Raw genomic sequence first — 116030 nt, 5'->3', positions numbered from 1 at the left:
ATGCGGCCCGCGGGCCTGTAGTTGGACCACGCTGCCCTACTCGAATATAGGTCGAGATTTTCCCCAAGTAATTTTCAACTCAAAAAGCGTTGGTCTACCTATACAATGGACAAGATTCTGTCTCCATTACGGTTCCTTTGCATGACTTCTTATCACTCGCTTTTTGTTGGCGTTAGCAATTGTCGAAATGATCAAACAAAACAATGAATTGCATTCATTGTTTCATTCATCGAGCAAAAAAAGTGCTGCCCAAATCTTTGTTGATTGCAGAAATCAGTGAGCCAAGCAACCATTTTTTGCGTTGAATCAATGCTTGTAGTTGTAGAACGACGCAAAAATGTAATGCGTGGCAAAGTCGCAAAAGTGTAATGCATCGTTCGGCAAACACGGTCACATCTTCTTATGACAAACGGAAAATTACCCAGAGAAATTTTCAAATTTAAGAAAACTAAAAACTCTAACTTTATTACTCATAGTTGAAAAGACATAAAAAATTGGGCTGTAGGCTACTCAAATTAAAAATTGACCACAAAAATGCAGCAGCCTAACGATTGAGTCAATTCGGGTCAAAATTTAGTTAAAAATTAAAAAAAAAAAAAGAATTCTTCGCGTAGCTTCGAACTCATTCCCTCTGGAACACCAGCGGAGACGTATCCTACGCGTCACCGAATCAGTTGAACATAATTGTCGAATTTAGAACTTATATAGGCACTCTTCTCGTCTTTTGCTTTGAAAGAAAAAAGTGCTATATAGTGACGTCATGACCGGTCAAATAGTGTTTCAGATTCAAAGACCGGAGCCGGTCAAATAGCCACTGCCTAAAAAAAACTTTAATTTGAACTTGAGTGTAGTCATGCACATAATTACAGCAACACTTTTTGTGTTGTTTCACTTGAAAGTCTTTCCTTTAAAACAAAAGTTTTAGTAAAGCAACAAACTAATAATATTATAGTTTATTAGGTGGGATTTTTTCAAGACCACTGGATAATAATAGATAGTGACAAAAAGAGTAGCAAATATAGTTTTCTGTGAAACCACAAACTAGTGCTTTAATTGTACACTGCAACAAGTGCTCAAAATACAAAGCATTTAGTCATGTTCTTTGATGATTGTGTTGTTCTTTGAAGCTCTGCATTAATAATCCACATGCTTAAACAAAAAGGTAACTATTCATGTTATCTTCACTACACAACTGTTTGCTTTTGTTCCTTTGTCAAGTTTTAGTGTAGTGCTAGTTATTTACCAGTCTAGTTGGAGTGTACGGTAGTGCTAGTTATTTTTCAGTGTAGTTTTAGTGTAGTGCTAGTTATTTACCAGTCTAGTTTGAGTATAGTGCTAGTTATTTACCAGTCTAGTTTAAGTATAGTGCTAGTTATTTATCAGTCTAGTTTGAGTGATGAGTGATTAACACTGTACAATCTACATGTGCCGTGTACATGTGTATACTTTATGGTACTTGATTGCATGATGTCAATGTAAGTTATAGCCTCTGGTTTTCATATATATATACTAACTACAGCTTTGCGAAGCTGGTGAACACTGAACAAGTCTTTGGTCAAAATACCACAACGTCATACATTGGAATCAACCAAAAACATAAGATAAAACTACTTTTTCTTGACTGTTGGTACACTTCACCCTACATGTCTTGGTCGATTCCAATCTTTGACGTATATTCACATCATGACATTTATAACCAGAGTGGAGACTTGTACACCAGCTCCAGCTTTAAGAATTACTTTGAAGTTTGAAAGTGAATAAAGTTGTGGTTTGGTAAAAAAACGAAAATTGATTTTCTACACTCGTAACCGCCCATTTACTTATTGACAAAAATTTAGGCCACATACCATCAGAACAATCTTCTTCGCCTATCTAAAACTTGTAAACCGGTTGCATTGGCTGGACTACTAGGACAACGAACGTACAATATATGAAAAAAAACTTCCATGGAATGGCCATGGAGCCTTAAATAAATTTGTACTTCATAAATTTATTGTTGTTTTATAGGCAAGTTTACAGTCACATCTTTTTGTATACTTACATTGAAATCTTGACTGACCTTAAATACCATGGCTGGAGGGGATGCACAAGCGCCTTTCCCTTTGAAAGGGTTCAGCAAATATTTCAATGCATACACTGTTATTGGAAGAAGAAATGTAAGTAAAAATCTACTGATCAACAGCAAATATTAATTAGAAATAGCTGTGTGCACCCCTAAATGTATTTACTCTAATAACAAAATCGTATTACTTTTTTTCATGCACAACAGCTTTTTAAGATGTTTATGTTTTTGTCTGGTTTGCTTAATGTGACTTTCGTCATTAGTTTGTTACTTTAAAACATTCCTGCCGTATACAAGTATTCTTAAGCTGGAAAATGAGAATTTATAGGGTATTTTGAAAAATAAACATAAAGCAAAGGTGTATACCAGGACTTTTATCATCAATATAACCAAAAGTGGGCAGTAGCGCGCTACTTTTGTAGCGCCGCTACTAGCGGCACTACTTTTTAGTTGGAGTAGCAGCGCTATTTTTTTCCAAAGTAGCGGAGAGGCGCTACTTTTTTTCAGTCGCACTCCCGCTACCCGCTACTTTTTAATTTAAATTGAAAAAAATGCTTGTTTTCTTGCAATACTGGCATGGTCAAGCAGCTATATAATCGGTTTGGTTGCAAAGTTTCGGTCTTTTCTAGCTGACGTCAACTTCTTCGTTGAATATCTCCGTGTGATGAAACCTATCTGCCAGGCTTTAGACATTCTCCAGGGCGAGTCCAAGGCGTATTACGGAGTCTTGCTTCCAACCATCACAATTTGCGGGAAGAAGTTGACCAAGATCAGTGATCTTGTGACCTGTGAGGAGTTGAAAGTGGAAGTCTTTGAAGGGGTGAAGAAACGATTCAACAAGTGCTTCAACGACATGAAATGCGTTATGGCATCATGTCTTCATCCCTCCTTCAAGACGTCGTGGCTACAATTTCTGCAGTACGTTTCCACGGATGATGCTGACGCACTGCGAGAAAAAGTCAAGACAGATGTAATTCGACTGTTGCGGGAAACATCAAGCCAGGTTGATACCGAGAAGAGTGACACCAACACCAGTCATGACTCCAAGGATGTATTTTTTGGAGTGTTTGCACCATCCCGTGAAATGTCGGTGCAGAAGGAAGCAGCAATTTTGGACGCCTTTTTTTTCGGACAAGAGCAAGTCCTTGAGCTTTTCGAATACCGAGTTAAAACATCTGTTCATTAAATACAACACTCCCATTCCTTCCAGTGCTGCGGTGGAGAGACTTTTCTCCGTTGGAAAAGATGCGCTTAAGCGAAAGCGGGCAGGACTTAGTGACTCATTTTGAAATGCTCGTGTTTTTGAAAGATGCGTAACAATAAATTTCCCTTAGAATGTGTTTTCTATAACGACGTTAAAATAACAGCGTAAACGAATGATAATTGATAACATTCGTTTTCAAGGTCATTTTTGCGTCACTAGGGACTTGAGTGTTTCCTAGTGTCATTTTAGACAAAAGTAGCGGAAGAAGTAACGGTAGCGCGTGCTACTTTAGCCCAAGTAGCGGTTGCGGGTAGCGCGCTACTTTAAAAGTAGCGGGTGCCCACCTCTGAATATAACCAGACAGAAAATGTTATACCACCAATATTTTTAAAGTCAGATGTGTTTAGAAAATATGGGGCACAGATTGTAAACCACCACAATAAAATCATTTGTTTGTTACGTATAGTCAATTTATCCTATATAAACTTTACAACACAATCGAATCTTCTTATTGTGATGATAAATTGTACATAAAAGACTGTAAAAGTCTGTCAACTTGAGTCAAAATTAAAGATTAAAAAACTTTGAAGAAATTGTTAACACTCAAAGCTATTTGTCATTTTTTATCCACATCTGATGGTTTTCCTGTCATTATCATTTTTCTTTTTGAACAATCAATTTAGTTATTCTTTCATGAAGTTATTAGTAAAGCTGTTTTGAAAATTTATCCTTGGACTGATAAAGCCTATGAAAGGTTATTTTTTTGCCTCTGTCCTTTTTCATTCCTTTGTGCTTTGTTGTCTATAGCTTTTTTGTATTTTAGGACTGTTCAAATATCCTGAAATTGTTAGTAGGCCTATGAGTCACAACATGTGCCGGTATATAGATAAACAATTTCATACTCGACATAATAGTCCACCCCGTTAGCTCAGTGGTTACGCGCCCAGCTCAAGATCACGCGATGCTGGTTTGACTTTTGGGGTGTGCACTTGAGCAACGCATTCGGACTGCTCTCCATTCAGTGGCACCTAATGAATGGAATAATTCCCAGGCAACAACACTTCAACAATCGGAAAACTTCACTCTGCCAATCTCGGTAACCGGCCCTGCGTCAAAAGCCTCTGCAAAACGAAACTACCAGGAATAACTTATCAAGGATCAAGGCTTTGTCAGTCCGAGGATGAAGATTAAAAATCAATCAACCTTTATATAAATTTATATATATTAAACCTTTATATATATTGGTGGTAAAATAGTCAAAATGTGGTGTGAAGTTATATTTCAAAAGCCCGTTTTGCTAAATTACGTTATGCACTGGCTACAATTACACTACCCTTTTCATAAGCTAAAGTCAACGTTTTTGTTGTAGCCTATGGGCTACAACAAAAACGTTGACTTTAGCTTATGAAAAGGGTAGTGTAAAGGCATGCTCCTTGTGGTTTATTGCATTTTCTTTTTTGTTTTGCAGTATGTTTTGCTTACTTGGGGAAGCACTTTCGGACTGGTGATGTTGTATCGTATGACAAGATCAAAGAAACCAACACCTGCTGTCACAAACTAACTGTTTGAGAAAATTAAAGCCTCAAACTTTTTTATTTATCGCGTACCGTATTGAACATTTCATGGATCGGCATAAAAACGGAATGTTTCAAAAAAGTTTGCGCATTAAAATTGTTGACTAGTGCACTTGTTATGTTCAATATTCATTCATGTTCCACCTCATGGCCTATCTGGATGGTATACATGTCGTCTTTTGCAGTGACATGGATTAAATGTAGCACTCTGTATCAAGATAGGTCATTTTGCTGACAAGCTTTCGTGCATTTCACGGATTTGTGAGTTGTGACAAAACCGAGACTTCATAAAAAGAAATTGTAGTGCATCAGTATTAGAAAAAAAAATGGACTGTCTGTGGCACGAAGCAGCTATATCCGTTTTCGGAATTTTGCTCTGCTTCGTACCACAAACCTAAGTTGTTTCTAATAGATCACAAGGGTCGACCTGCTTTCGCCGAGCAACCCTACACCGGAAGGTCGCATGTAATCATCGATCACGTGCTATTTCAAAGTCATCTAACTTACCAAGCAAGGCTCGGTTTCCTCTGCAAGCTAAACCAGCTTACTTCCATTACGCTCCACGTAAGCTGGTAAGGGCCCCCATAAAATTCATTAGCACAGGGGGCCCCAGTTGACCTTAATCCGGGCCTGGTTCCAGCCTAAGCAACATTAGAACCGCCTTGAGACCAGCATTGACAAACATCGAGCGACTTGCTTTGTAGCAGAAAGCAGTCGCACCTATCACACTGAATAACAGACTGTGTTTACTTTTTGGTTTTGTTTCCAGCAGGCTACAAGTAGTTAACTACGGTAGTAGGCTTAAAGCATGGATAGCTTGTTTTTAGTTTTCGTTTAAATTAAATCCTTCAATAAATATCACAAACGTATATTTCGCATTGTTTATCCTTTTAACCGTATAGGGTCGCGGAAAATTTTAGGAGATTAAAAGGGGTCGGAGGCAAAAAAGTTTGGGAAGCCCTGCCCTAAAGTATTGTAAATGGCACCGCAGGGTTGGGAACCACTCATGGGCTCTATCCAAGGGGGGGTGATCACCCCCCCACTAATTGGAGTGGGGGGGTGATCAATGAAAAATTACCCCCCCACTCATTTGGCTTTGAAAAGGTTTTGTGATATTTTATTGATCAAATTTTGAAAAATATATTTTCGCTGTTAGCACATTTTGAATTTTTTATCAATATGAATATATATTTGATGTTTGGCAACCCTGAACTACGAGCCAGACGTTTACACTGTGTTTTAACTTAGTTTGCTTGGTAGCCACTTTAACAAGACAAAATGCTGCCACTGCAAATGACTAGAATGACCCCGCCAACCAATCAGAACATGTTATAAGAGGCTACCGTCCAATTGTGACCTTTCTCGCACTTAGCCAGAGAGTTAATCCTTGTTTTGAACTTTATTTGGTAATTACAGAAGAAAAAAGAGCAATAGCAGTTGAGAGAATCGAACCCACGTCAATGAAATGACTACTTTCTAACCCTAACCCCTAAAAAGCCAACCAGCTGCCAACTTAGTCGGCAGCAGTGGCCGAGTGGTTAGCGCGTTGGGCTCGCAGTCGAAAGCCTGCATGTTCGACTCCACCTCCCCCCCCCCCCCCGCACTTGCTGGTTGTTTCTCTGGGAAAGAAACTTCACGATAAGTATAATTGCCTCTACCCAGTGATCGATTTCGAGTAATGGGTAGTACCAAATTTAAGTCATAAGTAGAGTAGACAACCGGAAACAGACATTGTCGTCGGCTGCAGCGTGGGTCAGGTGTACGTCAGAAGGCGTACACCGATGCATAGCGCTCAAGTCCGCTTTCTCGCAATGCAGGATAAAAATATGAAAAACAAATAAACAAACAAACAAACAGCTGATAGAAAATCCAGCACTTGATTTTCTTTGTATCATCTTTTCGTCCTTTTTCACGTCACGGAAAACGAAGTTCATGATTGGTTCGAGTTTTCATTTGCAGTGCCAGAATTATTTCTTGTTAAGTGACTACCAGTTTGCTTACCCAAAAATGCCCTTTCCGAAACATACTTTGTGAAACGACTTGGAAACCCTATGCTTCAATCAGAAAGAAGCTGATGCTGCAATGGGGGGTCTGGGGGGCGCAGCCCCCCAGAAGTTGTAATGACTATGACGATTTTAGCCCACTGTCCAAAAATCACCCCCCCCCAAATTCTAAAAGTGGATAGAGCCCCTGGAACCACTAGTCTAAACAAAAGTGAAAGAGACAGAACAACAACGCTACAGCAAGTTCTTGGCCGATATGAGCTTCATGTGGACTACCAAGCAGAAAAGATTTGGCACGGTCGTAACATTCTGAGAAAATTGTACGGTAAGTGAAAAAAAGGTTTTAAAATTAAGATCTGAAAAAAATTGCATGGTTGGTTTTGAATCTTTATCATCGGACTGACAAAGCCTTTGATAGGTGTTTTCTTTGATAGACTCTTTGATAGACTCTGATAGACAAAGCCTTTGATAGACTCTTCATAGTAGTTTGTAGACAGTTCAGTTGGGCATGTAGGGACCCGAATGAATTTCCATTGTTTTTAGCTCTCTACAAAATGTAATTCTCACATAACATTTACGTTTCTTAAAAACTAAGTGAGAATAAATAGGCTAGTTGCGTTTCTTAAGAAAACTCACTTGTTGTGCACCGAGATAATATTGATGGATCATTTTTTACTCAAATAACCTTTCACCGGCAGCTTTTCTCAAGTGAGTCTGTTAAAATGGCCAATTATTGCTTATTCAGTATATCCGCGATTCACCTCTGCAATGGAATCTCACTAGCAGGAGTTCAACCTAGTTTGTAAACATTGTTGGAATTCGCCAATTTTAAATTACGAAACTGTTTCTTTTTCCTTTTTCCGAAAGTGCTTTATATACCTCTGCACAAAACAATTTTGACTCATAATATAATATAAGATTTACTCATAAAATTCAATTTTAACAGAGACTCTTAATATTACTGGAAATTAACTGAGACTCATCGTGTTACCTTTGTGCCATCGAAGCTTTGTTACGCCAGCAGCGGTTCTGCTGTTATCAGGAGTTATAAACCTTAAATTAACAATAAAAAACCTAGAACCCCTGCATTGGTGCCCCGAGTGTTTCCTTGGCAAGAAAGAAGTAAGAAGAAAACAAGAAACTCATCCAAAGAGAAGAATTCAACCAAAAAGGAGTATTAGTTTATAGTCAACTTCAAGCCGAAGAACGAACAGCAAAGACTTTCCGCAATTCAACAACATTCCATTCCAACATTCCATTGAAGAAATCAACTGACGGCGAGTGCTATTATACTTTTCATTTATTTTATTGTAAAATATGTCGACAACATTGATGATACAGATGCAAACTATGTTATGGGTATTTTTACGAGCCATATGCTCAATTAAAATGTTGTTTGTGTATATCCCTATTGTGGCGGTCATTATTTTAATTAAGCTGTATCAAAGAAGGCGCACTCACCACACAATGACTATTGGGGATGAAAATTCAAATGATTTTTCTCAAAATGGAGATAATTCGGAACTACTGTCTAATCTCACTAAGTGTTACCAGGCAACTTTAAATAATTCTGTCAAACTGCCGGAGTTGTGGTTGGACAACATCGAACTTTGGTTCGGTTGCGTCGAATCACAGTTTCGGGCTGCAGACATCACGTCTCAACACGCTCAATACGACGCCATTGTACGCACGCTTAAAGTAAATCAATTGAGAGAGGTCGAAGACGTCATAGCTGCGCGTCCAATAGTTGACCCTTACTTCAAACTAAAAAGCGCAATCTGTAAAGTCTACGCTACGCCGGTGGAAGACAAATTATCGGTTTTACTAGATCAAAGTATTTCTAACGAAAGACCAACAGCTCTTTTAAACAAAATAAAACGTTTAGCCGGAAATAATTTGACCCGGGATGCAACTTTTCAGCCGTTGATCAAACAATTGTTTCTCAAAAAGCTGCCACTAAGGGTAAGAGAAATTTTATCAGGGGATTTGGACGTTCCCTTAGAAATCCTTGCTAAACGCGCGGACAACATTCTGACGGTAAAAAACTTAAATTGCAGCGCGGGCGAACCGGCCCCTCCGCAGTTGCGAATAAACAGCTTACTAGAAAATAAAATTTCAAATTTAGCGGAAAACGTTGATCGACTACAAAATAAAGTTTCCACTTTCAGACCAAACACATCGACTCCAGTAAGACATCCTCGCCATGAATCGGAATTTCGCGGCCCACGCTTTCGCCCCCGAAATCTAGGTCATGACCAATTCAACAATCCACGGTACAGTAGGCCTACTTCTTTTGTAACCAACGATGGCCTATGCTATTACCACAATCGATTCGGCAACAAATCAACTAAGTGTGAAAAACCATGCACGTGGAACCTTCCAAAAAATGGGAACGGCCAATCCGCTTAGTGGGGACGGTTGGTGCAATAGAGGAAAGCCCGCAAACATTTTACGTTAAAGACTCAATAACCAACATTAATTTTTTAATTGACACCGGCAGCACGGTGAGCATACTTCCCGCTAACATTTGCAACGTCTCCCAAATGCCTTCTAGTAAAACAGACGCTTGTCTCCGCGCTGTGAACGGCACTTCCGTACCGATATTGGGTTATTCTGACAAACGTGTCTCATTATGCACAACTAAAGAATATTCTTGGCGCTTTGCCATTGCAGACGTTCAAAGTGCTATAATCGGCATCGATTTCTTACATCATTTTGGTTTCATGTTAGATATCCGCAATAGAAAATTAATATCACCAAACCAACACCATCCTTGTGCCCAACTATCTACAAACAAAAGGTCAAAACCTTCAGGTGAGAACAGTGAAGCAAACACCTGCAACTCCCAGTACTCGTTTTTACGCAGAGAATTTCCTCAAGTATTTGAGCTTGCTAATTATCACAAGCCATGTAAACACACAACCCGTCATCATATTGTAACAAATGGGCCTCCAGTGCATGCACGCGTAAGGCGACTTTCTCCCGAACGTATAGACATCTTGCGGCGGGAAATGCAACACTTATTAGAACTTGGCGTCATTGAACCATCTAACTCTCCATGGGCCTCACCAGTTCATATGGTCCCAAAAGGAGATTCTGGTCGTTTCAGAATAACGGGCGATTATCGTTCACTTAATAATCAAACACAACCAGATCGATACCCGTTACCGTTTCTTCACGATTTTGCCGGAAACCTACATGGTGCTACTATATTCTCTAATTTAGACTTGTTTAAGAGTTATCACCAAATTCGAATCGCCGAAGAAGACGTTGCTAAAACGGCCATCATCACTCCGATTGGATCTTTTCAATTCAGAAAAATGCCAATGGGCTTGTCATCAGCAGCACAGACATTCCAACGTTTCTTAGACGAAGTATTACGTGGCCTGCCGTTCGTTTTCTGCTATGTCGATGACATCTTAATATTTTCGAAAAACGCCGCCGAACACGAAACCCACTTACGTGCAGTCTTTCAACGATTACAACAGTACGGACTGATACTGAACAAAGAAAAATGCCAATTTGGTTTGCCCGAAATCAGGTTTCTTGGCCACATGATAAACAAACACGGTTTAAGCCCTGTAGCATCCAAAATTGAAGCTATAAAAAATTTCTCTTTGCCAAAAACGATGAAGCAACTGCGTGGTTTCTTGGGTATGATTAATTTCTATAGAAAGTTCTTGCCACACGTCGCCGCTCTCTTGCAGCCATTAACATCCATGCTGTCTAACAAAACAAAAAATTATAAAATTTTGGAATGGTCCAATGCATCAAGACAAGCATTCGAAAATGTGAAGGATAAATTAGAAGAATCTATGTTGTTGGCATTTCCGGTAACCGGTGCCTCGACTAATCTCGTCGTGGATGCCAGTGCGACCGCGGTCGGGGCCGTTTTAGAACAAACTGTCGAAGGAGAACAAAGACCGATTGCCTTTTTCTCAAAATGCTTAAGCCCCACACAAAAAAGGTATTCCACTTTCGATAGAGAACTACTGGCTGTTTACTTAGCCGTTCGCCATTTTCGGTACTTCATAGAAGGCCGCAGTTTCACTGTCTTGACTGATCATAAACCTCTTGTCACAGCATTTAAATCGACGCTAAAACATGCCACAGCCAGGCAGACCAGACACTTTGCCTACATATCGGAGTTCACTAGTGAATTACGCTATGTAAGAGGCACGGAAAATGTCGTCGCTGACTATTTGAGTAGATCAGAAATCAACGCGGTATTTAAAGAGAATAGCGGTTTGGATTTCTTAAAAATGGCCGGTGAACAATTGACAGACGAAACTCTCGAACCCTTACGTTCGGGCAACTCTTCCTTAAATATTATAGAACAACGCATGCCTGAGTATGGCGTGTCATTGCTTGGAGACATAAGCACTGGTCTGTTTAGGCCTTTGGTTCCTTTATCGTCAAGACGAAAAGTGTTCGATTATTTGCATCAGCTTTCACATCCAGGAATTAAAGGATCGCAAAACTTAATCTCCCAACGTTTCGTGTGGCCAAAGATGAAGGTGGACATACGCGAGTGGTGCCGGACATGTATGGCTTGTCAACAGACTAAAATACACAGGCACAATTCAACGCCATTGCAGCATTTCGCTTTGCCCGATCAACGCTTTGCCCATGTACATGTAGACATAGTTGGACCTTTGCCATCTTCACAGGGATATTCTTATTTGTTGACAATCATCGATAGATACACACGCTGGCCGGAAGCTATACCTCTTGTTGACATCACAGCAAAAAGTTGCGCCGACGCCTTTTTACTCGGCTGGGTTGCTAGGTTTGGGGCTCCCATACAAATTACATCTGACCGTGGACGACAGTTTACGTCCGTTTTGTGGAGAGATATGGCAAATTTCTTTGGGAGCAAATTGACCCATACTACAGCTTATCACCCTCAATGCAATGGGATGAATGAACGATTCAATAAAAGCTTAAAAATCGCTGTAAAAGCGCAAAGCCAAAAAGAAAACTGGTATTCCAATTTAGGTTTGATCCTTTTAGGCTTAAGGGCAGCCCTAAAAAAGGATTTGAATTGTTCCGCTTCAGAGTTGGTGTATGGCACCACGTTGCGCCTACCTGGTCAGTTCTTTGTTGACTATGAAGGAGAGGAACCTCCCATCTCTTCGTATGTGAACAATCTGTCTGCATATATGCGAACACAAAAACCCACTCGCCCACGTCATCCCACAAACCAACACACTTTCATTGAAGACGAATTGAAACAGTGTTCACACGCTTTCGTACGATGCGACGGAGTAAACGCCCCTTTACAACGACCTTACCATGGACCTTATTTCATTTTAGAAAGAACAGACAAATACTTTACGCTTGATATCAAAGGAAAACCAGATACGGTGTCAATAGACCGCCTCAAGCCAGCTAGGCTACCAACACTTGAAGAGGAGGTTGCGTCAGCCTCTAATCACGAGCCTGTTACGTCATCAACCACAACGCCCAGCTCTGAACTGCCATTTTGTCAGGTCGACGCAAACTTCAACCTCAATGAGGAAATTGACGAAGCACCTTCGCATCAATACTTCAATCGGCGCGGTCGTTTAATCAAGCGACCAAAGCGTTATTAAGACTAACACATGTCATAGCCTATCGTTCACTTCCCCTATTTTCTCTCATGTATCTTTATTCCCTGTTCTACAAAATTTCGGCATAGTTCTTACTACAGTATAAATAAATCTCTATTTTTTCTAAATATATACAAATTTGCGCTGGCGCATTTTGTTGACGTGAGACAAAATTTCTGACGTAATAACGCCTTGTTTGATAGCACTGATTTTTACAAGCTACTATGCTTGAACATTTTCTGTTTATTGTCTGAGCAGCGTGGCTAATGGAGCAATCAAGCCCCCACGCAATCTTGTCTGAGCAGCGTGGCTAATGGAGCAATCAAGCCCCCACGCAATCTTGTCTGAGCAACGTGGCTAATGGAGCCCAAACTTGGCCCCCACGTACCCTTTCAAAGCATGTGGCTAATGGTACCTAAATGTGGTCCCCACATAGCTATTTTTACTTTTTATCGAGGTCAACCTGGCATGTTGAAGGGCATGTTTTGACATAGCCTGAGAAATAGCACAGTCTATTCTCATTTGTAAAACAACATTGTTTAGGTCCTCAAATGCATTTTACAATCGCATCGCGATACACTGCAACTATAGCAGGTTTTTTTTGCAGCTCAAGCTAAATCGCTGGCTGTATTTTTTGCCGAAGCTTTTTGCAACTTCATAAACGAAGTTCAACTTCTGCACAAGTGCCATCCGTCAGTTGTGGTCAGATATTTTGATTCTCGTCAATCGATCGCGTTAGTCAAATGCGTGTGTTTTTTTTCTCTCTTCGTTTCAATACTCTACCTCTACATTCTTTCAACGTTATCTTGCGACCTTTTCTATGTTTCTTTACCTTTTTCTACATCCCAGACGGTATTTCTAAATTATCTCTAATTCGCCACCAATGATTAGACTGTTTGCTTTTTTTCGGAATAAGAAGTCCTGTAGTGAGTGGCTGCTGTTATTGTTAATTGCTCTTGCGTGAATTAATTCGCTTTGCATTGTTTTGATGTCGTTTTTATATACTGTTTTAGCTACAACACATTATTTCTGCACCTGTATTTGTATTACTTTCAGGAGAAATCAACAGAGCATATTTACTGGCAGTGACGCACAAAGCCTGGTTCGATTCGGAAAGCTCGAAACGCAACAAAACACTCTGATGAAGTGAGAAACGAGAAGCCTAATCATATCGAACTCTGAAGTATAAAGACATTATCCGAATCAAGCCAGAGACTTAAAGACGAACACACGCCATGCTCGCATGATTTCCCTTTAAAACAAAAAATATATATACATAAAAAAACATAGCAAGTCAAGGCTTGCTTGCGCCAGACTTTCATCCCATGAAACTTGCGATTATTTTTAACATGCTTCTATAATTTTGTGCCTTTGTTTGCTTATCATTTAACGCCATTTCTTCATGCTTTTTAAAAGGACTTTTCAATCCGATTTTTACGACCTGCATAACCACATTATTGCATCAATTATCGTGTTTATTTTTTAGTTTTACTTTCACCTTTTTGTTAATTTTAAGACGTGTGTTCTTCGATCCCACGGTCTTAAAATTTGCAGGGAGTGATTGTAGGGACCCGAATGAATTTCCATTGTTTTTAGCTCTCTACAAAATGTAATTCTCACATAACATTTACGTTTCTTAAAAACTAAGTGAGAATAAATAGGCTAGTTGCGTTTCTTAAGAAAACTCACTTGTTGTGCACCGAGATAATATTGATGGATCATTTTTTACTCAAATAACCTTTCACCGGCAGCTTTTCTCAAGTGAGTCTGTTAAAATGGCCAATTATTGCTTATTCAGTATATCCGCGATTCACCTCTGCAATGGAATCTCACTAGCAGGAGTTCAACCTAGTTTGTAAACATTGTTGGAATTCGCCAATTTTAAATTACGAAACTGTTTCTTTTTCCTTTTTCCGAAAGTGCTTTATATACCTCTGCACAAAACAATTTTGACTCATAATATAATATAAGATTTACTCATAAAATTCAATTTTAACAGAGACTCTTAATATTACTGGAAATTAACTGAGACTCATCGTGTTACCTTTGTGCCATCGAAGCTTTGTTACGCCAGCAGCGGTTCTGCTGTTATCAGGAGTTATAAACCTTAAATTAACAATAAAAAACCTAGAACCCCTGCAGGCATATGAGATCCAAAACTTGGGAATATCAGATCCAAACTATGGACATCAGAGATGCAAAACACGGGCATAGAATCCAAAATCTATTCATAAGAGATCCAAAACATGGGTAGCATATAGAGGAGATCCAAAACTTGGGTATAGGGGTTCCAAAACATGTCCATATATCCAAAACATGAGCACAAGATATCCAAAGGGAAATGACGGGTGAGTTGATACACCCCCTTCCAGGGAGAAATAAAACATTTCGAAAAAAAGTATTGCCAGCTAGCGATAATTCAGGTTAAAAAGCCACAGTGAAAGCAAAATTAAATGAATTTGCCCAAAAGTCTATGACGTAATTAATCAAAATAGAGGTTTTAAGGTAAGATAATTTTTATTTGCTTACCTGCATAAGTAAACTTCAAAAATGGACATTTGATTATTTTTCTGGGTGGGGCCCGGGGTCAGTTGATACCAGTGGCGTATATTCAGGGTGTTCAAGGTGTGCACTGCACACCCCAAGAAATCCAGAAAAAAAGAAAATTTCCATCGGTTGTCGATGTTCTTTACTTTCATGATATTCTAACATCTTGCTGCATGCTGATTGCTTTCTTTTCAATTGCAAAACTCGCCCCTTCTAATTTTAATACTCCAACGTTTGAGGTCATTGCCTTTAATTTTTTTCGGTCATTACCTTTAAGCTGGGTGTGCACTGACAGCTTGGCGAGTGCTATTTAAAATAAACAATTAAGAAACATGACGCCACAAGGTAGCGAAAACAGCAATGGTTTTAGGTCAGCCAGGCTGTGCACTCGCTGATCTGCACACCTTGGCGCGTCATTGGGGGAATCCCAGGCAATAGCAAGTTTTAGCTTGTTGGATCAGGGTTTGAGGTGATCAGCGTTGGAAACAACTTTTGCTAGAACTGAAGCAAAAGCAAGCTTTCTACGACGATGTAATTCAAAAATTTATTGCACAAACAAGAAGAATCGAATTATGCTATAGATGAATTTTCCTTCTGTAGTCGAGGTGTTAAACATTTTCGTTTTTACTAAGTAGTACGGCGGATAAAAGTACAGCCGACCAACATAGCAATCGACTTTCTTTTCTTGTTTATTATCGAGTTGCTTTGCTATTGTTTTTTGTTTTAACTTTCACCTGTTTGTTTTTAATTCGCTTGTACATTTCTCAAGGTGTTGCGACCGTGCCTAATCCTTGCATGAAGTAAATCATTTCCATCTCGAGCACAAAGTTTAAAAGATATTTACAAATTCTTAGCATTACAAAAGTATGTGTTCATCAGCGCATCTAATGGTAGCATGCTTTGCATTATACGGTAAGCCAACAGCATGACATTCTATAGCCATTTGAAAAAATGTGGTCAAGATGATCAACTTGCCCCAGTACTGGGGCAAGATGATCACACATATGGGGCAAGGTGATCATACATTTTATGCATTCTATGAGGTGGAGTTTATTATCAAAAATAGAGACAACTTGGTGTAGCCTCAAATTGAAGAGACAAGCGACTGACATTATGAAAAACAACGACTGGTGTGCAATACGTGAACTGCAAAAGAATCTTTCAAACGAACAGCAAAAAAACATTCAAACACACGCACATTGCTCAACAGCAGGGCCATAGGTAGCCTACTATAAAAGGGTAAATCATGGGGTAAAATTGAACAAAACCCAATTCTTTACTGTAGCATGCATAAATGTTAAAAAATCACTAATTTAGGAATGTTAATCGTTAACTTTCGCGTTTTTTCAGACTCCTGCTGTGTTATGGCAAGTAATATTGTTCGTTTTGATGGTCGGAAATAAAAAGTGAACTGAAGTATGAGACTTTAGAAATGCAACTTAATGTTTGATATTATTAAGTCTTTCATTCAATGCGCTGTCAAATAAATATCTACTTTGTATTCTTCTCCATTCCGACAACATTATTTTTGTCAGTTCTGTTCATGTTCAGAATTTGTGCTGAAAATGCTCTCTGAACGCACCAAATTCAATGTTAATTTTAAAAATTTTCTGGGGGAGGCCCCCCAGACCCCCCGCTGTTGCTTTGCCGTCACTGAACACCCTGTCAAAGTGGTCACGGTACGCCACTGGTTGATACACGTGTAGCGGTAGCCTACGTGTATCAACTGATCTGCGCTATGTAGGGTTAGTGATATGTTATTAACAAGTTTTAAGTAATATGTTTTCTTATGCTGCTTATTCGATAAGTTGTAGGCCTATCATTTTATGTCAATTTTTTTCCTACTTTTATGACTTCATACTTTTGAAAAAAAGTTGCACAGAGAACTGCAGCTGGAAACCCCACGACTTCTGGAAATCATTGATTGCAAATTGCAAAACGTTTATCCCGATATTTTTGTAGCTTCAAAAATTTTTTCATTTAGGCTATAAATCTACTCCCAATAGTTGCTTGTGAAGAAAGTAGTTTCAACACAGATAAATCTGTGAAGAACTGTTTGCGCTCCATCATTAGGGGGAAGGTGGGGCAAGATGATCATCGTAAGGTTAAAGTCTCCATAAAATTCAAAGTTTAAAAGATATTTACAAATTCTTAGCATTACAAAAGTATGTGTTCATCAGCGCATCTAATGGTAGCATGCTTTGCATTATACGGTAAGCCAACAGCATGACATTCTATAGCCATTTGAAAAAATGTGGTCAAGATGATCAACTTGCCCCAGTACTGGGGCAAGATGATCACACATATGGGGCAAGGTGATCATACATTTTATGCATTCTATGAGGTGGAGTTTATTATCAAAAATAGAGACAACTTGGTGTAGCCTCAAATTGAAGAGACAAGCGACTGACATTATGAAAAACAACGACTGGTGTGCAATACGTGAACTGCAAAAGAATCTTTCAAACGAACAGCAAAAAAACATTCAAACACACGCACATTGCTCAACAGCAGGGCCATAGGTAGCCTACTATAAAAGGGTAAATCATGGGGTAAAATTGAACAAAACCCAATTCTTTACTGTAGCATGCATAAATGTTAAAAAATCACTAATTTAGGAATGTTAATCGTCTGATTTCATGATGTTCCCTATACAAAAAAGGTGATTTTTAATCTGCACCCCAAACATAAATGTGCTTTCCTTATAGTTGGGCCTGCTTGGAGAATCTTAGACAAAGTTTTTACAAATTAAATGCGGACAGGTTGGCATTAAAATATAGTTGGTGTGCTTTTCTCTTGCTTCCACTCCTGAAGTGAGATGACGGCAATTTGTGAACAATATCACTTTTTGTGAATGAAGCACTATCATCTTCATCAATCACAAAGAGAAGCTTTTCAAAATTTCCTGGTAGGCCTAAGCACTGCATTTTCTTCAAAAATACTCCCTCGTATTCGCCATCTTCAAAAGAGGCGATTCTCGCGATATATGAAACTACTCTCGAACTTCCGATAATATTTACTACAATGAAGTCTCCTTCTACAATTTCTTCATCACTTATTTAAATCGCAGTCACTGGAGCTATCGGCAAAAGGAATTGGCATTGTATTGAAGTTCCAAAGAAGCATTCCCATGATCAGTTTTTCGTTTATATACCCGTACCATAGCATAATTCTTTCAGAAAAAGTAAATATGTTATGAAGTATGGTAGGTCGAAATCAAAAGATCTGCAATAAAATTACAGTAATTCATGAAGATGTCACTTTATGGAATTTCACGAGGTTAACCAGGAACAGTGCAAGCAATTTTAACTATAAATTCACTCATTTAAACTAGCAGAATCATATTGTACAAAATTATTTCAAGCGGGGCAAGATGATCACCCTGATCAATTTGCCCCACGTGCAAGTGATCATCTTGCCCCATGCCAAACATTATATTTTCGACTGCACTCTGCTGAAACTTAAAAATACTAACGAGCTGTAAGAACCAAGGCTAAATTATGAATTGACTCCCTACCTGATGCGCATACTTTCGCTTTTCTGACATTCCTCAAAAACAGTGTTATCACCTGCTTTTTGTGATTTTGCAATTTTACTTTTAGCTACCAAAATCACGTTTTTCAGCGCAAGTCCTAAACAGCTAGTCTAAAATGGCTGAAAGTTACATATAACATGGCGCTTTGGTAGAGCTGCCACTACTTGGCAGCATTGCATTAAAGATTCATTTTAAAAGAAAATAAGTCGGGGTGATCATCTTGCCCCCGTGATCATCTTACCCCAGCTTGCCCCTCAAAACCGATTGAAAAGCATTTGCATGATTTAAGTCCATCAATTCAGATGTTGCAAAATCTTTATTATTTGATGCAGTGATTTGTAATTTGCAAAGGCTCCGGAATAGATCGAATTGAATAGGTGTTGAGCCATTTTCGTTTCCTCTACAGTAGGCTACTGCGTGTTTACAATTTTTTCTAGACAAAATAGCCTAGCCTACTTAACTATATTTATCGATGCATATAGCCTACCGCAATATTAGATCTTTTCATGCACGTATCTAAAACCATTAAGGTTTTGCCTTTTCCTTTTGTTGGTTTTGTCACTGTATTTCTTTTTCACAATATCATTTCTTTTGCATTCTGACAAAGAAAAATAAATTGAATTGAAAATCGTTAACTACAATCTCATTTTTGCTACAAGTCGGCTATAGCCTAATCAGGTGATTGTTGAAGATTTTCATGTCGAAAGAAGGTTTTTCATATCGGTGTTGTTTTTCATATCGGTTTTTCATATCATAGGCTATACGCTGTTAAAATCGAAAGTTTAAAGAAATTCAATTTCACGATGAGGAATGTACGCTAACGAACATACAACACATAACACAAATTTGTTGCTTTTATTCTTGCTGAAAATGGTTTTCTTGATGCTCACTTTTTGTACAGTAGCCTATTGTTTTCCGACCAGACCTAATTTTTCTGGAAAGCCCTAATGGATACATGTACAGGCAGGAGCGAGTTTAACTGATGGGGGCCCGGGGCACTTTTAGATCGGGGACCTGTAAAAAAAATTTGCGCCAAGAGCGCGAAAAACTTTGCAAGGTAACTTGAAAGTCACCTACACCGTTGTTAATGTTTTTACGCCAAGCTTAGTCGCCACCTTGTGACAAAAATCAACCTTGAAAGAAAAAGGAGGCATTTTGCAGAAACTTCAAAGGATTAGAGAAAATAATAGTAACAATACAAATCACATTTTTCTACGTCGAGGGGCCGGGGCAACTACACCCTCTGCCCCCCCCCCCCCTAAATCCGGGCCTGTGAATAGCAAATTACTTTACCGCCTGAACAAACTACTCATGCGTGTTTTTAAATTTTAAACCTTTTAAGGTTTCACAAACTTTTCCTGTTTATTGCTAGCTGACTAGCTCATCATTTGTTGTATAACTTTCGTCTAATGACACGTTTTTGAGAAAATGACAACAAAAGCGAAGTTCAATCGTGCTGGGAATAATAATTGATGGTCAATTTGATTCCACACGACACCAACAAAATATGTCACGCATTTCACACACTTTGATCTTTACCTTTGAAATTTTGTTTAGTCGTCTGCTAATGAAGCATACAGCTTATTCATTTGTAGAAGATAAGATATAAAAGTAAACAAAAATGTGCAGTGAAAAGGTGAAGCACAATTTCAAAGAGGCAATGTTAAGTTTTGGCACGTAAATTGATAAGATAGCATATGCCCAATACATTGACTTCACTCTAAGAGTCAGTAAACTTTATTTTCTCATTGCTTGCCACATCGATGATTTAAACCGATAAACGAGGTGTGATTGTTTACAGAAGATAACTTATCATAGAGATTTTGTTTATCAAACTGCAACGAGATTTGGTGAAGTTTGTTTGTTTTAAGCGGATGCAATCTTGAACGTTATGATGTTTCATTCAGTGATTGATCTCTTCTTCGCTGATAACAAACGGTGCATTTGGAGTGATTTTTCAATGATTCATGCTTGTCAGTCTCTGCAAATCGTGATGAGTCGTTTATTTAATAAAAATTATGATGATACACAAACCTAAACGTGACATAGCTTACCTACACCTTTAATATATGACTATTGTTTTTACAATAGTTTGAAGGTCATCTTAGGTTATGCAGTTAAATCCCACTTGCTAAACTATACAATGCTAGACAATCACGACTGTAGCCTATTGGTGATAGTAGCCTATCATTATAGTGGCCTATCTATGAATACAAAACTATCATAAATAGCCTACGTAGATATCAAAAGCAAAGATGTAATAGTTTAAAATTCTGTTGGATGTCTAGTTGAAAATTCTTCGTCTAAAACGATATCTATTGCATCTGCATATAAAAAGTAGCTAACTGAAATAGGTTACGCCATTTTGTTTTTGATTAAGATTCCTTTTTTTGATTTATGATGGTATATCGATGAATATAATTAAGCACGGCCACAAGATATCTTGGAAATGTTGAAGAACAACATCGATAACTTAGTATAAATAGCGCTTTCGGCGTCTTGCCTCATTTGTAAAAACACTCAAATTCCGTGTACAATAGGCTACCTGTTGTTTTGCAATATTATAAATCATACTTTACATTTGCTTAGCGCTGTGTGACAACAACCCTTGTAGAAAAATGTCTTTAATTTGGTTTGACAACTATTTTTGTTCAAACCTTATTTAGCATTAGACTGCGACAACACTGTACGGGATATTACTCACCTGTTGTTTTCGCAGTTGGTTTGTTTGGCATTCAAGTTGAGTGTTAAAATAAAATAAATTAAATGTAGAAAAAATTTCCTGTTTTATTATAACATGTAAAAAACACGTTTTTCCCAGTACATGAGAAAACATATTTTTGTAGTGCTTGGTGCACACAGTTCCCAAATGGCTCATCAGATTCAACCGCTATCCTATAATAAGTGGAAAAACATACGAAACTACAATGTTGACTCCTCCAATTTTCGTAGCTTGTTCTAAATTTAAAATAACACAGTAAATATCCGAAACTGTTAAAGCAAAATCACTACAACTGCTTCGAGAATGCAAAAGTAATTAAAGTTAAGTTGGCGTTTCCACTGAAAATACATGACAATATAGTCTACTTGGATAGAAGAATCCCGGTATTTTTGGAGTTACAAATAAAGCATGAAATCTGTGGCAAACTCGGAGACTCATCGAAGCTCAATTTCACGCTCTTAGATCATAGGAAAGTAGCTTCATCATCTTGTGTTACCGAAGTCAGATTAAGGAACTATATACATAAATTATTTTGTCTTCGATTGTTTTTTGTTGTGTATTGTTGTGTATCTTTTTCTGTTTTACAGGACCGACGCCGTAACAAGATTTATGACAGCGCTTCATAGGTCGAAAACAAAAACTAGTTTTATATACCACCCAACTTCCCTTTCTTCTAACGTTATCAACAGGTTCTACCCCGTGTATGAATTGGTCTGTTTTTAATGACATAATCATGCCCCATCTGTTTGTCTGAAATTAAAAATTCAAGATCTCTTAATAAAATGGTTTTTATTTGTCAAAAGAAAAAGCAGTAATGGTTTTACAAAAGACATGGAAGATAAATAAATAACAAGAAATTGCATTAAAACGTAAAGTGAAATAAACAAACAACAAACAAACAAATGCGAGCATCGCATTCAAACATTGCAAATAAACATCGCCATAACGTAAGCTTGGTCTACGCTTCGTCAAAATAAATTAACATTTTAAACTACTGCAATGGTTGTCCCACAGCGAAAGGTAATACGGATGAGATTAGAAAAGAAAAAAAAATTGATCAGAAAAGATAACACAACACCTTTAAGCATTGCAACCAATTGGTTGCAACGAAGAATTACACTAGACGAGAACATTTCTTGCAACATAACCTTTGTAAATAAACATGACATTTTCACACAAAAGTAATTTATGAACAACTCTTTGTGAGAGTAAAGCGCTTCCTGCATTTAATCAAATCTTACAAGAAATTGTCTAATACGATTACACGATTTATTTTCTGGAGATTTATAAACTGAAATAACGCAAACTCATCGCAAAATGTTAATGAAGTTTACATGAACGTACTATGATCCCCAGAGAAGCATTTCTAATTCGTTTATTTAAAACTTGACAAAGCTGCTTGACTTTTTGCTTCAAAGCGGCTGTTTCGAGGGCGGCATTATTTCTATTTCCAGATAACTTAATGTTGGTGTTGAGAATTCTGCTTCTTTTACGAGAATCTTCTAGCATTTTGTTTGTTGTGGTGGGTATCTTTCTTTGCATAAGTCGCCTAGTAAAAGAAGAGGTTGGGCTATGCGACAGAGATAAACCGGATCTTGATACTGCGTGGCGATTTTTCAAAGAGCTATGTGCGACTTGACCTTCTCCGGAATACAAGACCTTCATAAGTTTGTTCATTTCCACGCTTTCTGGCCAGGAAGCAGAAACTCTAACAGGCGTCATTCTTTCAACGTCCTCTTCAAGGTTCATCACTTGATAAACCACCAAAAGCTGATTGTATAATCTTTCCAAACGTCGTCTTTGTCGGCTCAACTGCACGTGGGGACTGGAGTATCGTTTACTGAAAATAAAACATAAACGTTAACTTTAAGTGCTAAATCAACCAGTCAATGCCCGTAAGTAACATTCACAAAAGAAAATAATAATCTTGTCATCAACTCAAATGTCGCTTACATAAAATGCAAAGCTTTGTTATTCATGATGAAGTGTTGCTATAGGCTTTTCACAGTAAGCACCGACAATAACAGCCTATCTTCTGAGAGATAATTTGTATTCCAAATAATTAATTTCATTTAAACATGCATTTAAAATTTCCCCTTTTAGAAGGCATTCCAACTGATTAAGTCCTTCCTTACCTCATACTGCGGGCATTGGTAGTGGTTGAAATAAGTAAGAAAATGGCACCACACAAGATGACCATTATTAACGAAGTTTGTGTTGCGTTTCGGGACATTCTGCAAAACTATCCAAAGAGTCCAAATATTGACGTATTTCTTTCACGATATTGATTTGACTGAGTAGTTGACTTGGTAAGCGATTCTTGCTCACTTTAATTCCAGTAAGTGTCGGTTCAGACAAGTTTCAAATTATATATACCCACTCTCACTTCAGAGGAAAAAGGTTTGCGCTAAAAATAGACCTACACACTCACGTCTAGGGCTAGGTTATATGCCCTATGTGGTCACTGTCTTAAAGAAATCGTGACGTTTTCTGAAAACCATTTAAGTGCAAATGCTTCAATAGACAATAGTGCAATTCAAATTTTTGTCTAAATGAAGCGAAGAGACGTAGCACCATTGCATCTGTAGCATGACGCAGTACGTCATGATCTGTAGCGAATCTAATGCAATACACTCTTTCGTATGCTTGCCAGTTGCCAGAACATGTAAGCTATAATATGTTTTTTATCGAGATGTTATTTAGATCTTACTAGATCTTACAGCATCAGATGTTTTTACTTATTGTCACTTTTCAGTTTTACGCAAATAAAAAGATCTGAAAGTGATTATTGATACGGTTGCATATGATCAAAACAAAATTATGGAGCAAATGATTGGAATATCTGGTCAATCTGATCAAAAAATAAAGAGCCTAAAATGTCGATAGATTACTAAACTCAAGTTTAGCAAACGTTTTGAAAACTAAATTACAGCATCTTCATCTTCAGTGCTAGTGTGCTATAACCAGGGGCGCCGGAAGCGGGGGGGGGGCGGATGCCCCCTTCCCTCAATTTTTCTGTAGATGGGAGGGCAGGGGGGCAATAGTGCCCTTTTAAGGTCATGTAAGCTACTGCATATTTTGCAATGCGATATAACAATTTCAGCTATTAGCGTTTAGCCTAATTATAATCTTTCATTTCTATCTCAAAATAATATTCACGACACAAAATTCTGTATCACAGTAGGTAATTAGCCTGCATCATCATAACATAACATGATGCCCTCCCGTGCCATTGTTCTTTGTATACCGGACACTTGTATCATTACTCGATAATGAGCTGATGGATGAGCATTATTGCTATATCTTATCTTAAAACTTCAAAAAAAATTGGCCTTTCAGCAACGAAATGCCCTTTTCTCATAATCCTGTCCCCCAGTCAAAAACCGTTCCGGCGCCCCTGGCCATAACATAATACATTTAGGCTAGTGGCTGATCGTACTACATTATGTTGTCGTAAAAAGCAGTCAACACTCTGTGGCTTTTACTAAGTGGTACGAAATAAGCGTTAGGCCCATTGGTTCATAGTTATACCAAAAAGTGAGATATAAAGTAGCCTACTCAAAAAACCTTTCAAACCATTTTACTTTATTCTATGAATGGACTGATTGTTTCGCTTAAACCGCAAGCTGCCAAATACATCCGAGCGAAACCAAACTGTAATTAAACAACGAGTTTCCTTTAAAACACTTTCCACTAAGTACCTTTCTTATGTTGGATTTTTTGCAGTTAATCGTTAATTCTATTTGCAGAATTTTTGTTCTGAATTTTATGATATCGAAAGGGTTGCTGAATGCTGCGGTACGGCTACTTTTTTTTATCAAGAAATCATCAGAGAAAACCCTTTGAAACTCAATTGAAAATAATAACAATTGTCTATTTTATAAATTGTAGAGTCTGTCATTGGTGCAACACGTTTTAAGCTGCATAATTGCACGTGCATCTAACCATGAAGTAGCTTTGCGTCACTAGACACTGGAGTTATTCACGGTGTATTTAGAGTAGTGTCTGTTATGACGTGGTTTTGAAACGAAGTCTTATCAACTGTTGCCATGTTTGCTTCTTCTCCCTGCTGATGACATCATTAGGATAGTATCTATGCTTTTACACTGTTGATATACTGTGTGTGTTTAAGAGGACCCGTTCAAGATTAGTCAACCCAATTCCATCGTGTTAAAAACATTGATTATATTATCTGTTTTTCACATTTAGGCAAGCAAGAAAATATTGTAATTTGGTATTGTATACATGCTGTCATGTGCAAACCCACAGTTTAACATTCCCACAAGGATCGTTACAAGAATATTTTGAGCACAATATTAATACCGACTCTCCGCACCCCCACTTCAAGACACCTCCAGCAAGAAACAAAATAAAGCGTTGTTGTTGGTTTGAATCTTTGTCCTTGGACTGAGAAAGCCCTCTGATAGGTTATTCCAATCAGTTTCGCATGCTTGTAGACATGTAGAGACTTTAAACCACTGACGCCGGCCCGGTCTCGGTGACCGGGCCGCGAATTTTTTCCCACAAGAAAAAAGAAATTGATTCTGCTCACTCTAAAAGTACAATTTCCCAAATTGATTAAGAACCCTAGCCCTAAAAATTAACCGTAACCCATCACAATCCTAACCCTACTTTTTTTGAAAAGCTTTTGCGTACTGCAAAAATTAATTTAAAGAAAAAAAATTGACTTCGATGAGCGTCGTCGAACCGATGTCGTCCTCACGAACATAAGGCAAAAGGTGTAATCACTGAACCAAACACGCCAACGAAAGAGGTTTGCATTCACCGAGACTCGAACCAGCTTGGACTTAAAGTTTGACTTTGAGAACTGCGTTGTTGTTAGGTTTTTTTGTTATATTTTGACTTTTTGTTAAACTTAAAAAAACCATAGCATATTCTTAGATATGGCGCGCTTTTCTTAAAAGTGTCCTGATTTGGGGCTGGCCTGAAAATCTTATTGGTATCGGGGCCCGAGTTATCTTTTCAACGCCCCTGATCTTGAATCACTGAGCTTGCCTACATCCGTTGTTCCAAATTAAAAACTTTTATCAACAAAAAAATTGCAAATTCTTTATCACAAGTGATGCGCAGCCTATGCTTTGCCGTCATGTAAAAGAGAAGATCGATTTTATGATATAAATTATTGCGGTATTTTAATGGAGTTCTTATAAGGCTGCAGCAGCCTATCAAGCATCTACAAAACGTCTTTCTCTCAACCTATCCTATGTTCCAAGAAATCTCTTCATCAAAATTAACATACAAACGAATTTGTGTGTCCATTGTTTATAAAATGTTTTGCAATAAGAAAATAAAAAAACACAAAAGTTTTTATGCAGAATCAAACTTATTCTTAAGGAGAAATGCCAAGCATGCAAAACAGTTATCGAAACGTCCACACAGCATTTTGAATGCAAAAAAAGAAAACAATTTTTCAAACCATCTTTTTAAGTTCATCACTAAAATCACTTCAAAATTTTCCGACCTCTTTAATTGAACATTAGGCCTATCTAACTTATGTTCTATTTTCAGTTGAACATTACTCACGCATGAGTTTTTTTTTAAATAGTTTTCAAATGTAAAGCTTGTAAAGCATTTCAGTAGATGTATTATCGGTATAGGCTACAACGTTAAAAATGACGATAATACTTTAAAACGCCACAAAACTGTCTAAATTCTCTAAAAGGTCAAGTAGGCTAATGAAGTTGGTGTAGTTTTAAAGAAAACAGTAAAATAGCATAAAATGGCAATGCAGTAATTCATAAAAAATCAAAACTGATAACCTCTGTCTAACCTAATCATATGGTGCAAATGATACATTATGATATGGCTACTCTACTAGCTAACCGCGGTCCGAATCCAGACCTTCTGGGTGTAGACGGTGGACCTCGAGCTTCTGGAAGAATAACCTCATTACAACGTTTCAGGGTCTCTTTAATGTATTTCTACCCAAAGGAAGCAGTTTTTTCGGTGATTATCCTGGTAACTGACCTTTCAACACTTTTTCAAAAATTCAAGTCGGCGTGTTTTAATTTTTACACTTTACCTAAAAAAGATGGTTCGGTGCTGGTACTGATAGCATTTAACTTTCGTGATTGCGTATGAAATAACTTATTCACCGAAGACCAAACCACTTAAAATATTCAACTTGTCAAACTGGACCTTTGTTAAACATTAGTTGAGTAACCCTACACTGTACTGTTGATGTAGTTAAGATGTGAATCTCAAATGCCTTATGCAGATGTGCTCGTGAATAATTTAATTTTCATAGAAAGTCTATTGCTTTACTGCAGTTACAATCTACTCAATATTTACAAGATTGTCATTGGCAGATGAAACATGTTTTAGTAAGATTATGCATACAGTAGAAACATTGCTCCGATAGCCCCGATAGCTCAATTGGTTAGCGCGTCACTTCTGGAACGAAGAAACTTCAACATCAATAGCAGCGCTGGTTCGACTCTCGGGGTGTGCGCTTGAGCAACGCACGTTAAGGACTGCTCTCCATTCAGCGGCATCTAATGGATGGAATAATTCCCAGGCAACAAGACTTCCACAATCGGAAACTTCACTCTGTCAATCTCGGCGACCGGGCCTGCGTCAGTGATTCAAAGCCTCTACAAGTATGCGAAACTGCCAGGATTAAGCTCTGCAAGAAGCTTTCCCAGTCCGAGGATAAAGATTCAATCAATCAATCAATCAACTGTTCGTTGATTTAAAGTTAAACCCAAGCGATAACCAGCAAGATAATTTGATCACCATGAAAAGTCACACAGATTACTGATAACCATCTCAAAAGTTAACAATTCTCTTCTTGTATAACTACAATAAAGTCTTGAAGCACATCAAGACATTTCCAAAGCGTTGGTGCGCAATTTCTGCAGCGAATTTTCATATGCAGCAATACTATAAAAGGTTCATCTTATAAAATTGAAGGTGAATTTAATTTGTTTTATTATTATTATTTATTTGCGTCAGACAAAGTTGTCCATATCCAAAACAAAACAACGAAATAATACACAAACTGCAAATGCACAAAGGTCACAGAGAGCCACTTTGCATGCCGTCGGTTTAAAAGCTCACTAAATGGGCAAATACTGTTGCAAATTTACATTTATTACAATGAGCGTTGGAAGAATTGAAAGTATTCAGAACGATAAAAACAATCAGATGACATCAGGTCTGATATAAAGCGATTTGAGGAGTGAATGCAACGGTTGATAAACGAACATGTTTTTCCTCAATAAAGCATCAAACGTTGTTATATTATTTCATAACTTGATATTTACGGGCACTGACATAACGAGGCAAGTAGTGAAATATTCTAAAAGAATCATTGTAAGCAACACGTAATCGTTTTATACTGGAAGATCTAAACTTGTTCCACAACTGGGATGTGTAAAAGGACATACAATAAGAGCGAAATAAAATGTTTTTTTTTACAGCGGTGAGCATTTAGCGAAATGACATTTTGCATTGTTTGCAGCACAGTAATGAGAGCGTACCTGCCTTGAAATATCATTAACAAAATATTTTGGAATGTTTTGTTTCCTTTCTAGTAAAGTTCTTGGTCATGGTTTAGTTTTGAGATAAAGACAATTTCATTCTATTGCAAATGATTTGTCAAATATTCATCATGTTTACAGTAGAAACAAACAAGTCAACGAAACTTACAGTATCTTAGGTGGTGATTCACTCATGGTTTGACACTCGGGGTGTGCGCTTGACCAACGCATTTCAAGGACTACTCTCCATTCAGCCGCACCTAGTGGGTGGAATAATGCACTGAAACAACACTTCAACAATCGGAAACTTAATTTACTCTGGCAATCTCGATAACTGAGTAACTGACCTACGTCTGCCAATCTCGATAGCTGACCTGCGCCAGTGATCCAAAGCCTCCACAAGTAGGCTATGCGAAACTGCCAGGATTAATCTCTCAAGAAGCTTTTTCGCTCCGAGGATGAAGATTCAAACTAACCAACTTACGTTTGTTTTACTTTTTGTTTTCACGTAGTATATCGACATGTGAGTGAATGTAAGTAAAAATCTACAAGAAAAATATCCCGACTGAAATATATCATTATTTTTTCGAGAAAGACATTTTCCGAGTGGATATTTTCTGAATGGGTATTTTCCAGTCCTGATTTTTCTTGTAAATAGAACAAACAGGTTTGGCAACTGAATAAAATTTATCCTGTATTTTTTTCTGTATGGATTATTTCTGTATGGATTTTTAGCAATTAGGCTACCACCGTGTGAGTAGATTATTACGTTACCTAGCCTACTCTGTTGTAATATTAGCTAGATGGCAGATCAGTCTAGAACAGCGGTTCTAAACCTTTTGTCTTGTCGGCACCACCTTGAAATTACCAACCAGTTCTCGCACCTCCTCCTAGGATTGGTTGAAAAGTAATAGTCGCCTACGGCCTACAGCTTGAAATTTTTGTTGAAACCTGATAAAACAACTTTGCTTCTTACGTCATATTATAACAAACCTTGATAATTCAGCATCCCCGCACCGCCGAGGCACAGGTCACGCACCCCTTAGTGGTGCGTGCACCCCTGGTCTAGAATATTCTAGTTCAGTGGTTCTTAACTGGGGGGCGCCCCCCCCCCCCAGGGGGGCATGAAGCATCTCTCAGGGGGGCGCGAGCTCTACAACAATTTCAATTTTTTTAATTACCGTACTTTAATGTTCTAGGACCTATGCTGTTCGTCATATTTTGTATTTTATCTTATTTTATATTGTAGGCTATTCAGTAATTTTTGCTTTGTTAGTTAGACCAGAACTTTACAAAACTATTTTGCGCTGAACTCCTTCAGATTTATCAAATTTTCTCGACGCTGCTTCGTTTTTACTTTTTTGTTTAAATTGCTTTTTTACAGTTTTATTTACTTAATGCTCGATCACCTTATTTAATATTACCGGTAGGCTACTAATGGCCTGTTTTATTTACTTTATGCTCGATTGCTTTTTTACACATTTATTTAATGCTCGATCACCTTATCAAGCCATATGAGTGCTCAGCTCAGTGCGTTTCAATGCGAAGTACCGTAGTTGATATTTTCGAAGAAGGACAAGAGGAGTTTCTTGAGATGAAGTTCAACTCCACAGCTAAACAAGACTTCAAAGAACTGGAACTTGCGACGTTCTGGGTCAATTACCTTCTTGTTTACCCTTTTATCGCTACTCGGGCTCTTCGAATTCTAACAATGTTTGGATCCACGTATCTTTGTGAAGCTGCGTTTTCTGCTCTCGTTGCTATCAAGACCAAGTACTGAAACAGGCTGAGAGTTGAAGGAGACTTACGTTGTTCACTCTCTGGAGTTAAACCTCACATTAAAAATCTAGTCGCTAAGAAGCAGTGTCAAGTATCTCAGTGATGTGTACAATAAACAGACAAAAATGCAATTATTTTGGTATGATACTTATTTAAAATCTAGGGGGCGCGAGGCACATGACCATTATTGAAGGGGGGCTTGATAGAAAAAATGTTAAGAACCACTGTTCTAGTTGCTGTAACTTGTAAGTATAACATTCAAACGTTTTCGGCTTAACCTAAGCCCTCATCAGGAATCTGAAAATATTGATAAAATGCAATAAATTTCAACTTCTTGAAGGTAACTAGCTAACTAATTGTAAGCATCAAGAAATACGCAGCGGTTAAAAGCAATAGTGTGGAAAACAAACAGACGGACGGAAAACAAAATTACATTAGAAAAAGGGCAACCAACATGACTACAAACGAATTAGCACCACAGGGAACGTGATCCATCTAACTTAGTAAATGTTTAGTAGAATGGACGCGCCGCCAGCAAATAATTGTTTGTTTAAATTTGGGTTGTAGCGTTTGATTAATAGCGCTTCCTGAATTTTTGTGTCAAATTGGGATTTGCCTTTGCGTAAAATTTTAAATGAGTCAGCAGAGAATTTTCGATTTGTGCAAAAGGAACACTCCATAATATGGTCTTTGATGGCACTTTTCTTTAAGTCTCTAAAGTTCAAATGCTCCCGTACTCTCGTGGTCAAATGTCTGGTGGACATACCGATGTATGTCAATGCCGAATCACACGGACATGTAAAACTGTATACGACATTTGAACAGAGAGGCGAAGGCGTCTGGGACTTTAGTTGAAAATACGAACTGATTTTGAATGTTTTATAAACAGGAAAAACGTCCACATCAAATTTACTTTTCATAAACTGTCCGATTTTGCGAGCAAACGTTTTAGAATCTTTTCCCACAAACGGAATCGACAAACAATGCTTCATATTTAACTCATTTTCAGCCTTTTCTTATTGGTCTGAATTCGTGGAGATAAAGCGATTCAATATTTTTTCAAAGTATTATTTTGGATAACCATTATTATAGAACATTTGTTTTAATTTCTATGTTTCAATATTAAAAAGAGCATCATTACAGCAAATCATTTTAGCCCGAGCTAATAGGCACATGATCAGACCAGATTCGGGGCTAAAATGATTTGCTGTAATGATGCTCTTTTAATATTGAAACAGAGAAATTAAAACAAATGTTCTATAATAATGGTTATCCAAAATTATACTTTGAAAAAATATTGAATCGCTTTATCTCCACGAATTCCGACCAACAAGAAAAGGCTGAAAATGAGTTAAATATGAAGCATTGTTTGTCGATTCCGTTTGTGGGAAAAGATTCTAAAACGTTTGCTCGCAAAATCGGACAGTTTATGAAAAGTAAATTTGATGTGGACGTTTTTCCTGTTTATAAAACATTCAAAATCAGTTCGTATTTTCAACTAAAGTCCCAGACGCCTTCGCCTCTCTGTTCAAATGTCGTATACAGTTTTACATGTCCGTGTGATTCGGCATTGACATACATCGGTATGTCCACCAGACATTTGACCACGAGAGTACGGGAGCATTTGAACTTTAGAGACTTAAAGAAAAGTGCCATCAAAGACCATATTATGGAGTGTTCCTTTTGCACAAATCGAAAATTCTCTGCTGACTCATTTAAAATTTTACGCAAAGGCAAATCCCAATTTGACACAAAAATTCAGGAAGCGCTATTAATCAAACGCTACAACCCAAATTTAAACAAACAATTATTTGCTGGCGGCGCGTCCATTCTACTAAACATTTACTAAGTTAGATGGATCACGTTCCCTGTGGTGCTAATTCGTTTGTAGTCATGTTGGTTGCCCTTTTTCTAATGTAATTTTATTTTACGTCCGTCTGTTTGTTTTCCACACTATTGCTTTTAACCGCTGCGTATTTCTTGATGCTTACAATTAGTTAGCTAGTTACCTTCAAGAAGTTGAAATTTATTGCATTTTATCAATATTTTCAGATTCCTGATGAGGGCTTAGGTTAAGACGAAAACGTTTGAATGTTAAACTATTTTGTAAATATGTAAAAAATATATACTGTTGTAATGCTCAACCCTGTGGTATTGTTGTGTCTTGCCTGCCTTTGGTATAAAAAAGCAAACTCTCTCCCGAAACTATATTGTAAGTATAAAGTTTTGAAAATTTCATGATCAACAAAAAACTAAAGTGATGCAAGTTGTCAGTTTTTTTGTGAGTAGATGATATTTTTAAAAGTTACTTTTAGTGAGTTTGATGTTCGAAGCAGGCCAATCACGTTTTATGACTTCAATGATGAAGCAGCTCCATTGTTCACGATTTGTAAGGTAATTTATAAAGGTAAGAGTAGTCCTATATAAGGAAAAAGAAACATCTGCTTCTTCTTAAAAGTAGGCCTAATTGGTTTTCGTGGTTTGGTAAAACATGATAATGGTGAAACGTGGTTTTCATCTGAGACTCTTTCTTCGAGCAACAAAATTTGCTGACGACAATTTCAGTGTGTTGTCACAACATCTGCTAAAACCGCATGCTTCCGCGCAGAGAAATTAGCTTGACTGTTCTGTAATCATAAAGTCAGGCAAGCAACGCAGTTCTTGATTTGATCTTCTGATTACTTTTATAGTAGGCTAGTCTGTTGCAGTCTAGTTGTTTAACAACAGCATCTTACAGGAAAAGCGGCCGGTGTTTATTGACAAAACAGTGCCAAACTTTTTGATGGAGTTTTTTAACTACCAAAATTAATCCTTCTTGTATTGATTGATTCAACATTTGCAGACATTAAGTCAATGTAGAAAAGACCAATGTTGCTAGCTGAGCTATGATTGCAGCAAAAAAGTGTTTATAAAGATGCAAGCCGCTATAGATAACTATCGGTGCTAAGGTCTAGAGTTTGCAGAAACGCAAAAATTACCACAGTTGTAATATAATTTATTGATAAAAATTATATAGTCTATAGCGGCTTCCATTGAGTTTATTTTAAAAATCTCATAACGTGCCGTAGAATAGATTACATTCTTCGATTCTTTGGAAGTCAAAACCTATAGAGATCTTTACCAGTTTTTCAAGGAGATTTTTACCTATTTTCCTTTGGTAAGACACTTTATGACATGTCAGATGGCGAAAGGAAAAACGCTCACTCGATGACTGCACCCAAGGCTGGTTGCTGCTGTTTGTTGTGTTGCACTAGACTAGGCTATGCTGTTATCACCCTGTGCTGTTACAATGGACACTAATGTTAGCCCCCAGCCGGGGGGGCACAGATGATTAGGAGCCCACTCATTTTAGTCTGTTTAATGTTTTTTGACTGTTTAAAAAATAGAAAATCTGCCACAGAAGCTAGATATTCAATAGCTTAAATTATGTAAAGCCGTATTTACTGCTTCTCAAACCCCAGCTGGAGGCCCACTTCTGCCTAGGGACTCACTCATAATTAGTTCGTGCAGCGTTGTTCGGTTTGTAGGCTAATTTTGCATGTAGCCTACCGGTAACATTTAAATACTATATTTTTTCATTTTCGTAAAATTATCCAGCTCGCTTTGCTCGCTTCACTAAGGCTATAGCTAAGTTAAATGTGCCGCGTGAGTTAACACAAAAATTTTAACAAGTAAAAGCACCTCAGATCGATTTTCGAAGTTCTAGCCTGCAGAAAGGCTGCATCACACTAGGCTATACAAACTTTCAAGAAATAAATTATTGAAATCCTTCTGTGGTTTTGAACGAAAAGGTTTTTGAAATGGTGAGGTACCGTAACTTCAATTTTAAATCAAACCTTCTACCCAAATCCAATTTTATTTAAAAAATTTGGATAAAAAAAAAACATTATTGTTCCTAAAAATCCTCAAAAAGTAACTAAAACAAGATTGTATTTGTCAAAATTTTCTGGGGGGCAAGTCCCTGTAGCTCCCGCCATCCACTCTTGTTTCGCTGGAATTCTGAAATCTATGTAGGCTAATCTGTGCAACACCGTAGGAGTAGCCTACAGCGCACTCTCGCGTCTCGTAATGAAACTCAAAGCTCTGGATTTTTAAAAATGCATAATCGCACTTTGGCAATTAGGCCTACGTCACACATACGTAGTTTTGCGGTCTCCTTACATTGTGTGTTCGTAAATAGTGGTTGCATTGCTCCCAGGAGTACATTTCTAAGCAAAACTGGGGTTCCTTTTAAGTGGCTGCAACAATAGGTCTACCATATTTTCATAGCCCAAAAAGAGGACACGTTTCGCCAGCAAGTAAATGCAAGTAGAATTTTACGTTTGAACAATCTTTTACATCTTCTGTATAATTTTAAGCTTATGCAGCAAAAATTACAGCAATAAAAACAAGATAAACTTATATGCCAGATTTGGTCTACGAATATTTTGCAGCCCCCTTATATGGCCTGATTTGTTAGCCTACATTCTGCAACACGTTTTCAGATTTTTTGAACGTTTGGTTACTGTCTGAGTAAAATTTTTAAAAATCATATTTTAACATCTTTTGCTTTCTTCCCCAAGTGACACAATGAGTTTCAACATCACAATGGTTGGAAAAACGAAGACAATTTAACCTATTAGATTTTAGTCAGACTGGTAACAAGACTTGCTTGCAAAGACTTTTTAACAGTCTGCTTGAACGTTTTTTAATGTAGTTTTTCTCCTATTTGACTGCTTCCTCAAGGCAACAAAAAGCTTTCATATTATTACGAGTCAGCAAAAAATGAAAATATCTGACTTAAAAAAATTTAAGTTAGACAACAACGATTGCAAAAATTTACAAAATGTGACAAATCAGGCACCACCTCCAGGTAGCAATGCCTTAAATTTTTCAGTGAGAAAGGATCAGCTTTGAAATTAGATAATTGTTGGCATGAAATATGATTGAAATTGTATGCTACTCAATAGTTAAGATTATGAAAACGGACTGAGATAACTAAACGGCTGTTTGTTTCCACGCACCATTGAGGCTGAAACGAGAATCGTACATAAAATGCGTTCTATTCGCATCTGCATAAACTGAAAGTATCTATGCCACGATTTCTTTTTGCAGTACCCTGCCGTAAGCTATGTTATTCATGGTGCACTTTTGGACATTCTTTGCTACTTTCTTCACTTGACCAACGAGCCAAACTCTTAAGATCATAACTCACACAAAATCATAACGTCTACAAACGTTGAATCAATTTAATAAAATCTGAGTAAAAAGATTAGTTTTTTGTAAAAGTTTACAGGGGGCCCTAAATTATTGTAAATACGATAAACTCTTTTTAGCCTACATAGCCCACTCATTTGTTTTGATTTCTCAAATTTCTTATTTCGGCACAAATTTCCTTATAAAATTCCAAATTCAAAGTCACAAATTTCTGATAACCGCGAAACAATGGTGTTTGATATGTTACGATACAGTTAGTAGACGTCTGATTGTTTACAACAACGGATCAACAAGATAGGCTACGCCAATTTTTTGAATTAGGCTATCTTTGAATATTACATTGGTGCAGAAAATTGTTTTGAAAAGTACATAGGCCTACAAGCCATCGCCGAAAATTCACACAACAATAAAATCCTGTTGAAAATTTAAGCAAGAAAACTCAAAATACCAAAAAAGAAGACATTTGAGCATTTCTGAGTGTCCTCGGAGGACTATTCATTTTTTTTGAAAAAAAAGGACAAATCCTCTAAAAAGAGGACATATGGTAGCCCTATGCAACAATAGGCCTAATATTTAACTAACTGACAAAAAGCCACTTTAGATTTCAGTAATGTAGTTCAGCATAGCGTTATTGTTATTAGTTTCTGGGGGTTCGGGGCTGTTAGGCTTTTGTTCTGGTGTTTTCTGTTCAATCTTCTAGTTTTTGGATTCCGTTATGCATGCTGTGTTACACCTTCGTTGCCATACTTTGACTAAGAATAACTGTAACACTGAAAACCACCGTGTCCTGAACACCTCTCGCCATCATCGTGTTCAGAGGTGCTGCCGTCTTAACGACGGCTGTGCATGAGCGAGCGTCTCGTCATGCAGTACGCCACCTCCGGTACACCCCTGTACGCTCCCTTTCAATTTTTTTCAACTTCTTAACTTTTTTCTGGAACCGCTACCTTGTCGTATAGCCTATTAGGCCTACGGTAATTATTTTTCTCTAGAAAATTTTAAGATAGGCCCACCATATTTTCATTGCCTAAAAAGAGGACACTTTTAGCTAGCAAGTAAAATTCAAGTAGAATTTTACGTTTGAAGAATCTTTTACATCTTTTTGAATAGGCTTAAATATTGGCTTATGCAGCAAAAGTTATAGCAAAAAAGACAAACAAAATTATTTGTCATATTTTTCCCATGAATATTTTGCAATTCCTTTGATCACTACTACTTAGGGGTATGTTCCGGTTTGTTGCATTCTACCATTCTACAACGCTTTTTTAGATTTTTCCAACTTTTAATAGTAGCCTACCGTAACTGAATAAAATTTGCAAAAATCATATTAGCCTATAGCCTAACATCTTTTTCAGGGAAAGGCAGAGTGAAACTGTTCACCAGGCATTTGATAAATAAAGTAACTTGCGTTTTTCTGGTGACTATAGACTACTAGGTTACCTCCTGATGTTAAAGATGATAGGCTACCTAGCTTTTATTACCGACGTTTCGTCAGTCAGCACGACTGACTTTATCAAATGGGCTGAAACAGGTAAACACAACCTGTTCAGTAACAAATGGCACAACACAAATACCTACAGAAACTTTAATTTTGTCACTCTGTGTTATGCAAGAAAGAACACAGTCGGTACTGTATTTTTAATGATCCGACCTGGAATCAAACTACTTTTTAATTTGAGAAATGTTCTTTCAGCAAGAGCACAGAAATAAAGTTTACTCTGCTGCGCCCTCAGACGGACAGGGAAAACTGTATGTTGTAGGCACTAGACAAGTTGGCATTTGGCAACCTGAGTCCTGAACAGCAGAAGCAGAGAACAGGGAACCAAGGTTAAGCTGCCAGTTGTTGTTTGCTTGGTTTTGGGCTGTTTTTTCGTGGTCGCGGGTGTGTGTAATGTATCCTAGTTCATTCTATTTTAAACCAAATTTTACAAAAATGTATCCTTTCTTGCTAAAAATATTTTTTTAAATTTAAGTTGTGCAAACTTTAAATTATTTTTGGGATTGTTTTATAACTTGTCTTGCAGGCTAAATGATTGGGCTACTTTTTGGCTAAGTATATGATCACCATAACTAGCCTCGACTTATATCTAAGCTCCATGTAATGAAGTTGAAGAAATGTTGGAGTATCTTGTCCTATCATATTAGCTAGATGGCTCAATTGGTTAGCGTGTCACTTCTGGAACGAAGAAGCTTCAAGATCAAGCGGCGCTGGTTCGACTCTCGGGGTGTGTGCTTGAGCAACGCACGTTAAGGACTGCTCTCCATTCAGCGGCATCTAATGGATGGAATAGTTCCCCGGCAACAGGACTTTAACAATCGGAAACTTCACTCTGTCAATCTCGGTGACCGGGCCTGCGTCAGTGATTCAAAGTCTCTACAAGTATGCGAAACTGCCAGGATTAAGCTCTGCAAGAAGCTTTCCCAGTCCGAGGATAAAAATTCAATCAATCAATGGTGGAGTTTTGTTTTTTATCTTGTCCTATTTCATGGCTCATCTTTTCCATACTTTGCTGCTCAAACGTAGTGTACTCTGGCTGTCCAAGTTAAACCAATGTTGGGGTATCTTGTACTATGTAATAGGTGATTTATTTGATTTTTATGGTTCATTGTTAGTCTCAGCTGCTTGCGCTTCAAGTTTGTAGCTTTAAAATGGAGCTTGTTGAAAAAAATGATCAGCTTGGTCAACTTTCAACTACAAAAGAAAGAATACTTTCTGAAAAGGAAATTAGTATGCTGGGTGAACAGGTGAGCGTTCAATCATAGTAAAAAAGTAAAAAGTTTTTTTTGCCATTGTGGAATACCAAAGCTCACTGTGAGAAGTTGAAAACTTGAATGATAGGCTACCTATCATTACAATTTCCTTGTTTGAAGCACTGAGGTAATTGACTGAAAATTACCAATTATACAGACTTTTCAATTCTGTAACTATAATCATAGGCGCCGACTCCAGGGGGGCGGGGGGGCGGTGCCCCCCCGTGAATTTAGCTCGGGGTGGCTGCCCCCCCGCAAATTATTTAAAAAAATCCTAAATCAAATGTTTCTAAGTTCAGATTTGCGTTAGTTTGACCTTCATTGCGGATCGATCTCAATTAAAAGATCTGCTTGTTGCAACAAGAGCGCTGCTCCTAAGATAACAAAAAAAAACAGAAGTACGGTAGCTGATAAACGCCAGCATGGTGCCGTTGAAGCGTAGTAACAATGATTGAAAAACGTTTTTCTTGATTTCTTTTGCTTTGTTTTTTCTTGGGAGTGTCAATAACGAGGTACGGCTTGCTGTTAGCTCAGTTTAGTATCTAAGCGTATTAAGAGCTAAAGTTCAAAGTGACCAGCATATAATTCGAAGTAGCCTACAGGCCTCGAAATTCGTTTTTTTGACGGCGGACAAACGTGTCCGGTCTGAGCAGCTATCTCGGCGGACAAATTAAGTCTCACGGCTGACACACCAGTTTTAGCCGTCGATCGTCATGCTTAATCACTTTATCTTAAAGACAATTCTTCGCCATTTCAGAACTATAACTACGGTTTAGAAGGCTTTTTAAAAATTCAGTAAAGTCACTCTGAAAGGCTTTCATCAGACCAACGACTTGCGCTTGAAGAGTCAAAGCGCCGTGTATAGCTGGTCAATACGTCACAACACTGATTAACTTCCACCGAACGAAGTCGTGTGGCTTATTGCGTCACAATGCTCTGGGCAGGAGTCGGAAAATTTCTACACTAAAGCTACTATTTTCTGCTGTGCAAATTTCACAGGCTTTTTTCTTTAAGTGTATTTTTGCGTGTCATGTGAGCGAAAGAGAATTTTCTTTGGGTCTTTTCTTTCTTACTGTAATACCAAAACTTAACAAATTTTGTTGCATCTTATAATAATAATAATAACAATATTTATGTAGCGCCACATCCACAGTCAAACTATGCTCCTGGGCGCTGTACATGACAATGGTGATAATTAATACGGTAATTTCAGTCATAATGTTCATTGAAGTAGAATGTTTTCAAGCGAGTTTTGAATTCATTTAAATTTTCTGCTTCTTTCACGCAAATAGGCAAACAGTTCCAGCAACTGGCAGCAACAACTGGGAAGGTACGATTTCCAGATTGTGTCTTATATGAAGGGTTGCACAAGAGCAATTGGTGTTGAGAACGCAAAGTTCTGGCAGATTTATAATGAACAAGCAAAGTGTCCAGATAGTTCGGAGCAAAAGCATGGAAAACTTAATAAATTAATAGACATATTTTGAAGCAAATACGATATAATAGCCTACTCGTATAATCTAATTTAGTAACCAACCTGGTAGGTTTATATCGATTTTTGTAGTTAGTATCTTTTTCGTCTCGGACGCGTTAATGACGAAAAATAAAATGATTGATTGAACCTTGCCGTATCATTATTACTCGGAGATCAAAGCCAGACATTGTGACGTAAACTTGAACTAAATTGCGCGTGATTAGTGTAGAGAAGTACCTGTACTCCTATCGATTCTTAGCGAAGGATTCACCTTTGTTACGCTGATTCAATGTCATCAATCGTTGAAGCAATGTAAAAATCGAAAGTTTTCCTCCTTGAATGGAAGTTAAGGGATACAGTATTCACATTTTCTAGATGCGCGCTAGAATGCGCTGGAAATTATACTATAGCAACAATTGTTCGTGCTATGCAATGACGATTTGTATCGCTAGTTCCTGTGTTATTTCTCGGCGGACAAATATGACCGATCTAGATGGTACTTCCCGCGGACATCACATACTGTGACGGCGGACATGTCCGATGTTCGCCGTGAATTTCGAGGCCTGAGCCTACATTATAAAGCTTGGCGATGTACAATGGCATATAGACGCAAAAAACATCAATGCTGACAAACAAACATCAGCATTTTGAATGTAAGCAATCAGTCGGCTAGAAAGTTTGCCCCCCCGGCGTTTTTCAAAACCCGGCGCCTATGACTATAATAGAATCTATTATTCTTGTTTTTGAAGGACTCCAAATTGGTCAGTAAATTCAAAAGAGATAAACTAGAAGCTGAGGCTCAAAAAATGTGGGATTTGTTTTATAAACGCAACACCACAAATTTCTTCAAGAACAGACATTGGACATTTCGAGAATTTCATGAAATCATTTCCTGGAATAAAAATGTATGGTAAACCATGTATTAAAATGATTAGGCTATATTGTTGTAACTAAAACATTTAACTGTAAAGTGTTTTCACAATTTTTGGTAAGTTGTTTGGCATGGCACATAGCTACACATGCAAATTGTTTTTGTACTGTGACTAAAACTCAATCTTAAAATACTTTAAAGCAAATATAATGTTTCAATCATTTTTTATTAATTCAGATGAATTTTGAGCTTGATAGGCCATTATAAACAATTTCAAGTTCATTTTTAAAAACCTAAAAGTTACAGGTACTGCACATGTGTAGTCTATTATACAGTAGAATTTGTTTAATTTGTCACAATTAAGGGATTGGAAAAAAGTGACAAATTATTAATTTGCATCAATACAAATAACCACTTTTAATGTCGCCAGTTTAAGAGTTCAGTTTAAGAGCCAGTTCAGTTTAAAAGCTCACTAAACGCCAGTTTACGAGTTCTATCGTACTGTTACAAATTCAATAATAACAATGAGCGCTGAAAAGGTTGAAAGTTAGGTTTGGTTTTGAATCTTTATCCTCGTTTTCAGAAAAGTATTCAGAACGATAAAAATAATCGGATGACATCAGGTCTGATATAAAGCCATTTGAGGAGTGAATTGAATAGTTAATAAATGAAAACATGTTTTACCATAACAAAGAATTAGGCAAACTAATCAATCATGATATGCAAACAATTAATATTATAACTCTACTGACGACTCGTATCGACACTTTAGATTTGGAGATTATCGGTACTTTATGCTCGCATGTGAGCACCATCTCGTCTTTCCGAGCGTCACTGTTGGGCTCTTATTATTTTATGACAGTGTTTTTCAAAACAAGGGCGCGTTCAAAATGGGACAAGAAAGCATTGAGTTATACTTGGAATCTTTTTCAAGTTAAAGGAAACAAAAATTTAACATTGTATATTAAAGAATTTAGCATTTCTAGTCTTTCATGCAGAAATGAAGTAGGCTATATCAGCATCTGCAGCATGTAATTGTGTTGTAGAAAAACAAACCACAGACTCTATGACTATCCAACTTTTTCAAACCAGGAAAGTTGGACAGCTTGTACTAAAGTTTTACAACATATCATTGTCTTATAAACTTTTTGATTTTATTGCAACGTATGAATATTAAACGGTGTCACTGATCTTTATTATTTCTTTTTCAGAATAAAACTGTTTTGTTTGAAGCTGGGTGTGGTGTTGGCAATGCAATTTTTCCTATTTTAAAAGAACTTAAAAATGTTTTTATATTTGCTTGTGATTTTTCTCCCAGAGCCATCCAGTTTGTAAAGGTAAACATTGTTTAAGCATTTCTTCATCATAAGTTGCGACAGTTTATCAGTGGCGTACAATAACCATTTTATTTAGGTGTTCACCTTTTTTCAGCAGGCTAGTTTAAACACACACTAGTTTTGCAGTTTGTTCAATAGCTGTTCACTGTTCAGATCATATCAAAATAAGCTGATGTGATATAGTATAAAGACTAAAGAGTGACTGTGCAAATGAAATGTGCATTTGAAACTTTAAAAAAAGTAAACACCAAAAAATGGTCACTGTACGTCACTTCAGTTTACAGTATACATTGTGTGAATTTTAATAACATATATACCATATTTGTAATTTTAGTAAAAACAATGAGTGAACAAAGTAAAGATATACAGTAGAATTTGCCTATAACGGCACCTCTAGGGGATTTGCAAAAACTGACGTTATAGCCGAATTGACGTTATAGACGAACTACCGCAAACTATTCCACAACTGTCTTTTGATTAAAGAAAGAGGTGTATAATCCAATCAGGGTTACTGTGTAGCCTACCGGTACCACCAAACTGACAAAAAGCACGCAGAAAATACAGTAAACAAAGAAATTGTTTAAAAAAATAACCTACAGCGAAAGGTACAGGAAATTTGCGCAATAGGCTACAGCTCGTTGCATACAGTAGTAGAGAAGTTCATTGTTTATTAGCGAAAAAGGCATTGATCTTGAGCTGTTTCGGTTTTGACACGGATTTGACACACCTGTAGACTAGAGTGTAGAGCTGCTTTTTACACGTAATAGTTTTTCACGCGGGAAAAAAAAGTTAATTAGTTTATACAGTAAGTTACTGCACGTACAACTGTTGCTTTGAGTTGTTTAAAGGTCAGCTGTAGAGCTGCTTTTTACACGTGATAGTTTTTCACGCGGGAAAAAGGTTAATTCAGTTAAAGTCCCTGCTGAGAACGACGTAGCAAAATAAATGGAAGACATTTTGCAAGCAGCAGCACTAATTGGATTAAAAGACTGACCGTTCGTGGTGAAGGTGATGGCTTAAAGTGACCTTATAAACGAACAAAATACGTCTGGGGACTAATAAAGGGTGCTGTTACACGCGAATTGACGTTATAGGCGATGCTGTTGTAGCCGAACTACAATGTATGTAAAAGATAGGAATTCTGCCGGGACCGAGCGAAATGTGACGTTATAGGCGAATTGACCTTATAAACGAAGCCGTTATAGGCGAATTCTACTGTAATTCAAATCAGTTAGACCGATGTTATCATATCTTTTAAAGATGAGTTATAAATGATATGTTAGAAGGTGGGTATAAAGATTAACTTTCTTACTTTCTCATCCAAACACAGAATGTATTGTACACTAATTGCACAGTAAGGCTAAAATTCTAGTATTTTATACAAGATGAGCAACATTTATATTAATTTTTTACTTGCAGGAAAATCTTGATTACGATCCGAAAACTTGTTTAGCATTCCAGTGTGACTTATCAACGGGGTCATTATTTGATCATATTCCAGAAAGCAGTGTCGATATTGCAACCCTCATTTTTGTTTTGTCGGCTATTCATCCGGATAAATTTTTAACAGTACTAAGCAATATTTTAAAAGTAAGTAGTACGTTTTATTAGATAGATTTGGGCGAATAATTATATCAAGTTTACATAGAAAACAGCTTGATTTACGTTTTGCTTTTCTGTATCACTATTCACTTTGTTGTTTTTATAAAATAATGAAAAGTTTTGCTGGTGAAACATCCAAAAATTGTTTGTTATTTCATTATTAATTGTGCAAGGACTAAATCCGAGTCTAGTTTCCAAATATTTGAGATAATACTGTCAAATGTCAAAAATAATGTGTTCGTGAAAAGGCATGTGAATAAGACCGAATTGCTACTGAATGCAAGATTGCTTTGAGCACTCAAACAAAATCCACTCATCCAATAGCAGTGTACCGTGACTAGGTGCATGCTTTGAACATAACATTGAAACTGCTCATGTTTCAGGTGTTAAAACCAGGAGGTCTACTTCTTTTTCGGGATTATGGCGTTAATGATTGGGCGATGCTGCGCTTCAAGCCAGGCTGCAAAATATCAGAGCATTTTTATGTAAGGCAAGATGGCACCCGGGCGTATTATTTTAAGAAAGGTAGGTGACTGTCTTTGGTTCCCAACAGTGATTGAACTTCTGTTTTATTCATCTCCAATATTTTTCAACTTTGATTTAAAACTCGAAATAAAATTACAATTTGAAATCGTGTTTTACTCATCTTTAAATCGAAGCAACTAAATCAATGATGAAGCATTTTATTTTAGAGCAACTGGCAACCCTTGTAACGTCTGCGGGCTACAGCATCCTGCAAAACGAATACGTCATGCGTGAGACGTTGAACAAAAAGGAAGATATTAAAGTACCACGAGTTTTTTTGCAAGGAAAATATAGAAAAGGATGATCCAACTGTGGATGACATAGTGGTTCGCCTCGTGATGGTAGGCAGCTGCAAAATGATATTGTCAACATGGCTCGATCAATTTCTTGACGAGATTCCACTTCAAGGAAATGCAAAAAGCACAACGAGCCAAACAACACCTCATAGGTGCAGTCGCACTACCGCTACGAAAAAAAACATCTCGATTTTGGAAAAATTCTTGCGTTTTTAAAGGTGTATTTGCAAAGACTCAATTAGGCAAATTTTATTGGTAGCCTACCCCAAAAATGTTTATTCTTCTACGGCTGTGCAACACCTTGGATGACACGACTCAGCAACATCGTTAAAACCGGCCCAGAATTTTGGTGCAAATATACTCTCAAAACACAGTACTGTTTATGTGAATAAGGCCTTAGTTTTTACAACCAGGTGGCGTGAGGAAGTCACCCTTCGTATTAGAAACCCATTTGATCAGAATGTGCTGTCTAACCTTGTTACTACCGTACTTAGCCTATGCAGTTGAGTAGTAGTCGTTTTAATCCGGTGATATCCCCGTTACCGAGAGTGGCCGGATTCACCTCCAAGTGCCGCAATCGCCTTCACACCCTGCCTCCACATCGATCTGTCTAACGCGTCCTCTCATGTCAAGCCCACTTTGCTGCTTTCCTCCTCAACCAGATCAAGGATTATAATTGCAATCCCAACCATTCACAATTTTCAAACGTAAGGTAATTTTGCGAAGTTATTAAATTTATCGTACGTTCTTTTCAGTGCCATCGGATACTTTATTCCGTCAGTTTGCTGAATTACAAAGCAGTTGCAAATTCGTCTGCGTTTCTGGTGTCGGTGAACGCGCAATGTTTGTTGTGGGTTGAATATATCTTACCCTGCAAAGTTTCCAGCTGTGCTTAGACTATAGGACTTTGTAGCACAGACACCAAGTTGTAATGTGTTTACACTCAAGCGTTGTTTTCGTATCCAGGCTAGTTTTTTAAGTTCCGTACCACCGATACTTTTAAGTCTTGCACTTCGTGTAATGTGCGCGGAACATGATAAGCAATGCACCTAGGTTAAACTCCGCAGCGCCCTCTGCCGTCTTTTTTTTTATATAAAGTTAACAAATCTACAACCAACAGTTTTATCGACCACTGCTGGTAGTGAAAAGTAACCATCATTGGGCTGTTTAAATACCGAATGATGCTATGTTTTGCTTTCACCTATTTACTGTTATGCCAACCTTTGGAAAAATGTTCCACGTTGTGAAGACAAACTTTTTAAGAATGTTGCAGTGGTCCCCACTTATTATGTCCACTGTGAATTGGCCCACCCCGCTTATCAAGCTCAATTTGGTCCGTAATTCATAAATGTTTAGATCCACACCGTTCTGAGGTTATACCATAAGTGGCAGAGAATCGTCCCCCGCTTAATCAGCCCAAAATGATCCGATCCCGAGGTGGGCTTTAACAAGCGGGGACTAGGCTCCTGCTGTTTTGTTTTTTTTTTGCTGAGACTTTTCGGTCATTTGTCCGAAATGACTTGAAAAAATTCGGTCAATTTTAGTCATTTTTGGTCATATATGGTCAATTAACTAATCCAGAAATTGATTGCAGCAGTTGCAAATAAAAGTGCTCAATAAGTCAATTAACTAGGCTATATATTTTTTCGGACATTTTGCTAAAAAATTGGTCAATGACCGAAAAAAAAAACAGGGCTTCTGTACAGGTAAATGAAAGTACTTTCACACAAGGCATTGGTCGAAGGAAATATTGGAACTTTTCTGTTAAACTTTCAAAACCACACGTCAAGTATCATGTTAAACGCCCGCCCCGAGAGGTCATTAGGTTAGCGCGTGACTTCTGGAACGAAGCAACTTCAAAATCAAGCGGCGCTGGTTCGACTCTCGGGGTGTGCGCTTGAACAACGCACGTTGAGGACTGCTCTCCATTCGGCGACATCTAATGGATGGAATAATTCCTCGGCAACAAGACTTCAACTACTATCGAAAACTTCACTCTGTCAATCTCTGTGACCGGGCCGCAACTTTCCAAAAGGTACCATTAAGCAATCCCCTTTGATCAACAAAAGAAAAACGCAAATAATAGCTAAATTAAGTCATCCGTTTTCCATCGGCTGACTCGGCGCAGAGGGTTAGGGCGGTGATGCAGATAGTCATTTCATTGATGTGGGTTTGATTCCCACCAGTGCTATTGCTCTTTTTTCTTCTGCAATTACCAAACAAACTTCGAAGGGGATTTTTTAATGGTACCTTTTGGAAAGTTGCGACCGGGCCTGCGTCAGTGATTCAAAGCCTCTGCAAGTATGCGAAACTGCCAGGATTACGCTCTGCAAGAAGCTTTCCCAGTCCGAAGATAAAGATTCAACCAATCAAAAGTACCAAAGCAGAGTGTTCTAGTGATTGCTAGAGGTGATGTGAGGAGCTCTAATAATAAAATTTTGTCTTAGGGTGCGGCGCACATCAAATCTAGTAAACGGTTTGAGGAAGCTGAAATTAAGATCTTCTGTATGGACCTGTTGTTTCATTTTTCCAAGAATTGCTTTAATAAAAATTGACACATTTGATCGATCTGTGCTTGACTGGAGTCGAAAAAGGCACAGTTGAGCCGCATAGGTTAACGTGCTGGAGCGTAGTTTTAAGTATTTGTGAACGGAAAGCTTAAACCAACACAGCCAACGATTGGAAGGATTCCGGCAACTCCATATTCTACTCTCTCTGATTCCGTTAAGTTTACTGTGGGGCTACACAAAGTGGGGATGATGCAATGGATATTGGATAAGGAGCTTGCTTTCCGACCGTACTTTCCTGATTCGACTCATGGCTTAATGAAAAAACACACTTCTCTACCCAGGGTGTTAGGCTAATAAAGTGAATGGGTGAAGCTGCTAAAGGATGGGTGAGAGAAACTGGCTACCCTACTGGGTCTGCTACTATTCGGTGAGTTCCTAACCTCTAACCCCTAACCCTAAAACGGCAATGATAATTAGGCTACGGTACCCGATAATTTAAAAAAAAAATTGAAAAAATCCCCCGTTAAGGGATCGGACTCACCGAAACGGGCCATTCCGTACCCTACTAATAGCATAACGATTAACGAGAACCTATTTTCATATTCTCAAATGCTTGGTATAACTGTAGAAACCACTTTACTGCGGGGCATTTCACTGAAGCAATGATGTGCTGTGCAGTGTGCACTCTGTGGCTTGAAAGTGACTTCTTAAATCACAAAAACACCCTAGCATTTGGTGCAGAATAAGAGGCAGCACACGAGTGATGCTTTGAGTGGATTTAGAATTAAGTTTGGCAATCTATATCGCTTTCTATGTAGCAACACATCCAACTGTTCTCAAGAATTTCAATTTAAAATTCACAGCCAATAACAGTTTGCAAGGTTGATACAGGAAAAACATGCACGACGTAGCACAACATTGAAATACGCAAGGAACGCCTGTCCTTCAAAAAAAAAGCCAACACAAAAATCGAGTTCCACAGTAAACAAAAATCGGGCTTTGGAGTGATTCACTAACACAGCTTGTGACAAATTTACCTTTTCCGTCGTACGTTGTGTGACACGTACGTTATGCTGTAAGCAGAAACCTGAGGTACAAAACCTCAACACAACTTTACCAAATACAAAAGTGAAGAATTTTAGACAGTTGGAAAGATCGTTGCTGTTGATTTAAAAAGATCAATCGAAGTACAACAGCTGCCACGAGAAACGGCATTGTCAAACTCTATAAATGGCTTCAAAAATGGCAAGTTTTTCTAATAAACGTTCCCTAATGTTGTCCGACATAGCGCAACTATGTTCAAAACAGGGATATCTGTAACTACGGGATTGGAAACTCTGTGGAACTGAAAACCATTTTATACACCAGTAGGGTCATTTTTCTTTGTGCGCTGCTGTGATAAATAATCACATAAATTGACCTCAAAGTGTAGCAAGTAGTAGGCTAAACGAACAACCAAAAGTGTAATCATTAATTCACCTGTAAATTGTAAGGTCTATGCTTGCCTGCTTTGTGTATTTGTTTGTATTCCATTAGTGCAGTTATGTTGTATTTTGTTTGCTGCTTAAAAAATTTCCAGAATGACTATAGGTTTTAGTTCTGATGACGTCGTAAACGGATTGGTTTCGCACTGGATCAATCAGTGAACAAGTTGATAATACAACAGCATATTTCACTGATTGCTGAACACTCCTCATTTACTTCTGATCCGATTTGCAGTACGCACAATGCTAAAGAACAACAGTAGGCTGTTTCTGGACTCGTTGCATTCATTCATTTTTTGGATTCATCGTTTTTTTTTCTAGCAGCGTAAATGTACTTTTATACATCAATTAAGTTTATGTGAGTGTACATTTTGTATTATTATTGCAAAATCTAACTTTGTATATCTTTTAGTCGGTATTTTATTTTGTTAATCTTTCTGTAGTCCTAGTAATGTGATGACCCTACTGATGTATAGCACTGGATAGAGTTTCCAATCCCGTAGTTATAGATATCCCTGGTTCAAAAGAAGAACTTTGTGTACTTTTAGAACGGTGTAGAACTGTAGGTGCATAATTTCTGTTTTGAAGTGAGTCTACAACTTTTTCTGTTCCCAAAGAAACAAAAATTTATTGATAAAAAAAAAAAGTATTTTCGAAGAAAGATGATGGCCGATGTGGCCTATGATGAACTACTTGCTGAACTTGTATATTTTTCTGGCGTTCGCGGTGTCATGCCGTGACCCAAAGTCTTGGAAGAGTTTTAAAAGAACGGAAGTAGTTTGATGCAAAAGCGTTGACAAAGTTTGCAAAAAATCAGTTTGCACCAATCGCGCATTAAAGTTGCACCAAATAAGAAGACATAAACATCTCATAAAAATTCAAGAATTACAAAAAAGTATCACAGACCACTGAACTGCAAAAGTTTAAAAATACTAATTTCTCTGTAGCAAAATGATAATCACGCCAAACAAATCGACCTGAGAAAGTTGTTAAGTGGGAACAGGTTTGTTAAAAAGATGAAACTACGTTTCACATGTCTCTTGCAAAAACAAACGATTACTCCGTTCAGCTTCAGTAATGAGCACTTGCACATTACATAAACTAAGAGAATCATTTCGCAGATAATACGAAAAATATGCAGGTTCAATAGTTAAAAGCCTGAAAGGTATGTTTGTATTTTACAATCGCTAACTTGCAAATAGACAAGAGGATAATGCATGAGATTGTTAAATCGTTGCATAATGGCTAGGTTGGAATGGTACATGAGAGTAAACAATGAAAACCATTATCTCTAAATGTGGGCTTGGGTGCATTTTATCAAAGCGTTTGTTGCACAACCATTTAATCAAATTTATGTCAGGTATTGCATTGCAATGACAATTTGGTTTCCTTTGACTTGATGCGGAAACGTAGCGCAAATACAAACAAGTTGAAAAAATACCAACGTGCCTTCCTATCGTGTTGTTTCGTTAGAAAGGTAGTTATTTCCTGCTATTTGTCCCTTAAAAAGTGAACGTCTTTTTGTCTATTTGTCCCTTAAAGTGTGAACGTTGAAACAAATTTACCATTACTAAAGGCGGTGATCCTGTGTAATAATGGCATTCGGTTTTATCGTTTCTACAAAAAAGAAAAACTGAAAATATTGAATAAGTGTAGTAAAAAACAAATCGGTATTTCAGCAAATACATTGAAAAAATTAAGAAAAGTTTTATTTTTATTAAGTTTTGTAGTTACCACTTGCAGTGTACAGCACCTCAATGTGTTATAAATTTTCGATGTTATTATTATTAAAAACCCATTTCGACCTTCCCTGATCTTTATGAATGCAGCATGGTTTGCAATCCCACAAAACTTGCACGCATTATTTGTTTGCTTTTTAAATGTATGGCTTTGAAACACATGGAAGCAGCCATTCACACAACACTGTTTGTGCAACATAACTCTTTTCAAACATTTAAAGTGTCAAGAAACGTGTTTTTTTTTATGAAAAAGCATGGTTAAGAAATTTCAAAAAAAGGTAACATAGGAACGATACAAAAATGCGGAGATGGCCAATGGTCGAATAACTTCAATTCTTTTCCAGCACTGCTGGAAAGTGAATCACTAATAACTCATGACCTAGCACACACACAATGCAAAATCCTGTTGATACATGTACTTGCTCTACAGTTGGTTGAACCACAGACCCTGTAGAGATTGGGACACGTCGAAGCAAGTCCCCGTTTCGGATGTCCCACAAAAGTAAGTCCCCTTTCCCACCTGTGACACACAAGTTTTGACCAAACAGACTCATCGCGGCACAGCCATTGGAGTTTAAATCTTTGGTTTGTAAAAGCCTACCAGTTCTTCTATCCCATATACACATTTTGTCATCTTGCGCAGTCGAGATTATGTGATGCACAGAGCACTGAGCTGCAGTAATGGCAGCACTGTGCCCTTCTAGTTTGTGCACACACATTCCTGTAACCAAGTCCCATAATCTGACCGTCCCATCAGTGGAACCGCTCACAGCTCCTAACGAACGTTGTTTTTCCATATGTAGCACAGTAATAGGACCGGTGTGGCCAAATAAGGAGAACTGGCATTTTGCGTCTTGGAAATTAAACAATTTGATGGTGTGATCACAGCTACCAGTTAACACACGTTGCATACACATCACAAATGCAGAAATAGGCTGCTGATGTGCAGATTTAACAGTGTGAATCAGTTGCAAGTTAATATCACTAGTGCCTTCGCTCAATAAGTCACTTGATGACCTTCTTAATAAACGACGTTGCTCAAAAGAAATATCTTCCAAGAGAAAAAAATCTAAGGTTCCAGAAATACGTGCTACAACCATTCGATTTTCTTCACATGCTAAGCCAACTATACCTCCTTTAGATGACACATTTTTGCATTGTACACTTCCAGACACCATATCCCAAACTTCTAACTGTCCATCAGAACATCCAACAAATATGAATTGGCCAGAAGTGACAAGACTCCAAACAGAAGGTGATAACCTTTCGTTTTTGCTCATAGCAAAATTGCTACCACGGTTTGTTACTTTGGTCAGTGGTTTTCTGGTTACAATTCCAGTACATTCTCCAGAATGGCTGTCCCATGTTCTTAATTCACCAGAAAGATCGACAGATGTGATGGTAGCACCTTCCACATGCACACAATCAACAACCTGGCTGTGACCAGACAGCAACAACGGTACCGAATCACTATTAAACGAGGAATAACTTGCATTTGACTTCGATTTGTTTTTTTGAGTTCTCCAATTGGCATAATTTCGAGAACAGATGCAGTGGTACATAAAGTTTAACAATAGCAACATCAGAATACCAGATACTGCTCCAATAATTAATGTCAAGTAATAGTCAAATCCAGTCATTTGGTAGCGACCAGTGTAGAAGTTTGATGGAAGATGGAAGTTTAAATTTTCCATGTAAAAATGGCTCCCAGACTTTTCTTCTTTGTTCTTCTGAAATTTATTAATACCACTTTGAGTTAGTTTTATTGGAACTAGTATTGGAGGTAATATACTGATGTACTTTTCCGCTAAAGTTATATTATAGTAAGAAAACAAGGTAGGCCAGTGACGAAAAGACAAATGGTAGTAAGAAAGTATGTCTTTAGAAGTCCACTTTATCGTATTGTCACTGTCTTTCCTATCAGCATTAAGTTTATCAGCAGCATGAATAGCATCAAAGTTTAAGTGAGCTTGGTATTTTTGATGGCTGGCATTGCTTTGCTGGTCAACCAAAATTCCTGTTGGATCACGATACAAGATGAAGGAAAACCATAAAACTGTGAACACCATCAAACCACGCTGAATCATACGCGTATCAGCAAAGAAAAATACAAGACGCAGCCGCCGTGGAACCCGTAAGCTCTGTGCTCTTCCACCAATTTCAATGGAATTTACACGTTTATGCTTGCTTGTAGAAAGTTTTCTAGATAACTGATTTCTCTTTTTTACATTGTTGCTGAGATGTGAATAAATCGGATCTGCTTCATCAGATGTAGATTCATCATGATAAGGGTCTTCAGAGATATCCAGTCTTCTTATGTCAATAGACAAAACAGGAACAAAAAATAACATGTTTATAAAGAAATCTGAACAGATCCCAATCACGGCAAATGCACAAAATTCTTTAATTTCAGGGACAAGTATATTAAAAAAGCCCAAGCCCACTATGAAAAATTCTAAGAGAAGGTTTTTAATGATTGAGCTGCCTTCTCGACTTAAACCAACTGCTATGCGTTTGTCAACATCCAAGTGAGTATGAGTTGCTACAACTGATTTTGTGATGACTAGAATATTTTCTAGGCCAATAAAACATACCAAATAAGGAAAAGTTTGTCCTCCGGTCAGAGTAGGGGTGAGGCCAATCAATGAACACAATCCCACAGCCATCATCAGTGATACTAACACACTAACTACAGCACATAATGCCATACCAAGCTTACTTTTAACAAAATTGATTTTTTTCACAGAAAAATATATGTAACAGCCAATGACAAAGTAAGATGACAGCAGGGGTATAAGGTCATTGAAACACATTTCTGGATAATACCGAATATGAGTCACAGTTTGGAAAAGAGAGGCACAGCTAGTGCCAGTTTTACTATTTATTCTAACCACACAGTTTTTATGATGGTATCCAGTGTCTGGGTAAGAATACAGTTCTTGCAATCGTTGTTTCAGTGCTTGAATTAACTTGCTGTTGTATTGCTTTAGCACTAAAGTGATAGCAAATGACACACCATATGGTTTTTTGTTAGGTACAGCTAAATTTAGAGGTAGACCAAACAGCAATTCTTTGATAGACGGTGTCTTGATTGCTTTGCTTTCATACTGGTTTATAGTTTTTTGTATGTTAGCATCACTAGCGAACAACTCCTGCTGATTTTTCCAGTATGCAGCAGGTGACACCAGCAAGCACCCTTCCTCAGGAAACAAACTTTTTATTTGCTTTGTTTTGATGATAGTATGAGAAATTGGAAAACATTCATTCATAACAGATGAATGCGCATTAATTGAAAATGTTTGTATTTCATCCAAAAGTGAAAAAACATGGTCTATAGATGCTTTGAATGCATGATTATGTGAAAAGTCTTTTGTTGCTGAAGAATCAAAAGAAACTTTAACTACAAATTGCTGAATGAATGCGGTTTGATTGTTTCTTGAAAACCACTTCGGTGCGTCTTTACGCATGTCTTTGCTAGTGTTACCAAAATCAGCGATGTCTTCTAACAAGCTCAAGAATCGCTGTGGTTCACTTCCAGGAATAGGAAGATTAATTAATGGATAGCAACACGAAAGGATCATGACAACTGAAAAGCATATCATGGAAATTGGATGTTGTGATGAAAATAATCCATATTTGTAAAATATCAGTTCAATTCGATCAAAAAAATTATTTAATGACATCATAATACAAAATAAATTAATTCACTACGACCTGAAAACAAAATCTGAAATAAAAGACTGTCACGGTTTCTTTCTATCTCTTACCAGGAAAGAGACTTGGAAAGGTTGAATAACGTAGTTTAATGGGATATTACTGAAAGTCAGTCCATTAAATGTCGAATAGTTCTATTAGCGAAATGATAATGAAAATTCTTGAAGGACTTTAACAAACGGTTCAACACAGCTTCTCATGTAACTCTAATTCCAATTACAATTTATATCAACACCAACTCTCATCTACTTGTATTCAATTTCTTCAACTCTCAATCAGCAATAATTTCTGCACCAACAACAATCTACAACTCATAACACAACTCTCATAATAATCATAATGCAAATTACACCACTATTTATAGGTTGTTTGGTCTAGTAACTTCGAGAAGGTTACGTAATGTTACATCATAGGAACTCATTGTTCTGTCAGTTCGGTTGTCAACAAGCAAGTTAAAGAAGCTTCCAGATTTGCACGTAGGGTGAAATGTTTTAGAAATACGTCACATAATAAACATTTTGCAATCAGAGGTTACTACAGGGCAGTAACCGATAATAACCTATAACATAAGAATTCCACAATCAAAACAGTACGTTCGGTCAAGATCACTGGCGCCGACTTACGAGGTGGCCACGCCACCCCGTAATCGCTGTGGCGGGTCTGCTACTATTCGGTGAGTCCGATTCGGTGAGTTCCTAACCTCTAACCCTAAAACAGCAATGATAATTAGGCTACGGTACCCGATAATTTAAAAAAAAAAATTGAAAAAATCACAGAATAGGAATTGGACTCACCAAATCAGACTCACCGAAACAGGCCATTCCGGCTGTGGCGAGGTGGCAGCCACCCCGTTCAGGTTACATTACTTACTGCAAATAAATGTAATTTGAACGGACATTTAAATCTTTTTTTGATCATTGGTTTTCGCTTCAAGTCAACGTAAAGCAAGAGGTGAACCAATACAGTATTGCGAAGAAAATGATTGTTTTTGTCACAAGTATGATACTCGATTACTCACGTAACATCAAGCAAGCTACGTGAAGATTATGCAACACGTGGCTACGAGTTTTTTCCTTGTTGCTGTTGCGATCATTTTATCTGTTACTTGTCATAAGTCATTGTTACATTTGTTAGGTTTACAATGGAATTTATTAATCAATAAAATACGATCCTTCCATTGCCTCCCTCAAAAATATTTTTTGAAAATTTTTAAACTGCTCATAATATCGCTATGAATTATGACAGCTATAAAATACTTGGAAATAAAATTATCTCAATGATTGATAGCTCCACCCCCTAAATGAATATCTATTTTCAAATGTCATTAAAAAAATGCAATTTTTGAAACTTTGAGTTTTATTTAAAAAGTGCACTTAGTAAAGTAGCAGTTTTAACGTTCTGCAAATTTACACGTTTACATGATTCTATTCGAGGAAAGCTAAACCCCCTGCCAATTCCCAATAATAAAAGCAACCTTTTTCAATTACTCAAGATTTTGCATTTTGAAATATTTTCCGATTTCAATTGGAGTAATTTATTGGTCTGACATAGGAGTTGCTTGTTAAATCATAGAAAAAATTACGAAAAGTCGTCCAGTAAAAGTTTTCGCCGACATTCCAGTTTTATTCAGCTTAAAGATGCCACCGTAAAAGCGTTCAAAATTGCAGCCTCCATTGAGTCATTTTTTGTTGCGTCTAGTCAGAATTTCAGCTAGCATAAAAGTGACCAAACGCCTGAACGAAACGTAAGTGTGCTACTGCCAAAAGGTGTTAGCACGATCAGGGAGGTGGAAGAACCGAGCACGAGCAGGATAATCGCTGTTAAAGGGAGAAGCTATCAAAAATCGTGGGAGAGCAAATTCCCGTGGCTATGGAATACGATAGATGCAAAGATAGAGCATTCTGTCAGTTCTGTCCAAATGTGAAGTGTCAGAGCAGCAACGTAACAATAAAATTCACGACATACCTCCTGTGTTTTGTTTTAAAGTTGCTTTGTAAATTATCGAGCTACAAATCAGGTGTGAAAAGACAATTGCATCTACGAAACATGCTTAGTAAAAATCAAACAAAAACATGCAGTTTGAAAGTTTTTAGGTTGCCATGTTGTGCTATCCGCCACCCCGTGCAAAAATAAAAGTCGGCGCCTATGGTCAAGATACAAAGCAGCCCGTCGCGAGGCCTTGCACATTGATTGTGACATACGCCCCTTAGAAGATTGTTGCAAACAATATTACAACACAATCAATACAAATCACATTACAAAAACAATTAATTACTCAATAAAACAGTTCTCATTAGTCCATCGTTGCATTGACAATCAAAACAGCACGTTCGGTCAAGATACAAAGCAGCCCGTCGTGAGGCCTTGCACATTGATTGCGACAAGGACTTAATAGCATTAAATTAATTCAAATTTCAGTAAAAATAAAAGGATTCTTATTTGCGATGGTACAACTTTAAAAAATGGTTAAATGTTGATGATGGAAAGATTAAATCAAGAAATCAGTTCGACTATATTTCTTCCACATTTTTTTTAAATTTTGCTTTTTTATTCAATCCCCATAATAAGATGTACATTAGGGTGTTGCAGGCGCCCCAACCCTCTCGGATTTTGCTTACCTTTTTTGTGGTACTGTGTTTAGATCAGTAGACCACAAATATGAAGTTTCATAAATTTTCATCAACGTTTACCTCCACCGCCGAGGCCATTTTGAGGCCCATGTATAAGTTTTGCAATATTGAGGGTAAATTTAAAAGATGCTCTATGATGTTCTAAATAATGTTTAAAAAAAATTGAAGAAATGGGATAAGCATATCCAAAAATATTCAAGTTTTGTCACTAATTTTTTGCACAATACTGCCCCTAGTGGTGAAAAGAAAAATTAAAATATCTTAAAAACTCATTATATTGTAATGGAACTTGCATGCACCCCCCCATTTTCGTGGGTAAGGAATTTAATTTTAGCAATATTTTTGCAAAATATTACCACTAGAGGGCGGTAGTTCTAATTTTGAACTATTTTTCTGTAAAAAGGCGATATTGTTGCATTTCTTGAGCTATGCTATCTGAAGAATACAATTTCATGGCTTATGCACAACAAAATTTATTCAATTGTAAAGAAACTGCATGCATGCATGTACTATATATATCAATACATCCAAACAGGCAATGTGAGTCTTAGTTAACACAATTTACGCAAAGGCAGTTGTACATCTTCATTGTGTTGATAAACAACATTTTCTAAGATTTGGTATCTTTCTTCTATCCTCCTCCACCACTTGAATATAGTTTTGCAGATTTTTTTCTTGCTTTGCTAGATGAAGAAAGTCGGATACTAGTTTTACCCCTCTCTCTGCTGATTCATTGCAGACTCTGAGTGCACTTATGATACCATTAGCAGAAGCATAGCCATCATCTATTTCCCACTCTTTCGGGTGTTTGGCAAGAAAAGTTGTTGAAATGTGCAAAAGTTCTAAAAACATTTTGCTGCTGGCATTTACATAGGAGCACAATGAGTTATCATTAACAATGTCTGCAGCTCTGGCTTACCATATCCATTACCAAACCTGTTTGTAACCTGGTCATAGAAACTTGCATTTAAACGCAGCAGAGTTCTAGCCAAAGCTTCGTTTTCATCCATAGTGAATTTTTCGTCCCATAGAACTAAGGGGATCAGCTCCCCAGTTACATACCATGTATGTAACTGGGGAGCTGATCCTACCTAAAGAGCCTACCTACCTAAGCCTACCTAAAGCTTTTAAAGCAGCAACACTGATAATTTTGTCTACTGCATCATAGCTTTTGATGTCACTTACGAGTTGCAAATCTTCTCGGGGTGCTGATGCAGCAATTGGACAGTTAACCACCATCCATTAAATTAATACAAAAGTGCAAGTCAACAAATCGCTCTATTTTTTGTATTTGTGACTTGGAAATGATTCCTTGTAGTAGAAAGTCTTGCAACATTACTATCTTATAGCAATAGAGCTGCTTTCCCACCCACCTTGCTCGATGGACTGCACCACATTTTCCAATATGTTTTCTGCATGCTAGGCAGAGAAGTGGTTTGTCTAGCTTTATTTGAAGAGAACTGCATGCAGCATAGTGATGGCCAGAAAGAAAAAAAATTAAAACAATACCCAAAACATTTTTCAAGCCATCTCTCTGCTGCATGCATTTTTCTTCAAATAAAGCTAGACAAACCACTTCTCTGCCTAGCATGCAGAAAACGTACTGGAGAAGTTATACTTTCTCATGTGTGGGAAGCCCTGAAAGTCGAAACGTCAAGATCTCTAGGCATTAAACTATTCAAAAGATTCCGGAACAAAGGATTCAATGCAACCCCACATGCTGCAGCTGTACTGCATACCAAAGATCTTCAAGAGTTTGGAGAATTTGTAACAACTCAAAGCAGAAAAGTGGAAGCACTTATAAATTTTGAGAGATATGCAAAATTATCAGAGGGGTGACTACTATACTAAGAACTTTTAGACCTGATGGCGGTGTACAATGTACATTGGAATCAACAGTGGACAGTACAACTTCATGAACTGCGGTGCAGTCCATCGAGGAAGGTGGATGGGAAAGCAGCTCTATTGCTATAAGATAGTAATGCTGCAAGACTTTCTACAACAAGGAATCATTTCCAAGTCACAAATACAAAAATTAGAGCGATTTGTTGACTTTGTATTTAATGGATGGTGGTTCAACTGTCCAATTGCTGCATCAGCACCCCAAGAAGATTTGCAACTGGTAAGTGACATCTAAAGTTATGATGCAGTAGACAAAATTAAAAGCTTTAGGTAGGCACACATGGTATGTAACTGGGGAGCTGATCCGCTTAGCTCTATGGGACGAACAAGTCACTATGGATGAAAAGGAAGCTTTGGCTAGAACTCTGCTGCATTTAAATGCAAGTTTCCATGACCAGGTTACAAACAGGTTTGGTAATGGATATGGTAAGCCAGAGCTGCCAGACATTGTTAATGATAACTCATTGTCATTGTGCTCCTATGCAAATGCCAGCAGCAAAATGTTTTTTGAACTTTTGCAAACTTCAACAACTTTTCTTGCCAAACACCCGAAAGAGTGGGAAATACAGTAGGTGATGGCTATGCTTCTGCTCGGATTAGCCCGTTTCGGTGAGTCCGATTCGGTGAGTTCGATACCTTAACGTAGGATTTTTTCAATTTTTTTTTTTAATTATCGGGTACCGTAGCCTAGTTATCATTGCCGTTTTAGGGTTAGGGGTTAGAGGATAGAAACTCACCGAATAGTAGCAGACCCGCTTCTGCTAATGGTATCATAAGTGCACTCAGAGTCTGCAATGATTCAGCAGAGAGAGGGGTAAAACTAGTATCCGACTTTCTTCATCTAGCAAAGCAAGAAAAAAATCTGCAAAACTATATTCAAGCAGTGGAGGAAGATCGAAGAAAGATACCAAATCTTAGAAAACGTCATTTATCAACACAATGAAGATGTACAACTGCCTTTGCGCAAATTGTGTTAACTAAGACTCACATTGCCTGTTTAGATGTATTGATATAGTACATGCATGCATGCAGTTTCTTTACAATTGAATAAATTTTGTTGTGCATAAGCCATGAAATTGTATTCTTCAGATAGCATAGCTCAAGAAATGCAACAATATGATATTGCCTTTTTACAGAAAAATAGTTCAAAATTAGAATTACCGCCCTCTAGTGGTAATATTTTGCAAAAATATTGCTAAAATCAAATTCCTTACCCACGAAAATGGGGGGGTACATGCAAGTTCCATAACAATATGATCAGTAGTTTTTAAGATATTTTAATTTTTCTTTTCACCACTAGGGGCAGTATTGTGCAAAAAATTAGTGACAAAACTTGAATATTTTTGGATATACTTATCCCATTTCTCCAATTTTTTTTTTTAACAATTCAGAACATCATAGTGCATCTTTTAAATATACCCCCAATATTGCAAAACTTATACACTACCCTCTAGTGGCAAAAAACTTGAAAAAATTCAAAAAGTGGGCCTCAAAATGGCCTCGGCGGTGGAGGTAAACGTCGATGAAAATTTATGAAACTTCATATTTGTGGTCTACTGATCTAAACACAGTACCACAAAAAAGGTAAGCATTGTGAAACCAAGATTTAAATTTCATGGGGCGCCTGCAACACCCTAATGTACATATGAAACTGTAGAAGTAGATCCAATCAACAAAAAATCATCAATTTTAATGCAGCAGTATTTCATGAATCAACAAACACTGGGTTAAAAAGATCTTTTTCTGATTGATTGAATCTTTATCCTCCGACTGGGAAAGCTTCTATAAGAGCTTAATCCTGGCAGTTTCGCATAGTTGTAGAGGCTTTGAAACATTGACACAGGCCCAGTTACCGAGATCGACAGAGTGAAGTTTTCGATTGTTGAAGTGTTGTTGCCAGGGAACTATTCCATCCATTAGATGCCGCTGAATGGAGAGATTCCTTACCATGTGTTGCTCAAGCGTACATCCTGAAAGTCTAACCAGCGCCGCTTGATCATCACAAAGTCACGCGCTAACCAACTGAGCTATCAGGGGAGAGTTTTTTGCAAAAAAGTCAATCTAGTATGATAACAATATTGTCACCAACATCCATCCCTTCAACACACCAAGCAAGTCTCCTAGCAGTATTGTAAAGACATAAAAAACTGATGACCAGATGCAATTCAATTTTTTTTTAATAGGCTACCGATATGTAAATCTAATCTTGATTCAAAAACTCCAGAAAAAGCCATCTTGTGTTTCTCGGCAGCCCAGTGTAGCAAGAATTGACAGCGATAGACTCAAGTTTCACCAATGAGGCTGAGCTCATCAGTGTCGAGAAACTAATTCATGCCACATACGGTTGTTCTCAACTGCTGATTTTGTCAGTCAATTGAATCCTTCCCTTTGTGTAAAGAAAAACAACTAAACTAACTGTCGCCAAGGATATGTACTGTTGAGAAGGAGTGATCTTCCTGGTGTCAGCATTACCTGACAACTCACTATATAACAGCGAGCATTGAACACATGTTTTTGAGAAAAGTCTTGATTGCTAATGTGGAGGCTACACCGGTATGGTTAGCGAAACAGAATTCTCTCTGTTCTATAGTGAGTAGTCAATCATGTAGTGCTGACGCCAGGAAGATCACTCCTTCTCAACAAAAACAATTTCAATACTATATTATCAGTTTTTTTAAATTACTAATAATGTAGGCGGCAGTTATCATTGCCGTAAAAGGTAACCATGGCTTCTATTTATAACATTTTGTCATTAAGTCCATGCATACACGATTGTAATTTTTTGGTGCAAGCATGGCCAGATTTCATTTTTTATATTAAATGAAATAGTTTTATTTGAATAAGGTTATTTATTGACAAAGCCACACTTGTGTGGCGAAAGCTTTAACTTAATAAACTTGAATTTACCGATTTAGTGTGATATATACTGTCTACCGTATCTTTTTTAATCTAGCAATATTAAATTGTGCGGTATGGTATTTCTCAGTGTTCTTCGCCTTATACTAAGTTTGCCTTAATGCAAAATATACTCAGGTACTTTAATCTGTCTGATCACAAATGGTTGGAAAGTTTTTCCCCCATCGATATCGGGCTCTGATTTCATGTTTTACATAATCATATAGCCTACTGTACTGTATAGACCAGTGGTTCCCAAACTGTGGTACGCGTACCACTAGTGGTACGCGAAGGTCTTTCAGATGGTACGCGAGAAACTCACTGAAGTTGACACGTGGATGTCCATGGTTGACAGCAGTTAAAATAAAATAATACAATTTGCGATTTTGCGCAAACTTTCTGATTACTCAATGTGCATTATTGTGTCATAATTAATTTTATTCGTAGGAGATTCAAGTATTTATTACGCAACATGTAGGTCAGTGGCTTTTAAACTTTTCGTTTCGACGTTTTTAAAAAAATTGTTGGACTTGCAACGCACTCAGCGTCAGCGATAGAAATTTCAGTCATTTTTATTTATTTGTGTCTCTGTAACCTTTATTTGTCGCGCGACGAAATGAATTTAGAATTGCGCTATGTGATTGTTAAACCATAAGCATTTGCAACAGTTTCGTAATGATGAGTTCTCATGCGCATGTCAGGCAATAACAATATCTGTGAGCGCTTTATCATGCAATGGAGCTTAGATACGAAGCGGAATCATTGTGCGACGCTCTTAAAAATTGAAACTACGCACCAACAGCGTGGCAACGTACAGTTTGAGAACCTCTGACCAGGGTTGTTTAACAGAAAAGCCAAAACTTTTCAGTGTTCAATGTTGCTACTGATAGTAGCAGCAGTAGTGCACCCTATTTATTGGTCTTCTACTAATTCGACAGCTCAACAGCTTACTGTAATTATATTTAGACTAATATTAAAATCTTTTAGTCTTGAAGCGCTGTGCTAATATTTGTTAAAATTTTCTTGCCTTTTATTGTATATTTTTGAGATTTTTTGGTTGTAGCGGTTGGTGGTACGCGAGCACTGTATGAAACTGCTAAATGGTACGCAAATAGAAAAAGTTTGGGAACCACTGGTATAGACCTATCAATCTTTGCTTCTCGTCTCATAACAAAAACCCTGTAATTCTTCAGCAAAGAGATATATTACTTTTGCCAAATGGTAAATGACACTACCGTCTCTAAAACTACGTACGGTACTTCAACAGAGCTGTGCAATCTTATGACACTTCTTTGAAGTTAAGTTGATAAGCCTTATATTTTCTAAAAACAATCAAACAGAACCCATGCAAAACCTTCACCGTAATTTTTGTTAAAAAAATACCAGTCTAATACTATTTACATTAATTGAGATACAGTACCATACCCTCATTTACTCTTCAACAAAAATTGTTAGTGCAACCAACATCACTCCAAAGTCTTGAAACAGACAGGTCAGTGTTGCCACTCACATCAATTTTTAAAACATCAAATTTTTTCATAAAAAACATCAAATTCAAGATTAAAACATCAAATTGAAAGCTCAGGTGCGTTTTGTCAATAAAATGATAAAAAAAGATAACAATTACATTAAATCTAGACTTTCTTCGTTAAATTTACTTAATGGTTTATTTAAAAAACATGTTTTCAAGAAAAACTACTTGGCTAGCAGAATTTTATATGCAACTAAAATAACACCGGTCTACGAAAAAAGAATTTTTTTTTGCTCCAAAACTTTGAAGACTGATTTAGAGTAATTTTGGGGTGCTGAATCCGAATCTGACCTCAGATTTATCCATCACGTCAGGTTTGTGAGATAACAGCAAATTGTTACTTTTGTCAAAAGTGGAAGATTTGATGTTGCGTTCACTACCAACATATCCAGTGCTATAACGAAAGGTTAGTGTTAGACAGGCCAAAACAGCCTAAATAAGGCTACTGGACAAGCATTGACATAGGCCTGCTTAAATCTTTGTGGTTTCATGCAAAACATTGACGAAGGAGGGGTTCAGTTATACTTTTAGCTTCCCTTTTAGTTTGTTATTACTGCCTTGTTAATAATGTTGCTTAGACAACAAATTGGTATCAAAATTATAGTCGGTGGGTGTATTTCAGCTACTTATGCACTACATGGCCTGTATTTCTGGATATAGCACAATGTGTATGTTATGGGGCGCCGTTTGGAAAAACACAATTTAGCAATTTTGCAACATCAATTTAGAAATTTTGCAACACATTTAGCTATATTGCAACAATTTCACTAAATTGCAAAAATACAATTCAGTTATATTGCAACAATTTAACTAAATTGCAAAAATACAATTTAGTTATATTGCAACAATTTAGCTATATTGCAACAATTTAACTAAATTGCAAAAATACAATTTAGTTATATTGCAACAATTTAACTAAATTGCAAAAATACAATTTAGTTATATTGCAGCAATTTAGCTATATTGCAACAATTTAACTAAATTGCAAAAATACAATTTAGCTATATTGCAACAATTTAGCTAAGTTGAAAAAATACAATTTAGTTATATTGCAGCAATTTAGCTAAATTTCAACAATTTAACTAAATTGCAAAAATACAATTTAGCTACATTGCAGCAATTTAGCTAAATTGCAGCAATTTAACTAAATTGCAAAAATACCATTTAGCTATATTGCAACAATTTAACTAAATTGCAAAAATACAATTTAGTTATATTGCAGCAATTTAGCTAAATTGCAACAATTTAACTAAATTGCAAAATTGCGTTAAATTGTTGTTGTAATATGCTAATGAGGACAGCTGCGTTTCCATCTGTAATTTAAAGAATTGCCAAAGTCGAATGGGACGATTTTTGCTGTTTAGGCTAGGCCTATTCTGTTTTGCATCTGGTACGGTACCTGTAGATAAGTAACGCGTCGTTTTTTACAGTTTGATATGTTTTAGAGCCCTAGATCAGTTGTGGCAGTTTTGGGATGTGGATTAACAATTCCTTTGGAGAACCAGGCTTAACTCAGTAGGCCTAACTGTCTGACTATTAACCGTCGAAGGTCTTTCATGCTAAAATTGACTGCTTGGGCGAGGCTTACCGGTGCAGAAATAAGTTGTGTGGCAAGTGTGTCTGGCTATTACAGTTTAGTGTGCTGCATATTGGTTAGCAAGATACCAGTAGTACCGGCAGGTTGCCATTTTGTATTGGTAGGTACAAGTAAGGTGATCCTACCGGTAACTCGGTTAGATCTAGGACCTAGTTTGGTCTAATCATTCAGTTATTTGATAACTGTACCAAATATCCCTTCATCTAATGTTTTGGGCCTATTCATTGTAGCCTATTTGAAAAAGGCCCAATATTCTAATTAAGCAGTTAAGGGAGGTTGAAAAAGAACTTCAACTTTGATTGGTTGTGGCTTGAATTATTATTTACTTATTGCTTCTTATCTTTATATTATATATATATATATATGTCATAAGGCTCCTTTTTTACCTATAGGTGTACATGCCCTGAGAGATTTTCAAATATTTGGAGATAGACCTACCAATTAATTGTAGGCTATGTGTATATACGTAACGTTTAATATGTAATGTTTCTACCAGCAGCGAGGGAAGCAGAGGGTTAGCTTACCCCCTGACCTTTGACAAAGGAGAGAAAGGGGACAGAAAGTGTGCTAATAGCATAACGTAGGCTACTAAGATAAAAAAAAATGCAAAACAGCTTCCTAAAACAGCATTCGTCCAAGCAGTCAATTTTAGCATGAAAGACCTTCGACGGTTAATAGTCAGACAGTTAGGCCTACTGAGTTAAGCCTGGTTCTCCAAAGGAATTGTTAATCCACATCCCAAAACTGCCACAACTAATCTAGGGCTCTAAAACATATCAAACTGTAAAAAACGACGCGTTACTTATCTACAGGTACCGTACCAGATGCAAAACAGAATAGGCCTAGCCTAAACAGCAAAAACCGTCCCATTCGACTTTGGCAATTCTTTAAATTACAGATGGAAACGCGGCTGTCCTCATTAGCATATTACAACAATAATTTAACGCAATTTAATTAAATTGTTGTAATATAACTAAACAGTCCTTTGCAACTGTTGCATTTTAGTTGAATTGTTGAAATAAAATTAAATTGTATTTTTGCAATTTAGCTAAATTGCTGCAATATAACTAAATTGTATTTTTGCAATTTAGCTAAATTGCTGCAATATAGCTAAATTGTATTTTTGCAATTTAGCTAAATTGCTGCAATATAACTAAATTGTTGCAATATAGCTAAATTGTATTTTTGCAATTTAGCTAAATTGCTGCAATATAACTAAATTGTATTTTTGCAATTTAGCTAAATTGTTGCAATATACCGGTAGCTAAATTGTATTTTTGCAATTTAGTTAAATTGCTGCAATAAAGCTAAATTGTATTTTTGCAATTTAGCTAAATTGTTGCAATATAGCTAAATGTGTTGCAAAATTTCTAAAGTGGTGTTGCAAAATTGTGTTTTTCCAAACGGCGCCCCATAGGCATATATAGCCTATGCACTATGAATGTGGCGTTATATAAATGTTGTTATTATTATAATTCTTGTAGTCATGCTCAAACTACTGTTTCCAGATGAAAGTGAATGTAGTTTCAAACCTTTTATGATCTACACTTTACAGCACACGCTGCAAAGTTGCTTTAGGCAATTTTGTCTTTGAAGCACTATTTTTACTTAACCAGCAGTGTTCAATTTGGGCTAAAATTTACCCATTTGTAAACACCGTGTTGAAGCTCTGTGAATTAGCCTATTCCATCCGCTACGTGACCATAGGAGTAAGTTTAGTATTTGAAATGCTAAAGCACGCCACCAGCGCAAAATGATTCTTAGGCGACGTCCAGACATCAACAAAAGTAACAAAATGTTAATTAAGATAGCCTACCTTCTCAATCAAAGACACAAATCTTTAATTCAAATTTAAAAGAAAAAGATCAGAGTTTACCTGGCTATATTTAGGCTACAGCGCTTCACGCCATGGGGACCTAGAATAGGTAAAAACCCTACACCTTGGTTAAATCTTTATTCTCGGACTGGAAAAGCTTCTTGCAGAGATTAATCCTGGCTTTCCATTAGGTGCCGCTGAATGGAGAGCAATCCTTGGAATGCGTTGCTCAAGCGCACACCCTGAGAGCCGAACGCCTGTTGCCAGGTAAGGAATTCTATCTTAGTTTGAGAAAACTTCAAAGCCGTTGAAGATAAAAAAATGATTTGTCACTCCTGGACTGAGAGCAAACCTAACCTGGGAATTTTTCCAGATTAAAAAATTTCTCCAAATTTGGGACAAGATTTTTTTATCAGGTAACACTGCATACCATGGCGAGAAGGGTCGTAAATATAGCCACCTTTAAAATTAGCTAACTAGTTAGGTTACACGATTACCACAACGCTTACCACTAACAAGAGCGCTAGAATTTTTACATCAAGCGCTAATCTGACATCGTGAAGGATTTTTCTATAATCATTGAAGAGTAAAAATGCGTCAAACGTGCAAAATGAAGTTTCGTTTAATGAAATAAATTATTTTAATCATTTGGAGAGATCGACATCGTGCAATGTCGCAATATTCTTGCAAGCCACATTGGGTTAGGGAACGTTCAAATATTACGTAACGCCTTCGAGGGGGAGGTTTATGCAAAGCGTTACGTTAGCGTCACATCGGGGGGGAGGGGGTTCAAGCAAAACGTTACGTAACGCTTTCGAGTACGGAATGGTAGTTTTTTGTGCTGAATTCGTAGTGAAAAAGCGTTACATGGGGGAGGGGGGGATTGAAAAAAGCGTTACGTTGGCGTTACATGGGGGAGGGGGGGGTCAAAAATTCGGAAAAAAAGCGTTACGTAATATTTGAACGTTCCCTTAGGTAATTTTAATCATCGACTTATCAAAACCACAAAAAATGTACGATCAATATTATACTCTTCAAGGAAACATGTTTTAATAGTTGGTAAGTCTCCCAGTCAGCAAAACAGTGATTCAACGTTTGCAGACTGAGTTTGCTCTTGTTCGCAATGTACGAATCACAATAGATCAATAAGACGTAAATCAAACAAATGAAAAAATGAATTTAAATAACAGATTACTACAGCTGAAGGTGGAGCGGTCAAAATGCATAAATTATTTCGAGATGAATTCACGGACAAACGAAATGTATTTCTTATTGAAATATGATTAATTCAAATAAGTTTTTTCAATCCCATTGGACACTTCATGGTATTCGAAGCGTAAACATTGTTAGCGCGCAAGCACATTTTTTGCATGCGATTTCACTAAAAATTGGATCATATCTTGTTGGAACCTGAAGTAAGCGAACAATACTTACAACTGATAAATATATTGTACCAAATCCGAAGCACGGTGATAAGATTCCAGGAAACCTTAACGTAGCTTAATCCACATGCAATAATAATTTGAGACTTTGCTGGAAAAATGTGATTGCGTTTGTTAGTCGAACCTTGCAAAGAGCTCGACCTAGACTGCAAAATCCGTCAATTTTAAATTACAGACGTTGAATCAATGTAAAATTGATGGATTTGCCGTCTGGGTGATTGCGGGTGCAGACCCAACATGACATTGCCTTGAATGCAACGCTATAGTAAATTCCACAGAATATATATTACTACTCAACAAAAAAGTAACGGTATAAAGAAAATGTTATGCCACAGGTCAGCGCTTGAATCACAATAGATCAACTACTTAGATTAAAATTACACTAATAGTCATAAAGCGACGCATTTCTCACATCAGAGAGAAAATACATATCTGTAGTCACGGTGGCATCGGAGTTTGGAATTATGTGTATGGTTAAATTAAGTCAGACAAGGAAGTTAGAAAAACTACTAATTTTAAGATTAATCATGACACACACGCATCATCACACAAGCACCCAGACAACAAAATTCGTCAGGTTTACGTTTGTTTACGTTTGGTTTACGTTTGCGTTTGTAAACCTAAAATCAATGTAAAACTGACGAATTTTGTTGCACGGGTACTTGGTCTGCACGAGTCAACAAAAGTTATCAACGTCGCTAAACGTTGAAACGCTGTAAAAGGGCATCTTGTGCCAGCTGGGATTATGTCTACGAATGATGATGCTGGTGACGTGAAAGGTCAAACGGAGTTGCGTGATCTGACAAACAAAAAATCAGTTCAACTCAAGTTTCGAAATTTCGACAAATAGAAATGGTGGTGAATATTAAATCTAATTACAAAATCTTATATGAAATGCATTAAAGATACACCTCCTTTTCACCGAAATTCCACTGCTTCGCATTCAACATTTAATTTTTTTTTGAAGATTTTGGAATGTGTGATAAATACAGTATAGGAACTTGTCGCTGCATCAAAATAAGTGAAAGAAGTGCAAGTTCTGTTCTTCACGAAGCATCCCCTAACTCATACATACAAAACGTTTGTGAACTGAACATGTTCTAGTATAGAAAAACTACATGTAACTCTAGTGTTGCTAATGTTTTTGTTAATAAACTTGCATGATAGTTGGCGTGGACGGTTGTTTTTTTACGGGTCAAACAATTGCGCCATCGACCCAATTGAACTTTCGGGCTCGACTAGCGTGTAAAATAAAAAAATACTTTAACAAAAAGGCGCGCTAGCAAACATTTCCTAATAACGCTCCAACAGCTCCAAAATAGCCTTCATGTTCAAGAAAAAGTGCCTTCCTAGCTCCGTTCGACCAGAAGTTCATCGCATATGCCAACATTCTCATGGAAATGGGATTGACCCTGAGAAAGTTCCCAACAAAAACAATTCGTTCCACACTCTGCAGAGAATAATGACCAAATGTTAAAAAGGAAACGATCAGCTTGTTAGTTAGATACAGGTAAGAGAGTCTAATTTCAATCAGTTTTAAACATGCAAAATACATTTTTATGACATTATACCTGGCATACTGCCGTGTGAAGAGATATGCTTGCTATGTTGTTTGTTATAGTCACAAGAAGTGCTTTAGCAATGTCTTCTTTTGTTGCTTCCTTTCTGTATGCTTCGTTATTCATCTTGCCAAAGCTAAAGGCAAATTAAGATTATTTGAAATATCATGTCATATCATTATCAAGCATCACATTCATATGTACATACAATTTTGAATCTAAAATAAACTTCAGCATCAGAGCAACCTTTAAGATTGTTGGTTACATAAAGAAATACTCTAAAAAAGTTTTGGAACATCTACATTGCAAATCAGCGAGAAAGCACAAACAGAAAGGTGCCAAATGAAATGCATGCTTAATTTTCCATGAGATTAAATAGCATCACCTCATGCCACTTGTCTGCAGACAATTGTAGTTAACAACGATTCAATTCGAGTCTTTCAAAACAATTAATTTATTGCTTTATAGTTTTAGAGGCACCATCTTCATTCTGCACAAGGAGCTACCTTGAGGCGACAACATCTCCAGCTAAACCAAACTTTGTGTATCCTGCGTCGCCATAAATATCTGACACTAATTTATCAACTTTTGTGCTTTTTCCATGAGTAGCGAGCTCAATAGCTTCATCAAATGTTTTGCAACCAGTTAAAAGACAACACAATCCAAGAAATGTTCCTCCACCTAAACTTGTGCCTATAATATAAATGAAACACTAGTGCATAAAAGTAACCAAGGATCTTTTTGCACCTCTGTGTTTTAATATAAAATTCTTACATAAAACACTCACAGCTAAAAGGTGAGCAAGAAGCACCCATCACTTGTAACTGTAATGAATAAAACGTTTTTTAATGTGTTAAAAGGCTTCAAAATGCAGCAAATTCTAGTGAATGTATTACAATAAATAATGCAAAGAACTCACATAGGTCATTTGTGATTTGCAATTAGCTACTGTAGATGTAGTGTAAGTAATAGTATAATATACAATTTGTTTGTTTTTTTATATCCAACCAAATTGAATGGTTAAATTTATCAAGCTAATTTTTCCTAAATTGAAGTCTAAAAGGCAAAGTTGCTGTTTGTGAAGTTCCATAACTTATTGCAAGATTACATGAAAGCAATGATGGTACCAGTACCTGTAATTCTTGAATAATCTTTCTCAGACTTCACAAGCAAAATACTAACCCCAGAACCGATATTAACTGCTAAATATGGATATGGATCTCGAAAGTCAAAATTTTCTTTTTTAAGAGGGCCTTCATCAAGTTCATTTTGAATAAAAAAACATTCTGAATGCCCATTCACATTGCTGTTGTGATCAACAAAATTCATTCCTGAAAGAGGATGAGATGTTACCATGTTGATATGTTTTACAATGCTAAGTGTACATACTATCAATGTTACATGAAAACACAATTACAAGACATGTTAGCAATCCACTAAGATGCTTTGGCCTCTGAAGCTGCATGAGTATCCGCTTTATTGTAAACAGAGATTTCTTCACCACTTTTTTAGCAGATAAATACCTTCACTTTTATACAAAGAAATCAGATAATTGCCAAAAAAACACAGTGTTCCATCCTCTCCTAGCTTAACTCAATATCAAACTCTCACATTTATAACATGCCAGCATCTAAGCTCAGGGAGGCCATGGCCGCCTAGAAGTAATTAAATGGCCTTCAAACTTATTTGACATGTTTGATCGCTGGCTTCCGCAAGCCAACAATTCTCCACTCGGTGGGTGTCAGAATTTCTTCTAGTTCTTACACGTATAGAGATTTTGGAAAGATTGATGACATAGATTATTGGGCATTAAACCTTAAACAGGCAGATATACCGTTGAATAGGTTTACTTAAATGATATAAAAGATCATCATCAGCATATGAGCAGATCTTTCCAGGCTAAATGGGAGGGCAAGAAATCACCAGCCACTCAACAGTCTTGTCATCCAGGACCCTCACACTATGCGCATCGTGTTGAGGCAGATGTGTTAGGCAGTGGTGGATGACATGGTCTGCGGTCTGTTCAGTGGCACCACACCCGCATTCTGATGAAGGAGCCAGGCCCCACTTGTGCATGTCCAAATGAAAGCGGCCGACGCCAGTTTGCAGGCGGTTAATCCTGACCCCTGCAAGGCTTGCGAGGGACATCCTCCGTGGATGGGAATCGGCATCGTGTATAAAGACAAGAAGCATGGAGGTGTGGTTTTGCCACTCCGTGTCTCAAGTGTGGTTCGTCCAGTGGTCCGCACTTAAACCAAGTTCTTCTGCGTTCTTTAGGGATTGTTGTGCGGCAAGGCCAAAGGGGCATCATGATCTCAGCCGCTGCTTTATAGGTGGTGGTCGCTTGAATGTTGCATAGATGGTCGGGGTCTTGAGCGAGAGCAATCATGGCTCTTTTACAACATAGGTCAGCAGGTTAAATGCCTGCTAGGATGAGTAGGTAGTTCGTCGGTAGGTAGTTCTTTCTAAAAGCAGATTTCACAATAACAGATTGCGTAACTAAAAGTTACCGTACTATCGGTCAGTAACGTCGAAACACCTCAACAGAATTACGCAACAAAATAGTTTACCCATTGCTAGGGCTACCATATGTCCTCTTTTTAGAAGATTTGTTCTCTTTTTTCAAGAAAAATGAATAGTCCTCTGAAGACACTCAGAAATGCTCAAATGTCCTCTTTTTTGGTATTGTGAGTTTTCTTGCTTAGATTTTCAACAGGATTTGATTGTTGTGTGAATTTTCGGCAATGGCTTGTATGTACTTTCCAAAACAATTTTCTGCACCAATGTATAATAATATTCAAAGATAAGTGTGAAGAAGGGGTGTTCTTCCCGGCCATCAGCACAAGGCTGATCACTCGCTAGAACAGCGAGCAGCAGTAACGCTTCGCTAACCATAACGGTGTAGTTTCCACGCTAGCCATTAAGACCTCCAATAAACGATAAGTTTCTGGGCAGCCGATTGTAGCATCAAATAGACAGCGATAGACACGTGTTTCGCCCATGAGGCTGGGCTCATCAGTATCGCACCGTATTCTTGCCACTTGGGTAATCGACCGCCGCTTAATCGATCGCATTGCGAATAGAACGCATTTTATGTACGATTCTCGTTTCAGCCTCAACGGTGCATGGAAACAAACAGCCGTTTAGTTATCTCAGTCCGTTTTCATAATCTTAACTATTGAGTAGCATACAATTTCAATCATATTTCATGCCAACAATTTTCTAATTTCAAAGCTGATCCTTTCTTACTGAAAAATTTAAGGCATTGCTACTTGGAGGTGGTGCCTAATTTGTCACATTTTGTAAATTTTTGCGATCGTTGTTGTCTAACTTAAATTTTTTTTAAATCAGATATTTTCACTTTTTGCTGACTCGTAATAATATGAACGCTTTTTGTTGCCTTGAGGAAGCAGTCAAAAATGAGAAAAACTATATTAAAAAACGTTCAAGCAGACTGTTAAAAAGTCTTTGCAAGCAAGTCCTGTTACCAGTCTGACTGAAATCTTATTGGTTAAATTGACTTCGTTTTTCCAACCATTGTGATGTTGAAACTCATTGTGTCACTTGGGGAAGAAAGCAAAAGATGTTAAAATATGATTTTTAAAAATTTCACTCAGACAGTAACCAAAAGTTCGAAAAATCTGGAAATGTGTTGCAGAATGTAGGCTAACAGATCAGGCCATATAATGGGGCTGCAAAAGATTCATAGACCAAATCTGGCATATATATATATAAATTTATCTTGTTTTTATTGCTGTAATTTTTGCTGCATAAGCTTAAAATTATCCAAAAGATGTAAAAGATTGTCCAAACGTAAAATTCTACTTGCATTTTACTTGCTGGCGAAACGTGGCCTCTTTTTGGGTTATGAAAATATGGTGGGCCTACCCATTGCAGAACAAAAAAGTAGCTTGCCACCAAAGCTACTCATAGTGATTGTGACAGTTGGTATTTGAAACCTTTTTCTCTTCACTCGCAACCTTTTCATGAACAAGGCAAAGTCTTTCACACGCGATATTGCTGATAAAAGTTTTGCACAAAGGCTAAGCATCACCCTATAAAAACTTGAAGGCTAGCTCTACATCTACTTGAAAAGCAGTACACTAAATACAACTGCAAATATGTTTTAGGGGTTTGTTTGCATTGTTCTTACCTGCTTGAACGCAAAAGCGTTATAGTTATAATATTAATTAACAAATTTTTAAAAACACAAATTTTCAACAGACTATTTATTTTGGTCTCCGAGAGCGAGAATTTGGCCACCAGGAAAGAGCTCTGGTAGACCACGCTTGATCGTTGAAAAAATCAAGGAGTTTGGAGGCCTGACATGTTTTGCCACTTTGAGATAAGATAACATATTTTGGTAATTTACATACAATGAACGATGATAAAACTTTTATATTACTTATGATTATACTTTTAAACAGTGAATCTGTTATATATTCGGCAGCTTAGATGAGCAAATACAATACCATATTTACTTGATTGTACACCGCGCGCTTGATTGTAAGCCGCATGTGATAGTGTTAAAAATTTAATGTAAGCCACCCTTGAATGTAAGCCGCAAATACTGTTTACACGCAAAGCTGAAACTGTTTACTGTTAAGTACCATAAATAAAACTGACAATTCCTTTTTTTCTTTCGAATGCACGTCATAAATGCATGTGACAATTTAAAATGCACGTCACAACTTCACAATTGTCGGCATCAGACAACGGATGCACCTAGTTTGTACCCTCCGTTCGTACCTTGAAAAGATCGAGAGAAAAAATTAAAAAAGCCAAAGTCGCTGATCGCAGTTTCCGCAATCATTTTAAAATTTTCCCCTGAAAAGATCATGAGAAAAATTAGCTCAAAGCCGAAGTCCACTGATTGCAGTTTCCGCAAACATTTTTCCGCAGTTTCCGCTAACCCTAACCATAGAGTAATCTATGCTTTAACCCTAACCTTCGCTGATCGCAGTTTCCGCAAACATTTTTCCGCAGTTTCTGCGAACCCTTACCCTAATTCTAACCATAGAGTAATCTATGCTCTAACCCTTGCTGATCGCAGTTTCCGCTTACCCTAACTCTAACCATAGAGTAATCTATGCTCTAACCCTAACCCTCGCTGATTGCAGTTTCCGCAAACATTTTTCTGCCGTTTCCGCTTACCCTAACTCTTGAGTTTGTTTCAAATTGCTTGGGGAAACTCTGATCAGCGACTTCGGCGTTGTGTTATTAAACTGCAATCAGCTACTTCGGCTTTTTTTAATTTTTTCTCTCGATCTTTTCAGGACGTACAAGCTGACTGTATGAATGGTTCAAGGTACGAACTAGGTTGCACCCTCAGACAACGCAGTACGCCAAAACATCTATGGCAAAGTCGACAAGGAAAAAGGCAAAAACAAAAATGTAAGCCGCCCTTGAATTTAAGCCGCAAACATGATGGAAAAAAAAACTTTATAAGCCGCGGCTTACAATCAAGTAAATACGGTAGTCTACCTTGAATTAAGCAATCCAGCTCATCCAATTTGTTAAAAGAAATGTTGATTTTGGAACGAAATAAATCATCAAACTTATATGCACCCCCTCCAGTGGCATGAAAAGTATCAATCAATACAGCAAATTTCCTTTCTATTACCATCTTTATAAACACATCCATCATGTCGGTGGGAAACCTTATAAAGTGCAAATTCCCTGTATATCCTTGTAAGGTAACATTCTGCAAAACAGAAGTTAGAATATAAAGTGAAAAACTTGCCCTTTAAGTAGTTGTTGGTGTGGATATATTGGTCATATTTATGCTTTGCAAAAATATGACTTTAATTTTGGTCATATTTATGCTTTGCAAAATATGACCAAAATTAAACATGAAAATTATCATTTATCAAATTCACCATATTATAATGAACTTTTGTAAAATAAACAAACTTAATAGCAAGCTAACAACAGTAACATGCTAGTTTATTAAATTCATAATATTAATAATCAAGTACATACTTTTAGCTCCAAATGGGCATCCCGAGTCCCTGTGGATCCATAAGCAATGTTAGAAGTGAGATACTTCTGTATTGATCTCAAAGACTCTTTTTCTTCACTCTCTTCATCAGATGTTAGAGAATATGGCTCAAAATATATAAGTTTCACCAGAGTTCCTCCTATGTCCAATCCAAACCAAGGAAATGGCTGCTTTTTCAATGACATTTTTCTTGTTCTTTTGTTGGTAGATGTGGAAGCATTTCCATCCAATGGAGCATTTTGCTTGGTAGATTCAGTACTGCGATCAGGTTTTGCATCATCACTCATCATTAAAGTAAGGTAAGAAAATAAAATTGGAAATCTCACAAATTAGGATGAAACTAAGCACTTTGTAACACAACAATATTTGTAATATTATTTAGGGTAATATAATATGCACAGAAAAATAAGTACTTTGCAGTAACGTAGTTTCCTTTGTTTGACACACTTCTAAATTGAAGCTTGGATTCATTTTTGGACGCTTTGCGTACCTTTTGTGTTGAAGCTATATACTAAAATTATCATAACAAACATGACACCTGATTGAAAACATACTTTCTTTCATACAACGTTGTACTAACTCTGGCAACAGTCTGATAATATTGATGACTTTTGACTGTTTTTACAGATCTTATTAATGTACTTTCCTAAATTTTGGTGTTTTGTTGATATGTTTGGATGGCAGCTGAATAGCTGACTTTGGTGACCTTTTGGTTTTTCGATTCCATCTTTGTTGTGAGAATTATTTGTGTTTACTGTGTTTTGTATATATATGTTTGTTTATTGGCAGTTGGCTATTTGACCGGCGCCGGTCTTTGAATCTGAAACACTATTTGACCGGTCATGACGTCACTATATAGGCATTTTTTTTCTTTTTCAAAGCAAAAGACGAGAAGAGTGCGTATATAAGTTCTAAATTCGGCAGTTATGTTCAACTGATTCGGTGGCGCGTAGGATAAGTCTCCCGCTGGTGCTCCAGAGGGAATGAGTTCGATACTAAGCGGAAGCGTTTTTTATTTTTACTTTTTATTATTACATTTTTGCGTCGTTCGGCAAACACGGTCACATTTTCTTATGATAAACGGAAAATTATCCAGAGAAATTCTTAAATTAAAAAAAATTAAAAAATAAAATTAAGTAATAAAGTTAGAGTTTTTAATTTTCTGGAATTTGAGAATTTCTTTGGGTAATTTTCCATTCATCATAATTTTCCGTTGGTCATTACATTTTTGCGTCGTTCGGCAAACACGGTCACATCCTTTTATGACGAACGAAAAATTATCCAGAGAAATTCTTAAATTCAAGAAAATTAAAAAAGGCAGTGGCTATTTGACCGGCTCCGGTCTTTGAATCTGAAACACTATTTGACCGGTCATGACGTCATTACATAAGTACTTTTTTCTTTTTCTCTTTCAAAGCAAAAGACGTGAAGCGCCGATATAAAGTTCTAAATTCAACACGTTCTCTTCATCTCAGTTCGTGGCGCATACGTTGCGTCTCGGGTTGCCATTCTAGAGGGGATGAGTTCGATACTATCCGGAAGCATTGACTTTTTTTTCCTTTTTTTTTTTCTTTATTTAAACTTTGAACCGAAGCGCATTTTTGTGATCAATTTTTAATTTGAGTAGCCTACAGCCCATTTTTTTATGTCTTTTCAAATGTGAGAAATAAAGTTAGAGTTTTTTTAATTTGCTGGAATTTGAGAATTTCTCTTGGTAATTTTCCGATCGTGATAAGTGGTCCAATTTTCCAATCGTCCACTTTTTTTAAAAGAAAATTACATTTTTGCTCTCAAGTTAGTTATAGCCTATACAATATACAAAAATGCGCTTCGGTTCAAAGTTTAAATAAAAAAAAAAAATGAAAAAAAAGTCAATGCTTCTGGATAGTATCGAACTCATCCCCTCTAGAATGTCAACCCGAGACGCAACGTATGCGCCACGAACTGAGATGAAGAGAACGTGTTGAATTTAGAACTTTATATCGGCGCTTCACGTCTTTTGCTTTGAAAGAGAAAAAGAAAAAAGTACTTATGTAATGACGTCATGACCGGTCAAATAGTGTTTTAGATTCAAAGACCGGCGCTGGTCAAATAGCCACTGCCTTGTTTATTTGCCAGCAGAAAAAAATAAACCGAACTACTTGCTACAGTATATATATCAGACATTATTAGCTCTTGTTCACTCATTGATTACAATGCCATGTTTGCTTGTTTTGTCGTTCTGTGTGCCTATTATGAGCAATTTTGGCTGCAATAAGATTGTAATAGTACGGTACTCAATTCAATTCAATTCAATACTAGGTTAGTAATAATAGGCTCTTGTATAGAAAACTGCATATTGGTAGTTCCTTTCCTACTGTAGATTGTGTTTGCCAACTATGTTATTACAATATAGCTCGTCCAACATAAATGTTATGCATTCCATGCAACAACTTATCCAGCCGGTCAGTGCTACAGATTTTCTTCAGCTCCTAAGCCTTCACCAAACAACTTTTGTTTCTGTTTATCTGTGTAAAATCTTAAATAATAATAAAGAAAATACAAACAAATTAAAAGGAGCAAAGCTTGAAATACCAATTCAAGAGTACTTAGGCAGTTCAGTACAGGGCTCAAGGGAATATACAACCATTGTATATTCCCTACACAACACATTGTGCTCAACAAACAATTATTCGCTGGAGGGGCATCTTTTTTGTTGAATTTGTATTAGCTTACGTTTATTTTATGTTATGTTGTCCGCTCACTATCTCGTCTCATGACCACACTCCCGCATAATTATGACAGATTGCTACCACCTTTTGTGTTTGTTCGTCAGTTGTTGCTTGTACGCAGGTCAGTGCAGTTTTATTGAATTTCAGTCATTTATTATTAACATTTCACGAATAATTGTTTTGTTTAGATGAATTAAGATATTTTCCTGAAGAGGGCAGAAAGTTTTGCCGAAAACGTTCGAAATTATGTATCTATTTCATTTCTGTATTAATTTTGAATTATGCAATTCAATGTTATTAAGTTGTTATCGATTGTCTGTCTATGGTTTTTAAAAAGTACCTCTCTACCAAAGCTATACATTGTGTACGGTATTTGATTTTGTGATAAGTTTTTACGCACCGTTGCACAATGCACAGCGGGTGCAACGTTGCCAGATTTTCTGTAAAGTTTGCTAACTCCGGCTTTTTTCCGGCTTGACAGAAAAATATATGCTTTGAAGTTTGATGGATTAGAAAATTTATAAAAAGTGTTTGCCTAATCTTCTATAAAGAATTAATTTCTGTCGCAGGTATAAAAAATCTAGTTTCCAAAATCTCCTTTTTCAAGAAAGCCAAAAAAGGCCTTACCTCCACAAAGTAAACAATGTCAATATCACACCAAGTCAGAAATTTCTGATTTGGTCTGATATTGTTTACTTTGTTTCAAATATTTTGTCACACTGCTCATCCTATTTGATCATCAGTTGAATCACAAGAAAGTTTGATGAAAAGTTTAGTAATGAAGTTTTGTTTTGGAATTACCTCCACAACCTTGCTCTTCTTTGCTGTGAGCTAAACGTCTTGCCTTGCTCTTCTTTGCTATGAGCTAAACGCATCAAGACGTGTTCCCCTTACGACCATCAGCACTCTTGATAACGCACCATGGCCGATCTTCATAGCAACTGTCCATACAAATCTTAAATATATCAGCTAAAGCTATGTGGGCTAATAAAGCTATAGCTTAAATATATGTTGTTTTTGTTTTGTAACATTTTCTTTTTTTATTTTCCCTTTATATCTTAAATTTTTCTGAAGGTGTTGCGACCGTGCCAAATTTCTTTCAACTCAATAACTTACTTCGGTCTCAAGCACGTTTTAACGTTCGCGTTTTGTCGCTTCTACCCTTTTATCGACCTTTGCTATGCTGACGTGCATTTTTTTCATATGATGGTCAGAAATAAAAACAACCGAACTGAACTGAACCTTGCGTTTTTTTTCGAAACTTCCGGGTGCTTTGTTATGTGTGTGTGTGTGTGTGTGTGTGTGTGTTTGCATGTCTGTTTTTTTGCTGTAGCCTACAATTGTCGACATCCCTGTCGTCGACATTGCTGTTTTGCTTATCAAAAAAACCTTCCGATTGACTTTTTCTGACCTCTGATACATAGTATCGTTTGTTTATTACGCTCATCTGGGTCTTTCAGCATACTTAGTTATGCACAACTGCAGCAGAAGAATGTGGTGAACTATTGCGTTTGTGTTGTGGCAACACTGAGGCTATAGTCAAGTCAAAGTTGATATACAGTGTGTTTGGTACGTAGTTTTTCTAAATTCTTCTTAATTGTCACATATAATCATTAGTTTGCAATTCGTGTGTGTACTACAGTACTGTTGAACATTTTTAATGTTAGATAGATAAACACGCAGGGGTTACAAGGTTTAGTCTACAAGGCCTATATTATTATTAAGTTAACAATGGATATAATACCGTAATAAACCTTGTTTCATTTTGTACAGTAAACTTTTCACTCCATGTAGCCTCCTAATGAGGTGGAAGCTTGGTGTCCTCATTAGCTTTCAATTCCTTCTTCCATTATTCTATGCCCAAGTAATATTCTAGTAAATATAAATCACATATAAAAGCACCATATTAGAATTAAATTTTTTTGTTTTATTGCAGCTTTTAAAAACTTCATTTTTGCCAGATTAATTACCGAGCTGATTATTGGCTATTGCTTGCATGAAAGCGACATTAAATATGATCAGTAGCTTGTCTTTGTACAAACAATGGAGATGTTTTCAACCAAAGGTTTCTTTATTGGTATCAAGTATTAAATCCTCACAGCTCATACTTCAATGCAATTATTCAGATGAGAAACATTCAAATGTAAGATTTGCACCTTTATGTCACAGATCCATTGTGCAAGTTTGTGGGAAAGATTCAATTGATTTCTTGCAAGGCCTTTTAACAAATGATGTTACAAAGCTTGCGAAAGCACAGTGCATGTACACAATGATGCTCAACAAGAAAGGTCGTGTTGATCATGACATACTAATGTATTGGCCAAAGAAAAATGATAATAACATCATTTTACTTGATTGCCAAAGTGAATCAGTGGATAAAATAATAAAGACTCTCAAGTTATATAAGCTGAGGAAAAAAGTTTATATTTCTGTGAGAGAAGACTATTCTGTTTGGCAAATGCGATTTAACGTATTGATGCGTTATCCAAAAGATGTGTCCGATAAGGTTGAATTGACTCAATATTTTTCACCAAATATATTTTCTAGCAACATCAATCCATACCACGATGATGCTGTAATAGCTTGCAATCAAGATCCTCGTTTATCATGGCTAGGATGGAGAATTATAGCAACGTCTCAGCCGTGTGAAGACAATCATCTTGAAAATGTTGACGTGTATCATACTTCTAGATACTTTTTTGGAATCCCTGAAGGACCTGTCGATTTGCCACCTGGAAAAAGTTTACCGTTTGAATCTAACTTAGATTATATGAATGGGATTAGTTTTCACAAGGGCTGCTATTTAGGTCAAGAACTAACAGCACGGTCACATTTCACAGGTACTATACGCAAACGGCTCATGCCGCTGCTCATTTCAAGTCGCAGTAGCAAAGTAATTGAAAACAATGCAAGCCTTTTTGACGGAAAAGGAACTTCTGTTGGAAAACTTCGTTCCACTCTGGACAAAAGACATGGGTTAGGGTTAGTTAAGTTAGACAGGCAATTAGTAGTACTAACTACAATGCATGGAATAAAAATCAATGTAAATGAGACTCATTGGTGGCCAAAGAAAGATTCATCTACTGCCTTGAATACTTGAATATTTTGTATATTTGATTTGTTGCAATTTATACTGCTACATAGTATAATGGTACAGTATTCAAATTAAATGGGTTTACAATCTTTTATATGTTTATGTCAATGCAACAGTAAAGTGCTTAGTAAATTTATGCTGGATAGCCTACGTTGCGACTTACTGTATGCCATTTCTCATCTTTGAATCTGAAGGTGTTAGGGCTAAAAATATCATGTTTGAAACAAAGTGTAAAACCTTTAGAAATGTGGTCTAAACTTTTGCTGTGAATCTATTATGGGTTTATGTTATGTTTTATCACCTTGCGCAGTTCAGACAGAAATTTTTTAAGTTCTTGATTCTAGATACATTGAAAGTGTGTATATACATATTACTGGAGAGGACATAGTTTTTGTTAGTAAAAATCAGCTTGGTCCAATCTTGTTACCATGTTAGTATAGCTAGGCCATTTTCTAAACAGTTATATTTGTGCATTTATACATATGTTTCAGATTTAAAAAACTCTGATGAAAAGTGCGATTGGAAAGGGCGAGTTTTAAACTACTTTGAATTTAATGATCGGTTATTTTTTGGCATTTCTTTATGATTGCGTTTTTCTTGTGATCTTCATATTTCGACACACACTCAAGCAATAACGAAATTAGTGTGCAGGAAATAATGAAATATCTTTTGCACGAAATGCATTTAATTAACAGTTAGTTTTTGTGATTTTTTTTTGCGATACAAAAGTTTATTCTGATACATGTCATTTTTTATCTTGAAAAGGAAATGTTTTCTGTTTGAGATGGTCAAATATGTATTTTCATCTGGATTGCATACAAAATTAAGATGTGACAACAAACACTTACAGCTGCTTGATTTTGAATTAGCAGCAAGTGTTTAATTTATACATCTTAAGAAAATCTCAACAGTTTTAAAAATTATTGTTTTCCATATTGATGTTTCTATGGATCCAGAACATAAGATGTGTTTATATTAAGAATGCTAATGAGATGATACTGGTATGATCATGTATCGTACATGAAATGCTCTGGAGAACCTTAGATTTCTAACCTGTTGTGTTAGGTATATAATGACATATTGAAATCGACTCACTATGAAAGTACAAGACATTCTGCACTGCAAGTTTTCTAACTGGTATCCGATATTTCAAAAACAAACCATAAAAAGGTATTTTTGCAATGTCATTAACTATAAGATGTGCATCTCAATACGACACGTGTAGTCGCTAGCCGTGTACCTCCTTGTAAAGTCATGCTCACGGAATTTTTTTGTTGAGTTTAGCAGTTAAACAGTAAACACGTACTTTAGTCACTTGGTTGTGTCAATGAAATGTATTGTCAATTGAAAATATGTTTTTGCCTAACTTTATGGCTGGAACCACATATCAAAAACCCTACTAAAATTTGGCAAGACGCAAGAGATCGATCAAACTGTAACATCATTGTACATCGAGGGCTGTATCAGCCATGATACCTACAGAGAGAGATGGCTGAAAATATATTGAGTACTTACTTACACTTTCATGTGTTTACTATTGTGGTTTAACGTTTTTGTTTTGACCCGGTATTACAAAAGTACTGAAAAACTGCCTCCTATCAAAACATGACTTAGTTATATCTGATCTCATATATGTAAATATTATTTGTGGTTATTTTAAACTTTTTATCACAGCCTCTCCATTTTATTATCTGATGACTTTATCGCTTATCTCAAAGACAATGGAACTTTGATCCTTCCCAAGGGAGTGGACTTTAGGGAAGAACAGATCCATGATGGCAAGGATTTTGATGAGCGATGGGAAGACAACATTGAGGAGAGCGTAAGTGCGTATTTTTTTATTTTATTTTTACTTTTAAAAGCATGATTCATGAATGAAAAACTAATGAAGAACCAAAAGTATGTTATGCTCATCACATCACAACTTTACAAGTGATCGTCTTGGATGTAAATAAAAAACATATAACTATGTGGCAGGAACTAGTGGTGCGGTACTGATGAACCCAGCCTCATGGGCGAAACACGTGTCTATCGCTGAGTTCCTGCTACACTCGACTGCCGAGAAACATATATATATACCTTGTATTATATTGATTTTTTAAAGGAAGTTATTTATGATAATTATTCAAGTGACTTACACGTTACACCATAGCAGGTTTTGCATTCAACTGAGCTGGTGCAATTAGATATTTTTCGGCAACTAAATTTATTTGAATATTTTTTGTCTTTGGATGTGGTGTTTCAGTCCATTGTTTAACTCCTCGCTAGTGTTGCCATTTGGAAATCTCCAGTGTATAATTTCAAATTTTCCTTTACTGTCCTGGCTATTTAAGTACTGCATAGTGCATAGTAACAATGTTCGAAAACAGATATTTTAAAATACAGCCAATGACAATGAAAGCTTTTTTCCTGATTTTGGTTTCATTTCGAAACAACTTTAATTTCATGATGGTATGAATCGAAAACAATCTACTGAATTATTATTAACGCTTAAGAGTTTAACACAAACATACTGGGGCTTTTCCAAATTAATTCTGTTTGTGGTCCAAAAATCTCTTAACAAAGAATGGAATTCGTAACATAAGACAACGTAACTTGTATCTAAATGGAATATTTTTATAAGAGATTTTTGGACCACAAACAGAATTAATTTGGAAAAGCCCCAGTATGTTTGTTTGCGTTCTAACTTATCAATTATATGCAGTCTCAAACTGAGACGATTGAGTTTTCCGGATTGATTGAAGACATAATTGAAGGCATAAAGAAACTCGGAGGAAAGGTGTTTCCAAAAATGTCATGGAGTGCTCCCAGAGATGCAAGTTGGATCAACAATAACACGTTAGAATGCACCACGCCTGGTAATAAGAACTTATTTACTACATTTACATAACACGGACTAGGGGTGTTCGATTTCGATTAAGGTGATATTCGAAATTCGTTTTTCGTATTGGACATATTCGCAATTATAGCCGCCCTTTCGGCTGAACGCGGTTGAAAGTAACTCAAGTGGCGCAAAATCTGTCTTGTCACATATGGCAAGCGAAAAAAGACTTCGACGCATGTGCATCGTCGATCACGTGACTATCACACGCTCTCGCGGGTTTAACGGCCAGGGATGCCAGGTTGGCATTTTTAATGCCAAATTTCACAAATTTCTCAAGAATGAAGATAGCTAGGTTGTGCAATAGCAGAAAGTGTAAGCTGAGCTTTGTCGCAGTTTTATCCATTTTTTACCGAATCCATAGGCGCCTAAGCCGTGGGGGCAGGGCCATAGCCAATCCGCAGAGCAAGGGGAGTCAACTTTTTTTTTAGAAGGGGCCGAAAAAATTTAAATGGGCAAAATCATTATAATTGTAGCTGTTGCTCGAGAATGTTGAGATTTTATTTGCTCGAGAATGAGAATGCTCGAGAATGTTGAGATTTTATTTTATTATTTTTGGGGCGGGGGCGTTCGAGTCGAAACCTCTGCAGTGAAATGTCGCGGCAGTGAATCGCTCGCTGTGAAAATGAACTTGAAGTGTTTGGGATCCCAGCGACCTCGGCTTCAGCGGAGCGATCGTTTTCAAAAGCCCGGCCTGACCGTCACGAAGCTGAGATCCCAACTGATGGGTGACCATGTCGCTTGTGTTTTTAAACACCAACATGGGCCTGTAGCTGTAGACGTTATTTTGTGTTCTTTTTTCGCAAATTTTCATCGCTTTTTTTCGCGTTTTCTAGCGAATTTTCATGTCGTTTCTTTTAATAAAATCACATTTTGCAGTGTGGTGAATAGTTGTGATATTCGAAATCGAAATTCGGAAATCGAAAATAAATTGAATTTCGAATATTCAAATAATCGAAATTGAACACCCCTAACACGGACTTTATATTGCTTATATCAGTGAAGATTTTTCACGTGGAAGAATTTAAAAAAAGCAATTTCAACTGCCTGAAGCATATAATTCAGCAAAACTTCCAATCGTTCACAGTCCGTTTTTTTGTTAAAAGTTTCATGTGAGAACAAATCATGACTAAAGATAGTACTTTAAAAAGAGTGGGTATCTTAATCCACTATATTAAGCCTATCTCTAGTGTTTTTTTTGCATTATATTTACAGATAATTTGTTCAGCCACTTTTGTGTTTGTGTTACATTGAAGCACGCTTTGATTCATGGTTCTTGCGTGACACCAAGTTATTTTCGTTAATCTGTGATAGAAAAATATCTTGCCAACCTTAATTGAGTTTTGTAAATGGATGGATGAAGCATTTCAAGACCAACTTTACTATGTGCCAATATCTTTTTGATCAGGTGAAATTCTTCTATTATTGAAAAGTTCCGATTTTGTTCAATTTGATTTGTCATCCATATTCGACCAATGTGACGACAGCCTCTGCGAACCAATGTATCATGAGGTGAGATGCCATGAGACTAGTGGATCATGTTCATTAATGGTGTCATGAATTATAATCACGCAAACATTTCTGTAGTTTTTTTGTTTGTTTCTGGACGTTATCATGTTCAGCAGTAGGTTTGCACATAACTTTATCGTTTTTCATATTTTATGCTTAAATATGTTCTGTGTGGCTTAGAAGACAATAGGCTGTAATTATTCAAAACCGCATTGCTCTATTTAGTTGAATTGTTAAACCTTATTCGATTGATATTGTTATAAACGGCAAATTGCGTTTTTGTCACGGTTGTAAATTATCTGTTTTCTATTTTGCAAATAACGGCGTTTTCCTATCTAATGAAAGTATGGTGTTTTAAGTGTACAAAATAGTTAAGCATTTTGAACAGAACAGATTGCATTTTTTTAATCAGTTGTGAAGCCGTCTGCATAGGTTGAATTCCAGCTGACGAAGTCGTCCTTTTTACAAAGATTCAACGTATTATATAGAAGTTATATTTAAGACGGACTATGCCAAATGAAAATAAAACGAGGTTTTTTGTCGTTAGCTGGTGCTGCGAAAGTGGGCCAACCTTTCACCGGGAATGGAATTTCGTTGTTTTGTACGGAACAAGCAGCTGATCGGTGTAAGCCAGCGAGATTTCAAGCTACATTACAGCTACATAGAACGGGACAAACACATACTGAGCAAGGAGATATGTGAATTTGTTACGAAAGAAATTGTGGACAAATTTCCAAGCTCGGATTGTAAGCAAAATTTACGTTACACTTGGTTATGTAAATGTGATGAAACTCAGAGCGGCAGAGCTTAAAAGTATCCAGCTCCTAACTGCAAGTTTGTTAAAGATCCGGTCTGGATACGCCAGTATTCAATTCTGGATACACCAAAAGCCTTCTTACTCCGCAGCTCTTAGCTGATTAACTTGTTTCACCTTGCCTGTTATATATGCCACGCTTATGTATTAATAAGGCATTTCCATGCATGAAAACTTACATGTGTGATTTCCACTCATGTTTGTTTTTCTTGTTTTTTAGTTGTTGTGGATTTGTACAAGAAAAGAAATGTAAGTGCTGTCGCTGTCTTTTTTGTCTTTCTATTAAAAGTTGTTTTTTTTCCCGCTCCAATTTGAAATCAGTTGTTATATGCTTCCAACGCTGCAAATGATACGCAAATATTTGTGTGCAGGGAAATTATTGGATTATAGACTTCAATCCGTTTGGTGCGATGACAGACTCCTTGTTATTTACATGGGATGAGTTAGTCGACAACAAATTGAACAGCACATCCGCAAGCGTTGACCTGGTCAGCCAAGGTAAAATTAATCTTAACAGAATCTCTCAAGTGTAGTAGTGCGATCAGGGCTTTGGAACCGGAATGAGAATGAAACTGCTCCAGCTCTCTTTTATCAGAGTATAGCTCCAGCTCCATTACCGTATTTTCTTGAATAACATACGGCTTCATTAATCGTCACCTTCGATCAGTAATCACCCCAAATTTATAGTTTTACGAAATAGCAGACGTACACCAATTATCCAACAATTAAAAATACCAGCCAACAGTTATTGTCACGATTTCTTTCTATCTCTTACCAGGAAAAAGACTTGGAAAGATTCAATGACGTAGTTTGATGGGTCAACCGAAAAGCAGTCAATTAAATGTCGAATAATTCTACTAGTGCAATGATAATCTGACTTCTCGAAGAACTTTAACGAACGGCTTCTCAAATAACTCTAATTTCTGCATCAACTACCAATCCACAACTCATAGCACAACTCTCATAATCAACTCATAATTATCACCATAATAATAATCTCAGAAATCTCAGAATCTCAGAATAAAAATTACACAAACTACACCACTATTTATATAGTTGGTTGTTCAGTCCAGTAACTTCGAGAAGGTTACATCATAAAGAACCCTCGCTCGGTCACGTAGCATTTAAATGTCAACAAGCAGAAGCTTATAGAATTCTAAAGAATGTCACGTTCGCAAGAAGATTCTTACATAACAACGATTTTGCAATCGGACATTTACAGATAAACAACCTTATGACGTCATGACAAACGACGCTCAGAAATCATGAAAAACAACAGAACCTTCTAGATTTGCATGCTTACAGATGATTCTAGAAATACGTTACATAATACAAATTTCTCAATCAGAGGTTACTTCAGGTCATAACCGATAATAACACAACGCACCAGAATTCCATAATGAAAACAACACGCTTGTTGAAGATACCAAGCAAGCCATTGCGAGGCATTTGCACCTTGATTGTGACATACGCCCCCCCTTAGAATATTGTTGCAAACAATATAACAACACAATCAATACAAAACATATTACAAAACAATTAATTACTCAATAATCAATTCTCATAAGTCCATCGTTGCATGAACTACCAACGATAACTTTTCTCAAAACAATAGTCACGTTTACTGTGAAAGTTTTCATCGTCCTCAATGTCTTCAGTGCATCGGCGAGCAAGATGACCCATTTTCCTACATCGGAAACACCTCCTCTCCGGACAGTCCTTGGCGAGATGACCTTCTTTATGACAATTATAGCAAGCCTTTTCATCAAAAGGGCAGCTCCTGGCTATGTGTCCAATCTCCCCACATCGGTAGCAGTGGTTGTCACGACAACGTCTGTTTTCCGAATGTCCGCCGTCAGCAACACACTCCCTGGCGAAGTGTCCGCTTCTACCGCATCTATAGCAAACCCCAAATGGTCGTCGCCTGCCTCTTCTCCTCGGTTCTTCGCGCTCATTGTATCCATTACCGTGAGATCGTCGCTGATTATCTGCAGAACAATCTCGAGCAAAGTGACCATTCTTGCCACAAGAATAACAAGTAACTTCAGAATCTTTCTCAATAACACTTCCGATTATAAGATCAACTAAAGGATTTTGTAAACATAACGCTTTCACAGTCCCACTACAATACGGAGTTTCGATAGATATCATCGCTAACGGTCCTTGGATTGAAGTGGTATCTATTTTTGTCACATGGCCAGTTTTTCCCGTTAACTGACTGTCTTTAACCAAATCTCTCCTCACCATTATACCCGTAGAACCAGAATCACGTAAAACTTTTACCTTTTTGTTTCCAACTTTTCCATCCACTACTGGCAGGTAATCTTCAGCTATTATTTTTCCGCAAACATCTTCATCCGGTTTCTCCTCCCCAAGCGTGGGTTCCGGAATCATTAACGCACAACCGCATCGATAAACGTCCGTGTCTTTATCTTTTCCAGACTGATTGGATAGGGAAAACGACTTGTCCTTGCATTCCTTCGCTTCGTGTCCTTGCCTATTGCAACGATTGCACCACTTCCTCGATTCCTGATGATTTCTGTTAGTCTTCTTCCGGCAGTTAACAGACTTATGACCTAAGCCATTACAATTAAAACAACGTACTTTCTTGGAACAGCACCTCCTTTAAAATTATTTGTTTGCTCTTCGTCATTATCGCATGACAACGTCTCTTCAGTCGACAACTTTTCATCATGAGCAACTAAATACTGTTCCGCCACACTGGCTATGTCTTCTAAATTCTTCGGACTTCTTTCCATTAAATAAACAGACAGATCTTTTGAACATGAATCTGTGAATTGTTCCTTAACTATAAGGTTTGCCAATCCGTCCAATGATTGATCGGCCGCCGAAAGTTCAAACCATTTTAACAAAAGGTTTCTTAAACGTTCAATAAATTGACCTGGACTTTCGTGTCGTTCAGGCTTTGCCTCACGGAATCTTTGACGGTATCCATGCTCGGTAAAATTGTATCGCTTTAACAGAGCTAACTTCAATCTGTCGTAGTTCATGGCTTCTTCTTGCGAAAGTCTTGAATATACATCAAGAGCTTGTCCCGATAATAACATGCTTAGCTGGGTAGCCCACGTCGACTTCTCCAATTTGGCTATTGTAGCATATCTTTCAAATCTTAACAAATAACTATCCAACTCATCTTTTTCTTCAACAAATGATGGCAAATCTGGACGTCTAACTTGCGCCACAATAACATCTCGAGCATTATCATTAGTAGAATTAGATCGCTCACTAATGTCCAGCTTTTGTCTTTCTAATTCAAGTTTTAACTTTTCCAATTCATATTGCGCTCTTCTTTCTTCTGCTTCGCGTTGCGCCCGATTCTCTTCGGCTTCTGCTTCGCGCTGTGCCCGCTTCTCTTCGGCTTCAGCTTCACGCTGCGCCCGCTTCTCTTCAGCTTCAAGTTGTGCAGCTTCAGCCTCACGCTGTGCTCGTTTTTCTTCAGCTTCAAGTTCTGCTTTCCTTATTTCACGAGCAGCTCTTCTATCTTCTCTTTCGTCAGCTTCTCGCTGAACTTTTTGGTCCATTATCTTGTGATACTCTTTCATCACAAACTGAGACTTCTCATTACCAGTCAGCCCCATTCGTTCAGCCATGCTCCCTAAGTCTTCAATCATCTCATGTTTGACAGTATCCGCCATCTTGACATTAATTTATTATTCTTTCAATAAATCTTCGATATTCTTCGGTTTTTCGGTTATATTCCTTTTCGGTTATTCCCGGACGAGCCCCCAGAATGTCACGATTTCTTTCTATCTCTTACCAGGAAAAAGACTTGGAAAGATTCAATGACGTAGTTTGATGGGTCAACCGAAAAGCAGTCAATTAAATGTCGAATAATTCTACTAGTGCAATGATAATCTGACTTCTCGAAGAACTTTAACGAACGGCTTCTCAAATAACTCTAATTTCTGCATCAACTACCAATCCACAACTCATAGCACAACTCTCATAATCAACTCATAATTATCACCATAATAATAATCTCAGAAATCTCAGAATCTCAGAATAAAAATTACACAAACTACACCACTATTTATATAGTTGGTTGTTCAGTCCAGTAACTTCGAGAAGGTTACATCATAAAGAACCCTCGCTCGGTCACGTAGCATTTAAATGTCAACAAGCAGAAGCTTATAGAATTCTAAAGAATGTCACGTTCGCAAGAAGATTCTTACATAACAACGATTTTGCAATCGGACATTTACAGATAAACAACCTTATGACGTCATGACAAACGACGCTCAGAAATCATGAAAAACAACAGAACCTTCTAGATTTGCATGCTTACAGATGATTCTAGAAATACGTTACATAATACAAATTTCTCAATCAGAGGTTACTTCAGGTCATAACCGATAATAACACAACGCACCAGAATTCCATAATGAAAACAACACGCTTGTTGAAGATACCAAGCAAGCCATCGCGAGGCATTTGCACCTTGATTGTGACAGTTATCAATTTTGTGATGGGTTGCTGGACATAAATTATGTGAAATCAGCATTAGCATCTCATGAAATTAATTATAGTTAGAGCTGTTTATCAAATAACTGGCTCCAGTTCCACCTGAATTTTACACACAGCTCATTTTTTTGGTTGCTTTCAGACGGTATTGTTGTTGGACAATTGCGATACGCAGATGCTCGTACCACTGTCCAGCCAAGCGATTACTTGAGTTCCAGCATTCCCGTTGACTTTGTTGACTTAACCACTGGTGCAGACGCTACCAAGCTGATTGACTTCATGCGAATGGTGAGTTTACGAGGATGTGGAAAGCGTTAAGTTCGTTTTTTGTTTTGTTTCCGAGATTGCTCTTGCCCAAGTGCATTGAGGTTCAAGATTTAGTGAATAGAAAGACTATGAACCGTAATTTTAGAAGTGGATAGGAAGACAGGGATCTTGGCACCCACCTTCAGGCATGCATTTAAGTATTTTCCTGACACGGCCGCGTGCTCTTGGGCGGTATCGAACTTGCGCCCCTTTTAAGTGTTGCACTACTGCTCTCACCACTCGGCGCTGCAGCCGTTTTGTTTATGACTTTTGGTTTGCTGCATTTGCTTTCATGCCACTAAACTTCGAGAAATATGTTTGAAAGAATTTTTGTCGACATGAGCCTCAGTGGTGGAAGTACCTGCCCAAAATAACACTTAAGCTACGTTTACATGATAGGCGAAATGAAAATGACCGAAGTGAAATCTCAAAGCGGCGTGAAAAAGGTTTTGTTCACATGCCATCTCATTGCGACTGCTTTTGTTTGCAGATGAAAAGGGTAGGCACTTTAACGTAGCACACTCTTCGAAAAACGTACACGCAAATCAGCTGACTTCAGTCATGTGACTCAACACGTGATTATCTGGTCGTCTTTATCGAAAAATTTTGATACAAAGAAATTTAACTGAATGCATCCCCACAACCTGCGTGGCCGAATGGGATAGGGCAAAGGAGTAGTAATTTCGCTTGCGTGGGTTCGATTCCCACCTTCTGCTAATACCATTTTTTTTCTGCAACTGAACTGAGTGCAAGAAGAATCTTAATGACTGCAATCAATGGAGTTAATAAGGAAAATTGTGACTGAAATACCAGTGATGTCATATACGTCACGCATGATTGCGTTATGGAATTCGGACAGTGTACTACTACTACGTTAAAGTGCCTACCGGTGAAAAGAATACAGCCTCTACGCATGAGTGATTTTCGCGCCTGTAACTAGGCTACTGAGTACGCTGAAAATTAAGCTAGTTATTCTACCAAAAAAAAACAAAAACAACATAGATTCCACAATAAAACATGCCGTTCCAAAGGGTACATTAACCACTACTGAAATAGCACAAGTATTTTCAAAATTCTTTTGGGTCAATAGACTGACATCACAAGTTCAGAGCCAATAATTTACTTGTGTTCTTCAAGAATGGACTAGCTTAATTTCTTGGCTAATTATTTGCTCTTTACTAGTGCACCAGTCCAATGCATGTCTCAAATTCTAGACTAGTCCCAGTTGAAAATGTATATCATCGTGACTTTACAAATATAAAGCTATGCCCATTGCACTGATGTAATGCTCAAGTTCTCCTTTCCTAATACACTTTGCAGCATATCTTTCAGAAATTGGGAGGATTGGTTACAGATGGCTGGTTCTAAAAAGCACAACCAACATTTTAGACCAGTGGAAAAATTCTATTATTATGACTTCAAAAACAAAACTATTTTATTTATGTTATGTTCAAGTTCTTTTTACGTGCTACACTACAAATTACTACACAGTCTACACTACCAGTTAACTGACTCTAATCAAACTACTAGGGCTAATTTCATTGCTAGGATCTCATTGCGGCGTGTTTACATAGCCGCAACCAGTTGATATCGGTTTCATTTCTGTCAAAACTACCGATGTGAAATCCAGACCGCCATGAATCTCGCTTCGGTCGCCGCGTGATACAGATTACGCGTCCGCCAAACGAACCGAAATGGAAATCTTTCATTTCGGGCGCAATGAAACGTCATGTAAACGTAGCCTAGATGTGTTTAATAAAATAAATATATTCTTCACCAAGATTTTAGTGCTGCCAAGTAAAGCTAATGCAGCAAATAAAATCATCATTGTCAAAAACATTTTGGAGTAGACTCTTCCTTCGATAAAATTATATAAGTTATTTTTGATAAAAATTATCTCAAAATAAAACTTGAAGATTCATCTTGTTAAGAAAATCCAAAACGATGATGACTCATCGGAAAGCGAGGATGAAGAATGGAAGTTACCATCGTGATCGCTCATTCAACATGGAATTGTGATGCGCTGTTTCAGTGGATGGGGTGAACTCCCAGTCCCACGCACTTGTGGTCTGCATTCAAGGGAGAAATGCCATCGGTTCAACATTCGTTATAACAACATGCAAAAATAACAATTAATATATCATTCAATTAATCAATAATATGTCATCAACCAGTTTATTCCGGTTAGATTCAGTTTGAGTGATTTCGTTATTGACTTTCTAGTTTAAATATTTATTTAAAATGAAAACCGCATTTACATTGTGCACAGCAGAAAACGGTAGGCCTAGGCCTAACATTGAATTTGTTATATGTCTTTTTTTCAGTGATTGTGCCATTTTATTAGATCTAACTGTCAATAAAATCGCTTTTGGGCATGTCGCAAGTCGTCAGACTTTTCTGGGTGTAAGCGAATTTGTTAATGAATTTTTTAGCTGTTCGGTGACTACTGACTCATCATCATTACGTTCCTTTTTCGTATTGAGGGTTGGATACAATGCGCCATTGTTCTCGACCATGAGCTGATGTGACCCGTTTAGGCACACTTTTGACGGTTAGAGTAGGCTACAGTGGCTGGTCACCTTGGAAAAGATTGGAGCCTTACCAAGTATATATTCCATAGTAAACAATGCTAGCTATTAATACTACTGACTACCTGATCTATTTTTATTATGGATCCAGGCTAGCTTATCCAAATGTGCGCTCCAAGGGATCAGTCGACATTCGTAAAATACGTACCGTACTGTTAACTTTCACGGCATGCTGAAGCAAGAACGGATTTCAGGATTGCTCCGTTTAACGGGATGTGGCCTGATGGATAGAAGCATTTGTAAGCAACCACACATTAAAAATAAGCGAAAACTTCCCATGGACGAATGAGGATTCTCTTGGTAAGTGAGGATTCATCAATGCTTGTTCAAGTAAGGTACGGTACATCAGTTGTACGTCTGCAGACGTTGAATCAATGTAAAAAGCGATTGATTTGTTTTACGTTAGCCTATCTGGCGAGATTGAGCTTTTAAAATGGCTTTCTCATTTCGCAGATGAATATTCAACTTATAGTTTCGGAAGATAGTTTGCTTTTTTGTACCAAAGACAGGCAAGACACAACAATAGCTCAGGGTTGAGCCATGAGCATTACAAAAATATATTAATTTTCATAAAATATATTGTTGTAATGCTCAACCCTGTGCTATTGTTGTGTTTTTCCTGTCTTTGGTACAAAGAATATTTAACTGTTGCCGATTTGTATTCTGACGACTTTGTCGAATTGCTTAGGCCTATTACCGAAAAAAGACAATCCTTTTAAAATTTGGTACAATCGCAGCACCTTGCTTTGCATGACTGGTTTTGTGAGGTATGAGTCACAGTATAAAAAACCTGGTTTTCGTTTGAAGTCAATTTATTTTGTTTCAATAGCGCCACATATAAACAAACCAGCAGAGTAGCCTAAATAAAAAGAAATGTAGCCTATGGTATGTTTCTCGGCAGCCGATTTGTAGCAAGAATTGACAGCGATAAAACACGTGAATTGACGGGCGAAACGCGTGAATTGACAGCGGGCGAAACACGTGAATTGACAGCGACAAAACACGTGTTTCGCCCATGAGGCTGGGCTCATCAGTATCGCACCGTAAGTGTTAAACTGTTTTATTCGCATCAACAGCGCACGGGTACAAAGGATTGACACGGCGAGAGAGCACATACAAACATAGCCAGGTCGAAGACTTTCAGAAACCGGCCTGCCACACCCGGCGGCGTGATTTAGGGGTGACGATGCACCCGGAGGGGTAAGTCCACCAGCTTAGGTCGCGGGGCCAGGCTGGGGGGTCGAGGTACCTGTGGAGGGAGAGTGTGGATCGAAAACGTTACATGACCCGTCCGCAAATTTAAAATGGCGGAGCGGGCCAGGAAGACAGGCTCTTTCTGCATTGCCCAGAAAGATGGCCTGCGACGGGCCGGGCGACCCGTCGCGTGTGGACGCTGGAACCGGCAGTAATTGACCGCCGGGCGGCGCCCACGTCTCCTTCACGCGACCTCGGCGCAGGTACTTGACTCTTATACCCGGTCTGCCAGTAGGCAGAGCGGATAAAATTGGGGTCTACCACGAGGAAGAGAGTCAACTATTGAAGGATAATTTGGCTCTCGTTTCAGACAAAATTCAAATAAAAATGTGGAGCAGAGGCTCGATTAATCAATAGAAACAAAAAACATAGGTGGGAATGTAATACATACTCACTGGAAAAGAGTAAGCTTTGATTCGGCGAGCACGGATGTGCACTGGCCAGACGTTGAGGCAGGTTCGCCCAGCTGGGTCGGGGAGGCTAGCGATCGAAACCAGAGGCACTGATAGGCTACATTACCAGGAAAAAGTAGAAAATTGGGGTGGAAATTTTGAGGCTGCATCGAGTTGATCAATGCGTTGAAAGCAGAGCGAGGTTGATCCGAGCGGGCGGGCAGAGACTGGAGACTGGAGCATTATAAATTCGACCAGCGCTTTACCAGTCAGTTTAACTCTTGTCTTTGTGGAAAGAAAAGAGCCAACAAAACCAGCAGGCGCCAAGGCAGAGGACATTGTGAAGAAAGGTGCGTTCTTCGCGGCTATCAGCACAAGGCTGAGCACTCACTAGTACAGCGAGCAGTTGCGATTCGCTAACCATAACGGTGTAGCTTCCACGCTAGCCATTCAGACCATCCAATCAACAATATGTTTCTCGGCAGCCGATCTGTACTAGTGAGTGCTCAGCCTTGTGCTGATAGCCGGGAAGAACGCCCCTTTCTTCACACATGTATGGTAAGTTACAGCTGCCTGGAGGTTAGATTATGGTAGCGAAAGACCATATAAGCGATCAGCAACTACCCCAGAATGGAGTTTGGAGTCAGTCAATATTCCCAAAATATTTGCAGAAAATTTAGAGACCAGAAAACCTGACCCCGTACAGAATCTAATATGGGCATAGAAAGTGATCGTCATCTTCAAGCTCCATTTTCTTTACGAAAACAAATATTTATACAATCGTATTAAATTCCAAATATAATTATAATCGTATAAAATTCCATGTATAAAATTCCATGTATAAAAAATTTAGTTTTAGCATCTGGATTCTGGCAACACTGGTTTGCAGTTGCCACTTGTGTGGTTATATCGGTTATATTAGTTACACTGGTCAACACAACTTTTCTTGCGTGGAGTTTTTCAAAGGATTTAAGGTAATTTTGCGGTGCTGAATCCGAATCTGACCTCAGATTTATCCTATCACATCAGGTTTGTGAGATATGATAACGGCAAATTGTTACTTTTGTCAAAAGTGGAAGATTTGACGTGCGTTTATTGCACATACACATTGTGCTATATCCAGGCCATGTAGTACATAAGTAGCTGAAATACACCCACCAACTATAATTTTGATACCAATTTGTTTTCTAAGCAACATTATTAACCATGCAGTAGTAACAAGCTAAAAGGGAGGCTAAAAGTATAACTGACCCCCACCCCCGTCAATGTTTTGCATGAAACCAGGCGCGAATCTAAGAGTTTTTTTCGGAGGGGGCCATAAAATTTGAAAATCAATTAAAAAGAAAGAAAAAGCTAAACAGATATGAACAATGATACTACGACATATACGATATGCTAGAAAATAGACATATCGGCAGCAGTGGCCGAGTGGTTAGCACGTTGGGCTCGCAGTCGAAAGCCTGTATGTTCGACTCCAGCCACTCGCACTTGCTGTTGTTTCTCTGGGCAAGAAACTTTACGATAATTGCCTCTACCCAGTGATCGATTTCGAGTAATGGGTAGTACCAAATTTCAGTCATAAATAGAGTAGACAACCGGAAACAGACATTGCAGTCGGCTGCAGCGTGGGTCAGGTGTACGTCGGAAGGCGTACACTGATGCATAGCGCTCAAGTCCGCTTTCCCGCAATGCAAGATAAAGATAAACAAACAAACAAACAAAACAACCATTTTCATCAATTGTGATGCCGAGGGACTAATATCAGCTGTTTAGAAGCATATCAAACCATTTGATGAGGAAACATACAATTTTTCACAAAATTTGGAGGGAGCCGGGCCCCCCATAAATCCGCGCCTGCATGAAGCCACAAAGATTTAAACAGGCCTATGGAAATGCTTGTTCAGTAACCTTATTTAAGCTGTTTTGGCCTGTCTAACACTAACCTTTCGTTATGGCACTGCATATGTTGGTGGAAAACGCAACGCCAAATCTTCCACTTTTGACAAAAGTAGCAATTTGCTGTTATCATATCTCACAAACCTGACGTGATAGGATAAATCTGAGGTCAGATTCGGATTCAGCACCCCAAAGTTACCATAAATCAGTTCTCAAAGCCCATGCAAGAAAAAAAAATTTTTTTGTTGTTGACCAGTGTTATTGTTGCTAAAGAAGTTGAGGATTGACCAGTGAGCACTTTAGTACAGAAAGGTATGGTGCAAATGCATTTCTTCAAAATCAAAGAAAGAACATTTCACAGTGAAGTATGTCATCAAAATTATTATCGGTTTTCATCCAAGTATTTTGTAAATTGACAATGAACCCGAAAAAAAATGTTGCAGCAGCTTTGCAATGAATCTTGTTTAACCTTAGTTTTTCTTTTTGGTAAGAACTTGGGTTCTTCAACATAAATATTCTATGTTGGTTTAACATTTGCCTGCAGGCTTTCTGTATGTTGTTTTATGTTCCCGACGTTCCTTCTTATTGCTATCATGTAATAAATTACATTCTTGCCATTAGGACAATGATATCCATGAATAGTTTTGCATCTCGATTGCATTGCACGTCTTTTACATGCCACACTGCAATCAATGTATGCTATGAGTGATACACTTATAATAAAAATAGGGTTCTTAAGCCAATGTAACCAGCATTTAAATGCATATTCTAGTAGCCCTTATATTATTATTATTGTTGTCAGTTGAAGTATGATTCTTGGCAGTGGCGGCTGGTGAGGTGTGAAAGTGGTGGTGCTGTGGCCGGGCGAGGCCCGGGCGCGTCTTCTCCAAAGGCGAGTGAAACGGCGAGGGGCCTGGAGGGCCTTCCCCAGAAAATTTTGAAAAATGACACTTAATTTGGTGCATTCTGTGCCCATCTTCAGCTCTAAATTGTAATGAAAAGTTAAGATAAAACTTTTGGGTTTGAACTTTTTTCTTTTGTTGGTTTTGTTGCTGTGTTTTATTTCCTATATATCGTTTCTATTGTATTAAGACAAGGAAAAATAAATTGAATTGGTGGATTGGGTGCAGCCATTATTGTGACAGAAAGCGTTACTAAACGTTTTTGCAATATGTATTGTTCTGCAAGTAAGTTAATGTAGGTTGGGGAATAGCCAAACACAATTAATTAAACTAAATCGATTCTAAAAAATAGTTAAAAAAGAACCAAATAACTAAACCCCAAATACGTAGACAAACACCTTTGAAAATGGCCCATGGGCAATTTTTTTAATTTGGCGATAAAATTGCCAATATGGCAACCCTAGGCGCGCTGTTCAAGACAGCGCCAAAACGACGAACGTTAGCATTGCCAGACTGATAACCTACGTCATTGTCACGTGACTTTGACTTGGTTTGTTTGCTTTTATGACGCTCGTACTCAGGCGCTCGGAAAATCACAGCGCCTCACAGTGCGAAATCATAGTGGTCAAGCTTGAGTGGAAGTCGTGTGACAACGAGGTAGTTTCCCTCTCTGAGAAGGAGTTTCCAGTCCATAAAGCGAAAAAGTTGGAAAGGTCTGCAAACTTGAACAAATTTAACAAAAATAATGATAAATCATGACGCGTTTTGCGGGCAGAATGAGCCCAAAAAATTGGAGGAGCTGCAGCGCCACAGCACCATTACACGAGCCGCCACTGATTCTTGGTAATGGTCTTGTTTTCTGCAGCCTTGCTATACATTGTGTTGGGAACAATTGTTGGTTTAGTTTCAGTGTTGGACCAGTTGACCTCTAAGTTTATAAAATTCTGATGGTGATGATTTTTTTCTATGGTTTTGTTATTTTGGTTGAAGTTGTGTTATGTCTGCTTGAATCTGCAAAGCACTGGTATCGGTATATCAAGGAACACAGACCTCATTCTCAGATCATCTCAATACTACCATGCTCGGGATGTTGCTGTCAGGTTAACAGCTATATATGGACGATTGGACGGGTTGCTACTCATCGCGCCACGTTCCAGCAAAAAACATGCTACAAAAATGTTAGCATCTGACTTAACTGTACCGGTATTAGTTGCTTCCAGATGCATTTTGTATTTTGTCTGGATTGCACATATTTTGTCATAATAATAGATATATACAAAATAAAATGCTTTTTATAACTAAAACAAAAACTGTAGTGGATTTGCCTAGCTTACGTTTTGTTGCTAGTCTAGTTATTGATTTTTCATGATTGTTTCAGTAAGCTATTCAATTGCATAAAACTAGAATTAATCATTCTTAATAACTTTTCTTTATTAATATTTTCTAGCATGATTTATATACAGAGGCTATAGTATAAATGGCATATAAAGTACGGCAATGTTCTGGGGTCACTCAAGCAGACAGCTTGTAGAAATTTCTTTACTTTGTTTTGCCATTTTTTTCTTTTATTGGTGCCAAGTTTGTGTCTATATAAAGCATGTGTTAACTGATGTATTGCATACCTATATACTTGAGCATAATTATACTTCATGCTCGAGTGCCATGGAGACTATAATCTCAGAGGTCGTCTTAGCAGCATAGTGTCATAATATTATACTTGTTTTGTTAAATAGGGCTTGGATATATAGAAATCAATTGCTTTATATCCGTAGAAATTGTTCTCTTACCAAGCATGAGAAGTTGTATATATGATATGTGAAGTTTACTTGTGTTGAAAAATAATCTATATTATACTTCATGTGGATTACGAATATAAGGTGAAAAATTGTTGGAGAATAGAAACAAATTGAAGAAAACATTCCGGTGTCGGTTTCATCTATATCCAACAGCATCACCTGCAATGAATGAAAGTGGCGAACAGGTAGAGTTGCTAACAGATTTACATTTCAACCAATGTTTTCAGATTTGCCAGTGATTAGTTAACCGCAAAAGGTCTACAGCTCTGAATGCACATCGCTTGAGTGATGAGTGCAGATTTTGCTGTGACAATGGCTACCGGTACTTCCTTTCTTTTAATGTATTCTGTGTGACTAAAGTCCATAGGTCTCAACTTGTGTCTGTTAAAATGGTACAAAAGTTTTACTGGCCAATATCATGCTGCACAATGCATATGTTGGGATGGTATCTTTCCTGACCACGGATGACCGTGCCAGCTCATGTGCACGCAAGTAAATATGAGTCAACCAAATAGGTTTATTTGTGCCAGCGCAATCCGTTACTATTTTAATCAGATATTTTTAATAACTTAGCTACTTTTCATACGCAATTTTGAAATTACTTGTGTATAAGTTGCACCCCGACTTTGTGAGTAAACATTCAATATTCTGTTTTTTATACTCACTCGAATAAATATGGTGCTTATTTAAAAAAGATTTAAGGGTGCTGAAGGTGTTTTAAAGACTACAGTATTCTATTATGAGCGTCATTTAACTGAGGAACAATTTTCCTGAAGTTTGATTGTAATACCTTTATAGTCTTTAGAAGTTATGTAGATTTACGGTATTTTAACTTATTGTTGAATTCTGTCAAGCTAGTATATATGAGAGCAGAAATGTCTATTATGAACTATCATGTTTTTGAAGGCAAAAGCCATTCCATGGTAGCGGAAGTTTTGTAGTTGAACTCAAGAAGTGTTCAATTGGTTAAAGTCATGATGTTATAAAATTGATTCAAGACTTGCGGGAGCAAACTCATAGGCACCCACATTGTGGGATTAGGAATTTAGGTGTTGTTGCTTCTTAATGGTTGTATTTTTTTTATTTTTATTGCTGCTTGCTAATGGATATGGTGCATGTTGTGCATATTTTAAAAGATATTTTTTTCAGTAGTATTTCTGTCGTCTCAGGGATCAGCTACATCAGGAAAACTTTCATTGCCGATTTCAAAGATTCTATCTTCTACAAATCAAGGAAAAGAAGCCTCTCGTACAAAGTCCGTTAAATATGAAGATATGAAAATATTGAAGAAATCTGGCAAAAATAAAAAACATGACAAAGCGATTGCCCACGAGGTGCAAAAGAAGATGAACAAATGCAAAGACCACAATGAAAAGCGATTAGATTTAAGCAAGTTGGATCTTGTTACCCTTTCACCCAGTATAAAAGATGTAACAGGATTAACGGAACTTTTCTTGTACAAAAATAAACTTTCAAAGGTTCCTAATGAGTTGGGATTGCTTGTGAATCTTTTAACTTTGGCATTAAGTGAAAATCACCTGATGACACTTCCCTCGTCACTTCAAAATCTAAAACGCCTTAAAATGCTTGATCTGAGGTGATACTGCTAAAATTTTGTTATTGTTTTATAAAGCTGTATGTTTCTTATCATTTGAGCTAGACTTGTATTATATTAGCTTTACGGTATTTTGTACACATAAAACCACCGTGGGTTATATTGTTAAGTAGCCTAGTCTTTTGTTTAGTTATACGGTATGTATAAAAATTTAGAGAGTTTATGCAAAGCCTTTTCAAAACACTTCTTTTTCAGACACAACAAGCTGAGAGAAGTTCCAAGCGTTGTCTACGAGATGAAGTCATTACAAATGCTTTATTTAAGATACAATAAAATAAGTGTTATTGAACCTACCATTGAAAATTTAACCAATTTGACCCAACTGATTGTCCGGGAAAATAAAGTTAAAAGATTGCCACCTGAAATAGGTTAGCTGTTTTTTGAAGTTTACATGTTTGCGTACTAGTAGTGTAAATATAATATCTCTTAAATTTAAAACAATGAGCATAATTTATTTTTTGCATAAGTATTCTTAAAGTTTTGCTTTATACTGCAGTACCGTATGTGAAAGTGATAATTTTTTAATACTTTAAGTTAGGTGAAGAAAAAAACTGTGTATATACAATTAAATTTTTTCACAAATCATGCTTTTATGCAGGAAAATTAACGCAGTTGGTGAAAATCGATGTGTCTTATAATGAGCTGGAAAGTATCCCAGAGGAAATTGGAAACTGCAAACTGGCAACTCTTCTTGATCTCCAATACAACAAGATTAATTCTCTTCCCGAATCTTTGGGTATTCCCCTACTTTGCTTTTTAATGAATCAAAAAATTAATAAAAAATGTAATTTTTCATTTGTCTGTTTATACATTATTTAACGTGTTTTCTGTTAAAATGTGTTTTTGTTTCTTTAAAATCCCAAGTTTTGTGCTAGTTGGCAGTTTCACCGAATGAAAATCGTCTTTACCTAGCAAGCTATTTTCTAGTCAGTTAACTTACCAAATCTAAGTGCTGGAAATATTTTACTGTTTACGCAAATCCAAACATTTAATTAATTTGTGTTCTAACAAGTACTTTAAAACTGACGTCACCAATGCAGAAAGGTTTGGTTTTAAACATTTTCGTTTATGAACATTCTTGTCTATTTAGGCAACCTCGTCAAGTTAAACCACTTGGGTTTGAAGTACAACCAGCTTTGTGGTTTACCGAAGTCCTTGCAGAATTGCGTGCTGCTTGATGAACTCAACCTTGAGAATAATAACATTGAGGTCCTACCCGATGTGAGTGAATTTCCAACCAAACAGCAAAATCCGTCATTTTTACATTACTTATTTTTACAGCAAGATTTGTCATTTATCACGTCGTGTGGAGGCGTTGAATCAATGTAAAAATGACCGATTTTGCTGTCTAAGAAACAGGGTCTTTAAAAAGCGAATGTTCCAGTTGCTAACTAATAACTTTTGTTACGTAACTTTTTCGTTCCTAACTAAAATATATACACACATGTAGGCTAATTATGACAGAGTTGTAGCCAAGCCAAGGGATCGTCTTCGTTTCCGGTGTAACTTTAGTGAAACGCCGAATTGCAACCCAGTCAGCAAATGGCACTATTTGCATTGGATCAACGTTCGCGCCAGTGTTTTGGTATCTTTCTAAACGGACGTTTATAAATTGTTTATATGTGTGTTTTCAATCAGTATTACCATGCTGTTGCTTTAAGTCCTCTATACCTGCCCAGACAGTAAAATCCGTCCTTTTTACATTTGGGTCAACGTTGAATCAATGTAGAAATGACGGATTTTTGCTGGCTGAGTGAAACAATCAACTTTTGCAGGGATTTCTTAGCAGTTTAACCAATCTAACCAGTTTAACACTGGCGAGGAATAAGTTCCTATCCTACCCTCTAGGCGGGCCGTCACAATTCACGTCGCTTGTCTCACTTAACATGGAGCATAACCAGGTTAGCTGTTCATATTCTATTCAGTGCAATATTGATATGTACACAACATACATACCCTGTTTAGATTAAAACAGTCAGCAAGAGTTGTTTTTTTTTTACATTGTTGCTACACCTTTAGACTTCGAAACGATGTGAAAATTACTGCTTTGCTGGCTGGGTTCCGATAGTGTTTGAGTTGTAAACAGCTTCGAGTTTTGTGCATCTTATCAAAAATGTCAACTATTCTGGGTTTTTTCGTTTTTACCTCAATCTGAACGTAGCATAAGCATAAGGTTGCCAAGCAGTGATAGCTATCAGAAAATGTGGTTTTTGTTGTGTGTCTGTGGTACAAGGTGCTGGTCCGTGAACAACTGAACAGTGAACATATTGGAAGTGCTTTGTGTTGCTGTTTGTGTGTGTGTAGCTACTTCGTTGCGCAAAAGTTGTTGTTCTGCGGTTACCCAGTGTCTGTTGCAGTAAAATTTACCGCGCAATTTCAGTTTTACGTCCCAGACAACAAATCAAATGGTGGGGAGTTGCTTGCCATGTTTTCTCCAATTTTAAAAACATATTTTTTTTTCATTGATTTTGAAGCAATTGGTTCAACGAAAAATGCATTAAAATTTTTCCAGTACAGTTTTCTCACATACAATACTGCGGCCAGAGAGTTGTGCTTTCTTCTGTGACGCGGAAACCATTTCAATTTCTCTTTGAAGCATATAAACCGTACGATTTATTGCTTTTTCGTGGAACTCTGCCCAGTTTGCAAAGTAACCATTGTTTCTTCGTTTCAACGTTATCACAAGTTGAAGCAATGTAAGGAGCCAATTTTACTGCCTGGGTGTTTACTTTTTGAGTTTCGTACTGACATGTAAAAAAAACTTAAACAAGCTCAGGTTTATGTGAAGTTAAGTTGACATTTTACGATTTAATGTAATTGCCATTAATCGTCTCAAAAACTTGACTTATCGCCAAACTATTGCAAATCATTAATTATTATCGACTAGTACGACTACATGCTTGGTCATGCTACGTCGCTTTAGTTTTCGCTAGATTTTTATCACCTCCGTACGTTATGCTATTAAGCTGTTAAAGCTATCATAAATTGTGGACACGATGCTTTGTGGCATTGCTGTGGTGACAGTGGTTTGTTGTGTGCGGAGTTGTTTTTTTCGTTTGTCTCATTTTTCGCTTTTCAAACTGTGATGTAACACTAACCCAACTGTGGTGTAACACTAACCCAACTGTGGTGTAACACGAACAACATCCAACTTCATCCTCCAGATCAGCAGAATCCCGTTTGAGATCTTTTCCCGAGCGAGAAACCTCTCAAAGCTGAACATGCGAAGCAACCATCTCACGTCATTGCCTTTAGACGTCGGATCTTGGGCAAGCATGGTGGAGCTTTGTCTAAACACCAACCAATTAACCAGACTGCCAGATGACATTGGCGATTTGCGCTCGTTACAGGTATTTGTGAGTTGCACTGTATCATTTCCTCAAATCATTTGTTTGATTGTTCGTTTCCTTAACCTTTTGCAATGACGTTTTAAAGAAACGTTGTCACAATCAATGATTTGTAACTGCCAATAATGTAGTTGTGAGGGCAAGCCTATTGTGCAATGCTAACATGGTGAATAAACTTATAGCGGCTTATTTCTTATATCGTATAACATCAAAGACGATTGTACAGAGCAACCAAGGTAGCTTGCACTCTTATGTTCCAACCTTTAAATGTTAAGGTGTGCACTTTAGAGGATTTCCTACATGTCATGTGTAAGCCATCAATAGTTTTTATTTTTCATAATACAGGTTATAGTGTGTCAGCACACTCCTTCGAGTCTTAAAATATGGCTTAACAGTTGAAACCATCCATCATACCTGCAGCCTATTTAGTCTTTTATTGATTTATTTTCGTTTTGAACCATCTGATGGGGTCTTCTAACCCTGAGTATGGTTTGGTTGCTCAAAAAATATTTATGTGAAAACTCTCGTAGCAGTGTGACTGTAGAAGGAAAGTGTGACATTCTGTAGCATATAACAACACACCAACATGTGTTTGTAATGTTGCAACAGCTTTTTTTTGTACTGTACCAAAACTACCAAACATTTTTGATACCTATTCGTTTTTCAAAGACCACATTTATGACTGCAGTATTTGTTGTAACATCAAATTTACATTGGATTCATTTAAAATAATTCGAAACTGTCAATCAAAGTATGAAACTAAAATTCCCGAAGCACTCCAAATAAAGCAGCACAGCCCTATTAAGCTCAACAAGTAATTATTCCTTTTTCGTTATAGTCCAATTTTGACGGTGTGATGCAAACATCCCGAATTATTCTCGCTACCCCAAGATAAAAAAACCGTACCATTTCAAAAGTTTCTGGCATGACCCGACCTGGAATCGAACCTAGGTGTGATTGACGCACTAGTCCGACATGCTACTAGTCCGTCTTTTTCCTAACCTACCTGATTAACTGCAGTGAATTGTAAACAGTCTCTGATCATTGAATCACGAACGTGACTTCATTTATTTATGTTGAGACCTGAAAGAAAATAACAGACTTCAACTTTTACAACGTCGATTCGCTATCGTTTGACTTCCTCGCTGTTGTAGCTTTCTGTCATTGCATGGCTTCTGCGCACGAAGTTGCCTGCTGTCTGCAATCCAAACATCTGCTCATCCAATCAGCTGACTAGCACAGGCGCCACGTCTGCAGACGTTAAATCAATGTAGAATGACGGATTTTGTTGTCTGGGGAGCAATAGTGATTGACAAGTGTTTACTGTTTCTACACTTATTTGTTAGTTGCCTGAGCTTTAGAAACATTACCTCAAGCATTTGTCTTCACTCAAGTAGCATGCCTTGGCACTCCAGCCCGTTGACTCCAGTCCATCTTATTTATGAACAGTGCAAAGTGTGTGCTCTGCGTTCAGCTGCACCACACTCGAGGTATAACCTTTTCACCTGACACGATTCTGTCAATAATATCGACAATACCTCCTGGTCAGAAACTAGGTCACTTTGTTACCTTGATTTGATGCCTGCAGTTAAATCAATGTAAAAAATGTCTGATTTTCTGGCTGGGTGTAGACGCTGTTTGTCCATCCGCGTTGCTTCCCAAACAGCAAAATTCGTCATTTTTTCATTGATGCAACGTCTACAGACGTTGCTGTTTAACAATCATTTTTCAATGCCACATCAATGTCGTCCATTAATTTGCTGTTACACTCAGTTTGTTTTACTTTCTTTACAATGTAGATACTAACGATCTGTTTTAGCCTGATGCTGCGAGTTCGCCGTGGTAATAGCGGTTTGCACTAGCTTTCGGAACACAGTTTCCTAGTCATGTTTTACTTTATTTGCACAAAAATTAAGATGCTGGCCGTGATATTGGTTTAGCTATATGTTTTGATCTTCTTATATGCAGGTTTTGATGGTGAGCAATAACTTACTCCGGAGGATCCCACCAACCATCGGGAAGTTGGACAAACTCCAGTGTCTCGATCTGGAGGAGAATAATATTGAAACTCTTCCACAGGAGATTTCACAGCTGACGCAGGTAACCATAACTGATGTCTATTATGAAATAGAAAGTTATAAAATAATTTGCTTCTGTCTATGCTGCAACACAAGTTAATTCAAAAGGACATGTTTCACATTTCTATTGCACCATTTGGAGTAACGTTAAATTTTCGTCGAGTTGCGAAAACTGTAGGTCTCTGAATTAACTACTCTAAGGAGGGTTTTGTTGCTGTTGCAAGAAGAAACTATCGAACAGCTCCTACATGACTTGAGTGCTTACTAGAACTGTACGAGGTTTTGATGGTTTTCGAAGGAAACGAATCTTTGTTTGTTATGAATTTAGAACGAAACCATTTGCCGGTAAAATGAGATTTCGACTGCTCAGAACAAGAGTAATTCAAACTACTTCGTTTTAACCAAAAAAAGTTCCGAATGGACCTATTAGTGATTCTGCCTTGGGTGTATCAGATTGGTTGTTTCGCAAATCCTTGAAACTGCCATTCTTTCAGCAAAAAGTTACACGGTTTAATTTAGTGATTTTAAATGAGAACTTAGCAGTGCTGCCAGTGAGACCTTCAATTTTGATATTAGCTCGACTTTGATACCCGCTTATATTGCTCGTGGTCTGATTCATTCACTTGAAAATGGTCAAGTCTGGTTAAATTTTGTAGCTTCGTAAGCTCAAGCTGCAAGGAAACAGGTTGATCTCACTTCCCAGAGGCGTCGGCCATCTTGCAAACTTAACTGTCCTCGCTGTAGGTGAAAACCAGTTGAAAGACCTTCCTCTTGAAATAGGTGAGAAGACCCGCCAGCAACAGTTTTATTTTAATTCTGGTTCATTTGAAAACAAGCAATAAATAGGAATTGCTCTTAGAGATTTACATGATGCTATTGCCTTGTATAGATTGACAAAAACATGCAAAGGGCGAAAAGCAAGAAAATGACGTCACATAAAGCTACTTTAAACTTTCTTGACTTGTTCTACCCGAGAGCCCTATTTGAGATTGAACCTAACTAACAGAATCATTTAGCAAGGCGATTTCTGTACGACATTCCTCTGAGATCTCCTACTAGTTCAAAGTCGTCGTAGTGTTACCAGCACCTATTATGGTTATGTGGAGATTTAACATACATTTTTATTACGTAAATGAATGTAGTAAATATGTTTTAACATCACTTAAATTTTCTTCCAGGAAATTTACAAAGTTTAGAAGAACTGTATCTCAACGATAACCCGCTTGAGGTTTTGCCATTTGAGCTTGGCCTGTGCATGAAGCTCGCCCTGATGTCGGTGGAAGACTGTCCTCTCTCGCAACTCCCACAGATGGCTGTGGAAGGTGGTCCTAGCACTATAATGCAGTACCTGAGGGTGCAGGGCCCGTATAGGACAACGGTGTAATGGCGGATTATTTTGGCTACGTACCTCTGCTGCACTTTGGTGAAGATTGAGTTTTACGTGAAAGAGAATTTGCAGTATTTTTAAGTTTTAGCAAAGCATTTTATAAGCCAGTATTGGTTTTAATGTATTTGATCATGCATGTTAACCCCACACAGTTCCTATTGATGTAAGTGTGATGCTGTACCTAAATATTACCAAATGGTATTACAATTTTACATTGATTCAACGTCTACAAACGTTAAATCAATGAAAAAAAAACGATTGATTTGCTGTTTGGCTATCGCACGCACCAATATTCTTTACTTTAATCTGTTGCAGTATTAACGCTCAAATGCAATCAACTATCTTTTCTGTCGTCCACTTTTTTCTTGCTTAGAAAGATTTTAATCCTGCTGCAATTTAGTTGCAATGTAGCCTACCTGCAGATCTTCTGCTGCAAAACAGGAAGTTTTGTAATGGCATGCGTCCTCGTATGTTATCAAACACCTCGCAATTATGATTATTTCGAGCTTAACCTGTTGTTTGCGATTATTTCTGTTTTGAATAAGTTGCTGTTTAAAAGTTTACGATCAAATTTTAGAATACTCTACTAGTTACACTTAGAACATGGTGTCAGTTAATTGAAACTTTCCTCGCTAGCTGCATTTCATTTTGCGCGGAGTTGTGTTGTTCATTGGTTTTGCCGTGTATTCGGTTGGCCTGGTATTATGTATGAAGCCGTCCATACAACATGCTACGTACAATAACCTCGCACTGTCTTTCGCTAGATTTCCCAGTGGCGCAAAATTTCGACGTTTTGTACTGACATTTAAAGTAGGCTACTAAAATCACCCAATTGACTGACAAAAGCAGCGGTTGAGAACTATGTGGCATGAATTAGTGGTGCGATACTGATTAGCCCAGCCTCATGGGCGAAACACGTGTCTATCGCTGTCAATTCTTGCTACACTGGACTGCCGAGAAAACCACCCAGCTAACAAAACTAATCGTTTTTATAATATTGATATGAATTTGCAGGTCTTGACATTACAAAAACATTGCCAGGGATGTCGATTAAGATATAAGTGGGGCTTCCCAAACTATGGGTCACAATCCCAAACAGGGTCGCATATCATAATTTTTGGGTCGCTAAACTCCTTAGCAGGGTTTGTATAGAAAATTATTTTCTAAAATTGCACAATAAAAACGTTTGAGGATCCCTGATTTACAGTACCGGTACTATAAATGTCTTTGTTGTTTTCTCAGATCGTTTTCTAAGTGCTTATGCCTGTGTTGTTATCGCTGCCGCTTTGTGGGGTTTTAAGCATGGGACCACTCACCTGGGCACACATTGACTGCCCCATTCTGCCAAACAGGTTTAAAATGCCAGGTTCACTCGAGCTAGGCATTTTTGTTGCACTTGACTGTGTTTGTGCAGGGATATCTAAAGAAGGGGATACGAAGGCTTTTATTACGTCTGACAATAGAAGGGCTTCTGTTAATGGTAAAACAGGGGTGTCCGGTACGCGATACGTTTTTTTATGACTTGCGCCTGTTGTTGCACAATGTGTTATTTTTGGCCCGCAGACACAGAAATCATATAGCCTAAATTCAACTTTTTTTTAATTTATGAAGGCAATAAAATAAAAAAAATGAATATTTTCTCACAAACAAAAGGCGAGGCGAGAAAAGAGTCATTGTTGCATCATACTTGCGAAGTCAACCATTATTGTCTGGAGAGAATGGCAGTGAGTGGTACAGACGACCATTTATTCGTTTTCTTGCCAGCAAATTCAACAACCACTTTAGAGATTTTGCCGTAAATGTAAAGGATTTATTGCTATTCACTTCTTCTGCTTGAACCCTGATGAGGCTCCTGCTCAACTGCAGCTAATTAAGCATCTCTGCGAAGCCGACAGCAACATCTTTCTCTCGTGTCTTTTTACCAGCAGCTGCATAAAAATAAATTTCCAGAAATGCAAAAGTTTGCAAGGAAAATGTTGACCTTGTTCGGTTCAACATATTTGTGGGAGCAGACGTTTTCGGTTTATGAACGAACAAGAACCGCTTGAGATCAAAGCTGAGCGACTCCCACCTACGTGATACTCTGCGCTTGTCTAACACTAGCCTCGAACCTGACTCGACCTGGATATGGAAATCAAGAAGTTAGTTTTATCCTTGTCACTGACTCCGCTGTGTTTTACAAAGTTCTGGGTGTGTTAATTTGTGATGGTAAAGCAGATAACTTATGATGTCCGGTGATATGTAAGTTATGCAATGAAATACTTAAACCTGCATATTGCTTTGTTGTATGAAAATGACATTAAATAAAACAAGATTGTCAGAGGCTGTTGGCCCGCGGGCACTTCCGCATTATCGAATCTGGCCCGCCTGAGAAAAAGTTTGGACACCCCTGTCGTAAAATGACAATTGGCACCGATGGTAACTTAATAAACCTTATAACCTACATTGCCCTATTACCATCAGGCATCAGGATATTCACTGAATGCTCATAATCACTTGTTAATTCAACTATGCGTATACTTGCTTTACACCTGGCCTACTGCAAAGGCTTTGTTAAGAAAAACACCTTACTGGTAACTTTTCACCTGTCTTTCCAAACAAGTATTCTTTAAATATGTTCTGTGGAAAGACAGGTGAAAAGTTACCAGTAAGGTGTTTTTCTTAACAAAGCCTTTGCAGTAGGCCAGGTGTAAAGCAAGTATACGGATAGTTGAATTAACAAGTGATTATGAGCATTCAGTGAATATCCTGATGAAGTATTCTTTAAAGAACAAGTATTCTTTAAATATGTTCTTCATAACATTTGCTGACTGTCTTCTGTCGCTGACTGTACCAGCTCCACTATGAAACTTTCTGCAATTTTAAAAAGAACCGCATGTTTAACGCGGCACAAACTACCGCCCTGGTAGTGTCGTGAGGCAATCGTACCCCCTTCTTTAGATATCCCTCTTGGTGGGAGACTTTTAAAAATGTCAGGGTTGAGATACAGTTGATCTTTCGAACCTGGGACTAGTACAAATACACCAACTTAGCGATTCCGCCAAGCAAGGCCTCTGGAGAAGTGTAATTTTTGTTGTACTTTTTGGAAAAGACGTCGTTGTAGTGATTCGTTAAAATTTTATTGAATTTTCGGTAACTCAACAAATGCTCATGGACTTGTTGAATAAAGAGACTGTTCAATTGTTCCGAAAGCTAGTGCAAACCGCTACTACCACAGCGAACTCGCAGCATCAGGCTAAAACAGATCGTTAGTATCTACATTTATGAAGTAAAGAGACTGTTCAGTGTTCATTTATAGGAACTTGCTTCAATTCGTCTACACCGTTCATTGTTTGCTTTTAAGAAGCTGTTCAAAGGTTATATGACGTTCTCAAGAGGTGGAGAGGGGCTCATAACACTAAATTATATTTACTATTTGGTGATAACACTAAACTATATTTAGCGCTCGCAAGGTCATTTTCGACCAGAAAAACTCACAGGGGGATAAAAAAAGCGATAAAATGGCAATATATGATATTTGAACTGCGTTTTCATCCATTAGACTGTATTTATTTTTTAGCTTTACACGCGACGGTATTTTATTTCACATCATTTGACCATAAAACCACCAACAGTATGACAAAGCGCAACCAGCATGACCATCCCTTGGTGCTGACACGTCTTGCAGTAACGTCTCTATTTTGTTACTTATTGAAACTAATGCAGTTATTGTTTGAAGTGGCTTATTGTACTCGCATCATGCAAATAGTTTTTATATTGATCCGTATTAGTCATATTCTGACGCTTGCTGGGAATCAGGCTTGTAGGCTACGTCTGAGCAAAAGCATGTCGAAGAACATTTCGTTTCGAAACTCTTCGTTTTATTTACGTCATTTTTCGTCCCCGTGACCCGTGTAAGATTTTTTGTTATCTGATTTGGCCTTGCGCCGTGTTCTTTGAAGAATTGATTAATTATTGTTTTAGTGCTGAGGAGTGGTCTAACAAAAATGTTTCGAAATTAGATTCCGTCCAGACACAATATTGTTTCAGAAATCTTGTATTTGTTTCAAATGGTTTTTATTCGTGTGAGTTTCGTTTCAAAAACTGTAAAAAATCGAAAACTTGTTTTGATTTTGAGCTTGTATCGATGAGTGTAACAATTTTTCTTTTTCGTTGGCTAGAATCGCCGAAGTCAAGCTAATAATTTATACGTGAGCATTTCATTTAACTTCTGCAGACGTGGTTACGACTGCAGTGCACTATTATTTGAGGAATATTGTTTCTGCATAGTGCGGATAAGATCAAATTGATCACACTTTTCGCATGTATATCTCTTACGCTTCGCCACGTTTCACAACACTCCAGACATGTTTTGACTCCACACTTGCAAATAACATGTACAAGAAAATGATAACCTGCCGCATCACAGTTGAAGCAGAACTATTGTAGACTGAGCTGTGTGATGACATTCCTTCCAATGTCATCACACAGTCTACTGCGTGTGAACATAATAATGCAGCAATGCAAACCATGAATTGGAAGAGCAGAGCTTTTTGCCGTAAATTTGCAAGCTAACTTTTTGTTCGCGCCGTATTCATGCCGTTCCGCCCCTTGGTTTTCGTAAGGTTTGTTTGATTTCGTAATGCAAAGGAGTAGAAGTTTATGCGTGATTAAAAGTACGTGTTTTTAATCATGTGAGCTGTAACTTTCACATAGCTCTGCGCTGATATTTCAACAGACCCTCAGCAAAAAACATCCCATTTTGGTCTTGCGGCATGTTTTGTGTGTCTTGCCAAGGACATAACCGCATGTTCGTCGAACTGCGCCCTTTCGAACGTCATGTCGGTGCTCTCATCACTCGGCTACGCAGCCAAGTATCTCATGACGCCCATATATGGAATGGGCATGTGCGAAGAGGAAGGTTATTTTTAAAATGCATTAAGATTTGAAGGTGGACGGTAAAAGGAAACGGTGATGTCCAAAAATAAATATTGAAAGAGGAGGATGAAGCCGTGCACGGGAATAAAATTCGAAAACGATAAACAACGCGAAAAGTATTATTTGGCGTCATGTAGGAGGGGTAAAGTAAAGAAAATGCATCATGACCTAAAATATAAGGAAGTTCCCAGTTTTTTTTCGTTTAGCTTACTAAGGGCGATGTGGGTCCTTTGAATGAGCCTACTTCAAGTCAGCAGTTGTAAACTGAGCAAATAACATTTGAGCAAGTGGCTGAAGTTAGTAAATGATGAAACTGAGCAAGCCGAAACTTGGAATGTCACAAGTCAGCAAAATGAGTTTGACAAGCGATAACCAAGCAAGTCCGACGTGAGCACGTAAATCTCATTTGCTGACTCGGCAGTAGCTGAAATGTAATTCCTGAGTTGAAACCAGGGCTTTGGAGCAGGTGTAAATGTTAAGTTGCTCCAGCTGAGCTTAAAATTGCCTGCAGTCAACTGTTGCTAAAAAATGGCACAACTTTATTAAATTTAATGTACTTTCATCAAAATGGCATGCAGAACTGCATTTCATAACATATTCGTTAATTTGACGTCTGATTACGCAAATAATTTCTTAATTTTGTGAAGGGTTGCTGTTAAGTTATGTAAATTCAGTCAACAGCAGTAGCATCTTATGAAATACAGTACATCGGAGCCGGAGCTATTTTTCAAACAACTGGCTCTAGCTCCACTTGAATGACACGTAGAGCTCCAGCTCCGTTAAAAATGCACGGCTCCGGTTCCAAAGCCCTGAGTTGAAACACTTGCTGAGTGGTCCGACTACTCTTTGAATTGCCGTCACTGACAAGAGTAATCTTTATTTTGTCAAATGAATTCAAATACTTATACTTAGGCTTATATCGATAATAATCACATAAAATTTTCCATCAACGATACACGATCTTTCAAAAGATGCAACCAGTATAGCATGTCACGATACAGTAGAAACCAGCTAACTCGACACCTGACGGGGAATCGAAAAAGTCGAAAACATGAATTTTCCACCCAAATAAGGCAAACAATGTGTATTTTTGCTTATACTGTAGTAGGCGCTATCCATCTGTGCAAGATGAACGAGTTTGGGATGAGAATACGTTGCTACCATAAAAAGAACAGGCATCGCAGAACATCGCGTCTGGAAAGCGGAAAATGATGGCGAGTTTTCGTTAATGAGTGGATTATCCGTGTCACTGAAGACAACCGCTGCTTCGATAAGAACAGCGCCAGACAGGTGATAAGTGTGAGAAATTTATAAAAAGCCGTTTTTTCATTTTTATGCCTTGTAACGGTATCGTGCTTTTCTTGCACAGTTAAGTATGTTAGTTTGATAAATCTTCCTGACATGGTCTAAAATTGTAACTCGCAGCAACCGCATTTGTTTAATAAACGTAAACTGACTTTTTTTTACAACTTGCAATTGTACAGCTTGGAAAAGTTGAAAAAAATAGTCAAACTGTGAAACGTGGTGCCAAGCCGCAAATCTATTCACAGTAAGACACTCAGCTGGAAGACGAAAATCCGCAATTCGAACAAAACATTCAGTTTGACACATCAAAATCGTCGACTTACACGAAATTCCTTTTGTGGGCACCGTGAAAAAGGTGCCCAATTAGAGGGAACGTCGAGATATCCGGTGTCGAATTATAACAAGCCAACCATAACTGTACGAAACAAATAGCGTTTTGCCGGGACCAGGAAAAAAGCGTCGAGTTAGCTGCTGTTGACTTAGGCGGTTTCTACTGTATAACGAAAATGGTCGTCGTTGATCACTGCATAATAGAAAGTTGGCTGTAGAATATAGGCTATTCGTTTGAGGCAGGACTGTGGAGCCAGAAAAAAACTGCTTTCAAAGGCGGCTTAATTTTTTTTTGTCAAGCATTTCTACATGATTAACAAAACATCTCCTTCTAAGCGATATTACCTTCAGAAATTTGCGGTACCGAAACTAGACGTTTTGCTGACTCCACAACACCGACTTGAAAACGCAGAATATTGTAGGCCACGAGGACTCACTGCACGTCACATTTTACAGCAATTTTACCGTGACGTACATGCAGTTAAATACTAAAATACACATTGTTCAAAGTTATGCAACAAATGATCGACAATATCTGGCAAGATTCAAGTAAAAAGGCAGCTATAAATAAAAACACAACTATATTCTACGGCATGGAAAGAAGAAGCAGTTTGAGAAGAAAAAACAAAGAAAGATGTATTGCAAAACCATATTCTTGAGAAAAGAACATGTTCAACGGTTAAATAAAGTTACTACCCATACTGTTAAAACACTAAGAAAGTCTTGCAGCAAATTAATCTTGTAATTTGTCAATAAAAAAGTTAATGAGATTCTTCTCACGGTGGCAACAGACTGATTGATCGCAATGCAGTGATTGGTCGGTTCAGAGGTCGAAGTTCGTGTGAACCGTTGTCATTCCCAAGATATAAACTTGGTTATTTCACATCGTTTCAACATTACTATACGTTGAAATGATGCACAAGAGGCCAACTTGTGTTTTCTGGGTTGAAACTACAATATCAACCGCGGTGCTAATTAACAAAACAGATGCTTAACATCAAATTTACGTTTGAAGACGTTGATTAACGCACAAAC

The 116030-nt window shown here is 37.5% G+C and overlaps 9 protein-coding genes across 10 annotated transcripts; 6 read left to right on the top strand and 3 right to left on the bottom strand.

Annotated features, from left to right (window-relative positions):
* Positions 1-1024: 1024 nt before the first annotated feature.
* LOC145782313 (ATP synthase F(0) complex subunit k, mitochondrial-like) lies at positions 1025-4952 on the top strand. The gene is made up of 3 exons (XM_082594102.1): positions 1025-1162; positions 2008-2156; positions 4735-4952. Exons 2-3 carry the CDS (start codon positions 2070-2072, stop codon positions 4825-4827), a joined length of 180 nt encoding a protein of 59 aa, XP_082450228.1. The 5' UTR covers positions 1025-1162; positions 2008-2069; the 3' UTR covers positions 4828-4952.
* A 3358-nt stretch (positions 4953-8310) lies between these two features.
* On the top strand, positions 8311-9050 carry LOC145781726 (uncharacterized). Its single transcript, XM_082593397.1, has 2 exons — positions 8311-8880; positions 9012-9050. Exons 1-2 carry the CDS (start codon positions 8311-8313, stop codon positions 9048-9050), a joined length of 609 nt encoding a protein of 202 aa, XP_082449523.1.
* A 12986-nt stretch (positions 9051-22036) lies between these two features.
* On the bottom strand, positions 22037-23560 carry LOC145782527 (uncharacterized). Its single transcript, XM_082594330.1, has 2 exons — positions 23374-23560; positions 22037-23078 (listed from the first exon to the last, which is right to left on the bottom strand). The coding sequence occupies exons 1-2, from the start codon at positions 23469-23471 to the stop codon at positions 22559-22561; spliced, it is 618 nt and encodes a 205-aa protein (XP_082450456.1). The 5' UTR covers positions 23472-23560; the 3' UTR covers positions 22037-22558.
* Positions 23561-38304: 14744 nt separating this feature from the next.
* On the top strand, positions 38305-45551 carry LOC145782037 (tRNA N(3)-cytidine methyltransferase METTL6-like). 2 transcript variants are annotated; one of them, XM_082593767.1, is made up of 6 exons: positions 38305-38460; positions 40690-40845; positions 42023-42148; positions 43568-43738; positions 44134-44275; positions 44443-45551. In XM_082593767.1, exons 1-6 carry the CDS (start codon positions 38365-38367, stop codon positions 44577-44579), a joined length of 828 nt encoding a protein of 275 aa, XP_082449893.1. In that variant the 5' UTR covers positions 38305-38364; the 3' UTR covers positions 44580-45551. The 2 variants fall into 2 exon arrangements, with proteins under 2 accessions (XP_082449893.1, XP_082449894.1); XM_082593768.1 differs by lacking the exon at positions 40690-40845 and having other exon boundaries at positions 44443-45550.
* Positions 45552-47954: 2403 nt separating this feature from the next.
* On the bottom strand, positions 47955-54727 carry LOC145782483 (sterol regulatory element-binding protein cleavage-activating protein-like). The gene has a single exon (XM_082594281.1). The coding sequence runs from the start codon at positions 53988-53990 to the stop codon at positions 50634-50636; it is 3357 nt and encodes a 1118-aa protein (XP_082450407.1). The 5' UTR covers positions 53991-54727; the 3' UTR covers positions 47955-50633.
* A 12274-nt stretch (positions 54728-67001) lies between these two features.
* On the bottom strand, positions 67002-75741 carry LOC145781782 (pantothenate kinase 3-like). The gene is made up of 6 exons (XM_082593454.1): positions 75373-75741; positions 74875-75094; positions 70524-70721; positions 69897-70083; positions 69403-69526; positions 67002-69281 (listed from the first exon to the last, which is right to left on the bottom strand). The coding sequence occupies exons 1-6, from the start codon at positions 75679-75681 to the stop codon at positions 69111-69113; spliced, it is 1209 nt and encodes a 402-aa protein (XP_082449580.1). The 5' UTR covers positions 75682-75741; the 3' UTR covers positions 67002-69110.
* Positions 75742-80049: 4308 nt separating this feature from the next.
* LOC145782092 (iron-sulfur cluster assembly factor IBA57, mitochondrial-like) lies at positions 80050-81211 on the top strand. Its single transcript, XM_082593832.1, has 2 exons — positions 80050-80551; positions 80609-81211. Exons 1-2 carry the CDS (start codon positions 80099-80101, stop codon positions 81200-81202), a joined length of 1047 nt encoding a protein of 348 aa, XP_082449958.1. The 5' UTR covers positions 80050-80098; the 3' UTR covers positions 81203-81211.
* Positions 81212-82144: 933 nt separating this feature from the next.
* LOC145782093 (translation initiation factor eIF2 assembly protein-like) lies at positions 82145-93554 on the top strand. The gene is made up of 9 exons (XM_082593833.1): positions 82145-82366; positions 82871-83018; positions 83901-84054; positions 85486-85589; positions 86134-86332; positions 86621-86649; positions 86772-86898; positions 91025-91170; positions 93120-93554. The coding sequence occupies exons 1-9, from the start codon at positions 82293-82295 to the stop codon at positions 93180-93182; spliced, it is 1044 nt and encodes a 347-aa protein (XP_082449959.1). The 5' UTR covers positions 82145-82292; the 3' UTR covers positions 93183-93554.
* Positions 93555-99004: 5450 nt separating this feature from the next.
* Positions 99005-113086, top strand: LOC145781857 (uncharacterized). The gene is made up of 10 exons (XM_082593540.1): positions 99005-100201; positions 101186-101613; positions 101827-101999; positions 102230-102367; positions 102722-102852; positions 103407-103532; positions 104796-104981; positions 106947-107078; positions 107713-107836; positions 108235-113086. The coding sequence occupies exons 1-10, from the start codon at positions 100181-100183 to the stop codon at positions 108438-108440; spliced, it is 1665 nt and encodes a 554-aa protein (XP_082449666.1). The 5' UTR covers positions 99005-100180; the 3' UTR covers positions 108441-113086.
* The last annotated feature ends 2944 nt before the right edge of the window (positions 113087-116030 follow it).

This window comes from Aplidium turbinatum, chromosome 13 (genome assembly GCF_918807975.1).
Source record: "Aplidium turbinatum chromosome 13, kaAplTurb1.1, whole genome shotgun sequence".
NCBI lineage: Eukaryota > Metazoa > Chordata > Ascidiacea > Aplousobranchia > Polyclinidae > Aplidium > Aplidium turbinatum.
The sequence above is the reverse complement of the archived record's forward strand: the minus strand, read 5'-3'. Positions and strand labels throughout refer to the sequence as shown.

Excerpts from the sequence above, each read along its gene's own strand:
- LOC145782313 (XM_082594102.1), top strand. The coding sequence starts at position 2,070 with ATGGCTGGAGGGGATGCACAAGCGCCTTTCCCTTTGAAAGGGTTCAGC. Across the intron at positions 2,157-4,734 it reads CTGTTATTGGAAGAAGAAAT|TATGTTTTGCTTACTTGGGG; the intron begins GTAAGTAAAAAT and ends TTTGTTTTGCAG.
- LOC145781726 (XM_082593397.1), top strand. The coding sequence starts at position 8,311 with ATGACTATTGGGGATGAAAATTCAAATGATTTTTCTCAAAATGGAGAT. Across the intron at positions 8,881-9,011 it reads GCGCGGACAACATTCTGACG|ACCAAACACATCGACTCCAG; the intron begins GTAAAAAACTTA and ends TTCCACTTTCAG.
- LOC145782527 (XM_082594330.1), bottom strand. The coding sequence starts at position 23,471 with ATGTCCCGAAACGCAACACAAACTTCGTTAATAATGGTCATCTTGTGT. Across the intron at positions 23,079-23,373 it reads ACCAATGCCCGCAGTATGAG|TAAACGATACTCCAGTCCCC; the intron begins GTAAGGAAGGAC and ends TTTTATTTTCAG.
- LOC145782037 (XM_082593767.1), top strand. The coding sequence starts at position 38,365 with ATGGAGCTTGTTGAAAAAAATGATCAGCTTGGTCAACTTTCAACTACA. Across the intron at positions 43,739-44,133 it reads TACTAAGCAATATTTTAAAA|GTGTTAAAACCAGGAGGTCT; the intron begins GTAAGTAGTACG and ends CTCATGTTTCAG. Across the intron at positions 44,276-44,442 it reads GGCGTATTATTTTAAGAAAG|AGCAACTGGCAACCCTTGTA; the intron begins GTAGGTGACTGT and ends ATTTTATTTTAG.
- LOC145782483 (XM_082594281.1), bottom strand. The coding sequence starts at position 53,990 with ATGATGTCATTAAATAATTTTTTTGATCGAATTGAACTGATATTTTAC.
- LOC145781782 (XM_082593454.1), bottom strand. The coding sequence starts at position 75,681 with ATGATGAGTGATGATGCAAAACCTGATCGCAGTACTGAATCTACCAAG. Across the intron at positions 75,095-75,372 it reads ATGCCCATTTGGAGCTAAAA|AATGTTACCTTACAAGGATA; the intron begins GTATGTACTTGA and ends TCTGTTTTGCAG. Across the intron at positions 69,527-69,896 it reads GGAGATGTTGTCGCCTCAAG|CTTTGGCAAGATGAATAACG; the intron begins GTAGCTCCTTGT and ends ATTTGCCTTTAG.
- LOC145782092 (XM_082593832.1), top strand. The coding sequence starts at position 80,099 with ATGAAAGCGACATTAAATATGATCAGTAGCTTGTCTTTGTACAAACAA. Across the intron at positions 80,552-80,608 it reads CTGTGAGAGAAGACTATTCT|GTTGAATTGACTCAATATTT; the intron begins GTTTGGCAAATG and ends GTGTCCGATAAG.
- LOC145782093 (XM_082593833.1), top strand. The coding sequence starts at position 82,293 with ATGAAAGTACAAGACATTCTGCACTGCAAGTTTTCTAACTGGTATCCG. Across the intron at positions 86,650-86,771 it reads ATTTGTACAAGAAAAGAAAT|GGAAATTATTGGATTATAGA; the intron begins GTAAGTGCTGTC and ends ATTTGTGTGCAG. Across the intron at positions 91,171-93,119 it reads TGATTGACTTCATGCGAATG|AAAATCCAAAACGATGATGA; the intron begins GTGAGTTTACGA and ends CATCTTGTTAAG.
- LOC145781857 (XM_082593540.1), top strand. The coding sequence starts at position 100,181 with ATGAATGAAAGTGGCGAACAG. Across the intron at positions 101,614-101,826 it reads CTTAAAATGCTTGATCTGAG|ACACAACAAGCTGAGAGAAG; the intron begins GTGATACTGCTA and ends CTTCTTTTTCAG. Across the intron at positions 104,982-106,946 it reads GCGATTTGCGCTCGTTACAG|GTTTTGATGGTGAGCAATAA; the intron begins GTATTTGTGAGT and ends TCTTATATGCAG.